At 49.6% G+C, this 122,708-nt stretch overlaps 2 protein-coding genes and 2 pseudogenes across 3 annotated transcripts; 1 reads left to right on the top strand and 3 right to left on the bottom strand.

The window, feature by feature from the left end:
• Nucleotides 1–20,272: 20,272 nt before the first annotated feature.
• On the bottom strand, nt 20,273–22,462 carry LOC148100859 (uncharacterized). Of its 2 annotated transcripts, none has more exons than XM_087847182.1 (5): nt 22,366–22,457; nt 21,916–22,267; nt 21,672–21,733; nt 21,376–21,563; nt 20,273–21,261 (listed from the first exon to the last, which is right to left on the bottom strand). In XM_087847182.1, exons 2-5 carry the CDS (start codon nt 22,243–22,245, stop codon nt 20,999–21,001), a joined length of 843 nt encoding a protein of 280 aa, XP_087703308.1. In that variant the 5' UTR covers nt 22,246–22,267; nt 22,366–22,457; the 3' UTR covers nt 20,273–20,998. The 2 variants fall into 2 exon arrangements, with proteins under 2 accessions (XP_087703308.1, XP_087703307.1); XM_087847181.1 differs by having other exon boundaries at nt 20,274–21,261; nt 22,355–22,462.
• Nucleotides 22,463–22,492: 30 nt separating this feature from the next.
• On the bottom strand, nt 22,493–99,686 carry LOC148100858 (uncharacterized). Its single transcript, XM_087846961.1, has 12 exons — nt 99,644–99,686; nt 89,368–90,249; nt 87,299–87,819; nt 71,243–72,505; nt 68,415–69,049; nt 55,403–55,455; nt 54,500–55,308; nt 53,630–54,175; nt 27,842–29,026; nt 25,514–25,533; nt 22,745–24,018; nt 22,493–22,531 (listed from the first exon to the last, which is right to left on the bottom strand). The coding sequence occupies exons 1-11, from the start codon at nt 99,684–99,686 to the stop codon at nt 22,809–22,811; spliced, it is 7,167 nt and encodes a 2,388-aa protein (XP_087703087.1). The 3' UTR covers nt 22,493–22,531; nt 22,745–22,808.
• A 2,537-nt stretch (nt 99,687–102,223) lies between these two features.
• LOC148100857 (uncharacterized) lies at nt 102,224–108,001 on the top strand (annotated as a pseudogene).
• Nucleotides 108,002–109,956: 1,955 nt separating this feature from the next.
• On the bottom strand, nt 109,957–111,744 carry LOC148100856 (uncharacterized; annotated as a pseudogene).
• Between the last annotated feature and the right edge of the window lie 10,964 nt (nt 111,745–122,708).

The raw sequence follows: 122,708 nt of genomic DNA, 5'->3' as shown, positions 1-122,708 counted from the left end.
GGGAAGTCACTCAGACTTCAAACAGGCTACTCCTTTGGTTGCCAAGACACAGCTCCCTCCACCGAGAAGTGAGCCATGAACTTCTCCCTCACCAGGACAGCGTCTCTGGAGTTGTTTGCTGGCAAGGAACCTGGACAAAATTGTTTAAAATGAGTATTATGTGTACTGCAGTTACAAAATACATTATTGAAATTACAAAATTACAAATTGCAAAACATAAATCTTACATAAAACCTTTTGTAATTATAAGGATAATTACATGATATATATTAGATATAATCTAAAACAGTCTGCGGTGATTATATACAAATATTCAACTATCCCAGAATTAAACCAGGTCTAAATAAAAAGGAGTGAGTATCACTACAAAGGTTAACTCAGTGGTCCTAATGCTACAGTTTGATATCAGCAAACACCGAGCACATACATTGATATGACACCACAGCCATGCTATCATTCAAACACTGATAACAGCATAAACTGAATTAAATCGGGACTTGATGAGACCTTCTGAGTATCACTAGAAATATTATAAACAGTCGTCTCCGTACCACAGTTTGCTATCAGTAAACACCGAGCATTCACTGTTAGCATAGCATATCCATGTTAGCAGTGTATAAATGGATGGTTTAGCATGTATTAGCACAGGTATCAATAAAGGACTACCGTATTAAATACTTTTACTAACCTCAGGCAGATGGACAGGCGCTCTGCAGGTGGGATTGAGCGCCTGTAATTGGTGTCTAGGCGGGCGATTCTGGGACCGACCCGGGGAAGCAGGTCCTCAAACTGGCCGAGTGAAAGACAGTGATGTCGCTGGAATCGGCCGTCATCCAGGCGCAGCTCCTGGAGCAAATGGTGAAACTCACCAAACTGCTCATGCCTCTGGAGGACCTGATGGACCCAGGTACGGCAAGGGCGTCTTTTACGCCGCTGCTCTGCTCTCCACAGTACATAGAGAAGGGAGACTCTCTCTTCAAGCGCTAACTCGACAGCTGCCATCTTGCAAAGATACCGGTCTGGCACAACTTCCTCCCACATCCCTCCCACATTTCCGGTTCACGCGCGTCAAAATATCATATTTTGACGCGCGATGGATTTTTCTTGGACACGCGTTGAGGCGCGAATGTGCACGCGTCAAATTAGGGGCGTTTGGGGCGTTTTTGTTCGCGTCCATCGCGTTCGGTGTGAACACACCGTAAATCTTCGTCTTCAAATGCTAAGGTAATTTCATAACTTTCGCTGTTTTTAATACACAACAGAGAAAGAAAACACGGAGTTTATATGTTTGTTAAACACTATCAGCATGTAATTATTATATTAAACATTTCAAGTGTTTTGAACTGTAATCCAAAGTTTAAATTTAAAGTTAAAATCTTTTTGTGATGATCTTTCGAAGTAAAATAAATATTTCTTAGTCATATTCACTTACTAAGACAAATTTCCTAAGACAATTTGAAACTTCTCCTATGGGTTCGTTAGTGAAATTGTAACATAATGATGCTGTTGGATTTTCATAGAGACACTGTAGTGAAAAACATTGAAAGTGTTTATATATTTTTTTTAAATGTATATCTGAATGTTGCAGAGGAATGAATCAGATGAAACAGCTAAGGTCAACACAGACAGTAGCACTTCAGAAGAAAAAATTTTCACATCTGGTTTGCCACCGCAGAAAAGTTTCTTCTTCATAAATGAGAATAAATGGAAGGAGTTACGGCAACATCAGTCAGGAAGACTATTTAAAGGACTGCAGTGGACAAATATAATTGCCAGTGCCCTGTCAGACTGCCCTGTCACTGTGGCTGTGGTGATTTATGACGAAGAGACACTGAACGCAGAAGCCGTTTTCAAAGCAGGTGAGGTCTGCCATAATAACAAAGAGCTGAAAAGGCGGCCTGTGCGTGCACAATCAAGTCAAAGTGCTGGAGAACTCCTCAAAAACAAATTACCAAGGAGCTTGTACTTGGAGTCTTTACAGAAAGTGCCACAAAAGGTGTATCGTGTCTTGATACAGCCCTGATTTTGTTCTGCCTTGATGCTTAATTAAAAAACTAGTTTAAGGTGTCCTGCATATGTGATATATATATATTTTTTCCTATATGTCTAAATAAACAAATGTATAAAATGTCTGGCTCCGCCTCTAGAGTCAACAGTATCCATGACACACAACGTAACGTTTGATAATGTGTCATGCGCAAAAGCATCAGCTCTCATAGCCGTGCTTGGAGAGCAGTGTTGGTCAAGTTACTTGAAAAAAGTAATCAGTAACTAATTACTGATTACTTCCCCAAAAAAGTAATCCCGTTACTTTACTGATTACTTATTTTCAAAAGTAATTAATTACTTAGTTACTTTTTAAAAACACGATTTACAACCTGAATAGGTGATAAAACAATAGATCTTTCAGCCCAATTCTACTTTTTCTGCATAATCCATCATACAAAATGTAATCAAATGGAAAGGTCCCTTTTTAAAACTTGTTTTATTAGTTTTAATCTTTTAACTTTATGCATCAAGAAAAAATTTTATTATATGCAACATTCTCTGACTTGAATAAATTTAACATTTAAACCTATTTTCTGCACATTCCAGCACATAAAATATTTTTTTGTGTGTGTTTACACTCACTCTTTCAAATAGATGCAAGTAAAACACAGCAGAAAAGAAATAAAATCAAAGACTAACGGTCCTGTTGCTCTATTTTCACCTGTAAAGCAGGAGTGGGGTAGGCGGAGGTTTACCCTGGTGCAGGTGAGCCGCAGCGGTCAGTGGAAGGATACGGCAGTTTCTCTGTGAATTTCCCATTACGTCATAGCGCACTCGGTGCTTGCTTGGAAGTTTAGGGGGTTTTTTTCGCTGTAAAAAGAAGTTTTCTTCCCACGCACAATGGACACTAATGTTTTTGTCACCTTTTATGGAATCAAACTCAAAATAAGGTCAGTACTTCCACGCTTTAAACGCTGCACGCTCATACTCTCTCCCGCACTCGATATATGATCCACTGTTGATCTGCACACAGCTGTTGCCACGAACGTCGCACTTGCTTACGTCACTGTCATGAGACATTCTCGCAAAAAAATCACGGTTTTAGTAACGCAGTAACGCAGCGTTCCTACGGGAAAGTAACGGTAATCTAATTACCGTTTTTGCAATAGTAATCCCTTACTTTACTCGTTACTTGAAAAAAGTAATCGGATTACAGTAATGCATTACAAGTAACGCATTACTGCCCATCTCTGTTAGAGAGTGCTTTCAGAAGAGTCGACTCCCATTGAGTGAGAGCCGGCTCCTGACTTAATTTCCTTTTGCTGCTCAGCTCTCACACAGTGGCTCAGCTATGCTCCAATCCCTCCATATTGTGGCCAATCACATGCGAGGACATAGGATAATATCATTATGTGAAAAACAAAGAGGGTGAGAGACTTGAGAGTCAGCGTGCGGAAAAAAATAAAAAAGCGTGCGGAAAAAAAAAGCGTGCGGAAAAAACTGCTTCCATGGTCATCTACAAATGGGACAGTGAGGCTGAGGAGGTCCTACAGGACTGCTTTGACACAACTGACTGGCAGATATTTGTGGATGCAGCTGATGGCAACATCAATGAACTCACAGACTCTGTCATTGGATATATTGGAAAGTGCATGGATGATACCATCACAAAAACCACTGTCCGCATATATCCAAATCAGAAACCCTGGGTAAATAAAGACGTTCGCGCCAAGCTAAAAGTGCGGACCTCTGCCTTTAACTCCGGGGACACTGGTGCATATAAAGCAGCCAGGTATGACCTCCGAAAGTCCATAAAAAAGGCCAGAAAGGACTACAGGGACAAAATGGAGTCCAGCTACCACAGCTTTGACACCAGGCGACTGTGGAATGGATTGCGCTGCATCACTGACTACAAGAAGGACAATACAGGCAATGTTCAGCCCACTGCATCTCTCGCAGACGAGCTCAACAACTTCTATGCTCGTTTTGACGCAGACAACAGAGAGCAGATCCTCTACCTTCAGGAGGACAGTGAGGCTGTAACTTTAACTCTGGACTAGGTCAATCCTCACAAAGCTCCAGGACCGGACAGCATCCCAGGCCGGCTTCTCAGAGTGTGTGCCGACCACCAACATCTTCAACCTCTCCCTGAGGCAGTCAGTGGTCCCCACGTCCCTCAAAGCATCCACCATCATTCCTGTTCCCAAAAAATCAGTGGTCTCCTGTCTGAATGACTACCGTCCTGTTGCACTGACATCCATCATCATGAAGTGCCTCGAGCAGCTGATCAAAGGTCACATCTGCTCCTCCCTCCCTGACACACTGGACCCTCTTCAGTTTGCCTATTGGACAAACAGAGCCACAGAGGATGCCATCGCCCTGGCAATGCACACCACCCTCACTCACCTGGAAAAAGGGAATACATATGCAAGGATGCTCTTCATTGACTACAGCTCGGCATTTAACACCATCATCCCCTCAAAACTTGCCACGAAGCTCGTCGACCTTGGGCTGGGAACACCAATCTGCAGATGGATTCTAAACTTCCTCACAAACAGGCCCCAGGTGGTGAGAGTTGGTAAGCACACCTCCTCACCACTCATCCTAAACACAGGTACGCCACAGGGTTGTGTGCTTAGCCACCTCCTATATTCTCTGTTCACACACGACTGTGTTGCTAAACACATGTCCAACATCATCATCAAGTTTGGGGATGACACAACTGTAATGATAGCTGCTATTGTTGAAGCTACCCAAAGGGGGGCGCTCTGGAATCAATAAGATATTCAGACTAGAAGAAGAAAGAAAGAAAAACAATAAACAGCTAGCTGAAGCTAGCACAAGGAGCAATTCTTGATGTTTTATTCATAGAGGAATAAGAACATTACATGGTACCAGGAGTCGGGTCAAGAATAAGAAGCAACGCAACAAGATGGATGCAATAAAACCGCCAAGTCCGTTGAAACTGACTGAAAACGTGGATGCAAGTTGGAGGACTTTCAAACAGCAGTTCAAACTGTATATTGCAGCTGTCGGAGTGGATCAACAGGCAGATGAAAGGAAAATAGCCATGCTGCTCACCATCGCCGGCACAGAAGCAATAGAGGTCTTCAACACTTTTGTGTTTGCTCAGCCCAAGGACAAAGATAACTTTGATGAAGTGTCAAAAGATTTTGAATTTTATTAATATTCAACAGTGATAAATGTTTATGTTTAGCTTATTTGAATTGCACAGAAATGCCTGTACATAGCGTGTCAGCAAATTCTTTAGCTGGAACAAAGTGATCACATGAGGAAGTTGCTCAAGTTTAGACAACACCCACATGTATTGTTTTAACCCACTACAAGATCGTTAATCAACTTGTCATCTCATGCAAGACTCATCTTTGTCTTGCAAGGCTGCATCCTGTGCAGCCTCGTATGCAATCACCAGATAAGAAGTTGTTTTTTCCTAACTTGTACTCCACCCATGAGTAAAGCAGTATATAATAAAGTTTGAGCAGATGCTTGGTGCGCATTTCTGCACTGACTCTGTAGTTGACAGATCGTGCACAGAAATCGTCCATGTACATGAATTAACTCTGGGCCCGTGATTCTTTGCCTTCCTGAGGTTTTTCTCCTTACATGAAGTCATGAAGAAATTTGACGAGCACTGTCTGTCAAAGAAAAATGAAACATACGAGAGATACCTCTTTCGCTCACGCTTACAGCAACAGGGTGAGTCATTTGATACTTTTCTCACAGACCTCAAGATCAAAGCTCAGTCCTGTAATTTTGGTGATCTCAGAGATTCTATGATACAAGATCAAATAGTGTTTGGAACGAATGAGAAGAAGCTCCGGGAGAAACTGTTGAGAGAAACAGAACTAACGCTGGAAAGTGCTATAAAGATAAGTCAAGCCAGTGAGCTAGCACGACAACATGTACTGACTTTTAGAGAGCCTGTTCAAGGAGCAGTGCAACAAGAAAATGAGGCAGTGAATGCAGTGTCGATTAAAAGAAAGCCATGGAGTAAATTCAAAAACAACGACAACAAAAACAAAACCTGTGACAATGAAATGTTCCCTTGCAAGAGATGTGGAGAGAAACACAGACTAAAACAATGTCCCGCATATGGGAAAAAATGTGCAAAATGTAAAGGACAAAACCATTATGCAAAAATGTGTCTCTCTAAAAAGAAGGGACAAAAAGTACACACTGTGCAGGAAGACACAGATGACAGTGATGATCTAAGTGAAACATTTTTCATTAAGATGGTGTCACATGAAGAAGATGTCAATGCACAGTCTTCAAGACTTAACACTGGCCAAAGTGTTAGTTCAGTCACAGATGATAAATGGACTGCTCCACTGTTAGTCAATGCGACATTGGTAACATTTAAAATTGACACAGGGGCCAAAGCTAACTTGATCAACGAGAAGGATTTCAAGGCACTGACTGAGAAGCCTAGAAGATTTACAGAGAAAGTCACGCCACTGAGGGCCTACAATAACCAGCCAATACAAACAAAAGGTGGATGCAGACTTAAAGTGACAGCAAAAGGCAAACAGCATAACATTTTGTTCACCATCGTGCTTGATGGACACGAGTCACTTTTAGGAGATAAAACATCTGAGGACTTGGGACTAGTAAAGAGGATCTATCAGATTAATACTGATGCCATGAAAGAAACCAAACAAGGCAAAAGACTGGAACACCAAGGGCATGAAGGAAGTTTAGACATTATCAGTAAATTTCCTTCAGTCTTCAAAGGACATGGAACATTGCCTTACACCTACAAAATCCAGCTCAAGGATGATGCCGTGCCTGTGGTGCATGCCCCAAGAAGAGTGCCTGCTCCATTACGGACAAGTTTGAAAAAAGAGCTTGAAAGAATGACTCAAATGGGTGTCATTGAACGAGTGGAAGAGCCTACAGACTGGGTGAACTCTATCACTTGTGTCAAGAAAAAGAATACAGGTGCCTTAAGAGTCTGCCTTGATCCCAAAGATCTAAATGAAAACATTAAAAGAGAGCATTATCAGATCCCTAAGAGAGAGGAAATAATGAGTGAAATGGCAGGAGCTAAGTTTTTTAGCAAACTGGATGTATCACATGGATTTTGGCAGCTGAGGCTAGACCCAGAAAGCAGCAGGTACACTACCTTTAACACACCATTTGGGCGTTACTGTTTCTTGAGGCTCCCATTTGGAATTAAATCAGCACCAGAGATCTTCCACAGGGCAATGGAGTCCCTGATTGAAGGGCTGGAAGGCACCAGAGTCTACATAGATGACCTCGTAGTCTGGGGAAATACAAGGCAACAACATGATGAAAGGCTGGAGAAACTTTTGTGGAGAGTTAACAAGAATGGACTTAAACTGAATAGAGACAAGTGCCTCTTTGGTGTTTCAGAGATGACCTTCTTGGGAGATAAGGTTACAAGTGAAGGGGTGGAACCTGATCAGTCAAAGGTACAAGCCATATTGGATATGCCAGCACCCACTGACAAAAAAGGTGTCTTGCGAGCAATGGGTTTCTGGGTAAGTTCATTCCTAATCTTACCTCCAAGACAGCATGCCTAAGGGAGCTGCTACAGCACAACACAGTGTTTGAGTGGACGGCCCGGCATGAGAAAGAGTGGAAAAAATTGAAGGAAACTGTAACTACAGAGCCGGTCCTGACATTCTTTGATCCATCAAAGCCAACAAAAATTTCAACAGATGCCTCAAAAGATGGCTTGGGAGCAGTTCTGCTCCAAAGGAACACAGACAAGTGGCAACCTGTAGCATATGCGTCCAGATCAATGACAGAAACTGAACAACGCTATGCTCAAATTGAAAAAGAGACTTTGGGCTTAGTGTTTGGGTGTGGAAAATTTCACAGCTATGTATATGGATTACCAACCTTTACAGCAGAGACTGATCACAAACCTCTCATATCGATCAGAAAAAAGAACCTCAACGACATGTCACCCAGAATTCAGCGCATGATGATGGTGTTGCAGCGCTATGATTTTGAGCTGATCTACATGCCTGGGAAATATATCGTACTCGCGGATGCATTATCCCGAGCACCAGCACCAAGTGGTGACAGGTTAGTCATCACTACAGCCGAGGAGGCTGAAACACATGTAAACATGGTAACTGCTTCACTCCCAGCATCAGATGTCATGTTGCAGCAAATTGTACAGGAGACGGCAAAAGATCCAATGCTGCAGAAAGTATCCCACCATATACAGAATGGGTGGTCAAAAGGAGTCTGTCCAGGGTTCTACTCTGTGCGAGCTGATTTATGCATGGCTAATGGGATGGTGCTGAGACAAAACCGGATTGTCATCCCTCAATCCATGCGGAAGGACATGCTTCAGCGTATCCATGAAGGACATCTCGGAGTGGAGAAATGTAAAAGGAGAGCGAGAGAAGCAGTTTACTGGCCAGGCATCAACAGGGATATTGAAGAGATGATACAGAAATGTGAAACATGTCTCAAACATCACTACAAACAAACAAAAGAGCCAATGCTGGCAGCAAATCTACCCACTGCACCATGGTAAAAGGTAGGCACGGATTTATTTCATCTGGATGGCAAGGACTATGTTTTGGTGATTGACTACTATTCTAATTATCCAGAAGTGGCACAGCTTTCCAGTACATCAGCAAAGTCAGTCATCACACACATGAAGGGCTTTTTTGCCAGACATGGAATTCCGCAGTGTGTCATCAGTGACAATGGTCCACAATATGACTGTAGAGAATTTAGTGACTTTGCAAAACAATATGGATTTCAACATATCACCTCTAGTCCCTTGTATCCCCAAGCGAATGGACAGGCAGAAAAAGGAGTCCAAATAGTAAAGAGATTGTTCAAAAAAGCAAGAGACAGTAAGACTGACCCTTACCTGGCTCTGCTAAGCTACAGAGCTTCATCTCTGGAGTGTGGGGCATCACCTGCTGAGCTACTCATGAATTGCAAGCTACGCACCACACTTCCACACATTTCCAAGGAAAATGACAATGCACATGACAGCAAGCTGACTGAAAAAAGGATGAAACTCAAGCACAGACAGAAAAGGAACTATGACAAAACTGCAAGGCGTCTGGAACCGCTTCAGGAACGAGATGTTGTGAGGATTGCAGGTCCAGATTTCTGGGACAAAAAAGCAACAGTTCTCAGCGAAGTAGGGCCCAGATCGTTTGCTGTTCAGACAGAGAATGGACAAGTGTTAAGAAGAAACCGGAGAAGTCTGTTAAAGACACAGGATGTTAAACATCAGGACACAGAGACTGGAACTGAACAACGAGGTGCTAACCCTGTTAAGCACCACAGTGAGCCTCCTTCACCTTCCCCAATGTCTGAGATACTGAGAAGGTCTACCAGACCTAAGAAACCTACAGAGAGGCTCAGAACAAGTGTGAACTGTTGTGGTAAAGAATTGTTAAAAAATAATAATAAATCACAAGTAAATAAAGGATAATAATTCATTTAGAATAATAATTGTTCACACTTACTTGAGATCTGCTGAGTTCTAATGTGTTATTGACTGTTCAAGTTGTCAAAGGTGAAGAGTTCTAATGTGCTTGAGGGCTGTATGGGACTCATTTGGTTCATTCTGGAAAATGTAAGGTATACATTTGGGTTTATTTTGTTTGACTTATATGACTTTGACTTATAACTTTTGGTTATAAAAAAAAACAAACACTACTGAATGTAGTTTGTTGCACAATTTATAACATGTTGAATGTTAGACAAGAATGTTCAGATGTTACAGAGTAACAGTTCTCTTCGGAATTGTGGTTATAACACCAACCTCTTTGGAAAGGGGATGTAATGATAGCTGCTATTGTTGAAGCTACCCAAAGGGGGCGCTCTGGAATCAATAAGATATTCAGAATAGAAGAAGAAAGTGATCGCTGTAGAAAAACAATAAACAGCTAGCTGAAGCTAGCACAAGGAGGAATTCTTGATGTTTTATTCATAAGAACATTACAACAACCATCATAGGCCTCATCATCACAGACAATGATGAGACGGCCTATAGAGAGGAGGTGATGGCGCTGTACGAGTGGTGTCTGGAAAATAACCTGACTCAACATCAGCAAAACTAGAGAAATTATAGTGGACTACCGGAAACGACCAGTCAGGGAACACCAGCCCATCCACATCAACGGTGTCAAGGTCGAAAGGGTCAGCAGCTTCAAATTCCTTGGAGTCAACATCACCGAGGACTTCTCCTGGACCCTTCACACAGACACTGCTATCAGGAAAGCTCGCCAGCGGCTTTACTTCCTGAGGAGGCTGAGGAAGTTTGGCATGAACGCCAACATCACCTCAAATTTTTACAGGTGTGCAATCGAGAGCTTGCTGACGAGCTGCATTACAGTTTGGTACGGAAGCTGCTCTGCCAGCAGCCGTAAATCACTACAGATGGTGGTGAAGGCAGCAGAGCACATCACTGGCATGAGGCTTCCTCCCATTCAGGACATTTATCTTCAACAATGCCTCCGTAAAGCACACAGCATCATCAAGGACCACAGCCACCCAGCACATTAGCTGTTCTCCTTGTTACCATCTGGCAGACGTTACAGGAGTCTGTCTGCTCGGACTACAAGACTTAAAAACAGTTTCTACCATCAAGCCATACGACACCTCAACCGCAACACTTAAACACACACACACACTCCACAGGATGCACTCAGAAGCTACCCTGCAGCTTCACAAGTACTCTGTATAATCTGCACTGGTCACTCCACTTTATTGATATTTAGATTTTAAAAAAAAAGTGCAATACTGTAACAACTGCCACAAAAAACAAAAACTTTTGTACTGTTTAGTTTGTACTGCTGCTCATTCCTGTGCAATATCCCATCTGCCCCCCCTCACATTCCTATTTAAGATTTTCTTTATTTAATCACTAGTGTGTACATATATATATATATATATATATATATATATATATATATATATTTATTCAGTTAACTGAAAATCTCTTTTTTTTCTTTTACTACATCTTATTAATATTTTGCTCTTACTATTTTTCTATTTATTTTTTATTATTTTATTTTATTTTATTTTTTTCTACTGTACCATTCTGCTGAGTAACTGTCTTCTGCTCGTCAAATACATTTCATTGCGATGTTGACCCTGTGCTAACTTGTATATGACAAATAAAACTGAAAACTGTCTGTTCTCTCAGTAAGTGAGTGAGACAGTGGACAGCGGTGAGGGCTGTGCGAGTGCATCGCAACACATAAATATGCCTGACACCCGTAAACGAAGCAGCATCTGGCTGCAGTTTAAAGACTTTTTGGTCTTGGTCTTGGTCTTAGTCTTGTCTCGACTTTGTCTTGATCTTGACTCGGTCTGTCTTGGTCTTGGTTTGGGCGATCTTGACTACAAGTGTAACTACTACTACCACTAATAATAATAATATTAATAATAATAATAAAGGTAGAATACTGGCCTGCTTGGACCTTTGGGTGGCGCTGTCACTTGGTGTTCGCTATCGCTGCGGTAGAGTATCACTTTCTGTTCCTGTTCTAACACACTGTGGTGTTTTTGAATACCTTATCTGCATAGCAATTTAATTAAAAACTTTTAGATAACCTCTTTTTAAATAGTATAATCTTCACTTGCTTCATCGAAGCACAGTCTCTGCGTACTCACTCGCTAATTTATAGCCAAAGATTTTACTCACTGTATCTTTACTGTTTCACTAACTTAGCTTAGCTTGTAGCCGACTCACTAGCAGCCTGGCCTCTTCACCTGTCCCTCCTGCACTTTCCTGCTCATTGTGTCAGATGTTTAGTTACTGCTCGGCCTCCTTTAGCAGTAATGATACTTGTAATAAATGTAGCCTATTTGCAGCTCTGGAGGCCAGGATCACCGAATTGGAGACTCCGCTGCGCACCCCTGATGCACCCGTAGCTAGCCAGGCTCTTGTAGCCGGTATTCTGACAAACCACCCTACTTTGGCAAAAGGTCCTACCGTAAGTAGTTTATGCACATTTCTGCTGTCACAGAGTAATTGCAGCACAAATTTAAGTAGGTATGACAGCTTGCTACTTAACTTTACCCATCAGAGTATGTTTGTAGCTCATATTCATAAAGCCAGGGCAGTTTGCCACTTCATTTTACCCGTCAAAGTATGCTTGTAGGTAACATTGACAATGGTAGCATGGTTTGGCACTTAATTGTAGCTGTTAAAGTATGCTTCTAACTCATATTCACAAAGGTAGGATTGTTCGTAGGGTTGCCAACCGTCCCTTAAAAAACGGAATCGTCCCGTATTTAGAAACAAAAGTACACGTCCCATATTGAGCTGAAAAGGGACGCACTTTGTCCCGTAATACAGTGAGAATCAAAAGTAGTCTATAAGTTTTAATGTAATTAACGCTTTGTTTGAAAACATAATTCCCAGCTCCGCTCCTGCTTTGTGACCAATGAGCTGACAGCACACTTATGACAATTCGAGTATGACAATTCAGATTACCGCTCATCTCATTGGTTGAGGAAACGTCGCTTGTGGAGAAAATACCGGAAGACAACAGATGGCCACAACAAAAAGCATGGCCAACAGGGAAACAAACGCCGACACTGCGGTGCAAGTCTCAGACGACAGTACACCTGAAGCTGGGCAAACACTGTGCAATTTTCAAGGTCGTAGGTCACGATGCAGGGTCTCACACTGTACCGCCCGATGCTCTGATGCGACCACACTGTGCCTCCATAAAATGAAGGTTATAACAGAAAATCTGTCGCTCGCTCTCCCTCTCTGTCTTTCACTCACACAGACACACACCACCATCAACTTTGCTAAATTGCTAATGAAAAACACTGATCAGGCAGCTGTGATTGAGCAGCAATGTAAATCCAACTATTCTCACGGTTGTTGTGGTCGTGATAATTTGGTGATGCCACATCGAAAAGGCTCGGATGAGCTTTCCAAAGTTCTACAAGTTGTGCCTCCATCGCTTGTGTCCAGATCACACGCTGCACAGCCGTGCTGCTCCATCTTTTTCACCGATGTTTATGTGTTTGCGCGTGAGCAGTGTGAGCGGCTGCGGTGACACCCTCACGAGCGATTGATGATTGGGAGCTGGTCGTGAGGTGTTAATCGCTTCTCATTACGCCACGTATACTACACAATGCACGATGAAGGCCAAAATCGGGCCGATCACCAAATTGGTCGCACGACTCAAAAATCGGCTCAAAATGGGCCACAAATCGCACAGTGTAAGCCCAGCATTAGACCAGCAATGTTTGTTCCTCTCAGAGAAAGAAAAAAAGGCTGCAAAAGTACAGGGAAGAATGGGAAAAGGAAAACACCTGGCTGGAAAAGTGCACGATAACACCTATAAAGCGCACTGCACTGTGTGCCGGTGCACTTTTTCCATAGGCATGCTTCTAATGGTGGGCACATGAAGAACATGAGGGGCGTGAAAGCTCGGGGAACCCTTAACCAATTTTTGTCCACCAGGCCACGGCAGAAGCAGATATGGTATGTAAACACTGGTTGCAGTGAATGTCAGCGCTATGTGGCCAGAAGTGTGATAATATAATTTATTTTGTGTAATAAACAACTGCAAGGATAGATGATTACAACAATTAGATAAGTAATACATAAAAGTAATACATAGATGAAAAATGATGATGAGTTATATTGCGTAATCATGGGAACAAGTGGGTTTACAAACAGGAGCAAAAGCTGAAATAATGCCTCTACTGAAGCCAATTGCACTAAATGCACTAAATGTGCACTGTTTCAAGAATATTTTTCTTTCTATTGTTTTCTATTAATTTATATAATTTTAAGTTAAGCAGGACAGAGTTCTTTTAAAGAAAGATTTACTTTTATTCTCAAAAGTTAAGCATGACAGGCTTCTGTTTAAGAAAGAGACCTGTTTTATTGTGTTAATGTTGTCATTTTGAGCTAAAAAATAAATGGCTAGATGATTTTTGTTTCCCATGTGTTGATATCACAAAGAATACGCATCTACTTAAATCAAATTCAAGTCTAATGGTTAAAAAAAATTATTTCACACACAAAAAAAGAGCTAAAAAATTCACCACACTGGGAAGGGTGAAGACAACTGGGTCGCCTGGCCCTGGCCACGAGGTGTCCCTTATTTATTTCTCAGGGAGTTGGCAACCCTAATTGTTCGCCACTGAATTTTAGCTGTTAAAGCATGCTTCTAGCTCAGAGTAACAAAGGTAGGACGATTTGGCACTTAATTTTACCCATCAGAGTATTTTTCTAGCTAATATTCACAAAGTTAGGACAGTTCGCCACTTAATTTTGTGTTGTGCGCAGAAACAACAGCTAGGATGGTTTGTCAGGTAGGATGAATTCCCAGGACACCGGTGCAGCCGAAGGTAACGTAGACCCCGCTAGCTGTCACCCGGCAGGCCCCGAGCAGCAATGGAAAGAGGATGCCTGGGTGGCGGTGAGAAGGAAACATAGTCTTAAACAGAAGCCCCAGGTACACCACCAACCTGTTCATGTGTCAAACCGTTTTTCCCCACTCGGTGACACACCTGCCAAGGATCAAACTCTGGTAATTGGCGATTCTGTTTTGAGACATGTGAAGCTAGAAACAACAGCAACCAAAGCAGAGCAGGCGACATTGAGGGAAATTTAAAAGTGATGGCTAAGAGTCTGTGTAAATTCAGTAAAATTATAATTCACGTCGGCAGTAATGACACCCGGTTACGTCAATCGGAGGTCACTAAACTCAATATTGAATCGGTGTGTAACTTTGCCAAAACAATGTCTGACTCTGTAGTTTTCTCTGGTCCCCTCCCCAGTTGGACCAGGAGTGACATGTTTAGCCGCATGTTCTCCTTGGCTGTCTGAGTGGTGTCCAGAAAACAATGTGGGCTTTATAGATAATTGGGAAACTTTCTGGAGGAAACCTGGTCTTGTTAGGAGAGACGGCATCCATTCCACTTTGTTATCTCCCCAAAACCCCATCTCCATTGAGACTATGTCAGCTCCCAAACAGACAAAAAACAAACTAAAAACCAGCAAAAAAGGACTTAAATATAAAAAAAATCACAAAGAAAGAAAAATACAGTATCCACATCTGAACCAAAGAGTAAAACAGTGAACTGTGGATTTTTAAACATTAGGTCTCTCTCTTCCAAGTCTCTGTTAGTACATGACTTAATAACTGATCAACAAATCGATTTATTCTGTCAACAGAAACCTGGTTGCAGCAGGATGATTATGTTAGTTTCAATGAGTCAACACCCCTGAGTCACTCTAGCTATCAGAAACCTCGGGGTTTCAGTTCCTATCTAATTGCACAATTAGTACAAAAAACACATTTAAACATATAAGTCTAATCAACGAAACACGAATTCCTAGTTATTTCTTATTTATTAATATTTCAACTACTTATTGTTTCAACCTTAAATATCTTATAAAAATGAACTTAAATGTGAGAGTTGCCTATGACGGCAGCTAAACTCCCATCAAATCACTTGTGATTTCCACACATGAACTTATGAAATGTAAACTGTGACACTGCTTCTAATAGTGTCACAGTCTTGTGTATAGGTCTTTCAAGTAGAACTGGTTTACTCAGTCTCTTTCCAAGGTCATCTAACAATGAGACACTCATTAACAGTTGTACTTTGTGTATACATCAATCTTCACTCGGGTGTATGGCAACAACTCTGGCCAACTTCCAGTCATTTCTTGATGCTTGGTCATCTTGTACGATCAATATGTCATTGACCTTTGCATTTCTGTTTGTTTTGTGCCACTTTTGTCTTTGTTGTAGGCTCAATAAATACTCTTTCTTCCATTTGTGCCAAAATTCATTGGCCAAGTACTGGACTCTACGCCATCTTTTGCAAAGATACAAATCTTCCTTTACAAAGTCTCCCGGTGGTGGCAGTAGTATTGATGACTTGTCTTTCCCAGGCTCCACCCATATGACTGGCAGAGGGAGGATTCATCACAAACTCGCAGCCTAGCTGTTTCAGACTTTCCTGATCCATTTCCTTTACTGCTTCCAGAAACTCACGTCTGGCTCCCCCAAAATTTGTGCCTTGATTTGATTGCAACTGATGTACATTTCCACGCAAAGCAATGAATGAACACAGTGAGTTTAGAAAAGCGTCGGTTGACATATCATCGAGTAGCTCTATGTGCACCACACGAGAGCATAGACAGGTAAATAGAAGCCCATAACGCTTCAGTTCTTTTCTTCCTTTTTTAATGTAGAACGGGCCGAAACAATCCATCCCACAATACGTGAAGAGAGGAGTTGTATCCATTCTCTCACTTGGTAGGTTTGCCATCTTTTGCTCTTCTGCTCGACGTCTGAATTTCCTGCACTTAATACAGTTGTAGATAAAGGATGATACTGCTTGACTGCATCCTAGTATCCATATTCCATTTGATCTCAGCTCATTTATCGTCATGCCCCATTCTTGATGTTTCACTTGCTGATGATAGTGATCAATCAGTAACTTTGCGATATGGCAAGTCTTTGGTAAGATGACTGGGTGCTTGACGTGTGGATGCAATGTAGAACGCTCTAATCTACCTCCCACTTGTTAAATCCTCCCAATTCTTTTGATCTTTGGGCTGAAGGAAAGACAATACTCGGTGTATAAATGCTCAATCAACAATCATTTTATTCCATACAAACACTTTATGAGCATACACCATCCGGAGGGGAGATGAGTGCAGGAGGGTGTCCGCCTGATCGCGAAGTGTCTGAGCGTTTCTCACCTTCTTATAGCTTCGGCCCCCCTCGAAAGTCATAAAACCTACTTTCTAACTTTCATTGAGCCCAAGTTATGGCCTTGGCTCCCTGTTTTTCTGCTTCCAACAAAGGTGGGGGTGAAGCTCCTGTGGAATGTGCTCTGTCCTCTCTACTATCAGAAAAGCAAGGCCCTGACTCTCTGCACACAATATTCTCTTCATAACTGAGCAGTATGAAATGTCTTGAAACAGTGTAACTCATTTACAGTAAATCAGCAGTCTAATGTAATACAAATCAGTTTAATAAATGTAATAGTTATCACCTTCTTCTAAGTCAGGAGAATAATGCAAACTAAAACTACATAATAATTTCACAATCTTTAATTAGGGGTCTAACGTGGCATAAGATAATATAATAATCTCACACACTCTAAGAACACCCTTCTCATCCAGGAAGGGATTCGGTAGATAGAGTCTATTTGTTCTCTCCTTGGGTAGATCCTTCCGCGTTTGAAGTGCTTTGATTTCCTTGCAGAAGACTGATCTTTGTACAGTGGATATGATTTTAAGCTCTGCTTCTTTCCTTTCTTCAAGGTTAGTGGCTTTATTGCTTCTTCTTTCCAAGCCCTTAAACTCTCTCACAAATCTGAGAAGTCTTGCACTAGCTTTGACCAACCTTGACCAACTGGAGAATTTCAGAAAACGTTCTGCCAAAGAATCTGTTTCCGTAGTTGTATGGAGTACAACTGTCAGGGCTCTGTGTGCACGCGGATGGAGAGGAGGATCCAAATGCGAGACTCTGAGACTGAAAAAACATGAACTGAACAATGACACTGACAACTGAACACACAGGCATAATTCTGAGGGTACGACGCGACACTGACCACAGGAAAACACAGGGCTAATATACACAGGGTGGTAATCAGGGAATGGGCAACAGGAGGGAGACACAGCTGGGAGAAACTGGACTAATGAGACAGGGGGAGCAAGGCTGCACACACTAACATAAGACAGTTCAATTCACAATAAAACAGGAAATAAGACACAAGGACGCAGACTAAGAAACACAGACTTAACACGGGCAGAACTAAAAATAAACCAGAATAAGCTGGAACATAGAACATCATCATAATCATCATCATCAAAAGCACTAAGAGAATAAGAAAACAATCAAACACACCAAAGTAACTTGAAACGCAGATTCATCATAAAACCCAACAAGGCACCAGAGAAACATAAAGAACAATCCATCAATTAAAAAATAAACCAAAACATAACAACTCAAAATACTGGGTCAAACTGACCCAGAACGGTGACAGTACAAGAAAAACAGTACAAGAAAAACAGTGCAACACAAACACTGGGGGTCAGGGAAACAGGTCAAAAACCAAACACTGGAGACCTAGAAACAGTCCAAGAAATCAAAAGTCCAGGAATACAGAAATGATCAAACAAAACCAGAGCGGATCTCAACAGGAGTCCACGAAAAAGTTCAGGGGGTCGACCATGCAGACGGCAACGGTCATGACGGGGAAAGAATTCTAGGGGCCGACCGTGCACGCGGCAATGGCGGCGGCGAAGACAAAACAAATCAGGGGGGCGGCCATGCGGGTGGCAGTAGCGGCAACAGAGCAGGTCCGGAGGTCGGCCGCGAAGCCAGCGGTGGCGGCAAATTCTTTCAGGAGGCCTCCCTCGACGGCCATGATACCAACTTTGGGGCCTGGAAAGTGGCCGACGAAGGCGAGGTGGAACAGGCCGAGCTGGCTCTGACGGCGCCGTTGCAACCGCAGGACCAGACGAGGCAGGACCAGACGAGGCAGGACCAGACGAGGCAGGACCAGACGAGGCAGGACCAGACGAAGATGGACCAGGTGAAGTCACGGAGGCTGGGCCAGACGAGGATGAAGACACAGAGGCTGGACCAGGCGTGGATGAAGACACGGAGGCTGAACCAGGCGTGCATGAAGGCACGGAGGCTGGACCAGGAATGGATGAAGGCACAGAGGCTGGACCAGGCATGGATGAAGACACGGAGGCTAGACCTGACGGCAGCGTGGCGGCTGCGGATGCTGCACACGGTGATGCGGATGCTGCACGCAGTTATGCTGCAGGCGGTGATGCTGCAGGCGGTGATGCAGTTGCTGGTGGCTGGACGGGCTCCTCGGGCCCCCCAGCTGACGACACTTGCGGCTGGACGGGCGACTCGGGCCCCCCAGCTGACGACACTTGAGGCTGGCTGGGTTCTCCCGAACCCTCCAGCTGATGACACTTGAAGCTGGCTGGGTTCCCCCGAACCCCCAGCTAACGAGACTTGAGGCTGGCTGGGCTCTCCCGAACCTCAAGCTGACAAGACCTGAGGCTGGCTGGGTTCTCCCGAACCCCCAGCTGACGAGACTTGAGGCTGGACGGGCTCCTCGGGCCCTCCAGCTGACCAAACCTGAGGCTGGACGGGCTCCTCGAGCCCTCCAGCTGGAGCAGATGCAGGGCCAGAGGCAATTGGGACCCCTGGCTGAGGGTAAAGATGAGTGGCTGACTGAGCAGATGACAAAGTTAATGATTCCTCTACTAACTGCGCTACTGACTGGGCTATGGACTGTAACAAAGTTTGCAGAAAGTCTGGTTGTGGTGATGACTGAGCTATGGGTAGTGGGGCTGAATGTGGTGGAGGTGTTAACTGAGCTGAAGATGGCTGCTGGGCAGGGGACACTGGAAACTGAGCTGGGAACTCCCATAAAGGTTGTAGTGATGGTGGTTGTGATGGTGACTGAGCTAATCCTCCTGAGCCTTCTGAACACGAGAAAAACTGCTGGAAGGGCTCACTTGAGCCTCCAGCTGACACAGGAACGGGTGCCGGCACCAGCTGAACACCAACCCCTCCCACCCGAGGAACTGAAACGGGTGGAGGGGAACGCTGGGCCCGAGCTACCCTAGGAGCAGAAACAGGAGGAGAGAGAAGCTCAGGGACGATCTCAAAATGCCCAATATTGCCAACTGGGTCTGGGCATAAAGTCTTAGCAGAGTGGGCAACCTCAGAAACATTCAACTGGGACACAGAACAGTCCCTGGGAAGAGCCACAGTCTTAATAGATTGTAGAGAGGTGCAACTAGAGTCCTTAAATGTCTTTAGGGAACAGACAGCCTCTTCCTTCTGAGAGCCTAAGTTACAGCCTGCAATTTATGTCTCTACCAACTGCCTGTGCCCCTGCTGAAAAGTACATGGCTGAAAGGCTGGCTTAGAAACATTAACCACCTCCCTTTCAGCTGACTTGAAAACAGAACTTGAAGCCTCCGGAAATTTCACAGCAGTTCAAACATTTCTCCCCCCAGATTTAAGTAGAGTAGTCTTAGTCATTTTAACACAAAAAATGGATGGATGGATGAATGGATCGATGGACATATTTGAAAGGTATGGCTCTCTCTTGCAAGCTCACCCCCTGACATATCTGAGTGTGACACTATCAGGTTGTGAGAAATTATTGCAAAAATTCATTTAAGGAAATGACATAACAGAAACCAATCTGTAAATATTCTGTTTTTATTAAAGCTTTTTACATGCAGTTGTTGCACATCCTGAAAGTTCCCTGATTTGTTTTTTATTTACCCAAACCTAAATAGTGTTAATTAATAGTGTTAATTTTTCATATAGATGTATTCTGGTCATTTCGACTTTTCATACAGAAAATGTGCAAATTAAAAGAAATTTCACAGAATACATGTAAAGATACTTTAGATAAAAATACATTTGTATAAATAAGAAAAGTGACAGTGCATGTTAGAAACAATGAATTGATGTAAAGAATGAAAAAATGCTGTCGATAATTATATTAAAAAGATGAAAAGAAGAAAAAAAGAAGAATTTATGTACTTTTGGCCTCATATTCGAAAGAGGAATAGTTAACAGACATGAAGACAGAGATACACTTACAAGCAAAAGACCTGGACTTCACTTAATTTCAGGCCACTGCATAGTACTAATTACTAAGCCTCTATGTTACGGGGCACCCACAGTATATATTTAAATGTTTTGCCCATGCATTGTCAGGCTTTTTATTGGTGATTTAATTAACCGGATGCTTAAAATTATTTGTGTCATTCTGTTCAGGGCAGGGTCATTCCCACCCGAAAATATTTTAATGTAGATAAACATACTAGAGCTACTCTTTCTGATGTGTCCAATTAAAGTGCACCTGAACGAACCCAACAACCCTTATAAATAATAACATATCAGATTTCTGCTGACATTACATTTTTTTCATGTTATTAAAAGAGATCGTGTTCTGTTGGCCTTTCACATGGAAACCAGCACAGATGCTATTGCTGGCTTGATAGAAGGCATAACAACAGCACCAGGAGGAAAGCAATCCTGGGATTAATCTTGTGGGATACTCCACTTGAAACTGTAGTTGTAGGTACAACAGTTGTAGCTGAAGCAGTAGTGGAACTAGTAGTCAGTGCAGCAGTAGTGGAACTAGTAGTCGGTGCAGCAGTAGTTGAAGTAGTAGTCGGTGCAGCAGTAGTGGAAGTGACAGTGGTTGGTAGAGGTGTGGTGGAATTGTCCGTGACAATGACAGGAACTATAAAATATTTTTCAAAAATAGATTAATATATATTTCTGTACAGACTAAAATAATTTATTTATCACTGATTAATTACCAAACTAACTTTTGTTTGCATTTTCTAATACTCACCAGACGTTACTGATACTGTCTCAGGAAGTATTTGGATGGTGAAATTAATGCTGGAACTGTTAATAGCATCTCTTAAAGCTTCAACAATAGTAATATTATCTGGGACTTGTGCATTGGGAATTGTTTGATTGAACACAAGCTCCACCAATGCCTCAGTTCTATCCACTCGTTTTTGGACTATAACAGAACTGTGTCATGAAAGAGAGTGAGGCAGATGTTACATGTCACTTTTAACATTCAAAATAAAATTTAATTAATAAGTGTGTGAAAAATAACCAATGTTAAAAAACATCTACCTGAACCCAATCACAATGGCACGGATGAAGTGAAAAAATTTTGCTCTGTATATTCTATCACACTGCAAAAAATAAACACAAAAAGAAAATTTAAACCAGGTGAAACAACTTCAAAATTACATTATCTAAAAACCCTTATTTAAAACACATCATTTGAAATACATCTATCTTTTGCTTCTAGATTTGTTCTCTAGATACTGTTTCAGTCAATATGTAATTTGTATTAAGTTCAAATATTACTCACCGTCTCTTCAACTCGTTTTTTGCGATCTTGATATGCACTGCTGGTAGGGTCTGCGAGATCAGGTACATATGGTTCAAGGAACTGTAGAAACAGAACAATTTGGACAGGTCCAGTTGGTGCTTTTGTAGTTGGGATAGTAGTTGGAGTTGCTGCAACTGTTGTTGTAGTTGCAGTTGTTTCTGGTGGAGTGGCTGTTGTTGGAGCAGTGTCACTGATGTTGATGGAGGCCCTTTCGATGTCAAAGCCGTTCACATTTGAGGCTTGCCCGATCAAAACATTCCTAATTTCAGTGTCATTTGGGACAGAAAAGTTTACAAACTGAAGTTCCATGGTGTTTATGACTGATCCCTTCCTGCAAATGCAGAAACACAAGTTATTGTTTTGAATATTAGCTTTTTAGGTCAGTGCCCTACATGATATGTCAAAATATGGAAATTACCTGAAGCTCACCACTTTCAAGGAGAAAAAGGAAGAGGGGAAGGCCTCAATGTAAGCAGGTTCAATCTACACACACAAAAGAGATTTTCTTAAAACTATTTTTTCTGTTTTTTTTTTTTTAATATTTGACATACGTATGAACATTATAGACATCTCCTTCTGTGTGGAAAGTTCATCCCTTTGAATGAGGAATGACAAAAAAGAAATTATATTGAACTGAAGCGCTCTGTAGGTATTGAAACAGACTGATGTGTTAGGATTATGGTCATGGTAGAGGTGCTTATGTAGTTAAACAAAAAAACTTAACATGGAAATATTGTTGGAAAAGGGCATTAACCTAATACTGAGAGGAAATTAATTTCACAAAGGATTTTGGGAAAAAGTTACTGACCTGTTTCTTTATCATTAAAGATCGACTTGTAAAGGCTGCAGATAATGAATTCAACAAGTCTGTTTCAAAATTGCTCTGAAGTGATCTGAATGTGACATATCTCATTACTGTATCCCTGCCAGTTGTTGGAGGGGTTTTTGTGTTTTGAACTGCTGTTGTGGTTGTTGAAGGAGCGGTCATGGTAAATGGAAGGGCTGTGGTGGAGGGCGGGGCTGTGGTGGTTGATGGGGAAGGGGCCGTCACTGTTGGAGGTGCAGTCGTGGTTGTTGTTGCGGCTGTTATGTTTGTCAGAGATGCTGTTGTGGTTGTTGGAGCTGTGGTTGTGGTTGTTGGTGTTGCTGTTCTGGTTGTTGGAGCTGCAGTCATGGTTGTTGGTGCGGCTGTTGTGCTTGCTGGAGCTGCACTCGTGGTAGTTGGAGCGGGTGTTATGGTTGTTGGAACTGCAGTTGTGGATGTTGGAGCCGGTGTTGTGGTTGTTGGAGCTGCAGTCGTGGTTGTTGTTGCGGCTGTTATGGTTGTCAGAGCTGCTGTTGTGGTTGTTGGAGCGACTGTTGTGGTTGTTGGTGTTGATGTTGTGATGGTTGGAGCTGCAGTCATGGTTGTTGGTGCGGCTGTTGTGCTTGCTGGAGCTGCACTCGTGGTTGTTGGAGCGGGTGTTATAGTTGTTGGAACTGCAGTTGTGGATGTTGGAGCCGGTGTTGTTGGAGCTGGTGTTGTGGTTGTTGGTGCGGCTGTGGTGGTTGTTGGAGCGGATGTTGCGGTTGTTGGAGCTGTAGTTGTGGTTGATGGAGCTGCAGTTGTGGTTGTTGGAGCTGTTGAAGTGGTTGTTGGAGCTGCAGTTGTGGTTGTTGGTGTGGCTGTTGTGGTTGCTGGAGTTGCAATCGTGGTTGTTGGAGCTGCAGTCGTGGTTGTTGGTGCGCTTGTTGGGGTTGTTGGTGCGGCTGTTGTGGTTGTTGGAGCTGCAGTCGTGGTTGTTGGTGTGGCAGTCGTGGTTGTTGGAGCTGAACTTGTGGTTGTTGGAGCTGAAGTCGTGGTTGTTGGTGTGGCAGTCGTGGTTGTTGGAGCTGAACTTGTGGTTGTTGGAGCTGAAGTCATGGTTGTTGGTGTGGCAGTCGTGGTTTTTGGTGCGGCAGTTGTGGTTGTTGGGGCTGCAGTCGTGGTTGTTGGTGCGCTTGTCGTTGTTGTTGGAGCTGCAGTTGTGGTTGTTGGTGCGGCTGTTGTGGTTGTTGGAGCTGTAGTCGTGGTTGTTGGTGCGGCCGTTGTGGTTGTTGGAGCTGCAGTCGTGGTTGTTGGAGCGGATGTTCCGGTTGTTGGAGCTGTAGTTGTGGTTGATGGAGCTGCAGGCGTGGTTGTTGGAGCTGCAGTCGTGGTTTTTGGTGTGGCTGTCGTGGTTGTTGGTGCGGCTGTTGTGGTTGTTGGAGCTGCAGTCGTGGTTGCTGGAGCTGCAGTCGTGGTTGTTGGTGCGGCTGTTGTGGTTGTTGGAGCTGCAGTCGTGGTTGTTGGTGCGGCTGTCGTGCTTGTTGGATCTGAAGTCGTGGTTGTTGGTGCGGCTGTTGTGGTTGTTGAAGCTGCAGTCGTGGTTGTTGGTGCGGCTGTTGTGGTTGTTGGAGCTGCAGTCGTGGTTTCTGGTGCGGCGGTTGTTGATGTTGGAGCTGCAGTCGTGGTTGTTGGAGCTGCCGTCTTTGTCGTTTTTGCGACTGTTGTGGTTTTTGGAGCTGCAGTCGTGGTTGTTGGAGCGGATGTTGCGGTTGTTGGAGCTGTAGTCGTGGTTGATGGAGCTGCAGTCGTGGTTGTTGGAGCTGCCGTCGTGGTTGTTGGTGCGGCTGTAGTGGTTGTTGGAGCTGCAGTCGTGGTTGTTGGTGCGGCTGTTGTGGATGTTGGAGCTGCAGTCGTGGTTGTTGGAGCTGCAGTCGTGGTTGTTGGTGCGACTGTCGTGGTTGTTGGAGCTGCAGTCGTGGTTGTTGGAGCTGCAGTCGTGGTTGTTGGTGTGGCTGTCGTGGTTGTTGGTGCGGCTGTTGTGGTTGTTTGAGCTGCAGTCGTGGTTGCTGGAGCTGCAGTCGTGGTTGTTGGTGCGGCTGTTGTGCTTGTTGGATCTGAAGTCGTGGTTGTTGGAACTGCAGTCGTGGTTGTTGGTGCGGCTGTCGTGGTTGTTGGATCTGCAGTCGTGGTTGTTGGTGCGGCTGTTGTGGTTGTTGGAGCTGCAGTCGTGGTTGTTGGTGCGGCTGTCGTGGTTGTTGGTGCGGCTGTCGTGGTTGTTGGAGCTGCAGTCGTGGTTGTTGGAGCTGCAGTCGTGGTTGTTGGTGCGGCTGTTGTGGTTCTTGGAGCTGCAGTCGTGGTTGTTGGAGCCACCGTTTTTGTTGTTGGTGCGACTGTTGTGGTTGTTGGAGCTGCAGTCGTGGTTGTTGGAGCGGATTTTCCGGTTGTTGGAGCTGTAGTTGTGGTTGATGGAGCTGCAGGCGTGGTTATTGGAGCTGCCGTCGTGGTTGTTGGTGCGGCTGTAGTGGTTGTTGGAGCTGCAGTTGTGGTTGTTGGTGCAGCTGTTGTGGATGTTGGAGCTGCAGTCGTGGTTGTTGGTGCGGCTGTCGTGGTTGTTGGTGCGGCTGTCGTGCTTGTTGGATCTGAAGTCGTGGTTGTTGGTGCGGCTGTTGTCGTTGTTGAAGCTGCAGTCGTGGTTGTTGGTGCGGCTGTTGTCGTTGTTGGAGCTGCAGTCGTGGTTTCTGGTGCGGCGGTTGTTGATGTTGGAGCTGCAGTCGTGGTTTTTGGAGCTACCGTTTTTGTCGTTGGTGCGACTGTTGTGGTTGTTGGAGCTGCAGTCGTGGTTGTTGGAACTGCCGTCGTGGTTGTTGGTGCGGCTGTTTTGGTTGTTGGAGCTGCAGTCGTGGTATTCGGTGCGGCTGTCGTGGTTGTTGGAGCTGCAGTCGTGGTTGTTGGTGCGGCTGTCGTGGTTGTTGGATCTGCAGTCGTGGTTGTTGGTGCAGCTGTTTTGGTTGTTGGACCTGCAGTCGTGGTTGTTGGTGCGGCTGTCGTGGTTGTTGGAGCTTCAGTCGTGGTTGTTGGTGCGGCTGTTGTGGTTGTTGGAGCTGCAGTCGTGGTATTCGGTGCGGCTGTCGTGGTTGTTGGAGCTGCTGTCGTGGTTGTTGGATCTGCAGTCGTGGTTGTTGGTGCGGCTGTTTTGGTTGTTGGAGCTGCAGTCGTGGTTGTTGGTGCGGCTGTTGTGGTTGTTGGAGCTGCAGTCGTGGTTTCTGGTGCGGCTGTCGTGGTTGTTGTTGCGGCTGTCGTGGTTGTTGGAGCTGTAGTCGTGGTTGTTGGAGCTGCAGTCGTGGTTGTTGGAGCGGATGTTTCGGTTGTTGGAGCTGCAGTCGTGGTTGATGGAGCTGCAGTCATGGTTTTTGGAGCTGCAGTCGTGGTTGTTGGTGCGGCTGTCGTGGTTGTTGGTGCGGCTGTTGTGGTTGTTGGAGCTGCAGTCGTGGTTGTTGGAGCTGCAGTCGTGGTTGTTGGTGCGGATGTTGCGGTTGTTTGAGCTGTAGTTGTGGTTGATGGAGCTGCAGTCGTGGTTTTTGGAGCTGCAGTCGTGGTTGTTGGTGCGGCTTTCGTGGTTGTTGGTGCGGCTGTTGTTGTTGTTGGAGCTGCAGTCGTGGTTGTTGGAGCGGATGTTTCAGTTGTTGGAGCTGTAGTAGTGGTTGATGGAGCTGCAGTCGTGGTTGTTGGAGCTGCAGTCGTGGTTGTTGGAGCTGCAGTCCTGGTTGTTGGTGCGGCTGTCGTGGTTGTTGGTGCGGCTGTCGTGGTTGTTGGAGCTGCAGTCGTGGTTGTTGGTGCGGATGTTTCGGTTGTTGGAGCTGTAGTTGTGGTTGTTGGTGCGGCAGTCGTGGTTTTTGGAGCTGCAGTCATGGTTGTTGGTGCGGCTGTCGTGGTTGTTGGTGCGGCTGTTGTGGTTGTTGGAGCTGCAGTCGTGGTTGTTGGAGCGGATGTTTCGGTTGTTGGAGCTGTAGTTGTGGTTGATGGAGCTGCAGTCGTGGTTGTTGGAGCTGCAGTCGTGGTTGTTGGTGCGGCTGTCGTGGTTGTTGGAGCTTTAGTCGTGGTTGTTGGTTCGGCTGTTGTGGTTGTTGGAGCTGCAGTCGTGGTTGTTGGAGCTGCAGTCGTGGTTGTTGGTGCGGCTGTAGTGGTTGTTGGAGCTGCAGTCGTGGTTGTTGGTGCGGCTGTTGTGGTTGTTGGAGCTGCAGTCGTGGTTGTTGGTGCGGCTGTCGTGGTTTCTGGTGCGGCGGTTGTTGAGGTTGGAGCTGCAGTCGTGGTTGTTGGAGCTGCCGTTTTTTTTGTTGGTGCGACTGTTGTGGTTGTTGGAGCTGCAGTCGTGGTTGTTGGAGCGGATGTTGCGGTTGTTGGAGCTGCAGTCCTGGTTGTTGGTGCGGCTGTCGTGGTTGTTGGTGCGACTGTTGTGGTTGTTGGAGCTGCAGTCGTGGTTGTTGGAGCGGATGTTGCGGTTGTTGGAGCTGTAGTTGTGGTTGATGGAGCTGCAGTCGTGGTTGTTGGAGCTGCAGTCCTGGTTGTTGGTGCGGCTGTCGTGGTTGTTGGTGCGGCTGTCGTGGTTGTTGGAGCTGCAGTCGTGGTTGTTGGTGCGGCTGTCGTGGTTGTTAGTGCGGGTGTTGTGGTTGTTGGAGCTGCAGTCGTGGTTGTTGGAGCGGATGTTTCGGTTGTTGGAGCTGTAGTTGTGGTTGATGGAGCTGCAGTCGTGGTTGTTGGAGCGGATGTTGCGGTTGTTGGAGCTGTAGTTGTGGTTGATGGAGCTGCAGTCGTGGTTGTTGGAGCTGCAGTCCTGGTTGTTGGTGCGGCTGTTGTGGATGTTGGAGCTGCAGTCGTGGTTGTTGGAGCGGATGTTTCGGTTGTTGGAGCTGTAGTTGTGGTTGATGGAGCTGCAGTCATGGTTGTTGGAGCTGCAGTCGTGGTTGTTGGTGGGGCTGTCGTCGTTGTTGGTGCGGCTCTTGTGGTTGTTGGAGCTGCAGTCGTGGTTGTTGGTGCGGCTGTCGTGGTTGTTGGCGCGGCTGTTGTGGTTGTTGGAGCTGCAGTCGTGGTTGTTGGAGCTGCAGTCGTGGTTGTTGGTGCGGATGTTTCGGTTGTTGGAGCTGTAGTTGTGGTTGTTGGAGCTGCAGTCGTGGTTGTTGGTGCGGCTGTTGTGGTTGTTGGAGCTGCAGTCGTGGTTTCTGGTGCGGCTGTCGTGGTTGTTGTTGCGGCTGTCGTGGTTGTTGGAGCTGTAGTCGTGGTTGTTGGAGCTGCAGTCGTGGTTGTTGGAGCGGATGTTTCGGTTGTTGGAGCTGCAGTCGTGGTTGATGGAGCTGCAGTCGTGGTTTTTGGAGCTGCAGTCGTGGTTGTTGGTGCGGCTGTCGTGGTTGTTGGTGCGGCTGTTGTGGTTGTTGGAGCTGCAGTCGTGGTTGTTGGAGCTGCAGTCGTGGTTGTTGGTGCGGATGTTGCGGTTGTTTGAGCTGTAGTTGTGGTTGATGGAGCTGCAGTCGTGGTTTTTGGAGCTGCAGTCGTGGTTGTTGGTGCGGCTTTCGTGGTTGTTGGTGCGGCTGTTGTTGTTGTTGGAGCTGCAGTCGTGGTTGTTGGAGCGGATGTTTCAGTTGTTGGAGCTGTAGTAGTGGTTGATGGAGCTGCAGTCGTGGTTGTTGGAGCTGCAGTCGTGGTTGTTGGAGCTGCAGTCCTGGTTGTTGGTGCGGCTGTCGTGGTTGTTGGTGCGGCTGTCGTGGTTGTTGGAGCTGCAGTCGTGGTTGTTGGTGCGGATGTTTCGGTTGTTGGAGCTGTAGTTGTGGTTGTTGGTGCGGCAGTCGTGGTTTTTGGAGCTGCAGTCGTGGTTGTTGGTGCGGCTGTCGTGGTTGTTGGTGCGGCTGTTGTGGTTGTTGGAGCTGCAGTCGTGGTTGTTGGAGCGGATGTTTCGGTTGTTGGAGCTGTAGTTGTGGTTGATGGAGCTGCAGTCGTGGTTGTTGGAGCTGCAGTCGTGGTTGTTGGTGCGGCTGTTGTGGATGTTGGAGCTGCAGTCGTGGTTGTTGGAGCTGCAGTCGTGGTTGTTGGTGCGGCTGTCGTGGTTGTTGGAGCTTTAGTCGTGGTTGTTGGTTCGGCTGTTGTGGTTGTTGGAGCTGCAGTCGTGGTTGTTGGAGCTGCAGTCGTGGTTGTTGGTGCGGCTGTAGTGGTTGTTGGAGCTGCAGTCGTGGTTGTTGGTGCGGCTGTTGTGGTTGTTGGAGCTGCAGTCGTGGTTGTTGGTGCGGCTGTCGTGGTTTCTGGTGCGGCGGTTGTTGAGGTTGGAGCTGCAGTCGTGGTTGTTGGAGCTGCCGTTTTTGTTGTTGGTGCGACTGTTGTGGTTGTTGGAGCTGCAGTCGTGGTTGTTGGAGCGGATGTTGCGGTTGTTGGAGCTGCAGTCCTGGTTGTTGGTGCGGCTGTCGTGGTTGTTGGTGCGACTGTTGTGGTTGTTGGAGCTGCAGTCGTGGTTGTTGGAGCGGATGTTGCGGTTGTTGGAGCTGTAGTTGTGGTTGATGGAGCTGCAGTCGTGGTTGTTGGAGCTGCAGTCCTGGTTGTTGGTGCGGCTGTCGTGGTTGTTGGTGCGGCTGTCGTGGTTGTTGGAGCTGCAGTCGTGGTTCTTGGTGCGGCTGTCGTGGTTGTTAGTGCGGCTGTTGTGGTTGTTGGAGCTGCAGTCGTGGTTGTTGGAGCGGATGTTTCGGTTGTTGGAGCTGTAGTTGTGGTTGATGGAGCTGCAGTCGTGGTTGTTGGAGCGGATGTTGCGGTTGTTGGAGCTGTAGTTGTGGTTGATGGAGCTGCAGTCGTGGTTGTTGGAGCTGCAGTCCTGGTTGTTGGTGCGGCTGTTGTGGATGTTGGAGCTGCAGTCGTGGTTGTTGGAGCGGATGTTGCGGTTGTTGGAGCTGTAGTTGTGGTTGATGGAGCTGCAGTCGTGGTTGTTGGAGCTGCAGTCCTGGTTGTTGGTGCGGCTGTCGTGGTTGTTGGTGCGGCTGTCGTGGTTGTTGGAGCTGCAGTCGTGGTTCTTGGTGCGGCTGTCGTGGTTGTTAGTGCGGCTGTTGTGGTTGTTGGAGCTGCAGTCGTGGTTGTTGGAGCGGATGTTTCGGTTGTTGGAGCTGTAGTTGTGGTTGATGGAGCTGCAGTCGTGGTTGTTGGAGCGGATGTTGCGGTTGTTGGAGCTGTAGTTGTGGTTGATGGAGCTGCAGTCGTGGTTGTTGGAGCTGCAGTCCTGGTTGTTGGTGCGGCTGTTGTGGATGTTGGAGCTGCAGTCGTGGTTGTTGGAGCGGATGTTTCGGTTGTTGGAGCTGTAGTTGTGGTTGATGGAGCTGCAGTCATGGTTGTTGGAGCTGCAGTCGTGGTTGTTGGTGGGGCTGTCGTCGTTGTTGGTGCGGCTCTTGTGGTTGTTGGAGCTGCAGTCGTGGTTGTTGGTGCGGCTGTCGTGGTTGTTGGCGCGGCTGTTGTGGTTGTTGGAGCTGCAGTCGTGGTTGTTGGAGCTGCAGTCGTGGTTGTTGGTGCGGATGTTTCGGTTTTTGGAGCTGTAGTTGTGGTTGATGGAGCTGCAGTCGTGGTTGTTGGTGCGGCTGTCGTGGTTGTTGGTGCGGCTGTTGTGGTTGTTGGAGCTGCAGTCGTGGTTGTTGGAGCTGCAGTCGTGGTTGTTGGTGCGGATGTTTCGGTTGTTGGAGCTGTAGTTCTGGTTGATGGAGCTGCAGTCGTGGTTTTTGGAGCTGCAGTCGTGGTTGTTGGTGCGGCTGTCGTGGTTGTTGGTGCGGCTGTTGTGGTTGTTGGAGCTGCAGTCGTGGTTGTTGGAGCGGATGTTGCGGTTGTTGGAGCTATAGTCGTGGTTGATGGGGCTGCAGTCGTGGTTGTTGGAGCTGCAGTCGTGGTTGTTGGTGCGGCTGTCGTGGTTGTTGGAGCTGCAGTCGTGGTTGTTGGTGCGGCTGTCGTGGTTGTTGGAGCTGCAGTCGTGGTTGTTGGTGCGGCTGTTGTGGTTGTTGGAGCTGCAGTCGTGGTTGTTGGAGCTGCAGTCGTGGTTGTTGGTGCGGCTGTCGTGGTTTCTGGTGCGGCGATTGTTGATGTTGGAGCTGCAGTCGTGGTTGTTGGAGCTGCCGTTTTTGTTGTTGGTGCGACTGTTGTGGTTGTTGGAGCTGCAGTCGTGGTTGTTGGAGCGGATGTTGCGGTTGTTGGAGCTGTAGTTGTGGTTGATGGAGCTGCAGTCGTGGTTTTTGGAGCTGCAGTCGTGGTTGTTGGTGCGGCTGTCGTGGTTGTTGGTGCGGCTGTCGTGGTTGTTGGAGCTGCAGTCGTGGTTGTTGGAGCTGCAGTCGTGGTTGTTGGTGCGGCTGTTGTGGTTGTTGGAGCTGCAGTCGTGGTTGTTGGTGCGGCTGTCGTGGTTTCTGGTGCGGCGGTTGTTGATGTTGGAGCTGCAGTCGTGGTTGTTGGAGCTGCCGTTTTTGTTGTTGGTGCGACTGTTGTGGTTGTTGGAGCTGCAGTCGTGGTTGTTGGAGCGGATGTTGCGGTTGTTGGAGCTGCAGTCCTGGTTGTTGGTGCGGCTGTCGTGGTTGTTGGTGCGACTGTTGTGGTTGTTGGAGCTGCAGTCGTGGTTGTTGGAGCGGATGTTTCGGTTGTTGGAGCTGCAGTCGTGGTTGATGGAGCTGCAGTCGTGGTTGTTGGAGCTGCAGTCGTGGTTGTTGGTGCGGCTGTCGTGGTTGTTGGTGCGGCTGTCGTGGTTGTTCGAGCTGCAGTCGTGGTTGTTGGAGCTGCAGTCGTGGTTGTTGGTGCGGCTGTTGTGGTTGTTGGAGCTGCAGTCGTGGTTGTTGGTGCGGCTGTCGTGGTTTCTGGTGCGGCGGTTGTTGATGTTGGAGCTGCAGTCGTGGTTTTTGGAGCTGCCGTTTTTGTTGTTGGTGCGACTGTTGTCGTTGTTGGAGCTGCAGTCGTGGTTGTTGGAGCGGATGTTGCGGTTGTTGGAGCTGCAGTCCTGGTTGTTGGTGCGGCTGTCGTGGTTGTTGGTGCGACTGTTGTGGTTGTTGGAGCTGCAGTCGTGGTTGTTGGAGCGGATGTTGCGGTTGTTGGAGCTGTAGTTGTGGTTGATGGAGCTGCAGTCGTGGTTGTTGGAGCTGCAGTCCTGGTTGTTGGAGCGGATGTTTCGGTTGTTGGAGCTGCAGTCGTGGTTGATGGAGCTGCAGTCGTGGTTTTTGGAGCTGCAGTCGTGGTTGTTGGTGCGGCTGTCGTGGTTGTTGGTGCGGCTGTTGTGGTTGTTGGAGCTGCAGTCGTGGTTGTTGGAGCTGCAGTCGTGGTTGTTGGTGCGGATGTTGCGGTTGTTTGAGCTGTAGTTGTGGTTGATGGAGCTGCAGTCGTGGTTTTTGGAGCTGCAGTCGTGGTTGTTGGTGCGGCTTTCGTGGTTGTTGGTGCGGCTGTTGTTGCTGTTGGAGCTGCAGTCGTGGTTGTTGGAGCGGATGTTTCGGTTGTTGGAGCTGTAGTTGTGGTTGATGGAGCTGCAGTCGTGGTTGTTGGAGCTGCAGTCGTGGTTGTTGGAGCTGCAGTCCTGGTTGTTGGTGCGGCTGTCGTGGTTGTTGGTGCGGCTGTCGTGGTTGTTGGAGCTGCAGTCGTGGTTGTTGGTGCGGATGTTTCGGTTGTTGGAGCTGTAGTTGTGGTTGTTGGTGCGGCAGTCGTGGTTTTTGGAGCTGCAGTCGTGGTTGTTGGTGCGGCTGTCGTGGTTGTTGGTGCGGCTGTTGTGGTTGTTGCAGCTGCAGTCGTGGTATTCGGTGCGGCTGTCGTGGTTGTTGGAGCTGCAGTCGTGGTTGTTGGTGCGGATGTTGTGGTTGTTGGATCTGCAGTCGTGGTTGTTGGTGCGGATGTCGTGGTTGTTGGATCTGCAGTCGTGGTTGTTGGTGCGGCTGTTGTGGTTGTTGGAGCTGCAGTCGTGGTTGTTGGTGCGGCTGTCTTGGTTGTTGGTGCGGCTGTCGTGGTTGTTGGAGCTGCAGTCGTGGTTGTTGGAGCTGCCGTTTTTGTTGTTGGTGCGACTGTTGTGGTTGTTGGAGCTTCAGTCGTGGTTGTTGGTGCGACTGTTGTGGTTGTTGGAGCTGCAGTCGTGGTTGTTGGTGCGGCTGTCGTGGTTGTTGGTGCGGCTGTTGTGGTTGTTGGAGCTGCAGTCGTGGTTGTTGGAGCTGCAGTCGTGGTTGTTGGTGCGGATGTTTCGGTTGTTGGAGCTGCAGTCGTGGTTGTTGGTGTTGCAGTCGTGGTTGTTGGTGCGGCTGTTGTGGTTGTTGCAGCTGCAGTCGTGGTATTCGGTGCGGCTGTCGTGGTTGTTGGAGCTGCAGTCGTGGTTGTTGGTGCGGATGTCGTGGTTGTTGGATCTGCAGTCGTGGTTGTTGGTGCGGATGTCGTGGTTGTTGGATCTGCAGTCGTGGTTGTTGGTGCGGCTGTTGTGGTTGTTGGAGCTGCAGTCGTGGTTGTTGGTGCGGCTGTCTTGGTTGTTGGTGCGGCTGTCGTGGTTGTTGGAGCTGCAGTCGTGGTTGTTGGAGCTGCCGTTTTTGTTGTTGGTGCGACTGTTGTGGTTGTTGGAGCTTCAGTCGTGGTTATTGGTGCGACTGTTGTGGTTGTTGGAGCTGTAGTTGTGGTTGATGGAGCTGCAGTCGTGGTTTTTGGAGCTGCAGTCGTGGTTGTTGGTGCGGCTTTCGTGGTTGTTGGTGCGGCTGTTGTTGTTGTTGGAGCTGCAGTCGTGGTTGTTGGAGCGGATGTTTCAGTTGTTGGAGCTGTAGTAGTGGTTGATGGAGCTGCAGTCGTGGTTGTTGGAGCTGCAGTCGTGGTTGTTGGAGCTGCAGTCCTGGTTGTTGGTGCGGCTGTCGTGGTTGTTGGTGCGGCTGTCGTGGTTGTTGGAGCTGCAGTCGTGGTTGTTGGTGCGGATGTTTCGGTTGTTGGAGCTGTAGTTGTGGTTGTTGGTGCGGCAGTCGTGGTTTTTGGAGCTGCAGTCGTGGTTGTTGGTGCGGCTGTCGTGGTTGTTGGTGCGGCTGTTGTGGTTGTTGGAGCTGCAGTCGTGGTTGTTGAAACGGATGTTTCGGTTGTTGGAGCTGTAGTTGTGGTTGATGGAGCTGCAGTCGTGGTTGTTGGAGCTGCAGTCGTGGTTGTTGGTGCGGCTGTTGTGGATGTTGGAGCTGCAGTCGTGGTTGTTGGAGCTGCAGTCGTGGTTGTTGGTGCGGCTGTCGTGGTTGTTGGAGCTTTAGTCGTGGTTGTTGGTTCGGCTGTTGTGGTTGTTGGAGCTGCAGTCGTGGTTGTTGGAGCTGCAGTCGTGGTTGTTGGTGCGGCTGTAGTGGTTGTTGGAGCTGCAGTCGTGGTTGTTGGTGCGGCTGTTGTGGTTGTTGGAGCTGCAGTCGTGGTTGTTGGTGCGGCTGTCGTGGTTTCTGGTGCGGCGGTTGTTGAGGTTGGAGCTGCAGTCGTGGTTGTTGGAGCTGCCGTTTTTGTTGTTGGTGCGACTGTTGTGGTTGTTGGAGCTGCAGTCGTGGTTGTTGGAGCGGATGTTGCGGTTGTTGGAGCTGCAGTCGTGGTTGTTGGTGCGGATGTTTCGGTTGTTGGAGCTGTAGTTCTGGTTGATGGAGCTGCAGTCGTGGTTTTTGGAGCTGCAGTCGTGGTTGTTGGAGCGGATGTTTCGGTTGTTGGAGCTGTAGTTGTGGTTGATGGAGCTGCAGTCGTGGTTGTTGGAGCTGCAGTCGTGGTTGTTGGTGCGGCTGTTGTGGATGTTGGAGCTGCAGTCGTGGTTGTTGGAGCTGCAGTCGTGGTTGTTGGTGCGGCTGTCGTGGTTGTTGGAGCTTTAGTCGTGGTTGTTGGTTCGGCTGTTGTGGTTGTTGGAGCTGCAGTCGTGGTTGTTGGAGCTGCAGTCGTGGTTGTTGGTGCGGCTGTAGTGGTTGTTGGAGCTGCAGTCGTGGTTGTTGGTGCGGCTGTTGTGGTTGTTGGAGCTGCAGTCGTGGTTGTTGGTGCGGCTGTCGTGGTTTCTGGTGCGGCGGTTGTTGAGGTTGGAGCTGCAGTCGTGGTTGTTGGAGCTGCCGTTTTTGTTGTTGGTGCGACTGTTGTGGTTGTTGGAGCTGCAGTCGTGGTTGTTGGAGCGGATGTTGCGGTTGTTGGAGCTGCAGTCCTGGTTGTTGGTGCGGCTGTCGTGGTTGTTGGTGCGACTGTTGTGGTTGTTGGAGCTGCAGTCGTGGTTGTTGGAGCGGATGTTGCGGTTGTTGGAGCTGTAGTTGTGGTTGATGGAGCTGCAGTCGTGGTTGTTGGAGCTGCAGTCCTGGTTGTTGGTGCGGCTGTCGTGGTTGTTGGTGCGGCTGTCGTGGTTGTTGGAGCTGCAGTCGTGGTTCTTGGTGCGGCTGTCGTGGTTGTTAGTGCGGCTGTTGTGGTTGTTGGAGCTGCAGTCGTGGTTGTTGGAGCGGATGTTTCGGTTGTTGGAGCTGTAGTTGTGGTTGATGGAGCTGCAGTCGTGGTTGTTGGAGCGGATGTTGCGGTTGTTGGAGCTGTAGTTGTGGTTGATGGAGCTGCAGTCGTGGTTGTTGGAGCTGCAGTCCTGGTTGTTGGTGCGGCTGTTGTGGATGTTGGAGCTGCAGTCGTGGTTGTTGGAGCGGATGTTGCGGTTGTTGGAGCTGTAGTTGTGGTTGATGGAGCTGCAGTCGTGGTTGTTGGAGCTGCAGTCCTGGTTGTTGGTGCGGCTGTCGTGGTTGTTGGTGCGGCTGTCGTGGTTGTTGGAGCTGCAGTCGTGGTTCTTGGTGCGGCTGTCGTGGTTGTTAGTGCGGCTGTTGTGGTTGTTGGAGCTGCAGTCGTGGTTGTTGGAGCGGATGTTTCGGTTGTTGGAGCTGTAGTTGTGGTTGATGGAGCTGCAGTCGTGGTTGTTGGAGCGGATGTTGCGGTTGTTGGAGCTGTAGTTGTGGTTGATGGAGCTGCAGTCGTGGTTGTTGGAGCTGCAGTCCTGGTTGTTGGTGCGGCTGTTGTGGATGTTGGAGCTGCAGTCGTGGTTGTTGGAGCGGATGTTTCGGTTGTTGGAGCTGTAGTTGTGGTTGATGGAGCTGCAGTCATGGTTGTTGGAGCTGCAGTCGTGGTTGTTGGTGGGGCTGTCGTCGTTGTTGGTGCGGCTCTTGTGGTTGTTGGAGCTGCAGTCGTGGTTGTTGGTGCGGCTGTCGTGGTTGTTGGCGCGGCTGTTGTGGTTGTTGGAGCTGCAGTCGTGGTTGTTGGAGCTGCAGTCGTGGTTGTTGGTGCGGATGTTTCGGTTTTTGGAGCTGTAGTTGTGGTTGATGGAGCTGCAGTCGTGGTTGTTGGTGCGGCTGTCGTGGTTGTTGGTGCGGCTGTTGTGGTTGTTGGAGCTGCAGTCGTGGTTGTTGGAGCTGCAGTCGTGGTTGTTGGTGCGGATGTTTCGGTTGTTGGAGCTGTAGTTCTGGTTGATGGAGCTGCAGTCGTGGTTTTTGGAGCTGCAGTCGTGGTTGTTGGTGCGGCTGTCGTGGTTGTTGGTGCGGCTGTTGTGGTTGTTGGAGCTGCAGTCGTGGTTGTTGGAGCGGATGTTGCGGTTGTTGGAGCTATAGTCGTGGTTGATGGGGCTGCAGTCGTGGTTGTTGGAGCTGCAGTCGTGGTTGTTGGTGCGGCTGTCGTGGTTGTTGGAGCTGCAGTCGTGGTTGTTGGTGCGGCTGTCGTGGTTGTTGGAGCTGCAGTCGTGGTTGTTGGTGCGGCTGTTGTGGTTGTTGGAGCTGCAGTCGTGGTTGTTGGAGCTGCAGTCGTGGTTGTTGGTGCGGCTGTCGTGGTTGTTGGTGCGGCTGTCGTGGTTTCTGGTGCGGCGATTGTTGATGTTGGAGCTGCAGTCGTGGTTGTTGGAGCTGCCGTTTTTGTTGTTGGTGCGACTGTTGTGGTTGTTGGAGCTGCAGTCGTGGTTGTTGGAGCGGATGTTGCGGTTGTTGGAGCTGTAGTTGTGGTTGATGGAGCTGCAGTCGTGGTTTTTGGAGCTGCAGTCGTGGTTGTTGGTGCGGCTGTCGTGGTTGTTGGTGCGGCTGTCGTGGTTGTTGGAGCTGCAGTCGTGGTTGTTGGAGCTGCAGTCGTGGTTGTTGGTGCGGCTGTTGTGGTTGTTGGAGCTGCAGTCGTGGTTGTTGGTGCGGCTGTCGTGGTTTCTGGTGCGGCGGTTGTTGATGTTGGAGCTGCAGTCGTGGTTGTTGGAGCTGCCGTTTTTGTTGTTGGTGCGACTGTTGTGGTTGTTGGAGCTGCAGTCGTGGTTGTTGGAGCGGATGTTGCGGTTGTTGGAGCTGCAGTCCTGGTTGTTGGTGCGGCTGTCGTGGTTGTTGGTGCGACTGTTGTGGTTGTTGGAGCTGCAGTCGTGGTTGTTGGAGCGGATGTTTCGGTTGTTGGAGCTGCAGTCGTGGTTGATGGAGCTGCAGTCGTGGTTGTTGGAGCTGCAGTCGTGGTTGTTGGTGCGGCTGTCGTGGTTGTTGGTGCGGCTGTCGTGGTTGTTCGAGCTGCAGTCGTGGTTGTTGGAGCTGCAGTCGTGGTTGTTGGTGCGGCTGTTGTGGTTGTTGGAGCTGCAGTCGTGGTTGTTGGTGCGGCTGTCGTGGTTTCTGGTGCGGCGGTTGTTGATGTTGGAGCTGCAGTCGTGGTTTTTGGAGCTGCCGTTTTTGTTGTTGGTGCGACTGTTGTCGTTGTTGGAGCTGCAGTCGTGGTTGTTGGAGCGGATGTTGCGGTTGTTGGAGCTGCAGTCCTGGTTGTTGGTGCGGCTGTCGTGGTTGTTGGTGCGACTGTTGTGGTTGTTGGAGCTGCAGTCGTGGTTGTTGGAGCGGATGTTGCGGTTGTTGGAGCTGTAGTTGTGGTTGATGGAGCTGCAGTCGTGGTTGTTGGAGCTGCAGTCCTGGTTGTTGGAGCGGATGTTTCGGTTGTTGGAGCTGCAGTCGTGGTTGATGGAGCTGCAGTCGTGGTTTTTGGAGCTGCAGTCGTGGTTGTTGGTGCGGCTGTCGTGGTTGTTGGTGCGGCTGTTGTGGTTGTTGGAGCTGCAGTCGTGGTTGTTGGAGCTGCAGTCGTGGTTGTTGGTGCGGATGTTGCGGTTGTTTGAGCTGTAGTTGTGGTTGATGGAGCTGCAGTCGTGGTTTTTGGAGCTGCAGTCGTGGTTGTTGGTGCGGCTTTCGTGGTTGTTGGTGCGGCTGTTGTTGCTGTTGGAGCTGCAGTCGTGGTTGTTGGAGCGGATGTTTCGGTTGTTGGAGCTGTAGTTGTGGTTGATGGAGCTGCAGTCGTGGTTGTTGGAGCTGCAGTCGTGGTTGTTGGAGCTGCAGTCCTGGTTGTTGGTGCGGCTGTCGTGGTTGTTGGTGCGGCTGTCGTGGTTGTTGGAGCTGCAGTCGTGGTTGTTGGTGCGGATGTTTCGGTTGTTGGAGCTGTAGTTGTGGTTGTTGGTGCGGCAGTCGTGGTTTTTGGAGCTGCAGTCGTGGTTGTTGGTGCGGCTGTCGTGGTTGTTGGTGCGGCTGTTGTGGTTGTTGCAGCTGCAGTCGTGGTATTCGGTGCGGCTGTCGTGGTTGTTGGAGCTGCAGTCGTGGTTGTTGGTGCGGATGTTGTGGTTGTTGGATCTGCAGTCGTGGTTGTTGGTGCGGATGTCGTGGTTGTTGGATCTGCAGTCGTGGTTGTTGGTGCGGCTGTTGTGGTTGTTGGAGCTGCAGTCGTGGTTGTTGGTGCGGCTGTCTTGGTTGTTGGTGCGGCTGTCGTGGTTGTTGGAGCTGCAGTCGTGGTTGTTGGAGCTGCCGTTTTTGTTGTTGGTGCGACTGTTGTGGTTGTTGGAGCTTCAGTCGTGGTTGTTGGTGCGACTGTTGTGGTTGTTGGAGCTGCAGTCGTGGTTGTTGGTGCGGCTGTCGTGGTTGTTGGTGCGGCTGTTGTGGTTGTTGGAGCTGCAGTCGTGGTTGTTGGAGCTGCAGTCGTGGTTGTTGGTGCGGATGTTTCGGTTGTTGGAGCTGCAGTCGTGGTTGTTGGTGTTGCAGTCGTGGTTGTTGGTGCGGCTGTTGTGGTTGTTGCAGCTGCAGTCGTGGTATTCGGTGCGGCTGTCGTGGTTGTTGGAGCTGCAGTCGTGGTTGTTGGTGCGGATGTCGTGGTTGTTGGATCTGCAGTCGTGGTTGTTGGTGCGGATGTCGTGGTTGTTGGATCTGCAGTCGTGGTTGTTGGTGCGGCTGTTGTGGTTGTTGGAGCTGCAGTCGTGGTTGTTGGTGCGGCTGTCTTGGTTGTTGGTGCGGCTGTCGTGGTTGTTGGAGCTGCAGTCGTGGTTGTTGGAGCTGCCGTTTTTGTTGTTGGTGCGACTGTTGTGGTTGTTGGAGCTTCAGTCGTGGTTATTGGTGCGACTGTTGTGGTTGTTGGAGCTGTAGTTGTGGTTGATGGAGCTGCAGTCGTGGTTTTTGGAGCTGCAGTCGTGGTTGTTGGTGCGGCTTTCGTGGTTGTTGGTGCGGCTGTTGTTGTTGTTGGAGCTGCAGTCGTGGTTGTTGGAGCGGATGTTTCAGTTGTTGGAGCTGTAGTAGTGGTTGATGGAGCTGCAGTCGTGGTTGTTGGAGCTGCAGTCGTGGTTGTTGGAGCTGCAGTCCTGGTTGTTGGTGCGGCTGTCGTGGTTGTTGGTGCGGCTGTCGTGGTTGTTGGAGCTGCAGTCGTGGTTGTTGGTGCGGATGTTTCGGTTGTTGGAGCTGTAGTTGTGGTTGTTGGTGCGGCAGTCGTGGTTTTTGGAGCTGCAGTCGTGGTTGTTGGTGCGGCTGTCGTGGTTGTTGGTGCGGCTGTTGTGGTTGTTGGAGCTGCAGTCGTGGTTGTTGAAACGGATGTTTCGGTTGTTGGAGCTGTAGTTGTGGTTGATGGAGCTGCAGTCGTGGTTGTTGGAGCTGCAGTCGTGGTTGTTGGTGCGGCTGTTGTGGATGTTGGAGCTGCAGTCGTGGTTGTTGGAGCTGCAGTCGTGGTTGTTGGTGCGGCTGTCGTGGTTGTTGGAGCTTTAGTCGTGGTTGTTGGTTCGGCTGTTGTGGTTGTTGGAGCTGCAGTCGTGGTTGTTGGAGCTGCAGTCGTGGTTGTTGGTGCGGCTGTAGTGGTTGTTGGAGCTGCAGTCGTGGTTGTTGGTGCGGCTGTTGTGGTTGTTGGAGCTGCAGTCGTGGTTGTTGGTGCGGCTGTCGTGGTTTCTGGTGCGGCGGTTGTTGAGGTTGGAGCTGCAGTCGTGGTTGTTGGAGCTGCCGTTTTTGTTGTTGGTGCGACTGTTGTGGTTGTTGGAGCTGCAGTCGTGGTTGTTGGAGCGGATGTTGCGGTTGTTGGAGCTGCAGTCGTGGTTGTTGGTGCGGATGTTTCGGTTGTTGGAGCTGTAGTTCTGGTTGATGGAGCTGCAGTCGTGGTTTTTGGAGCTGCAGTCGTGGTTGTTGGTGCGGCTGTCGTGGTTGTTGGTGCGGCTGTTGTGGTTGTTGGAGCTGCAGTCGTGGTTGTTGGAGCTGCAGTCGTGGTTGTTGGTGCGGCTGTAGTGGTTGTTGGAGCTGCAGTCGTGGTTGTTGGTGCGGCTGTTGTGGTTGTTGGAGCTGCAGTCGTGGTTGTTGGAGCTGCAGTCGTGGTTGTTGGTGTCGATGTTTCGGTTGTTGGAGCTGTAGTTGTGGTTGATGGAGCTGCAGTCGTGGTTGTTGGTGCGGCTGTCGTGGTTGTTGGTGCGGCTGTTGTGGTTGTTGGAGCTGCAGTCGTGGTTGTTGGAGCTGCAGTCGTGGTTGTTGGTGCGGATGTTGCGGTTGTTTGAGCTGTAGTTGTGGTTGATGGAGCTGCAGTCGTGGTTTTTGGAGCTGCAGTCGTGGTTGTTGGTGCGGCTGTCGTGGTTGTTGGAGCTTTAGTCGTGGTTGTTGGTTCGGCTGTTGTGGTTGTTGGAGCTGCAGTCGTGGTTTTTGGAGCTGCAGTCGTGGTTGTTGGTGCGGCTGTCGTGGTTGTTGGAGCTTTAGTCGTGGTTGTTGGTTCGGCTGTTGTGGTTGTTGGAGCTGCAGTCGTGGTTGTTGGAGCTGCAGTCGTGGTTGTTGGTGCGGCTGTAGTGGTTGTTGGAGCTGCAGTCGTGGTTGTTGGTGCGGCTATTGTGGTTGTTGGAGCTGCAGTCGTGGTTGTTGGTGCGGCTGTCGTGGTTTCTGGTGCGGCGGTTGTTGAGGTTGGAGCTGCAGTCGTGGTTGTTGGAGCTGCCGTTTTTGTTGTTGGTGCGACTGTTGTGGTTGTTGGAGCTGCAGTCGTGGTTGTTGGAGCGGATGTTGCGGTTGTTGGAGCTGCAGTCCTGGTTGTTGGTGCGGCTGTCGTGGTTGTTGGTGCGACTGTTGTGGTTGTTGGAGCTGCAGTCGTGGTTGTTGGAGCGGATGTTGCGGTTGTTGGAGCTGTAGTTGTGGTTGATGGAGCTGCAGTCGTGGTTGTTGGAGCTGCAGTCCTGGTTGTTGGTGCGGCTGTCGTGGTTGTTGGTGCGGCTGTCGTGGTTGTTGGAGCTGCAGTCGTGGTTGTTGGTGCGGCTGTCGTGGTTGTTGGTGCGGCTGTTGTGGTTGTTGGAGCTGCAGTCGTGGTTGTTGGAGCGGATGTTTCGGTTGTTGGAGCTGTAGTTGTGGTTGATGGAGCTGCAGTCGTGGTTGTTGGAGCGGATGTTGCGGTTGTTGGAGCTGTAGTTGTGGTTGATGGAGCTGCAGTCGTGGTTGTTGGAGCTGCAGTCCTGGTTGTTGGTGCGGCTGTTGTGGATGTTGGAGCTGCAGTCGTGGTTGTTGGAGCGGATGTTTCGGTTGTTGGAGCTGTAGTTGTGGTTGATGGAGCTGCAGTCATGGTTGTTGGAGCTGCAGTCGTGGTTGTTGGTGCGGCTGTTGTGGTTGTTGGAGCTGCAGTCGTGGTTGTTGGTGCGGCTGTCGTGGTTTCTGGTGCGGCGGTTGTTGAGGTTGGAGCTGCAGTCGTGGTTGTTGGAGCTGCCGTTTTTGTTGTTGGTGCGACTGTTGTGGTTGTTGGAGCTGCAGTCGTGGTTGTTGGAGCGGATGTTGCGGTTGTTGGAGCTGCAGTCCTGGTTGTTGGTGCGGCTGTCGTGGTTGTTGGTGCGACTGTTGTGGTTGTTGGAGCTGCAGTCGTGGTTGTTGGAGCGGATGTTGCGGTTGTTGGAGCTGTAGTTGTGGTTGATGGAGCTGCAGTCGTGGTTGTTGGAGCTGCAGTCCTGGTTGTTGGTGCGGCTGTCGTGGTTGTTGGTGCGGCTGTCGTGGTTGTTGGAGCTGCAGTCGTGGTTGTTGGTGCGGCTGTCGTGGTTGTTGGTGCGGCTGTTGTGGTTTTTGGAGCTGCAGTCGTGGTTGTTGGAGCGGATGTTTCGGTTGTTGGAGCTGTAGTTGTGGTTGATGGAGCTGCAGTCGTGGTTGTTGGAGCGGATGTTGCGGTTGTTGGAGCTGTAGTTGTGGTTGATGGAGCTGCAGTCGTGGTTGTTGGAGCTGCAGTCCTGGTTGTTGGTGCGGCTGTTGTGGATGTTGGAGCTGCAGTCGTGGTTGTTGGAGCGGATGTTTCGGTTGTTGGAGCTGTAGTTGTGGTTGATGGAGCTGCAGTCATGGTTGTTGGAGCTGCAGTCGTGGTTGTTGGTGCGGCTGTCGTCGTTGTTGGTGCGGCTCTTGTGGTTGTTGGAGCTGCAGTCGTGGTTGTTGGTGCGGCTGTCGTGGTTGTTGGCGCGGCTGTTGTGGTTGTTGGAGCTGCAGTCGTCGTTGTTGGAGCTGCAGTCGTGGTTGTTGGTGCGGATGTTTCGGTTGTTGGAGCTGTAGTTGTGGTTGATGGAGCTGCAGTCGTGGTTGTTGGTGCGGCTGTCGTGGTTGTTGGTGCGGCTGTTGTGGTTGTTGGAGCTGCAGTCGTGGTTGTTGGAGCTGCAGTCGTGGTTGTTGGTGCGGATGTTTCGGTTGTTGGAGCTGTAGTTCTGGTTGATGGAGCTGCAGTCGTGGTTTTTGGAGCTGCAGTCGTGGTTGTTGGTGCGGCTGTCGTGGTTGTTGGTGCGGCTGTCGTGGTTGTTGGAGCTGCAGTCGTGGTTGTTGGAGCGGATGTTGCGGTTGTTGGAGCTATAGTCGTGGTTGATGGGGCTGCAGTCGTGGTTGTTGGAGCTGCAGTCGTGGTTGTTGGTGCGGCTGTCGTGGTTGTTGGAGCTGCAGTCGTGGTTGTTGGTGCGGCTGTCGTGGTTGTTGGAGCTGCAGTCGTGGTTGTTGGTGCGGCTGTCGTGGTTTCTGGTGCTGCAGTCGTGGTTGTTGGAGCTGCAGTCGTGGTTGTTGGTGCGGCTGTCGTGGTTTCTGGTGCGGCGATTGTTGATGTTGGAGCTGCAGTCGTGGTTGTTGGAGCTGCCGTTTTTGTTGTTGGTGCGACTGTTGTGGTTGTTGGAGCTGCAGTCGTGGTTGTTGGAGCGGATGTTGCGGTTGTTGGAGCTGTAGTTGTGGTTGATGGAGCTGCAGTCGTGGTTTTTGGAGCTGCAGTCGTGGTTGTTGGTGCGGCTGTCGTGGTTGTTGGTGCGGCTGTCGTGGTTGTTGGAGCTGCAGTCGTGGTTGTTGGAGCTGCAGTCGTGGTTGTTGGTGCGGCTGTTGTGGTTGTTGGAGCTGCAGTCGTGGTTGTTGGTGCGGCTGTCGTGGTTTCTGGTGCGGCGGTTGTTGATGTTGGAGCTGCAGTCGTGGTTGTTGGAGCTGCCGTTTTTGTTGTTGGTGCGACTGTTGTGGTTGTTGGAGCTGCAGTCGTGGTTGTTGGAGCGGATGTTGCGGTTGTTGGAGCTGCAGTCCTGGTTGTTGGTGCGGCTGTCGTGGTTGTTGGTGCGACTGTTGTGGTTGTTGGAGCTGCAGTCGTGGTTGTTGGAGCGGATGTTGCGGTTGTTGGAGCTGTAGTTGTGGTTGATGGAGCTGCAGTCGTGGTTGTTGGAGCTGCAGTCCTGGTCGTTGGTGCGGCTGTCGTGGTTGTTGGTGCGGCTGTTGTGGTTTTTGGAGCTGCAGTCGTGGTTGTTGGTGCGGCTGTCGTGGTTGTTGGTGCGGCTGTCGTGGTTGTTGGAGCTGCAGTCGTGGTTGTTGGAGCTGCAGTCGTGGTTGTTGGTGCGGCTGTTGTGGTTGTTGGAGCTGCAGTCGTGGTTGTTGGTGCGGCTGTCGTGGTTTCTGGTGCGGCGGTTGTTGATGTTGGAGCTGCAGTCGTGGTTTTTGGAGCTGCCGTTTTTGTTGTTGGTGCGACTGTTGTGGTTGTTGGAGCTGCAGTCGTGGTTGTTGGAGCGGATGTTGCGGTTCTTGGAGCTGCAGTCCTGGTTGTTGGTGCGGCTGTCGTGGTTGTTGGTGCGACTGTTGTGGTTGTTGGAGCTGCAGTCGTGGTTGTTGGAGCGGATATTGCGGTTGTTGGAGCTGTAGTTGTGGTTGATGGAGCTGCAGTCGTGGTTGTTGGAGCTGCAGTCCTGGTTGTTGGAGCGGATGTTTCGGTTTTTGGAGCTGCAGTCGTGGTTGATGGAGCTGCAGTCGTGGTTTTTGGAGCTGCAGTCGTGGTTGTTGGTGCGGCTGTCGTGGTTTTTGGTGCGGCTTTCGTTGTTGTTGGTGCGGCTGTTGTTGTTGTTGGAGCTGCAGTCGTGGTTGTTGGAGCGGATGTTTCGGTTGTTGGAGCTGTAGTTGTGGTTGATGGAGCTGCAGTCGTGGTTGTTGGAGCTGCAGTCGTAGTTGTTGGAGCTGCAGTCCTGGTTGTTGGTGCGGCTGTCGTGGTTGTTGGTGCGGCTGTCGTGGTTGTTGGAGCTGCAGTCGTGGTTGTTGGTGCGGCTGTCGTGGTTGTTGGTGCGGCTGTTGTGGTTGTTGGAGCTGCAGTCGTGGTTGTTGGAGCGGATGTTTCGGTTGTTGGAGCTGTAGTTGTGGTTGATGGAGCTGCAGTCGTGGTTGTTGGAGCGGATGTTGCGGTTGTTGGAGCTGTAGTTGTGGTTGATGGAGCTGCAGTCGTGGTTGTTGGAGCTGCAGTCCTGGTTGTTGGTGCGGCTGTTGTGGATGTTGGAGCTGCAGTCGTGGTTGTTGGAGCGGATGTTTCGGTTGTTGGAGCTGTAGTTGTGGTTGATGGAGCTGCAGTCATGGTTGTTGGAGCTGCAGTCGTGGTTGTTGGTGCGGCTGTCGTGGTTGTTGGTGCGGCTGTCGTGGTTGTTGGAGCTGCAGTCGTGGTTGTTGGAGCTGCAGTCGTGGTTGTTGGTGCGGATGTTTCGGTTGTTGGAGCTGTAGTTGTGGTTGATGGAGCTGCAGTCGTGGTTTTTGGAGCTGCAGTCGTGGTTGTTGGTGCGGCTGTCGTGGTTGTTGGTGCGGCTGTTGTGGTTGTTGGAGCTGCAGTCGTGGTTGTTGGAGCGGATGTTTCGGTTGTTGGAGCTGTAGTTGTGGTTGATGGAGCTGCAGTTGTGGTTGTTGGTGCGGCAGTCGTGGTTTTTGGAGCTGCAGTCGTGGTTGTTGGAGCTGCAGTCGTGGTTGTTGGAGCTGCAGTCGTGGTTGTTGGTGCGGCTGTCGTGGTTGTTGGAGCTTTAGTCGTGGTTGTTGGTTCGGCTGTTGTGGTTGTTGGAGCTGCAGTCGTGGTTGTTGGAGCTGCAGTCGTGGTTGTTGGTGCGGCTGTAGTGGTTGTTGGAGCTGCAGTCGTGGTTGTTGGAGCTGCAGTCGTGGTTGTTGGAGCTGCAGTCGTGGTTGTTGGTGCGGATGTTTCGGTTGTTGGAGCTGTAGTTCTGGTTGATGGAGCTGCAGTCGTGGTTTTTGGAGCTGCAGTCGTGGTTGTTGGTGCGGCTGTCGTGGTTGTTGGTGCGGCTGTTGTGGTTGTTGGAGCTGCAGTCGTGGTTGTTGGAGCGGATGTTGCGGTTGTTGGAGCTATAGTCGTGGTTGATGGGGCTGCAGTCGTGGTTGTTGGAGCTGCAGTCGTGGTTGTTGGTGCGGCTGTCGTGGTTGTTGGAGCTGCAGTCGTGGTTGTTAGTGCGGCTGTCGTGGTTGTTGGAGCTGCAGTCGTGGTTGTTGGTGCGGCTGTTGTGGTTGTTGGAGCTGCAGTCGTGGTTGTTGGAGCTGCAGTCGTGGTTGTTGGTGCGGCTGTCGTGGTTTCTGGTGCGGCGATTGTTGATGTTGGAGCTGCAGTCGTGGTTGTTGGAGCTGCCGTTTTTGTTGTTGGTGCGACTGTTGTGGTTGTTGGAGCTGCAGTCGTGGTTGTTGGAGCGGATGTTGCGGTTGTTGGAGCTGTAGTTGTGGTTGATGGAGCTGCAGTCGTGGTCGTTGGTGCGGCTGTCGTGGTTGTTGGTGCGGCTGTTGTGGTTGTTGGAGCTGCAGTCGTGGTTGATGGTGCGGCTGTCGTGGTTGTTGGTGCGGCTGTTGTGGTTGTTGGAGCTGCAGTCGTGGTTGTTGGAGCTGCAGTCGTGGTTGTTGGTGCGGATGTTGCGGTTGTTTGAGCTGTAGTTGTGGTTGATGGAGCTGCAGTCGTGGTTTTTGGAGCTGCAGTCGTGGTTGTTGGTGCGGCTTTCGTGGTTGTTGGTGCGGCTGTTGTTGTTGTTGGAGCTGCAGTCGTGGTTGTTGGAGCGGATGTTTCGGTTGTTGGAGCTGTAGTTGTGGTTGATGGAGCTGCAGTCGTGGTTGTTGAAGCTGCAGTCGTGGTTGTTGGAGCTGCAGTCCTGGTTGTTGGTGCGGCTGTCGTGGTTGTTGGTGCGGCTGTCGTGGTTGTTGGAGCTGCAGTCGTGGTTGTTGGTGCGGATGTTTCGGTTGTTGGAGTTGTAGTTGTGGTTGTTGGTGCGGCAGTCGTGGTTTTTGGAGCTGCAGTCGTGGTTGTTGGTGCGGCTGTCGTGGTTGTTGGTGCGGCTGTTGTGGTTGTTGGAGCTGCAGTCGTGGTTGTTCGAGCGGATGTTTCGGTTGTTGGAGCTGTAGTTGTGGTTGATGGAGCTGCAGTCGTGGTTGTTGGAGCTGCAGTCGTGGTTGTTGGTGCGGCTGTTGTGGATGTTGGAGCTGCAGTCGTGGTTGTTGGAGCTGCAGTCGTGGTTGTTGGTGCGGCTGTCGTGGTTGTTGGAGCTTTAGTCGTGGTTGTTGGTTCGGCTGTTGTGGTTGTTGGAGCTGCAGTCGTGGTTGTTGGAGCTGCAGTCGTGGTTGTTGGTGCGGCTGTAGTGGTTTTTGGAGCTGCAGTCGTGGTTGTTGGTGCGGCTGTTGTGGTTGTTGGAGCTGCAGTCGTGGTTGTTGGTGCGGCTGTCGTGGTTTCTGGTGCGGCGGTTGTTGATGTTGGAGCTGCAGTCGTGGTTGTTGGAGCTGCCGTTTTTGTTGTTGGTGCGACTGTTGTGGTTGTTGGAGCTGCAGTCGTGGTTGTTGGAGCGGATGTTGCGGTTGTTGGAGCTGTAGTTGTGGTTGATGGAGCTGCAGTCGTGGTTGTTGGAGCTGCAGTCCTGGTTGTTGGTGCGGCTGTCGTGGTTGTTGGTGCGGCTGTTGTGGTTGTTGGAGCTGCAGTCGTGGTTGTTCGAGCGGATGTTTCGGTTGTTGGAGCTGTAGTTGTGGTTGATGGAGCTGCAGTCGTGGTTGTTGGAGCTGCAGTCGTGGTTGTTGGTGCGGCTGTTGTGGATGTTGGAGCTGCAGTCGTGGTTGTTGGAGCTGCAGTCGTGGTTGTTGGTGCGGCTGTCGTGGTTTTTGGAGCTTTAGTCGTGGTTGTTGGTTCGGCTGTTGTGGTTGTTGGAGCTGCAGTCGTGGTTGTTGGAGCTGCAGTCGTGGTTGTTGGTGCGGCTGTAGTGGTTGTTGGAGCTGCAGTCGTGGTTGTTGGTGCGGCTGTTGTGGTTGTTGGAGCTGCAGTCGTGGTTGTTGGTGCGGCTGTCGTGGTTTCTGGTGCGGCGGTTGTTGAGGTTGGAGCTGCAGTCGTGGTTGTTGGAGCTGCCGTTTTTGTTGTTGGTGCGACTGTTGTGGTTGTTGGAGCTGCAGTCGTGGTTGTTGGAGCGGATGTTGCGGTTGTTGGAGCTGCAGTCGTGGTTGTTGGTGCGGATGTTTCGGTTGTTGGAGCTGTAGTTCTGGTTGATGGAGCTGCAGTCGTGGTTTTTGGAGCTGCAGTCGTGGTTGTTGGTGCGGCTGTCGTGGTTGTTGGTGCGGCTGTTGTGGTTGTTGGAGCTGCAGTCGTGGTTGTTGGAGCTGCAGTCGTGGTTGTTGGTGCGGCTGTAGTGGTTGTTGGAGCTGCAGTCGTGGTTGTTGGTGCGGCTGTTGTGGTTGTTGGAGCTGCAGTCGTGGTTGTTGGTGTCGATGTTTCGGTTGTTGGAGCTGCAGTCGTGGTTGTTGGTGCGGCTGTAGTGGTTGTTGGAGCTGCAGTCGTGGTTGTTGGTGCGGCTGTTGTGGTTGTTGGAGCTGCAGTCGTGGTTGTTGGAGCTGCAGTCGTGGTTGTTGGTGCGGATGTTTCGGTTGTTGGAGCTGTAGTTCTGGTTGATGGAGCTGCAGTCGTGGTTTTTGGAGCTGCAGTCGTGGTTGTTGGTGCGGCTGTCGTGGTTGTTGGTGCGGCTGTTGTGGTTGTTGGAGCTGCAGTCGTGGTTGTTGGAGCGGATGTTGCGGTTGTTGGAGCTATAGTCGTGGTTGATGGGGCTGCAGTCGTGGTTGTTGGAGCTGCAGTCGTGGTTGTTGGTGCGGCTGTCGTGGTTGTTGGAGCTGCAGTCGTGGTTGTTGGTGCGGCTGTCGTGGTTGTTGGAGCTGCAGTCGTGGTTGTTGGTGCGGCTGTTGTGGTTGTTGGAGCTGCAGTCATGGTTGTTGGAGCTGCAGTCGTGGTTGTTGGTGCGGCTGTCGTGGTTTCTGGTGCGGCGATTGTTGATGTTGGAGCTGCAGTCGTGGTTGTTGGAGCTGCCGTTTTTGTTGTTGGTGCGACTGTTGTGGTTGTTGGAGCTGCAGTCGTGGTTGTTGGAGCTGCAGTCGTGGTTGTTGGTGCGGCTGTCGTGGTTGTTGGTGCGGCTGTTGTGGTTGTTGGAGCTGCAGTCGTGGTTGTTGGAGCTGCAGTCGTGGTTGTTGGTGCGGCTGTAGTGGTTGTTGGAGCTGCAGTCGTGGTTGTTGGTGCGGCTGTTGTGGTTGTTGGAGCTGCAGTCGTGGTTGTTGGAGCTGCAGTCGTGGTTGTTGGTGTCGATGTTTCGGTTGTTGGAGCTGTAGTTGTGGTTGATGGAGCTGCAGTCGTGGTTGTTGGTGCGGCTGTCATGGTTGTTGGTGCGGCTGTTGTGGTTGTTGGAGCTGCAGTCGTGGTTGTTGGAGCTGCAGTCGTGGTTGTTGGTGCGGATGTTTCGGTTGTTGGAGCTGTAGTTCTGGTTGATGGAGCTGCAGTCGTGGTTTTTGGAGCTGCAGTCGTGGTTGTTGGTGCGGCTGTCGTGGTTGTTGGTGCGGCTGTTGTGGTTGTTGGAGCTGCAGTCGTGGTTGTTGGAGCGGATGTTGCGGTTGTTGGAGCTATAGTCGTGGTTGATGGGGCTGCAGTCGTGGTTGTTGGAGCTGCAGTCGTGGTTGTTGGTGCGGCTGTCGTGGTTGTTGGAGCTGCAGTCGTGGTTGTTGGTGCGGCTGTCGTGGTTGTTGGAGCTGCAGTCGTGGTTGTTGGTGCGGCTGTTGTGGTTGTTGGAGCTGCAGTCGTGGTTGTTGGAGCTGCAGTCGTGGTTGTTGGTGCGGCTGTCGTGGTTTCTGGTGCGGCGATTGTTGATGTTGGAGCTGCAGTCGTGGTTGTTGGAGCTGCCGTTTTTGTTGTTGGTGCGACTGTTGTGGTTGTTGGAGCTGCAGTCGTGGTTGTTGGAGCGGATGTTGCGGTTGTTGGAGCTGTAGTTGTGGTTGATGGAGCTGCAGTCGTGGTTTTTGGAGCTGCAGTCGTGGTTGTTGGTGCGGCTGTCGTGGTTGTTGGTGCGGCTGTCGTGGTTGTTGGAGCTGCAGTCGTGGTTGTTGGAGCTGCAGTCGTGGTTGTTGGTGCGGCTGTTGTGGTTGTTGGAGCTGCAGTCGTGGTTGTTGGTGCGGCTGTCGTGGTTTCTGGTGCGGCGGTTGTTGATGTTGGAGCTGCAGTCGTGGTTGTTGGAGCTGCCGTTTTTGTTGTTGGTGCGACTGTTGTGGTTGTTGGAGCTGCAGTCGTGGTTGTTGGAGCGGATGTTGCGGTTGTTGGAGCTGCAGTCCTGGTTGTTGGTGCGGCTGTCGTGGTTGTTGGTGCGACTGTTGTGGTTGTTGGAGCTGCAGTCGTGGTTGTTGGAGCGGATGTTGCGGTTGTTGGAGCTGTAGTTGTGGTTGATGGAGCTGCAGTCGTGGTTGTTGGAGCTGCAGTCCTGGTCGTTGGTGCGGCTGTCGTGGTTGTTGGTGCGGCTGTTGTGGTTGTTGGAGCTGCAGTCGTGGTTGTTGGAGCGGATGTTTCGGTTGTTGGAGCTGCAGTCGTGGTTGATGGAGCTGCAGTCGTGGTTTTTGGAGCTGCAGTCGTGGTTGTTGGTGCGGCTGTCGTGGTTGTTGGTGCGGCTGTCGTGGTTGTTGGAGCTGCAGTCGTGGTTGTTGGAGCTGCAGTCGTGGTTGTTGGTGCGGCTGTTGTGGTTGTTGGAGCTGCAGTCGTGGTTGTTGGTGCGGCTGTCGTGGTTTCTGGTGCGGCGGTTGTTGATGTTGGAGCTGCAGTCGTGGTTTTTGGAGCTGCCGTTTTTGTTGTTGGTGCGACTGTTGTGGTTGTTGGAGCTGCAGTCGTGGTTGTTGGAGCGGATGTTGCGGTTGTTGGAGCTGCAGTCCTGGTTGTTGGTGCGGCTGTCGTGGTTGTTGGTGCGACTGTTGTGGTTGTTGGAGCTGCAGTCGTGGTTGTTGGAGCGGATGTTGCGGTTGTTGGAGCTGTAGTTGTGGTTGATGGAGCTGCAGTCGTGGTTGTTGGAGCTGCAGTCCTGGTTTTTGGAGCGGATGTTTCGGTTGTTGGAGCTGCAGTCGTGGTTGATGGAGCTGCAGTCGTGGTTTTTGGAGCTGCAGTCGTGGTTGTTGGTGCGGCTGTCGTGGTTGTTGGTGCGGCTGTTGTGGTTGTTGGAGCTGCAGTCGTGGTTGTTGGAGCTGCAGTCGTGGTTGTTTGTGCGGATGTTGCGGTTGTTTGAGCTGTAGTTGTGGTTGATGGAGCTGCAGTCGTGGTTTTTGGAGCTGCAGTCGTGGTTGTTGGTGCGGCTTTCGTTGTTGTTGGTGCGGCTGTTGTTGTTGTTGGAGCTGCAGTCGTGGTTGTTGGAGCGGATGTTTCGGTTGTTGGAGCTGTAGTTGTGGTTGATGGAGCTGCAGTCGTGGTTGTTGGAGCTGCAGTCGTAGTTGTTGGAGCTGCAGTCCTGGTTGTTGGTGCGGCTGTCGTGGTTGTTGGTGCGGCTGTCGTGGTTGTTGGAGCTGCAGTCGTGGTTGTTGGTGCGGATGTTTCGGTTGTTGGAGCTGTAGTTGTGGTTGTTGGTGCGGCAGTCGTGGTTTTTGGAGCTGCAGTCGTGGTTGTTGGTGCGGCTGTCGTGGTTGTTGGTGCGGCTGTTGTGGTTGTTGGAGCTGCAGTCGTGGTTGTTGGAGCGGATGTTTCGGTTGTTGGAGCTGTAGTTGTGGTTGATGGAGCTGCAGTCGTGGTTGTTGGTGCGGCTGTTGTGAATGTTGGAGCTGCAGTCGTGGTTGTTGGAGCTGCAGTCGTGGTTGTTGGTGCGGCTGTCGTGGTTGTTGGAGCTTTAGTCGTGGTTGTTGGTTCGGCTGTTGTGGTTGTTGGAGCTGCAGTCGTGGTTGTTGGAGCTGCAGTCGTGGTTGTTGGTGCGGCTGTAGTGGTTGTTGGAGCTGCAGTCGTGGTTGTTGGTGCGGCTGTTGTGGTTGTTGGAGCTGCAGTCGTGGTTGTTGGTGCGGCTGTCGTGGTTTCTGGTGCGGCGGTTGTTGATGTTGGAGCTGCAGTCGTGGTTGTTGGAGCTGCCGTTTTTGTTGTTGGTGCGACTGTTGTGGTTGTTGGAGCTGCAGTCGTGGTTGTTGGAGCGGATGTTGCGGTTGTTGGAGCTGTAGTTGTGGTTGATGGAGCTGCAGTCGTGGTTGTTGGAGCTGCAGTCCTGGTTGTTGGTGCGGCTGTCGTGGTTGTTGGTGCGGCTGTCGTGGTTGTTGGAGCTGCAGTCGTGGTTGTTGGTGCGGCTGTCGTGGTTGTTGGTGCGGCTGTTGTGGTTGTTGGAGCTGCAGTCGTGGTTGTTGGAGCGGATGTTTCGGTTGTTGGAGCTGTAGTTGTGGTTGATGGAGCTGCAGTCGTGGTTGTTGGAGCTGCAGTCCTGGTTGTTGGTGCGGATGTTTCGGTTGTTGGAGCTGTAGTTGTGGTTGTTGGTGCGGCAGTCGTGGTTTTTGGAGCTGCAGTCGTGGTTGTTGGTGCGGCTGTCGTGGTTGTTGGTGCGGCTGTTGTGGTTGTTGGAGCTGCAGTCGTGGTTGTTGGAGCGGATGTTTCGGTTGTTGGAGCTGTAGTTGTGGTTGATGGAGCTGCAGTCGTGGTTGTTGGAGCTGCAGTCGTGGTTGTTGGTGCGGCTGTTGTGGATGTTGGAGCTGCAGTCATGGTTGTTGGAGCTGCAGTCGTGGTTGTTGGTGCGGCTGTCGTGGTTGTTGGAGCTTTAGTCGTGGTTGTTGGTTCGGCTGTTGTGGTTGTTGGAGCTGCAGTCGTGGTTGTTGGAGCTGCAGTCGTGGTTGTTGGTGCGGCTGTAGTGGTTGTTGGAGCTGCAGTCGTGGTTGTTGGTGCGGCTGTTGTGGTTGTTGGAGCTGCAGTCGTGGTTGTTGGTGCGGCTGTCGTGGTTTCTGGTGCGGCGGTTGTTGATGTTGGAGCTGCAGTCGTGGTTGTTGGAGCTGCCGTTTTTGTTGTTGGTGCGACTGTTGTGGTTGTTGGAGCTGCAGTCGTGGTTGTTGGAGCGGATGTTGCGGTTGTTGGAGCTGTAGTTGTGGTTGATGGAGCTGCAGTCGTGGTTGTTGGAGCTGCAGTCCTGGTTGTTGGTGCGGCTGTCGTGGTTGTTGGTGCGGCTGTCGTGGTTGTTGGTGCGGCTGTTGTGGTTGTTGGAGCTGCAGTCGTGGTTGTTGGAGCGGATGTTTCGGTTGTTGGAGCTGTAGTTGTGGTTGATGGAGCTGCAGTCGTGGTTGTTGGAGCGGATGTTGCGGTTGTTGGAGCTGTAGTTGTGGTTGATGGAGCTGCAGTCGTGGTTGTTGGAGCTGCAGTCCTGGTTGTTGGTGCGGCTGTTGTGGTTGTTGGAGCTGCAGTCGTGGTTGTTGGAGCGGATGTTTCGGTTGTTGGAGCTGCAGTCGTGGTTGATGGAGCTGCAGTCGTGGTTGTTGGTGCGGCTGTCGTGGTTGTTGGTGCGGCTGTTGTGGTTGTTGGAGCTGCAGTCGTGGTTGTTGGAGCTGCAGTCGTGGTTGTTGGTGCGGATGTTTCGGTTGTTGGAGCTGTAGTTGTGGTTGATGGAGCTGCAGTCGTGGTTTTTGGAGCTGCAGTCGTGGTCGTTGGTGCGGCTGTCGTGGTTGTTGGTGCGGCTGTTGTGGTTGTTGGAGCTGCAGTCGTGGTTGTTGGAGCGGATGTTTCGGTTGTTGGAGCTGCAGTCGTGGTTGATGGAGCTGCAGTCGTGGTTTTTGGAGCTGCAGTCGTGGTTGTTGGTGCGGCTGTCGTGGTTGTTGGTGCGGCTGTTGTGGTTGTTGGAGCTGCAGTCGTGGTTGTTGGAGCTGCAGTCGTGGTTGTTGGTGCGGATGTTGCGGTTGTTTGAGCTGTAGTTGTGGTTGATGGAGCTGCAGTCGTGGTTTTTGGAGCTGCAGTCGTGGTTGTTGGTGCGGCTTTCGTGGTTGTTGGTGCGGCTGTTGTTGTTGTTGGAGCTGCAGTCGTGGTTGTTGGAGCGGATGTTTCGGTTGTTGGAGCTGTAGTTGTGGTTGATGGAGCTGCAGTCGTGGTTGTTGGAGCTGCAGTCGTGGTTGTTGGAGCTGCAGTCCTGGTTGTTGGTGCGGCTGTCGTGGTTGTTGGTGCGGCTGTCGTGGTTGTTGGAGCTGCAGTCGTGGTTGTTGGTGCGGATGTTTCGGTTGTTGGAGCTGTAGTTGTGGTTGTTGGTGCGGCAGTCGTGGTTTTTGGAGCTGCAGTCGTGGTTGTTGGTGCGGCTGTCGTGGTTGTTGGTGCGGCTGTTGTGGTTGTTGGAGCTGCAGTCGTGGTTGTTGGAGCGGATGTTTCGGTTGTTGGAGCTGTAGTTGTGGTTGATGGAGCTGCAGTCGTGGTTGTTGGAGCTGCAGTCGTGGTTGTTGGTGCGGCTGTTGTGGATGTTGGAGCTGCAGTCGTGGTTGTTGGAGCTGCAGTCGTGGTTGTTGGTGCGGCTGTCGTGGTTGTTGGAGCTTTAGTCGTGGTTGTTGGTTCGGCTGTTGTGGTTGTTGGAGCTGCAGTCGTGGTTGTTGGAGCTGCAGTCGTGGTTGTTGGTGCGGCTGTAGTGGTTGTTGGAGCTGCAGTCGTGGTTGTTGGTGCGGCTGTTGTGGTTGTTGGAGCTGCAGTCGTGGTTGTTGGTGCGGCTGTCGTGGTTTCTGGTGCGGCGGTTGTTGATGTTGGAGCTGCAGTCGTGGTTGTTGGAGCTGCCGTTTTTGTTGTTGGTGCGACTGTTGTGGTTGTTGGAGCTGCAGTCGTGGTTGTTGGAGCGGATGTTGCGGTTGTTGGAGCTGTAGTTGTGGTTGATGGAGCTGCAGTCGTGGTTGTTGGAGCTGCAGTCCTGGTTGTTGGTGCGGCTGTCGTGGTTGTTGGTGCGGCTGTCGTGGTTGTTGGAGCTGCAGTCGTGGTTGTTGGTGCGGCTGTCGTGGTTGTTGGTGCGGCTGTTGTGGTTGTTGGAGCTGCAGTCGTGGTTGTTGGAGCGGATGTTTCGGTTGTTGGAGCTGTAGTTGTGGTTGATGGAGCTGCAGTCGTGGTTGTTGGAGCGGATGTTGCGGTTGTTGGAGCTGTAGTTGTGGTTGATGGAGCTGCAGTCGTGGTTGTTGGAGCTGCAGTCCTGGTTGTTGGTGCGGCTGTTGTGGTTGTTGGAGCTGCAGTCGTGGTTGTTGGAGCGGATGTTTCGGTTGTTGGAGCTGCAGTCGTGGTTGATGGAGCTGCAGTCGTGGTTGTTGGAGCTGCAGTCGTGGTTGTTGGTGCGGCTGTCGTGGTTGTTGGTGCGGCTGTTGTGGTTGTTGGAGCTGCAGTCGTGGTTGTTGGAGCGGATGTTTCGGTTGTTGGAGCTGTAGTTGTGGTTGATGGAGCTGCAGTCGTGGTTGTTGGAGCGGATGTTGCGGTTGTTGGAGCTGTAGTTGTGGTTGATGGAGCTGCAGTCGTGGTTGTTGGAGCTGCAGTCCTGGTTGTTGGTGCGGCTGTTGTGGTTGTTGGAGCTGCAGTCCTGGTTGTTGGAGCGGATGTTTCGGTTGTTGGAGCTGCAGTCGTGGTTGATGGAGCTGCAGTCGTGGTTGTTGGAGCTGCAGTCGTGGTTGTTGGTGCGGCTGTCGTGGTTGTTGGTGCGGCTGTTGTGGTTGTTGGAGCTGCAGTCGTGGTTGTTGGAGCTGCAGTCGTGGTTGTTGGTGCGGATGTTGCGGTTGTTGGAGCTGTAGTTGTGGTTGATGGAGCTGCAGTCGTGGTTTTTGGAGCTGCAGTCGTGGTCGTTGGTGCGGCTGTCGTGGTTGTTGGTGCGGCTGTTGTGGTTGTTGGAGCTGCAGTCGTGGTTGTTGGAGCGGATGTTTCGGTTGTTGGAGCTGCAGTCGTGGTTGTTGGTGCGGCTGTCGTGGTTGTTGGTGCGGCTGTTGTGGTTGTTGGAGCTGCAGTCGTGGTTGTTGGAGCGGATGTTGCGGTTGTTGGAGCTATAGTCGTGGTTGATGGGGCTGCAGTCGTGGTTTTTGGAGCTGCAGTCGTGGTTGTTGGTGCGGCTGTCGTGGTTGTTGGTGCGGCTGTTGCGGTTGTTGGAGCTGCAGTCGTGGTTGTTGGAGCTGCAGTCGTGGTTGTTGGTGCGGATGTTGCGGTTGTTTGAGCTGTAGTTGTGGTTGATGGAGCTGCAGTCGTGGTTTTTGGAGCTGCAGTCGTGGTTGTTGGTGCGGCTTTCGTGGTTGTTGGTGCGGCTGTTGTTGTTGTTGGAGCTGCAGTCGTGGTTGTTGGAGCGGATGTTTCGGTTGTTGGAGCTGTAGTTGTGGTTGTTGGTGCGGCTGTCGTGGTTGTTGGTGCGGCTGTCGTGGTTGTTGGAGCTGCAGTCGTGGTTGTTGGTGCGGATGTTTCGGTTGTTGGAGCTGTAGTTGTGGTTGTTGGTGCGGCAGTCGTGGTTTTTGGAGCTGCAGTCGTGGTTGTTGGTGCGGCTGTCGTGGTTGTTGGTGCGGCTGTTGTGGTTGTTGGAGCTGCAGTCGTGGTTGTTGGAGCGGATGTTTCGGTTGTTGGAGCTGTAGTTGTGGTTGATGGAGCTGCAGTCGTGGTTGTTGGAGCTGCAGTCGTGGTTGTTGGTGCGGCTGTTGTGGATGTTGGAGCTGCAGTCGTGGTTGTTGGAGCTGCAGTCGTGGTTGTTTGTGCGGCTGTCGTGGTTGTTGGAGCTTTAGTCGTGGTTGTTGGTGCGGCTGTTGTGGTTGTTGGAGCTGCAGTCGTGGTTGTTGGTGCGGCTGTCGTGGTTTCTTGTGCGGCGGTTGTTGATGTTGGAGCTGCAGTCGTGGTTGTTGGAGCTGCCGTTTTTGTTGTTGGTGCGACTGTTGTGGTTGTTGGAGCTGCAGTCGTGGTTGTTGGAGCGGATGTTGCGGTTGTTGGAGCTGTAGTTGTGGTTGATGGAGCTGCAGTCGTGGTTGTTGGAGCTGCAGTCCTGGTTGTTGGTGCGGCTGTCGTGGTTGTTGGTGCGGCTGTCGTGGTTGTTGGAGCTGCAGTCGTGGTTGTTGGTGCGGCTGTCGTGGTTGTTGGTGCGACTGTTGTGGTTGTTGGAGCTGCAGTCGTGGTTGTTGGAGCGGATGTTTCGGTTGTTGGAGCTGTAGTTGTGGTTGATGGAGCTGCAGTCGTGGTTGTTGGAGCTGCAGTCGTGGTTGTTGGTGCGGATGTTGCGGTTGTTTGAGCTGTAGTTGTGGTTGATGGAGCTGCAGTCGTGGTTTTTGGAGCTGCAGTCGTGGTTGTTGGTGCGGCTTTCGTGGTTGTTGGTGCGGCTGTTGTTGTTGTTGGAGCTGCAGTCGTGGTTGTTGGAGCGGATGTTTCGGTTGTTGGAGCTGTAGTTGTGGTTGATGGAGCTGCAGTCGTGGTTGTTGGAGCTGCAGTCGTGGTTGTTGGAGCTGCAGTCCTGGTTGTTGGTGCGGATGTTTCGGTTGTTGGAGCTGTAGTTGTGGTTGTTGGTGCGGCAGTCGTGGTTTTTGGAGCGGATGTTTCGGTTGTTTGAGCTGTAGTTGTGGTTGATGGAGCTGCAGTCGTTGTTGTTGGAGCTGCCGTCGTGGTTGTTGGTGCGGCTGTCGTGGTTGTTGGAGCTTTAGTCGTGGTTGTTGGTTCGGCTGTAGTGGTTGTTGGAGCTGCAGTCGTGGTTGTTGGTGCGGCTGTTGTGGTTGTTGGAGCTGCAGTCGTGGTTGTTGGTGCGGCTGTCGTGGTTTCTGGTGCGGCGGTTGTTGATGTTGGAGCTGCAGTCGTGGTTGTTGGAGCTGCCGTTTTTGTTGTTGGTCCTGGAGCTGCAGTCGTGGTTGTTGGTGCGGCTGTTGTTGGAGCTGCAGTCGTGGTTGTTGGTGCGGATGTTGCGGTTGTTTGAGCTGTAGTTGTGGTTGATGGAGCTGCAGTCGTGGTTTTTGGAGCTGCAGTCGTGGTTGTTGGTGCGGCTTTCGTGGTTGTTGGTGCGGCTGTTGTTGTTGTTGGAGCTGCAGTCGTGGTTGTTGGAGCGGATGTTTCGGTTGTTGGAGCTGTAGTTGTGGTTGATGGAGCTGCAGTCGTGGTTGTTGGAGCTGCAGTCGTGGTTGTTGGAGCTGCAGTCCTGGTTGTTGGTGCGGATGTTTCGGTTGTTGGAGCTGTAGTTGTGGTTGTTGGTGCGGCAGTCGTGGTTGTTGGAGCTGCAGTCGTGGTTGTTGGAGCGGATGTTGCGGTTGTTGGAGCTGTAGTTGTGGTTGTTGGTGCGGCTGTCGTGGTTGTTGGTTCGGCTGTTGTGGTTGTTGGAGCTGCAGTCGTGGTTGTTGGAGCTGCAGTCGTGGTTGTTGGTGCGGATGTTTCGGTTGTTGGAGCTGTAGTTGTGGTTGATGGAGCTGCAGTCGTGGTTTTTGGAGCTGCAGTCGTGGTTTTTGGAGCTGCAGTCGTGGTTGTTGGTGCGGCTTTCGTGGTTGTTGGTGCGGCTGTTGTTGTTGTTGGAGCTGCAGTCGTGGTTGTTGGAGCGGATGTTTCGGTTGTTGGAGCTGCAGTCGTGGTTTTTGGAGCTGCAGTCGTGGTCGTTGGTGCGGCTGTCGTGGTTGTTGGTGCGGCTGTTGTGGTTGTTGGAGCTGCAGTCGTGGTTGTTGGAGCGGATGTTTCGGTTGTTGGAGCTGCAGTCGTGGTTGATGGAGCTGCAGTCGTGGTTTTTGGAGCTGCAGTCGTGGTTGTTGGTGCGGCTGTCGTGGTTGTTGGAGCTTTAGTCGTGGTTGTTGGTTCGGCTGTTGTGGTTGTTGGAGCTGCAGTCGTGGTTGTTGGAGCTGCAGTCGTGGTTGTTGGTGCGGCTGTAGTGGTTGTTGGAGCTGCAGTCGTGGTTGTTGGTGCGGCTGTCGTGGTTTCTGGTGCGGCGGTTGTTGATGTTGGAGCTGCAGTCGTGGTTGTTGGAGCTGCCGTTTTTGTTGTTGGTGCGACTGTTGTGGTTGATGGAGCTGCAGTCGTGGTTTTTGGAGCTGCAGTCGTGGTTGTTGGTGCGGTTGTTGTGGTTGTTGGAGCTGCAGTCGTGTTTGTTGGTGCGGCTGTCGTGGTTTCTGGTGCGGCGGTTGTTGATGTTGGAGCTGCAGTCGTGGTTGTTGGAGCTGCAGTCGTGGTTGTTGGTTCGGCTGTCGTGGTTTCAGGTGCGGCGATTGTTGATGTTGGAGCTGCAGTCGTGGTTGTTGGAGCTGCCGTTTTTGTTGTTGGTGCGACTGTTGTGGTTGTTGGAGCTGCACTCGTGGTTGTTGGAGCGGATGTTGTGGTTGTTGGAGCTGTAGTTGTGGTTGATGGAGCTGCAGTCGTGGTTTTTGGAGCTGCAGTCGTGGTTGTTGGTGCGGCTGTCGTGGTTGTTGGTGCGGCTGTTGTGGTTGTTGGAGCTGCAGTCGTGGTTGTTGGAGCGGATGTTTCGGTTGTTGGAGCTGTAGTTGTGGTTGATGGAGCTGCAGTCGTGGTTTTTGGAGCTGCAGTCGTGGTTGTTGGTGCGGCTGTCGTGGTTGTTGGTGCGGCTGTTGTGGTTGTTGGAGCTGCAGTCGTAGTTGTTGGAGCGGATGTTTCGGTTGTTGGAGCTGTAGTTGTGGTTGATGGAGCTGCAGTCGTGGTTGTTGGAGCTGCAGTCGTGGTTGTTGGTGCGGCTGTCGTGGTTGTTGGTGCGGCTGTTGTGGTTGTTGGAGCTGCAGTCGTGGTTGTTGGAGCTGCAGTCGTGGTTGTTGGTGCGGATGTTTCGGTTGTTGGAGCTGTAGTTGTGGTTGATGGAGCTGCAGTCGTGGTTTTTGGAGCTGCAGTCGTGGTTGTTGGTGCGGCTGTCGTGGTTGTTGGAGCTTTAGTTGTGGTTGTTGGTTCGGCTGTTGTGGTTGTTGGAGCTGCAGTCGTGGTTGTTGGAGCTGCAGTCGTGGTTGTTGGTGCGGCTGTAGTGGTTGTTGGAGCTGCAGTCGTGGTTGTTGGTGCGGCTGTTGTGGTTGTTGGAGCTGCAGTCGTGGTTGTTGGTGCGGCTGTCGTGGTTTCTGGTGCGGCGGTTGTTGATGTTGGAGCTGCAGTCGTGGTTGTTGGAGCTGCCGTTTTTGTTGTTGGTAAAACTGTTGTGGTTGATGGAACTGCAGTCGTGGTTTTTGGAGCTGCAGTCGTGGTTGTTGGAGCTTTAGTCGTGGTTGTTGGTTCGGCTGTCGTGGTTGTTGGAGCTGCAGTCGTGGTTTCTGGTGCGGCGGTTTTTGATGTTGGAGCTGCAGTCGTGGTTGTTGGAGCTGCCGTTTTTGTTATTGGTGCGACTGTTGTGGTTGTTGGAGCTGCAGTCGTGGTTGTTGGAGCGGATGTTGCGGTTGTTGGAGCTGTAGTTGTGGTTGATGGAGCTGCAGTCGTGGTTGTTGGGGCTGCCGTCGTGGTTGTTGGTGCGGCTGCAGCGGTTGTTGGAGCTGCAGTCGTGGTTGTTGGTGCGGCTGTAGTGGTTGTTGGAGCTGCAGTCGTGGTTGTTGGTGCGGTTGTTGTGGTTGTTGGAGCTGCAGTCGTGGTTGTTGGTGCGGCTGTCGTGGTTTCTGGTGCGGCGGTTGTTGATGTTGGAGCTGCAGTCGTGGTTGTTGGAGCTGCCGTTTTTGTTGTTGGTAAAACTGTTGTGGTTGATGGAACTGCAGTCGTGGTTTTTGGAGCTGCAGTCGTGGTTGTTGGAGCTTTAGTCGTGGTTGTTGGTTCGGCTGTCGTGGTTGTTGGAGCTGCAGTCGTGGTTGTTGGAGCTGCAGTCGTGGTTGTTTGTGCGGCTGTCGTGGTTGTTGGAGCTTTAGTCGTGGTTGTTGGTGCGGCTGTTGTGGTTGTTGGAGCTGCAGTCGTGGTTGTTGGTGCGGCTGTCGTGGTTTCTTGTGCGGCGGTTGTTGATGTTGGAGCTGCAGTCGTGGTTGTTGGAGCTGCCGTTTTTGTTGTTGGTGCGACTGTTGTGGTTGTTGGAGCTGCAGTCGTGGTTGTTGGAGCGGATGTTGCGGTTGTTGGAGCTGTAGTTGTGGTTGATGGAGCTGCAGTCGTGGTTGTTGGAGCTGCAGTCCTGGTTGTTGGTGCGGCTGTCGTGGTTGTTGGTGCGGCTGTCGTGGTTGTTGGAGCTGCAGTCGTGGTTGTTGGTGCGGCTGTCGTGGTTGTTGGTGCGACTGTTGTGGTTGTTGGAGCTGCAGTCGTGGTTGTTGGAGCGGATGTTTCGGTTGTTGGAGCTGTAGTTGTGGTTGATGGAGCTGCAGTCGTGGTTGTTGGAGCTGCAGTCGTGGTTGTTGGTGCGGATGTTGCGGTTGTTTGAGCTGTAGTTGTGGTTGATGGAGCTGCAGTCGTGGTTTTTGGAGCTGCAGTCGTGGTTGTTGGTGCGGCTTTCGTGGTTGTTGGTGCGGCTGTTGTTGTTGTTGGAGCTGCAGTCGTGGTTGTTGGAGCGGATGTTTCGGTTGTTGGAGCTGTAGTTGTGGTTGATGGAGCTGCAGTCGTGGTTGTTGGAGCTGCAGTCGTGGTTGTTGGAGCTGCAGTCCTGGTTGTTGGTGCGGATGTTTCGGTTGTTGGAGCTGTAGTTGTGGTTGTTGGTGCGGCAGTCGTGGTTTTTGGAGCGGATGTTTCGGTTGTTTGAGCTGTAGTTTTGGTTGATGGAGCTGCAGTCGTTGTTGTTGGAGCTGCCGTCGTGGTTGTTGGTGCGGCTGTCGTGGTGTTTGGAGCTTTAGTCGTGGTTGTTGGTTCGGCTGTAGTGGTTGTTGGAGCTGCAGTCGTGGTTGTTGGTGCGGCTGTTGTGGTTGTTGGAGCTGCAGTCGTGGTTGTTGGTGCGGCTGTCGTGGTTTCTGGTGCGGCGGTTGTTGATGTTGGAGCTGCAGTCGTGGTTGTTGGAGCTGCCGTTTTTGTTGTTGGTCCTGGAGCTGCAGTCGTGGTTGTTGGTGCGGCTGTTGTTGGAGCTGCAGTCGTGGTTGTTGGTGCGGATGTTGCGGTTGTTTGAGCTGTAGTTGTGGTTGATGGAGCTGCAGTCGTGGTTTTTGGAGCTGCAGTCGTGGTTGTTGGTGCGGCTTTCGTGGTTGTTGGTGCGGCTGTTGTTGTTGTTGGAGCTGCAGTCGTGGTTGTTGGAGCGGATGTTTCGGTTGTTGGAGCTGTAGTTGTGGTTGATGGAGCTGCAGTCGTGGTTGTTGGAGCTGCAGTCGTGGTTTTTGGAGCTGCAGTCGTGGTTGTTGGTGCGGCTGTCGTGGTTGTTGGAGCTTTAGTTGTGGTTGTTGGTTCGGCTGTTGTGGTTGTTGGAGCTGCAGTCGTGGTTGTTGGAGCTGCAGTCGTGGTTGTTGGTGCGGCTGTAGTGGTTGTTGGAGCTGCAGTCGTGGTTGTTGGTGCGGCTGTTGTGGTTGTTGGAGCTGCAGTCGTGGTTGTTGGTGCGGCTGTCGTGGTTTCTGGTGCGGCGGTTGTTGATGTTGGAGCTGCAGTCGTGGTTGTTGGAGCTGCCGTTTTTGTTGTTGGTAAAACTGTTGTGGTTGATGGAACTGCAGTCGTGGTTTTTGGAGCTGCAGTCGTGGTTGTTGGAGCTTTAGTCGTGGTTGTTGGTTCGGCTGTCGTGGTTGTTGGAGCTGCAGTCGTGGTTTCTGGTGCGGCGGTTTTTGATGTTGGAGCTGCAGTCGTGGTTGTTGGAGCTGCCGTTTTTGTTATTGGTGCGACTGTTGTGGTTGTTGGAGCTGCAGTCGTGGTTGTTGGAGCGGATGTTGCGGTTGTTGGAGCTGTAGTTGTGGTTGATGGAGCTGCAGTCGTGGTTGTTGGGGCTGCCGTCGTGGTTGTTGGTGCGGCTGCAGCGGTTGTTGGAGCTGCAGTCGTGGTTGTTGGTGCGGCTGTAGTGGTTGTTGGAGCTGCAGTCGTGGTTGTTGGTGCGGTTGTTGTGGTTGTTGGAGCTGCAGTCGTGGTTGTTGGTGCGGCTGTCGTGGTTTCTGGTGCGGCGGTTGTTGATGTTGGAGCTGCAGTCGTGGTTGTTGGAGCTGCCGTTTTTGTTGTTGGTGCGACTGTTGTGGTTGTTGGAGCTGCAGTCGTGGTTGTTGGAGCGGATTTTGCGGTTGTTGGTGCGGCAGTCGTGGTTTTTGGAGCTGCAGTCGTGGTTGTTGGTGCGGCTGTCGTGGTTGTTGGTGCGGCTGTTGTGGTTGTTGGAGCTGCAGTCGTGGTTGTTGGAGCGGATGTTTCGGTTGTTGGAGCTGTAGTTGTGGTTGATGGAGCTGCAGTCGTGGTTGTTGTGGTTGTTGGAGCTGCAGCTGCAGTGGTTGATGGAGCTGCAGTCGTGGTTGTTGGTGCGGCTGTCGTGGTTGTTGGTGCGGCTGTTGTGGTTGTTGGAGCTGCAGTCGTGGTTGTTGGAGCGGATGTTTCGGTTGTTGGAGCTGTAGTTGTGGTTGATGGAGCTGCAGTCGTGGTTTTTGGAGCTGCAGTCGTGGTTGTTGGAGCTTTAGTCGTGGTTGTTGGTTCGGCTGTCGTGGTTGTTGGAGCTGCAGTCGTGGTTGTTGGAGCTGCAGTCGTGGTTGTTGGTGCGGCTGTTGTGGTTGTTGGAGCTGCAGTCGTGGTTTCTGGTGCGGCGGTTTTTGATGTTGGAGCTGCAGTCGTGGTTGTTGGAGCTGCCGTTTTTGTTATTGGTGCGACTGTTGTGGTTGTTGGAGCTGCAGTCGTGGTTGTTGGAGCGGATGTTGTGGTTTCTGGTGCGGCGGTTGTTGATGTTGGAGCTGCAGTCGTGGTTGTTGGAGCTGCAGTCGTGGTTGTTGGTTCGGCTGTCGTGGTTTCAGGTGCGGCGATTGTTGATGTTGGAGCTGCAGTCGTGGTTGTTGGAGCTGCCGTTTTTGTTGTTGGTGCGACTGTTGTGGTTGTTGGAGCTGCACTCGTGGTTGTTGGAGCGGATGTTGTGGTTGTTGGAGCTGTAGTTGTGGTTGATGGAGCTGCAGTCGTGGTTTTTGGAGCTGCAGTCGTGGTTGTTGGTGCGGCTGTCGTGGTTGTTGGTGCGGCTGTTGTGGTTGTTGGAGCTGCAGTCGTGGTTGTTGGAGCGGATGTTTCGGTTGTTGGAGCTGTAGTTGTGGTTGATGGAGCTGCAGTCGTGGTTTTTGGAGCTGCAGTCGTGGTTGTTGGTGCGGCTGTCGTGGTTGTTGGTGCGGCTGTTGTGGTTGTTGGAGCTGCAGTCGTAGTTGTTGGAGCGGATGTTTCGGTTGTTGGAGCTGTAGTTGTGGTTGATGGAGCTGCAGTCGTGGTTGTTGGAGCTGCAGTCGTGGTTGTTGGTGCGGCTGTCGTGGTTGTTGGTGCGGCTGTCGTGGTTGTTGGAGCTGCAGTCGTGGTTGTTGGAGCTGCAGTCGTGGTTGTTGGTGCGGATGTTTCGGTTGTTGGAGCTGTAGTTGTGGTTGATGGAGCTGCAGTCGTGGTTTTTGGAGCTGCAGTCGTGGTTGTTGGTGCGGCTGTCGTGGTTGTTGGAGCTTTAGTTGTGGTTGTTGGTTCGGCTGTTGTGGTTGTTGGAGCTGCAGTCGTGGTTGTTGGAGCTGCAGTCGTGGTTGTTGGTGCGGCTGTAGTGGTTGTTGGAGCTGCAGTCGTGGTTGTTGGTGCGGCTGTTGTGGTTGTTGGAGCTGCAGTCGTGGTTGTTGGTGCGGCTGTCGTGGTTTCTGGTGCGGCGGTTGTTGATGTTGGAGCTGCAGTCGTGGTTGTTGGAGCTGCCGTTTTTGTTGTTGGTAAAACTGTTGTGGTTGATGGAACTGCAGTCGTGGTTTTTGGAGCTGCAGTCGTGGTTGTTGGAGCTTTAGTCGTGGTTGTTGGTTCGGCTGTCGTGGTTGTTGGAGCTGCAGTCGTGGTTTCTGGTGCGGCGGTTTTTGATGTTGGAGCTGCAGTCGTGGTTGTTGGAGCTGCCGTTTTTGTTATTGGTGCGACTGTTGTGGTTGTTGGAGCTGCAGTCGTGGTTGTTGGAGCGGATGTTGCGGTTGTTGGAGCTGTAGTTGTGGTTGATGGAGCTCCAGTCGTGGTTGTTGGGGCTGCCGTCGTGGTTGTTGGTGCGGCTGCAGCGGTTGTTGGAGCTGCAGTCGTGGTTGTTGGTGCGGCTGTAGTGGTTGTTGGAGCTGCAGTCGTGGTTGTTGGTGCGGTTGTTGTGGTTGTTGGAGCTGCAGTCGTGGTTGTTGGTGCGGCTTTCGTGGTTTCTGGTGCGGCGGTTGTTGATGTTGGAGCTGCAGTCGTGGTTGTTGGAGCTGCCGTTTTTGTTGTTGGTGCGACTGTTGTGGTTGTTGGAGCTGCAGTCGTGGTTGTTGGAGCGGATTTTGCGGTTGTTGGTGCGGCAGTCGTGGTTTTTGGAGCTGCAGTCGTGGTTGTTGGTGCGGCTGTCGTGGTTGTTGGTGCGGCTGTTGTGGTTGTTGGAGCTGCAGTCGTGGTTGTTGGAGCGGATGTTTCGGTTGTTGGAGCTGTAGTTGTGGTTGATGGAGCTGCAGTCGTGGTTGTTGTGGTTGTTGGAGCTGCAGCTGCAGTGGTTGATGGAGCTGCAGTCGTGGTTGTTGGTGCGGCTGTCGTGGTTGTTGGTGCGGCTGTTGTGGTTGTTGGAGCTGCAGTCGTGGTTGTTGGAGCGGATGTTTCGGTTGTTGGAGCTGTAGTTGTGGTTGATGGAGCTGCAGTCGTGGTTTTTGGAGCTGCAGTCGTGGTTGTTGGAGCTTTAGTCGTGGTTGTTGGTTCGGCTGTCGTGGTTGTTGGAGCTGCAGTCGTGGTTGTTGGAGCTGCAGTCGTGGTTGTTGGTGCGGCTGTTGTGGTTGTTGGAGCTGCAGTCGTGGTTTCTGGTGCGGCGGTTTTTGATGTTGGAGCTGCAGTCGTGGTTGTTGGAGCTGCCGTTTTTGTTATTGGTGCGACTGTTGTGGTTGTTGGAGCTGCAGTCGTGGTTGTTGGAGCGGATGTTGTGGTTGTTGGAGCTGTAGTTGTGGTTGATGGAGCTGCAGTCGTGGTTGTTGGGGCTGCCGTCGTGGTTGTTGGTGCGGCTGCAGCGGTTGTTGGAGCTGCAGTCGTGGTTGTTGGTGCGGCTGTTGTGGATGTTGGAGCTGCAGTCGTGCTTGTTGGAGCTGCAGTCGTGGTTGTTGGTGCAGCTGTCGTGGTTGTTGGAGCTTTAGTCGTGGTTGTTGGTGCGCCTGTAGTGGTTGTTGGAGCTGCAGTCGTGGTTGTTGGTGCGGTTGTTGTGGTTGTTGGAGCTGCAGTCGTGGTTGTTGGTGCGGCTGTCGTGATTGTCGGTGCGGCTGTTGTGGTTGTTGGAGCTGCAGTCGTGGTTTCTGGTGCGGCGGTTTTTGATGTTGGAGCTGCAGTCGTGGTTGTTGGAGCTGCCGTTTTTGTTATTGGTGCGACTGTTGTGGTTGTTGGAGCTGCAGTCGTGGTTGTTGGAGCGGATGTTGCGGTTGTTGGAGCTGTAGTTGTGGTTGATGGAGCTCCAGTCGTGGTTGTTGGGGCTGCCGTCGTGGTTGTTGGTGCGGCTGCAGCGGTTGTTGGAGCTGCAGTCGTGGTTGTTGGTGCGGCTGTAGTGGTTGTTGGAGCTGCAGTCGTGGTTGTTGGTGCGGTTGTTGTGGTTGTTGGAGCTGCAGTCGTGGTTGTTGGTGCGGCTTTCGTGGTTTCTGGTGCGGCGGTTGTTGATGTTGGAGCTGCAGTCGTGGTTGTTGGAGCTGCCGTTTTTGTTGTTGGTGCGACTGTTGTGGTTGTTGGAGCTGCAGTCGTGGTTGTTGGAGCGGATTTTGCGGTTGTTGGTGCGGCAGTCGTGGTTTTTGGAGCTGCAGTCGTGGTTGTTGGTGCGGCTGTCGTGGTTGTTGGTGCGGCTGTTGTGGTTGTTGGAGCTGCAGTCGTGGTTGTTGGAGCGGATGTTTCGGTTGTTGGAGCTGTAGTTGTGGTTGATGGAGCTGCAGTCGTGGTTGTTGTGGTTGTTGGAGCTGCAGCTGCAGTGGTTGATGGAGCTGCAGTCGTGGTTGTTGGTGCGGCTGTCGTGGTTGTTGGTGCGGCTGTTGTGGTTGTTGGAGCTGCAGTCGTGGTTGTTGGAGCGGATGTTTCGGTTGTTGGAGCTGTAGTTGTGGTTGATGGAGCTGCAGTCGTGGTTTTTGGAGCTGCAGTCGTGGTTGTTGGAGCTTTAGTCGTGGTTGTTGGTTCGGCTGTCGTGGTTGTTGGAGCTGCAGTCGTGGTTGTTGGAGCTGCAGTCGTGGTTGTTGGTGCGGCTGTTGTGGTTGTTGGAGCTGCAGTCGTGGTTTCTGGTGCGGCGGTTTTTGATGTTGGAGCTGCAGTCGTGGTTGTTGGAGCTGCCGTTTTTGTTATTGGTGCGACTGTTGTGGTTGTTGGAGCTGCAGTCGTGGTTGTTGGAGCGGATGTTGTGGTTGTTGGAGCTGTAGTTGTGGTTGATGGAGCTGCAGTCGTGGTTGTTGGGGCTGCCGTCGTGGTTGTTGGTGCGGCTGCAGCGGTTGTTGGAGCTGCAGTCGTGGTTGTTGGTGCGGCTGTTGTGGATGTTGGAGCTGCAGTCGTGCTTGTTGGAGCTGCAGTCGTGGTTGTTGGTGCAGCTGTCGTGGTTGTTGGAGCTTTAGTCGTGGTTGTTGGTGCGGCTGTAGTGGTTGTTGGAGCTGCAGTCGTGGTTGTTGGTGCGGTTGTTGTGGTTGTTGGAGCTGCAGTCGTGGTTGTTGGTGCGGCTGTCGTGGTTTCTGGTGCGGCGGTTGTTGATGTTGGAGCTGCAGTCGTGGTTGTTGGAGCTGCCGTTTTTGTTGTTGGTGCGACTGTTGTGGTTGTTGGAGCTGCAGTCGTGGTTGTTGGAGCGGATGTTGCGGTTGTTGGTGCGGCAGTCGTGGTTTTTGGAGCTGCAGTCGTGGTTGTTGGTGCGGCTGTCGTGGTTGTTGGTGCGGCTGTTGTGGTGTTTGGAGCTGCAGTCGTGGTTGTTGGAGCGGATGTTTCGGTTGTTGGAGCTGTAGTTGTGGTTGATGGAGCTGCAGTCGTGGTTGTTGTGGTTGTTGGAGCTGCAGCTGCAGTGGTTGATGGAGCTGCAGTCGTGGTTGTTGGTGCGGCTGTTGTGGTTGTTGGTGCGGCTGTTGTGGTTGTTGGAGCTGCAGTCGTGGTTGTTGGAGCTGCCGTTTTTGTTGTTGGTGCGACTGTTGTTGTTGTTGGAGCTGCAGTCGTGGTTGTTGGTGCGGCTGTTGTGGTTGTTGGTGCGGCTGTTGTGGTTGTTGGAGCTGCAGTCGTGGTTGTTGGAGCGGATGTTTCGGTTGTTGGAGCTGTAGTTGTGGTTGATGGAGCTGCAGTCGTGGTTGTTGGAGCGGATGTTGTGGTTGTTGGAACTGCAGTCGTGGTTGTTGGAGCTGCCGTTTTTGTTGTTGGTGCGACTGTTGTGGTTGTTGGAGCTGCAGTCGTGGTTGTTGGTGCGGCTGTCGTGGTTTCTGGTGCGGCGGTTGTTGATGTTGGAGCTGCAGTCGTGGTTTTTGGAGCTGCCGTTTTTGTTGTTGGTGCGACTGTTGTGGTTGTTGGAGCTGCAGTCGTTATTGTTGGAGCGGATGTTGCGGTGTTTGGAGCTGTAGTTGTGGTTGATGGAGCTGCAGTCGTGGTTGTTGGAGCTGCAGTCCTGGTTGTTGGTGCGGCTGTCGTGGTTGTTGGTGCGGCTGTCGTGGTTGTTGGAGCTGCAGTCGTGGTTGTTGGTGCGGCTGTCGTGGTTGTTGGTGCGGCTGTTGTGGTTGTTGGAGCTGCAGTCGTGGTTGTTGGAGCGGATGTTTCGGTTGTTGGAGCTGTAGTTGTGGTTGATGGAGCTGCAGTCGTGGTTGTTGGAGCGGATGTTGCGGTTGTTGGAGCTGTAGTTGTGGTTGATGGAGCTGCAGTCGTGGTTGTTGGAGCTGCAGTCGTGGTTGTTGGTGCGGATGTTTCGGTTGTTGGAGCTGTAGTTGTGGTTGATGGAGCTGCAGTCGTGGTTGTTGGTGCGGCTGTCGTGGTTGTTGGTGCGGCTGTTGTGGTTGTTGGAGCTGCAGTCGTGGTTGTTGGAGCTGCAGTCGTGGTTGTTGGTGCGGATGTTTCGGTTGTTGGAGCTGTAGTTGTGGTTGACTGAGCTGCAGTCGTGGTTTTTGGAGCTGCAGTCGTGGTTGTTGGTGCGGCTTTCGTGGTTGTTGGAGCTGCAGCTGCAGTGGTTGATGGAGCTGCAGTTGTGGTTGATGGAGCTGCAGTCGTGGTTGTTGGTGCGGCTGTTGTGGTTGTTGGTGCGGCTGTTGTGGTTGTTGGAGCTGCAGTCGTGGTTGTTGGAGCTGCAATCGTGGTTGTTGGTGTGGCTGTCGTGGTTGTTGGTGCGGCTGTTGTGGTTGTTGGAGCTGCAGTCGTGGTTGTTGGTGCGGCTGTCGTGGTTGTTGGAGCTGCAGTCGTGGTTGTTGGTGCGGCTGTTGTGGTTGTTGGAGCTGTAGTTGTGGTTGATGGAGCTGCAGTCGTGGTTGTTGGAGCTGCAGTCGTGGTTGTTGGTGCGGCTGTTGTGGATGTTGGAGCTGCAGTTGTGGTTGTTGGAGCTGCAGTCGTGGTTGTTGGTGCGGCTGTCGTGGTTGTTGGAGCTTTAGTCGTGGTTGTTGGTTCGGCTGTCGTGGTTGTTGGAGCTGCAGTCGTGGTTGTTGGAGCTGCAGTCGTGGTTGTTGGTGCGGCTGTAGTGGTTGTTGGAGCTGCAGTCGTGGTTGTTGGTGCGGCTGTTGTGGTTGTTGGAGCTGCAGTCGTGGTTGTTGGTGCGGCTGTCATGGTTTCTGGTGCGGCGGTTGTTGATGTTGGAGCTGCAGTCGTGGTTGTTGGAGCTGCCGTTTTTGTTGTTGGTGCGACTGTTGTGGTTGTTGGAGCTGCAGTCGTGGTTGTTGGAGCGGATGTTGCAGTTGTTGGAGCTGTAGTTGTGGTTGATGGAGCTGCAGTCGTGGTTGTTGGAGCTGCAGTCCTGGTTGTTGGTGCGGCTGTCGTGGTTGTTGGTGCGGTTGTCGTGGTTGTTGGTGCGGCTGTTGTGGTTGTTGGAGCTGCAGTCGTGGTTGTTGGAGCGGATTTTTCGGTTGTTGGAGCTGTAGTTGTGGTTGATGGAGCTGCAGTCGTGGTTGTTGGAGCGGATGTTGCGGTTGTTGGAGCTGTAGTTGTGGTTGATGGAGCTGCAGTCGTGGTTGTTGGAGCTGCAGTCCTGGTTGTTGGTGCGGCTGTCGTGGTTGTTGGTGCGGCAGTCGTGGTTTTTGGAGCTGCAGTCGTGGTTGTTGGTGCGGCTGTCGTGGTTGTTGGTGCGGCTGTTGTGGTTGTTGGAGCTGCAGTCGTGGTTGTTGGAGCGGATGTTTCGGTTGTTGGAGCTGTAGTTGTGGTTGATGGAGCTGCAGTCGTGGTTTCTGGTGCGGCGGTTGATGATGTTGGAGCTGCAGTCGTGGTTGTTGGAGCTGCCGTTTTTGTTGTTGGTGCGACTGTTGTGGTTGTTGGAGCTGCAGTCGTGGTTGTTGGAGCGGATGTTTCGGTTGTTGGAGCTGTAGTTGTGGTTGATGGAGCTGCAGTCGTGGTTGTTGGAGCTGCAGTCGTGGTTGTTGGTGCGGCTGTCGTGGTTGTTGGTGCGACTGTTGTGGTTGGAGCTGCAGTCGTGGTTGTTGGAGCTGCAGTCGTGGTTGTTGGTGCGGATGTTGTGGTTGTTGGAGCTGCAGTCGTGGTTTCTGGTGCGGCGGTTGATGATGTTGGAGCTGCAGTCGTGGTTGTTGGAGATGCCGTTTTTGTTGTTGGTGCGACTGTTGTGGTTGTTGGAGCTGCAGTCGTGGTTGTTGGTGCGGATGTTTCGGTTGTTGGAGCTGTAGTTGTGGTTGATGGAGCTGCAGTCGTGGTTTTTGGAGCTGCAGTCGTTGTTGTTGGTGCGGCTGTCGTGGTTGTTGGTGCGGCTGTTGTGGTTGTTGGTGCGGATGTTTCGGTTGTTGGAGCTGTAGTTGTGGTTGATGGAGCTGCAGTCGTGGTTTTTGGAGCTGCAGTCGTGCTTATTGGAGCTGCAGTCGTGGTTGTTGGAGCTGCAGTCGTGGTTGTTGGTGCGGCTGTCGTGGTTGTTGGTGCGGCTGTTGTGGTTGTTGGAGCTGCAGTCGTGGTTGTTGGAGCTGCAGTCGTGGTTGTTGGTGCGGATGTTTCGGTTGTTGGAGCTGTAGTTCTGGTTGATGGAGCTGCAGTCGTGGTTTTTGGAGCTGCAGTCGTGGTTGTTGGTGCGGCTGTCGTGGTTGTTGGTGCGGCTGTTGTGGTTGTTGGAGCTGCAGTCGTGGTTGTTGGAGCGGATGTTTCGGTTTTTGGAGCTGTAGTTGTGGTTGATGGATCTGCAGTCGTGGTTGTTGGAGCTGCAGTCGTGGTTGTTGGTGCGGCTGTTGTGGTTGTTGGAGCTGCAGTCGTGGTTTCTGGTGCGGCGGTTGATGATGTTGGAGCTGCAGTCGTGGTTGTTGGAGCTGCCGTTTTTGTTGTTGGTGCGACTGTTGTGGTTGTTGGAGCTGCAGTCGTGGTTGTTGGAGCGGATGTTTCGGTTGTTGGAGCTGTAGTTGTGGTTGATGGAGCTGCAGTCGTGGTTGTTGGAGCTGCAGTCGTGGTTGTTGGTGCGGCTGTCGTGGTTGTTGGTGCGGCTGTTGTGGTTGTTGGAGCTGCAGTCGTGGTTGTTGGAGCTGCAGTCGTAGTTGTTGGTGCGGATGTTTCGGTTGTTGGAGCTGTAGTTGTGGTTGATGGAGCTGCAGTCGTGGTTTTTGGAGCTGCAGTCGTTGTTGTTGGTGCGGCTGTCGTGGTTGTTGGTGCGGCTGTTGTGGTTGTTGGAGCTGCAGTCGTGGTTTCTGGTGCGGCGGTTGATGATGTTGGAGCTGCAGTCGTGGTTGTTGGAGCTGCCGTTTTTGTTGTTGGTGCGACTGTTGTGGTTGTTGGAGCTGCAGTCGTGGTTGTTGGAGCGGATGTTTCGGTTGTTGGAGCTGTAGTTGTGGTTGATGGAGCTGCAGTCGTGGTTGTTGGAGCTGCAGTCGTGGTTGTTGGTGCGGCTGTTGCGGTTGTTGGAGCTGTAGTTGTGGTTGATGGAGCTGCAGTCGTGGTTGTTGGAGCTGCAGTCGTGGTTGTTGGTGCGGATGTTTCGGTTGTTGGAGCTGTAGTTGTGGTTGATGGAGCTGCAGTCGTGGTTGTTGGTGCGGCTGTCGTGGTTGTTGGTGCGGCTGTTGTGGTTGTTGGAGCTGCAGTCGTGGTTGTTGGTGCGGCTGTCGTGGTTGGTGGTGCGGCTGTCGTGGTTGTTGGAGCTGCAGTCGTGGTTGTTGGAGCTGCAGTCGTGGTTGTTGCTGCGGCTGTTGTGGTTGTTGGAGCTGCAGTCGTGGTTGTTGGAGCTGCCGTTTTTGTTGTTGGTGCGACTGTTGTGGTTGTTGGTGCGGCTGTTGTGGTTGTTGGAGCGGTTGTTGCGGTTGTTGGAGCTGTAGTTGTGGTTGTTGGAGCTGCAGTCGTGGTTGTTGGAGCTGCCGTTTTTGTTGTTGGTGCGACTGTTGTGGTTGTTGGTGCGGCTGTTGTGGTTGTTGGAGTTGTTGTTGCGGTTGTTGGAGCTGTAGTTGTGGTTGATGGAGCTGCAGTCGTGGTTGTTGGACCTGCCGTCGTGGTTGTTGGTGCGGCTGTAGTGGTTGTTGGAGCTGCAGTCGTGGTTGTTGGTGCGGCTGTCGTGCTTATTGGAGCGGCTGTCGTGGTTGTTGGTGCGGCTGTCGTGGTTGTTGGAGCTGCAGTCGTGGTTGTTGGTGCGGCTGTTGTGGATGTTGGAGCTGCAGTCGTGGTTGTTGGAGGGGATGTTTCGGTTGTTGGAGCTGTAGTTGTGGTTGATGGAGCTGCAGTCATGGTTGTTGGAGCTGCAGTCGTGGTTGTTGGTGCGGCTGTTGTGGTTGTTGGAACTGCAGTCGTGGTTGTTGGAGCTGCCGTTTTTGTTGTTGGTGCGACTGTTGTGGTTGTTGGAGCTGCAGTCGTGGTTGTTGGAGCGGATGTTGCGGTTGTTTGAGCTGTAGTCGTGGTTGATGGAGCTGCAGTCGTGGTTGTTGGAGCTGCAGTCGTGGTTGTTGGAGCTGCAGTCGTGGTTGTTGGAGCTGCAGTCGTGGTTGTTGGTGCGGCTGTTGTGGTTGTTGGAGCTGCAGTCGTGGTTTCTGGTGCGGCGGTTGTTGATGTTGGAGCTGCAGTCGTGGTCTTTGGAGCTGCCGTTTTTGTTGTTGGTGCGACTGTTGTGGTTGTTGGATCTGCAGTCGTGGTTGTTGGAGCTGCAGTCGTGGTTGTTGGTGCGGCTGTTGTGGTTGTTGGAGCTGCAGTCGTGGTTTCTGGTGCGGCGGTTGATGATGTTGGAGCTGCAGTCGTGGTTGTTGGAGCTGCCGTTTTTGTTGTTGGTGCGACTGTTGTGGTTGTTGGAGCTGCAGTCGTGGTTGTTGGAGCGGATGTTTCGGTTGTTGGAGCTGTAGTTGTGGTTGATGGAGCTGCAGTCGTGGTTGTTGGAGCTGCAGTCGTGGTTGTTGGTGCGGCTGTCGTGGTTGTTGGTGCGGCTGTTGTGGTTGTTGGAGCTGCAGTCGTGGTTGTTGGAGCTGCAGTCGTAGTTGTTGGTGCGGATGTTTCGGTTGTTGGAGCTGTAGTTGTGGTTGATGGAGCTGCAGTCGTGGTTTTTGGAGCTGCAGTCGTTGTTGTTGGTGCGGCTGTCGTGGTTGTTGGTGCGGCTGTTGTGGTTGTTGGAGCTGCAGTCGTGGTTGTTGGAGCGGATGTTTCGGTTGTTGGAGCTGTAGTTGTGGTTGATGGAGCTGCAGTCGTGGTTGTTGGAGCTGCAGTCGTGGTTGTTGGTGCGGATGTTTCGGTTGTTGGAGCTGTAGTTGTGGTTGATGGAGCTGCAGTCGTGGTTTTTGGAGCTGCAGTCGTGGTTGTTGGTGCGGCTGTCGTGGTTGTTGGTGCGGCTGTTGTGGTTGTTGGAGCTGCAGTCGTGGTTGTTGGAGCTGCAGTCGTGGTTGTTGGTGCGGATGTTTCGGTTGTTGGAGCTGTAGTTGTGGTTGATGGAGCCGCAGTCGTGGTTTTTGGAGCTGCAGTCGTGGTTGTTGGTGCGGCTGTCGTGGTTGTTGGTGCGGCTGTTGTGGTTGTTGGAGCTGCAGTCGTGGTTGTTGGTGCGGATGTTTCGGTTGTTGGAGCTGTAGTTGTGGTTGATGGAGCTGCAGTCGTGGTTGTTGGAGCTTCAGTCGTGGTTGTTGGTGCGGCTGTTGTGGTTGTTGGAGCTGCAGTCGTGGTTGTTGGTGCGGCTGTCGTGGTTGGTTGTGCGGCTGTCGTGGTTGTTGGAGCTGCAGTCGTGGTTGTTGGAGCTGCAGTCGTGGTTTTTGGTGCGGCTGTTGTGGTTGTTGGAGCTGCAGTCGTGGTTGTTGGAGCTGCCGTTTTTGTTGTTGGTGCGACTGTTGTGGTTGTTGGTGCGGCTGTTGTGGTTGTTGGAGCGGTTGTTGCGGTTGTTGGAGCTGTAGTTGTGGTTGTTGGAGCTGCAGTCGTGGTTGTTGGAGCTGCCGTTTTTGTTGTTGGTGCGACTGTTGTGGTTGTTGGTGCGGCTGTTGTGGTTGTTGGAGTTGTTGTTGCGGTTGTTGGAGCTGTAGTTGTGGTTGATGGAGCTGCAGTCGTGGTTGTTGGACCTGCCGTCGTGGTTGTTGGTGCGGCTGTAGTGGTTGTTGGAGCTGCAGTCGTGGTTGTTGGTGCGGCTGTCGTGCTTATTGGAGCGGCTGTCGTGGTTGTTGGTGCGGCTGTCGTGGTTGTTGGAGCTGCAGTCGTGGTTGTTGGTGCGGCTGTTGTGGATGTTGGAGCTGCAGTCGTGGTTGTTGGAGGGGATGTTTCGGTTGTTGGAGCTGTAGTTGTGGTTGATGGAGCTGCAGTCATGGTTGTTGGAGCTGCAGTCGTGGTTGTTGGTGCGGCTGTTGTGGTCGTTGGAACTGCAGTCGTGGTTGTTGGAGCTGCCGTTTTTGTTGTTGGTGCGACTGTTGTGGTTGTTGGAGCTGCAGTCGTGGTTGTTGGAGTGGATGTTGCGGTTGTTTGAGCTGTAGTCGTGGTTGATGGAGCTGCAGTCGTGGTTGTTGGAGCTGCAGTCGTGGTTGTTGGAGCTGCAGTCGTGGTTGTTGGAGCTGCAGTCGTGGTTGTTGGTGCGGCTGTTGTGGTTGTTGGAGCTGCAGTCGTGGTTTCTGGTGCGGCGGTTGTTGATGTTGGAGCTGCAGTCGTGGTCTTTGGAGCTGCCGTTTTTGTTGTTGGTGCGACTGTTGTGGTTGTTGGAGCTGCAGTCGTGGTTGTTGGAGCGGATGTCGCGGTTGTTGGAGCTGTAGTTGTGGTTGATGGAGCTGCAGTTGTGGTTGTTGGAGCTGCAGTCGTGGTTGTTGGTGCGGCTGTCGTGGTTGTTGGTGCGGCTGTCTGGGTTGTTGGAGCTGCAGTCGTGGTTGTTGGAGCTGCAGTCGTGATTGTCGGTGCGGCTGTTGTGGTTGTTGGAGCTGCAGTCGTGGTTTCTGGTGCGGCGGTTGTTGATGTTGGAGCTGCTGTCGTGGTTGTTGGAGCTGCCGTTTTTGTTGTTGGTGCGACTGTTGTGGTTGTTGGAGCTGCAGTCGTGGTTGTTGGAGCGGATGTTGCGGTTGTTGGAGCTGTAGTTGTCGTTGTTGGAGCTGCCGTCGTGGTTGTTGGTGCGGCTGTAGTGGTTGTTGGAGCTGCAGTCGTGGTTGTTGGTGCAGCTGTCGTGGTTGTTGGAGCTGCAGTCGTGGTTGTTGGTGCGGCTGTCGTGCTTGTTGGATCTGCAGTCGTGGTTGTTGGTGCGGCTGTTGTGGTTGTTGGACCTGCAGTCGTGGTTGTTGGTGCGGCTGTCGTGGTTGTTGGAGCTGCAGTCGTGGTTGTTGGAGCGGATGTTTCGGTTGTTGGAGCTGTAGTTGTGGTTGATGGAGCTGCAGTCGTGGTTTCTGGTGCGGCGGTTGATGATGTTGGAGCTGCAGTCGTGGTTGTTGGAGCTGCCGTTTTTGTTGTTGGTGCGACTGTTGTGGTTGTTGGAGCTGCAGTCGTGGTTGTTGGAGCGGATGTTTCGGTTGTTGGAGCTGTAGTTGTGGTTGATGGAGCTGCAGTCGTGGTTGTTGGAGCTGCAGTCGTGGTTGTTGGTGTGGCTGTCGTGGTTGTTGGTGCGACTGTTGTGGTTGGAGCTGCAGTCGTGGTTGTTGGAGCTGCAGTCGTGGTTGTTGGTGCGGATGTTGTGGTTGTTGGAGCTGCAGTCGTGGTTTCTGGTGCGGCGGTTGATGATGTTGGAGCTGCAGTCGTGGTTGTTGGAGATGCCGTTTTTGTTGTTGGTGCGACTGTTGTGGTTGTTGGAGCTGCAGTCGTGGTTGTTGGTGCGGATGTTTCGGTTGTTGGAGCTGTAGTTGTGGTTGATGGAGCTGCAGTCGTGGTTTTTGGAGCTGCAGTCGTTGTTGTTGGTGCGGCTGTCGTGGTTGTTGGTGCGGCTGTTGTGGTTGTTGGTGCGGATGTTTCGGTTGTTGGAGCTGTAGTTGTGGTTGATGGAGCTGCAGTCGTGGTTTTTGGAGCTGCAGTCGTGCTTATTGGAGCTGCAGTCGTGGTTGTTGGAGCTGCAGTCGTGGTTGTTGGTGCGGCTGTCGTGGTTGTTGGTGCGGCTGTTGTGGTTGTTGGAGCTGCAGTCGTGGTTGTTGGAGCTGCAGTCGTGGTTGTTGGTGCGGATGTTTCGGTTGTTGGAGCTGTAGTTCTGGTTGATGGAGCTGCAGTCGTGGTTTTTGGAGCTGCAGTCGTGGTTGTTGGTGCGGCTGTCGTGGTTGTTGGTGCGGCTGTTGTGGTTGTTGGAGCTGCAGTCGTGGTTGTTGGAGCGGATGTTTCGGTTTTTGGAGCTGTAGTTGTGGTTGATGGATCTGCAGTCGTGGTTGTTGGAGCTGCAGTCGTGGTTGTTGGTGCGGCTGTTGTGGTTGTTTGAGCTGCAGTCGTGGTTTCTGGTGCGGCGGTTGATGATGTTGGAGCTGCAGTCGTGGTTGTTGGAGCTGCCGTTTTTGTTGTTGGTGCGACTGTTGTGGTTGTTGGAGCTGCAGTCGTGGTTGTTGGAGCGGATGTTTCGGTTGTTGGAGCTGTAGTTGTGGTTGATGGAGCTGCAGTCGTGGTTGTTGGAGCTGCAGTCGTGGTTGTTGGTGCGGCTGTCGTGGTTGTTGGTGCGGCTGTTGTGGTTGTTGGAGCTGCAGTCGTGGTTGTTGGAGCTGCAGTCGTAGTTGTTGGTGCGGATGTTTCGGTTGTTGGAGCTGTAGTTGTGGTTGATGGAGCTGCAGTCGTGGTTTTTGGAGCTGCAGTCGTTGTTGTTGGTGCGGCTGTCGTGGTTGTTGGTGCGGCTGTTGTGGTTGTTGGAGCTGCAGTCGTGGTTTCTGGTGCGGCGGTTGATGATGTTGGAGCTGCAGTCGTGGTTGTTGGAGCTGCCGTTTTTGTTGTTGGTGCGACTGTTGTGGTTGTTGGAGCTGCAGTCGTGGTTGTTGGAGCGGATGTTTCGGTTGTTGGAGCTGTAGTTGTGGTTGATGGAGCTGCAGTCGTGGTTGTTGGAGCTGCAGTCGTGGTTGTTGGTGCGGCTGTTGCGGTTGTTGGAGCTGTAGTTGTGGTTGATGGAGCTGCAGTCGTGGTTGTTGGAGCTGCAGTCGTGGTTGTTGGTGCGGATGTTTCGGTTGTTGGAGCTGTAGTTGTGGTTGATGGAGCTGCAGTCGTGGTTGTTGGTGCGGCTGTCGTGGTTGTTGGTGCGGCTGTTGTGGTTGTTGGAGCTGCAGTCGTGGTTGTTGGTGCGGCTGTCGTGGTTGGTGGTGCGGCTGTCGTGGTTGTTGGAGCTGCAGTCGTGGTTGTTGGAGCTGCAGTCGTGGTTGTTGGTGCGGCTGTTGTGGTTGTTGGAGCTGCAGTCGTGGTTGTTGGAGCTGCCGTTTTTGTTGTTGGTGCGACTGTTGTGGTTGTTGGTGCGGCTGTTGTGGTTGTTGGAGCGGTTGTTGCGGTTGTTGGAGCTGTAGTTGTGGTTGTTGGAGCTGCAGTCGTGGTTGTTGGAGCTGCCGTTTTTGTTGTTGGTGCGACTGTTGTGGTTGTTGGTGCGGCTGTTGTGGTTGTTGGAGTTGTTGTTGCGGTTGTTGGAGCTGTAGTTGTAGTTGATGGAGCTGCAGTCGTGGTTGTTGGACCTGCCGTCGTGGTTGTTGGTGCGGCTGTAGTGGTTGTTGGAGCTGCAGTCGTGGTTGTTGGTGCGGCTGTCGTGCTTATTGGAGCGGCTGTCGTGGTTGTTGGTGCGGCTGTCGTGGTTGTTGGAGCTGCAGTCGTGGTTGTTGGTGCGGCTGTTGTGGATGTTGGAGCTGCAGTCGTGGTTGTTGGAGGGGATGTTTCGGTTGTTGGAGCTGTAGTTGTGGTTGATGGAGCTGCAGTCATGGTTGTTGGAGCTGCAGTCGTGGTTGTTGGTGCGGCTGTTGTGGTTGTTGGAACTGCAGTCGTGGTTGTTGGAGCTGCCGTTTTTGTTGTTGGTGCGACTGTTGTGGTTGTTGGAGCTGCAGTCGTGGTTGTTGGAGCGGATGTTGCGGTTGTTTGAGCTGTAGTCGTGGTTGATGGAGCTGCAGTCGTGGTTGTTGGAGCTGCAGTCGTGGTTGTTGGAGCTGCAGTCGTGGTTGTTGGAGCTGCAGTCGTGGTTGTTGGTGCGGCTGTTGTGGTTGTTGGAGCTGCAGTCGTGGTTTCTGGTGCGGCGGTTGTTGATGTTGGAGCTGCAGTCGTGGTCTTTGGAGCTGCCGTTTTTGTTGTTGGTGCGACTGTTGTGGTTGTTGGATCTGCAGTCGTGGTTGTTGGAGCTGCAGTCGTGGTTGTTGGTGCGGCTGTTGTGGTTGTTGGAGCTGCAGTCGTGGTTTCTGGTGCGGCGGTTGATGATGTTGGAGCTGCAGTCGTGGTTGTTGGAGCTGCCGTTTTTGTTGTTGGTGCGACTGTTGTGGTTGTTGGAGCTGCAGTCGTGGTTGTTGGAGCGGATGTTTCGGTTGTTGGAGCTGTAGTTGTGGTTGATGGAGCTGCAGTCGTGGTTGTTGGAGCTGCAGTCGTGGTTGTTGGTGCGGCTGTCGTGGTTGTTGGTGCGGCTGTTGTGGTTGTTGGAGCTGCAGTCGTGGTTGTTGGAGCTGCAGTCGTAGTTGTTGGTGCGGATGTTTCGGTTGTTGGAGCTGTAGTTGTGGTTGATGGAGCTGCAGTCGTGGTTTTTGGAGCTGCAGTCGTTGTTGTTGGTGCGGCTGTCGTGGTTGTTGGTGCGGCTGTTGTGGTTGTTGGAGCTGCAGTCGTGGTTGTTGGAGCGGATGTTTCGGTTGTTGGAGCTGTAGTTGTGGTTGATGGAGCTGCAGTCGTGGTTGTTGGAGCTGCAGTCGTGGTTGTTGGTGCGGATGTTTCGGTTGTTGGAGCTGTAGTTGTGGTTGATGGAGCTGCAGTCGTGGTTTTTGGAGCTGCAGTCGTGGTTGTTGGTGCGGCTGTCGTGGTTGTTGGTGCGGCTGTTGTGGTTGTTGGAGCTGCAGTCGTGGTTGTTGGAGCTGCAGTCGTGGTTGTTGGTGCGGATGTTTCGGTTGTTGGAGCTGTAGTTGTGGTTGATGGAGCCGCAGTCGTGGTTTTTGGAGCTGCAGTCGTGGTTGTTGGTGCGGGTGTCGTGGTTGTTGGTGCGGCTGTTGTGGTTGTTGGAGCTGCAGTCGTGGTTGTTGGTGCGGATGTTTCGGTTGTTGGAGCTGTAGTTGTGGTTGATGGAGCTGCAGTCGTGGTTGTTGGAGCTGCAGTCGTGGTTGTTGGTGCGGCTGTTGTGGTTGTTGGAGCTGCAGTCGTGGTTGTTGGTGCGGCTGTCGTGGTTGGTTGTGCGGCTGTCGTGGTTGTTGGAGCTGCAGTCGTGGTTGTTGGAGCTGCAGTCGTGGTTTTTGGTGCGGCTGTTGTGGTTGTTGGAGCTGCAGTCGTGGTTGTTGGAGCTGCCGTTTTTGTTGTTGGTGCGACTGTTGTGGTTGTTGGAGCGGTTGTTGCGGTTGTTGGAGCTGTAGTTGTGGTTGTTGGAGCTGCAGTCGTGGTTGTTGGAGCTGCCGTTTTTGTTGTTGGTGCGACTGTTGTGGTTGTTGGTGCGGCTGTTGTGGTTGTTGGAGTTGTTGTTGCGGTTGTTGGAGCTGTAGTTGTGGTTGATGGAGCTGCAGTCGTGGTTGTTGGACCTGCCGTCGTGGTTGTTGGTGCGGCTGTAGTGGTTGTTGGAGCTGCAGTCGTGGTTGTTGGTGCGGCTGTCGTGCTTATTGGAGCGGCTGTCGTGGTTGTTGGTGCGGCTGTCGTGGTTGTTGGAGCTGCAGTCGTGGTTGTTGGTGCGGCTGTTGTGGATGTTGGAGCTGCAGTCGTGGTTGTTGGAGGGGATGTTTCGGTTGTTGGAGCTGTAGTTGTGGTTGATGGAGCTGCAGTCATGGTTGTTGGAGCTGCAGTCGTGGTTGTTGGTGCGGCTGTTGTGGTCGTTGGAACTGCAGTCGTGGTTGTTGGAGCTGCCGTTTTTGTTGTTGGTGCGACTGTTGTGGTTGTTGGAGCTGCAGTCGTGGTTGTTGGAGTGGATTTTGCGGTTGTTTGAGCTGTAGTCGTGGTTGATGGAGCTGCAGTCGTGGTTGTTGGAGCTGCAGTCGTGGTTGTTGGAGCTGCAGTCGTGGTTGTTGGAGCTGCAGTCGTGGTTGTTGGTGCGGCTGTTGTGGTTGTTGGAGCTGCAGTCGTGGTTTCTGGTGCGGCGGTTGTTGATGTTGGAGCTGCAGTCGTGGTCTTTGGAGCTGCCGTTTTTGTTGTTGGTGCGACTGTTGTGGTTGTTGGAGCTGCAGTCGTGGTTGTTGGAGCGGATGTCGCGGTTGTTGGAGCTGTAGTTGTGGTTGATGGAGCTGCAGTTGTGGTTGTTGGAGCTGCAGTCGTGGTTGTTGGTGCGGCTGTCGTGGTTGTTGGTGCGGCTGTCTGGGTTGTTGGAGCTGCAGTCGTGGTTGTTGGAGCTGCAGTCGTGATTGTCGGTGCGGCTGTTGTGGTTGTTGGAGCTGCAGTCGCGGTTTCTGGTGCGGCGGTTGTTGATGTTGGAGCTGCTGTCGTGGTTGTTGGAGCTGCCGTTTTTGTTGTTGGTGCGACTGTTGTGGTTGTTGGTGCGGCTGTTGTGGTTGTTGGTGCGGCTGTCGTGGTTGTTGGTGCGGCTGTCTGGGTTGTTGGAGCTGCAGTCGTGGTTGTTGGAGCTGCAGTCGTGATTGTCGGTGCGGCTGTTGTGGTTGTTGGAGCTGCAGTCGTGGTTTCTGGTGCGGCGGTTGTTGATGTTGGAGCTGCAGTCGTGGTTTTTGGAGCTGCAGTCGTTGTTGTTGGTGCGGCTGTCGTGGTTGTTGGTGCGGCTGTTGTGGTTGTTGGAGCTGCAGTCGTGGTTGTTGGAGCGGATGTTTCGGTTGTTGGAGCTGTAGTTGTAGTTGATGGAGCTGCAGTCGTGGTTGTTGGAGCTGCAGTCGTGGTTGTTGGTGCGGCTGTCGTGGTTGTTGGTGCGGCTGTTGTGGTTGCTGGAGCTGCAGTCGTGGTTGTTGGAGCTGCAGTCGTGGTTGTTGGTGCGGATGTTTCGGTTGTTGGAGCTGTAGTTGTGGTTGATGGAGCTGCAGTCGTGGTTGTTGGAGCTGCAGTCGTGGTTGTTGGAGCGGATGTTGCGGTTGTTGGAGCTGTAGTTGTCGTTGTTGGAGCTGCCGTCGTGGTTGTTGGTGCGGCTGTAGTGGTTGTTGGAGCTGCAGTCGTGGTTGTTGGTGCGGCTGTTGTGGTTGTTGGAGCTGCAGTCGTGGTTTCTGGTGCGGCGGTTGTTGATGTTGGAGCTGCAGTCGTGGTCTTTGGAGCTGCCGTTTTTGTTGTTGGTGCGACTGTTGTGGTTGTTGGAGCTGCAGTCGTGGTTGTTGGAGCGGATGTCGCGGTTGTTGGAGCTGTAGTTGTGGTTGATGGAGCTGCAGTTGTGGTTGTTGGAGCTGCAGTCGTGGTTGTTGGTGCGGCTGTCGTGGTTGTTGGTGCGGCTGTCTGGGTTGTTGGAGCTGCAGTCGTGGTTGTTGGAGCTGCAGTCGTGATTGTCGGTGCGGCTGTTGTGGTTGTTGGAGCTGCAGTCGTGGTTTCTGGTGCGGCGGTTGTTGATGTTGGAGCTGCTGTCGTGGTTGTTGGAGCTGCCGTTTTTGTTGTTGGTGCGACTGTTGTGGTTGTTGGAGCTGCAGTCGTGGTTGTTGGAGCGGATGTTGCGGTTGTTGGAGCTGTAGTTGTCGTTGTTGGAGCTGCCGTCGTGGTTGTTGGTGCGGCTGTAGTGGTTGTTGGAGCTGCAGTCGTGGTTGTTGGTGCAGCTGTCGTGGTTGTTGGAGCTGCAGTCGTGGTTGTTGGTGCGGCTGTCGTGCTTGTTGGATCTGCAGTCGTGGTTGTTGGTGCGGCTGTTGTGGTTGTTGGACCTGCAGTCGTGGTTGTTGGTGCGGCTGTCGTGGTTGTTGGAGCTGCAGTCGTGGTTGTTGGTGCGGCTGTTGTGGTTGTTGGAGCTGCAGTCGTGGTTGTTGGTGCGGCTGTCGTGGTTGTTGGAGCTGCAGTCGTGGTTGTTGGAGCTGCAGTCGTGGTTGTTGGTGCGGCTTTCGTGGTTGTTGGAGCTGCAGTCGTGGTTGTTGGTGCGGCTGTCGTGCTTGTTGGAGCTGCAGTCGTGGTTGTTGGAGGTGCAGTCGTGGTTGATGGAGCTGCAGTCGTGGTTGTTGGAGCTGCAGTCGTGGTTGTTGGTGCGGCTGTTGTGGATGTTGGAGCTGCAGTCGTGGTTGTTGGAGTTGCAGTCGTGGTTGTTGGTGCGGCTGTCGTGGTTGTTGGAGCTTTAGTCGTGGTTGTTGGTTCGGCTGTTGTGGTTGTTGGAGCTGCAGTCGTGGTTGTTGGAGCTGCAGTCGTGGTTGTTGGTGCGGCTGTAGTGGTTGTTGGAGCTGCAGTCGTGGTTGTTGGTGCGGCTGTTGTGGTTGTTGGAGCTGCAGTCGTGGTTGTTGGTGCGGCTGTCGTGGTTTCTGGTGCGGCGGTTGTTGATGTTGGAGCTGCAGTCGTGGTTGTTGGAGCTGCCTTTTTTGTTGTTGGTGCGACTGTTGTGGTTGTTGGAGCTGCAGTCGTGATTGTTGGAGCGGATGTTGCGGTTGTTGGAGCTGTAGTTGTGGTTGATGGAGCTGCAGTCGTGGTTGTTGGAGCGGATGTTGCGGTTGTTGGAGCTGTAGTTGTGGTTGATGGAGCTGCAGTCGTGGTTGTTGGAGCTGCAGTCGTGGTTGTTGGTGCGGATGTTTCGGTTGTTGGAGCTGTAGTTGTGGTTGATGGAGCTGCAGTCGTGGTTGTTGGAGCTGCAGTCGTGGTTGTTGGTGCGGATGTTTCGGTTGTTGGAGCTGTAGTTGTGGTTGATGGAGCTGCAGTCGTGGTTGTTGGTGCGGCTGTCGTGGTTGTTGGTGCGGCTGTTGTGGTTGTTGGAGCTGCAGTCGTGGTTGTTGGAGCTGCAGTCGTGGTTGTTGGTGCGGATGTTTCGGTTGTTGGAGCTGTAGTTGTGGTTGATGGAGCTGCAGTCGTGGTTTTTGGAGCTGCAGTCGTGGTTGTTGGTGCGGCTTTCGTGGTTGTTGGAGCTGCAGTCGTGGTTGTTGGTGTGGCTGTCGTGCTTGTTGGAGCTGCAGTCGTGGTTGTTGGAGCTGCAATCGTGGTTGTTGGTGCGGCTGTCGTGGTTGTTGGTGCGGCTGTTGTGGTTGTTGGAGCTGCAGTCGTGGTTGTTGGTGCGGCTGTCGTGGTTGTTTGAGCTGCAGTCGTGGTTGTTGGAGCTGCAGTCGTGGTTGTTGGTGCGGCTGTTGTGGTTGTTGGAGCTGCAGTCGTGGTTTCTGGTGCGGCGGTTGATGATGTTGGAGCTGCAGTCGTGGTTGTTGGAGCTGCCGTTTTTGTTGTTGGTGCGACTGTTGTGGTTGTTGGAGCTGCAGTCGTGGTTGTTGGAGCGGATGTTTCGGTTGTTGGAGCTGTAGTTGTGGTTGATGGAGCTGCAGTCGTGGTTGTTGGTGCGGATGTTTCGGTTGTTGGAGCTGTAGTTGTGGTTGATGGAGCTGCAGTCGTGGTTTTTGGAGCTGCAGTCGTGGTTGTTGGTGCGGCTGTCGTGCTTGTTGGAGCTGCAGTCGTGGTTGTTGGAGCTGCAATCGTGGTTGTTGGTGCGGCTGTCGTGGTTGTTGGTGCGGCTGTTGTGGTTGTTGGAGCTGCAGTCGTGGTTGTTGGTGCGGCTGTCGTGGTTGTTGGAGCTGCAGTCGTGGTTGTTGGAGCTGCAGTCGTGGTTGTTGGTGCGGCTGTTGTGGTTGTTGGAGCTGCAGTCGTGGTTTCTGGTGCGGCGGTTGATGATGTTGGAGCTGCAGTCGTGGTTGTTGGAGCTGCCGTTTTTGTTGTTGGTGCGACTGTTGTGGTTGTTGGAGCTGCAGTCGTGGTTGTTGGAGCGGATGTTTCGGTTGTTGGAGCTGTAGTTGTGGTTGATGGAGCTGCAGTCGTGGTTGTTGGAGCTGCAGTCGTGGTTGTTGGTGCGGCTGTCGTGGTTGTTGGTGCGGCTGTTGTGGTTGTTGGAGCTGCAGTCGTGGTTGTTGGAGCTGCAGTCGTGGTTGTTGGTGCGGATGTTTCGGTTGTTGGAGCTGTAGTTGTGGTTGATGGAGCTGCAGTCGTGGTTTTTGGAGCTGCAGTCGTTGTTGTTGGTGCGGCTGTCGTGGTTGTTGGTGCGGCTGTTGTGGTTGTTGGAGCTGCAGTCGTGGTTGTTGGAGCGGATGTTTCGGTTGTTGGAGCTGTAGTTGTAGTTGATGGAGCTGCAGTCGTGGTTGTTGGAGCTGCAGTCGTGGTTGTTGGTGCGGCTGTCGTGGTTGTTGGTGCGGCTGTTGTGGTTGCTGGAGCTGCAGTCGTGGTTGTTGGAGCTGCAGTCGTGGTTGTTGGTGCGGATGTTTCGGTTGTTGGAGCTGTAGTTGTGGTTGATGGAGCTGCAGTCGTGGTTTTTGGAGCTGCAGTCGTGGTTGTTGGTGCGGCTGTCGTGGTTGTTGGTGCGGCTGTTGTGGTTGTTGGAGCTGCAGTCGTGGTTGTTGGTGCGGATGTTTCGGTTGTTGGAGCTGTAGTTGTGGTTGATGGAGCTGCAGTCGTTGTTTTTGGAGCTGCAGTCGTGGTTGTTGGTGCGGCTGTCGTGGTTGTTGGTGCGGCTGTTGTGGTTGTTGGAGCTGCAGTCGTGGTTGTTGGTGCGGATGTTTCGGTTGTTGGAGCTGTAGTTGTGGTTGATGGAGCTGCCGTTTTTGTTGTTGGTGCGACTGTTGTGGTTGTTGGTGCGGCTGTTGTGGTTGTTGGAGCGGTTGTTGCGGTTGTTGGAGCTGTAGTTGTGGTTGATGGAGCTGCAGTCGTGGTTGTTGGACCTGCCGTCGTGGTTGTTGGTGCGGCTGTAGTGGTTGTTGGAGCTGCAGTCGTGGTTGTTGGTGCGGCTGTCGTGCTTGTTGGAGCTGCAGTCGTGGTTGTTGGAGGTGCAGTCGTGGTTGATGGAGCTGCAGTCGTGGTTGTTGGAGCTGCAGTCGTGGTTGTTGGTGCGGCTGTTGTGGATGTTGGAGCTGCAGTCGTGGTTGTTGGAGTTGCAGTCGTGGTTGTTGGTGCGGCTGTCGTGGTTGTTGGAGCTTTAGTCGTGGTTGTTGGTTCGGCTGTTGTGGTTGTTGGAGCTGCAGTCGTGGTTGTTGGAGCTGCAGTCGTGGTTGTTGGTGCGGCTGTAGTGGTTGTTGGAGCTGCAGTCGTGGTTGTTGGTGCGGCTGTTGTGGTTGTTGGAGCTGCAGTCGTGGTTGTTGGTGCGGCTGTCGTGGTTTCTGGTGCGGCGGTTGTTGATGTTGGAGCTGCAGTCGTGGTTGTTGGAGCTGCCTTTTTTCTTGTTGGTGCGACTGTTGTGGTTGTTGGAGCTGCAGTCGTGATTGTTGGAGCGGATGTTGCGGTTGTTGGAGCTGTAGTTGTGGTTGATGGAGCTGCAGTCGTGGTTGTTGGAGCTGCAGTCGTGGTTGTTGGTGCGGCTGTCGTGGTTGTTGGTGCGGCTGTCGTGGTTGTTGGAGCTGCAGTCGTGGTTGTTGGTGCGGCTGTCGTGGTTGTTGGTGCGGCTGTTGTGGTTGGTGGAGCTGCAGTCGTGGTTGTTGGAGCGGATGTTTCGGTTGTTGGAGCTGTAGTTGTGGTTGATGGAGCTGCAGTCGTGGTTGTTGGAGCGGATGTTGCGGTTGTTGGAGCTGTAGTTGTGGTTGATGGAGCTGCAGTCGTGGTTGTTGGAGCTGCAGTCGTGGTTGTTGGTCCGGATGTTTCGGTTGTTGGAGCTGTAGTTGTGGTTGATGGAGCTGCAGTCGTGGTTGTTGGAGCTGCAGTCGTGGTTGTTGGTGCGGATGTTTCGGTTGTTGGAGCTGTAGTTGTGGTTGATGGAGCTGCAGTCGTGGTTGTTGGTGCGGCTGTCGTGGTTGTTGGTGCGGCTGTTGTGGTTGTTGGAGCTGCAGTCGTGGTTGTTGGAGCTGCAGTCGTGGTTGTTGGTGCGGATGTTTCGGTTGTTGGAGCTGTAGTTGTGGTTGATGGAGCTGCAGTCGTGGTTTTTGGAGCTGCAGTCGTGGTTGTTGGTGCGGCTTTCGTGGTTGTTGGAGCTGCAGTCGTGGTTGTTGGTGCGGCTGTCGTGCTTGTTGGAGCTGCAGTCGTGGTTGTTGGAGCTGCAATCGTGGTTGTTGGTGCGGCTGTCGTGGTTGTTGGTGCGGCTGTCGTGGTTGTTGGTGCGGCTGTTGTGGTTGTTGGAGCTGCAGTCGTGGTTGTTGGTGCGGCTGTCGTGGTTGTTGGAGCTGCAGTCGTGGTTGTTGGAGCTGCAGTCGTGGTTGTTGGTGCGGCTGTTGTGGTTGTTGGAGCTGCAGTCGTGGTTTCTGGTGCGGCGGTTGATGATGTTGGAGCTGCAGTCGTGGTTGTTGGAGCTGCCGTTTTTGTTGTTGGTGCGACTGTTGTGGTTGTTGGAGCTGCAGTCGTGGTTGTTGGAGCGGATGTTTCGGTTGTTGGAGCTGTAGTTGTGGTTGATGGAGCTGCAGTCGTGGTTGTTGGTGCGGATTTTTCGGTTGTTGGAGCTGTAGTTGTGGTTGATGGAGCTGCAGTCGTGGTTTTTGGAGCTGCAGTCGTGGTTGTTGGTGCGGCTTTCGTGGTTGTTGGAGCTGCAGTCGTGGTTGTTGGTGCGGCTGTCGTGCTTGTTGGAGCTGCAGTCGTGGTTGTTGGAGCTGCAATCGTGGTTGTTGGTGCGGCTGTCGTGGTTGTTGGTGCGGCTGTTGTGGTTGTTGGAGCTGCAGTCGTGGTTGTTGGTGCGGCTGTCGTGGTTGTTGGAGCTGCAGTCGTGGTTGTTGGAGCTGCAGTCGTGGTTGTTGGTGCGGCTGTTGTGGTTGTTGGAGCTGCAGTCGTGGTTTCTGGTGCGGCGGTTGATGATGTTGGAGCTGCAGTCGTGGTTGTTGGAGCTGCCGTTTTTGTTGTTGGTGCGACTGTTGTGGTTGTTGGAGCTGCAGTCGTGGTTGTTGGAGTGGATGTTTCGGTTGTTGGAGCTGTAGTTGTGGTTGATGGAGCTGCAGTCGTGGTTGTTGGAGCTGCAGTCGTGGTTGTTGGTGCGGCTGTCGTGGTTGTTGGTGCGGCTGTTGTGGTTTTTGGAGCTGCAGTCGTTGTTGTTGGTGCGGCTGTCGTGGTTGTTGGTGCGGCTGTTGTGGTTGTTGGAGCTGCAGTCGTGGTTGTTGGAGCGGATGTTTCGGTTGTTGGAGCTGTAGTTGTGGTTGATGGAGCTGCAGTCGTGGTTGTTGGAGCTGCAGTCGTGGTTGTTGGTGCGGCTGTCGTGGTTGTTGGTGCGGCTGTTGTGGTTGCTGGAGCTGCAGTCGTGGTTGTTGGAGCTGCAGTCGTGGTTGTTGGTGCGGATGTTTCGGTTGTTGGAGCTGTAGTTGTGGTTGATGGAGCTGCAGTCGTGGTTTTTGGAGCTGCAGTCGTGGTTGTTGGTGCGGCTGTCGTGGTTGTTGGTGCGGCTGTTGTGGTTGTTGGAGCTGCAGTCGTGGTTGTTGGAGCTGCAGTCGTGGTTGTTGGTGCGGATGTTTCGGTTGTTGGAGCTGTAGTTGTGGTTGATGGAGCTGCAGTCGTTGTTTTTGGAGCTGCAGTCGTGGTTGTTGGTGCGGCTGTCGTGGTTGTTGGTGCGGCTGTTGTGGTTGTTGGAGCTGCAGTCGTGGTTGTTGGTGCGGATGTTTCGGTTGTTGGAGCTGTAGTTGTGGTTGATGGAGCTGCCGTTTTTGTTGTTGGTGCGACTGTTGTGGTTGTTGGTTCGGCTGTTGTGGTTGTTGGAGCGGTTGTTGCGGTTGTTGGAGCTGTAGTTGTGGTTGATGGAGCTGCAGTCGTGGTTGTTGGACCTGCCGTCGTGGTTGTTGGTGCGGCTGTAGTGGTTGTTGGAGCTGCAGTCGTGGTTGTTGGTGCGGCTGTTGTGGATGTTGGACCTGCAGTCGTGGTTTTTGGAGCTGCAGCCGTGGTTGTTGGTGCGGCTGTCGTGGTTTTTGGAGCTTTAGTCGTGGTTGTTGGGGCGGGTGTTGTGGTTGTTGGAGCTGCAGTCGTGGTTGTTGGAGCTGCAGTCGTGGTTGTTGGAGCTGCAGTCGTGGTTGTTGGAGCGGATGTTTCGGTTGTTTGAGCTGTAGTTGTGGTTGATGGAGCTGCAGTCATGGTTGTTGGAGCTGCAGTCGTGATTGTTGGTGCGGCTGTCGTGGTTGTTGGTGCGGCTGTCGTGGTTGTTGGTGCGGCTCTTGTGGTTGTTGGAGCTGCAGTCGTGGTTGTTGGTGCGGCTGTCGTGGTTGTTGGTGCGGCTGTTGTGGTTGTTGGAGCTGCAGTTGTGGTTGATGGAGCTGCAGTCATAGTTGTTGGAGCTGCAGTCGTGGTTGTTGGTGCGGCTGTCGTGGTTGTTGGTGCGGCTCTTGTGGTTGTTGGAGCTGCAGTCGTGGTTGTTGGTGCAGCTGTCGTGGTTGTTGGTGCGGCTGTTGTGGTTGTTGGAGCTGCAGTCGTGGTTTTTGGTGCGGCTGTTGTGGATGTTGGAGCTGCAGTCGTGGTTGTTGGAGGGGATGTTTCGGTTGTTGGAGCTGTAGTTGTGGTTGATGGAGCTGCAGTCGTGGTTGTTGGAGCTGCAGTCGTGGTTGTTGGTGCGGCTGTCGTGGTTGTTGGTGCGGCTGTTGTGGTTGTTGGTGCGACTGTTGTGGTTGTTGCAGTCGTGGTTGTTGGTGCGGCTGTCGTGGTTGTTGGAGCTTTAGTCGTGGTTGTTGGTTCGGCTGTTGTGGTTGTTGGAGCTGCAGTTGTGGTTGATGGAGCTGCAGTCATAGTTGTTGGAGCTGCAGTCGTGGTTGTTGGTGCGGCTGTCGTGGTTGTTGGTGCGGCTCTTGTGGTTGTTGGAGCTGCAGTCGTGGTTGTTGGTGCAGCTGTCGTGGTTGTTGGTGCGGCTGTTGTGGTTGTTGGAGCTGCAGTCGTGGTTGTTGGAGCTGCAGTCGTGGTTGTTGGTGCGGATTTTTCGGTTGTTGGAGCTGTAGTTGTGGTTGATGGAGCTGCAGTCGTGGTTGTTGGTGCGGCTGTCGTGGTTGTTGGTGCGGCTGTTGTGGTTGTTGGAGCTGCAGTCGTGGTTGTTGGAGCTGCAGTCGTGGTTGTTGGTGCGGATGTTTCGGTTGTTGGAGCTGTAGTTCTGGTTGATGGAGCTGCAGTCGTGGTTTTTGGAGCTGCAGTCGTGGTTGTTGGTGCGGCTGTCGTGGTTGTTGGTGCGGCTGTTGTGGTTGTTGGAGCTGCAGTCGTGGTTGTTGGTGCGGATGTTTCGGTTGTTGGAGCTGTAGTTGTGGTTGTTGGAGCTGCAGTCGTGGTTGTTGGTGCGGATGTTTCGGTTGTTGGAGCTGTAGTTGTGGTTGATGGAGCTGCCGTTTTTGTTGTTGGTGCGACTGTTGTGGTTGTTGGTGCGGCTGTTGTGGTTGTTGGAGCGGTTGTTGCGGTTGTTGGAGCTGTAGTTGTGGTTGATGGAGCTGCAGTCGTGGTTGTTGGACCTGCCGTCGTGGTTGTTGGTGCGGCTGTAGTGGTTGTTGGAGCTGCAGTCGTGGTTGTTGGTGCGGCTGTCGTGCTTGTTGGAGCTGCAGTCGTGGTTGTTGGAGGTGCAGTCGTGGTTGATGGAGCTGCAGTCGTGGTTGTTGGAGCTGCAGTCGTGGTTGTTGGTGCGGCTGTTGTGGATGTTGGAGCTGCAGTCGTGGTTGTTGGAGTTGCAGTCGTGGTTGTTGGTGCGGCTGTCGTGGTTGTTGGAGCTTTAGTCGTGGTTGTTGGTTCGGCTGTTGTGGTTGTTGGAGCTGCAGTCGTGGTTGTTGGAGCTGCAGTCGTGGTTGTTGGTGCGGCTGTAGTGGTTGTTGGAGCTGCAGTCGTGGTTGTTGGTGCGGCTGTTGTGGTTGTTGGAGCTGCAGTCGTGGTTGTTGGTGCGGCTGTCGTGGTTTCTGGTGCGGCGGTTGTTGATGTTGGAGCTGCAGTCGTGGTTGTTGGAGCTGCCTTTTTTGTTGTTGGTGCGACTGTTGTGGTTGTTGGAGCTGCAGTCGTGATTGTTGGAGCGGATGTTGCGGTTGTTGGAGCTGTAGTTGTGGTTGATGGAGCTGCAGTCGTGGTTGTTGGAGCTGCAGTCGTGGTTGTTGGTGCGGCTGTCGTGGTTGTTGGTGCGGCTGTCGTGGTTGTTGGAGCTGCAGTCGTGGTTGTTGGTGCGGCTGTCGTGGTTGTTGGTGCGGCTGTTGTGGTTGGTGGAGCTGCAGTCGTGGTTGTTGGAGCGGATGTTTCGGTTGTTGGAGCTGTAGTTGTGGTTGATGGAGCTGCAGTCGTGGTTGTTGGAGCGGATGTTGCGGTTGTTGGAGCTGTAGTTGTGGTTGATGGAGCTGCAGTCGTGGTTGTTGGAGCTGCAGTCGTGGTTGTTGGTCCGGATGTTTCGGTTGTTGGAGCTGTAGTTGTGGTTGATGGAGCTGCAGTCGTGGTTGTTGGAGCTGCAGTCGTGGTTGTTGGTGCGGATGTTTCGGTTGTTGGAGCTGTAGTTGTGGTTGATGGAGCTGCAGTCGTGGTTGTTGGTGCGGCTGTCGTGGTTGTTGGTGCGGCTGTTGTGGTTGTTGGAGCTGCAGTCGTGGTTGTTGGAGCTGCAGTCGTGGTTGTTGGTGCGGATGTTTCGGTTCTTGGAGCTGTAGTTGTGGTTGATGGAGCTGCAGTCGTGGTTTTTGGAGCTGCAGTCGTGGTTGTTGGTGCGGCTTTCGTGGTTGTTGGAGCTGCAGTCGTGGTTGTTGGTGCGGCTGTCGTGCTTGTTGGAGCTGCAGTCGTGGTTGTTGGAGCTGCAATCGTGGTTGTTGGTGCGGCTGTCGTGGTTGTTGGTGCGGCTGTCGTGGTTGTTGGTGCGGCTGTTGTGGTTGTTGGAGCTGCAGTCGTGGTTGTTGGTGCGGCTGTCGTGGTTGTTGGAGCTGCAGTCGTGGTTGTTGGAGCTGCAGTCGTGGTTGTTGGTGCGGCTGTTGTGGTTGTTGGAGCTGCAGTCGTGGTTTCTGGTGCGGCGGTTGATGATGTTGGAGCTGCAGTCGTGGTTGTTGGAGCTGCCGTTTTTGTTGTTGGTGCGACTGTTGTGGTTGTTGGAGCTGCAGTCGTGGTTGTTGGAGCGGATGTTTCGGTTGTTGGAGCTGTAGTTGTGGTTGATGGAGCTGCAGTCGTGGTTGTTGGTGCGGATTTTTCGGTTGTTGGAGCTGTAGTTGTGGTTGATGGAGCTGCAGTCGTTGTTTTTGGAGCTGCAGTCGTGGTTGTTGGTGCGGCTGTCGTGGTTGTTGGTGCGGCTGTTGTGGTTGTTGGAGCTGCAGTCGTGGTTGTTGGTGCGGATGTTTCGGTTGTTGGAGCTGTAGTTGTGGTTGATGGAGCTGCCGTTTTTGTTGTTGGTGCGACTGTTGTGGTTGTTGGTGCGGCTGTTGTGGTTGTTGGAGCGGTTGTTGCGGTTGTTGGAGCTGTAGTTGTGGTTGATGGAGCTGCAGTCGTGGTTGTTGGACCTGCCGTCGTGGTTGTTGGTGCGGCTGTAGTGGTTGTTGGAGCTGCAGTCGTGGTTGTTGGTGCGGCTGTTGTGGATGTTGGACCTGCAGTCGTGGTTTTTGGAGCTGCAGCCGTGGTTGTTGGTGCGGCTGTCGTGGTTTTTGGAGCTTTAGTCGTGGTTGTTGGGGCGGGTGTTGTGGTTGTTGGAGCTGCAGTCGTGGTTGTTGGAGCTGCAGTCGTGGTTGTTGGAGCTGCAGTCGTGGTTGTTGGAGCTGCAGTCGTGGTTGTTGGAGCGGATGTTTCGGTTGTTTGAGCTGTAGTTGTGGTTGATGGAGCTGCAGTCATGGTTGTTGGAGCTGCAGTCGTGATTGTTGGTGCGGCTGTCGTGGTTGTTGGTGCGGCTGTCGTGGTTGTTGGTGCGGCTCTTGTGGTTGTTTGAGCTGCAGTCGTGGTTGTTGGTGCGGCTGTCGTGGTTGTTGGTGCGGCTGTTGTGGTTGTTGGAGCTGCAGTTGTGGTTGATGGAGCTGCAGTCATAGTTGTTGGAGCTGCAGTCGTGGTTGTTGGTGCGGCTGTCGTGGTTGTTGGTGCGGCTCTTGTGGTTGTTGGAGCTGCAGTCGTGGTTGTTGGTGCAGCTGTCGTGGTTGTTGGTGCGGCTGTTGTGGTTGTTGGAGCTGCAGTCGTGGTTGTTGGAGCTGCAGTCGTGGTTGTTGGTGCGGATGTTTCGGTTGTTGGAGCTGTAGTTGTGGTTGATGGAGCTGCAGTCGTGGTTGTTGGTGCGGCTGTCGTGGTTGTTGGTGCGGCTGTTGTGGTTGTTGGAGCTGCAGTCGTGGTTGTTGGAGCTGCAGTCGTGGTTGTTGGTGCGGATGTTTCGGTTGTTGGAGCTGTAGTTCTGGTTGATGGAGCTGCAGTCGTGGTTTTTGGAGCTGCAGTCGTGGTTGTTGGTGCGGCTGTCGTGGTTGTTGGTGCGGCTGTTGTGGTTGTTGGAGCTGCAGTCGTGGTTGTTGGAGCGGATGTTTCGGTTGTTGGAGCTGTAGTTGTGGTTGATGGAGCTGCAGTCGTGGTTGTTGGAGCTGCAGTCGTGGTTGTTGGTGCGACTGTTGTGGTTGTTGGAGCTGCAGTCGTGGTTGTTGGAGCGGATGTTTCGGTTGTTGGAGCTGTAGTTGTGGTTGATGGAGCTGCAGTCGTGGTTGTTGGTGCGGATTTTTCGGTTGTTGGAGCTGTAGTTGTGGTTGATGGAGCTGCAGTCGTTGTTTTTGGAGCTGCAGTCGTGGTTGTTGGTGCGGCTGTCGTGGTTGTTGGTGCGGCTGTTGTGGTTGTTGGAGCTGCAGTCGTGGTTGTTGGTGCGGATGTTTCGGTTGTTGGAGCTGTAGTTGTGGTTGATGGAGCTGCCGTTTTTGTTGTTGGTGCGACTGTTGTGGTTGTTGGTGCGGCTGTTGTGGTTGTTGGAGCGGTTGTTGCGGTTGTTGGAGCTGTAGTTGTGGTTGATGGAGCTGCAGTCGTGGTTGTTGGACCTGCCGTCGTGGTTGTTGGTGCGGCTGTAGTGGTTGTTGGAGCTGCAGTCGTGGTTGTTGGTGCGGCTGTTGTGGATGTTGGACCTGCAGTCGTGGTTTTTGGAGCTGCAGCCGTGGTTGTTGGTGCGGCTGTCGTGGTTTTTGGAGCTTTAGTCGTGGTTGTTGGGGCGGGTGTTGTGGTTGTTGGAGCTGCAGTCGTGGTTGTTGGAGCTGCAGTCGTGGTTGTTGGAGCTGCAGTCGTGGTTGTTGGAGCTGCAGTCGTGGTTGTTGGAGCGGATGTTTCGGTTGTTTGAGCTGTAGTTGTGGTTGATGGAGCTGCAGTCATGGTTGTTGGAGCTGCAGTCGTGATTGTTGGTGCGGCTGTCGTGGTTGTTGGTGCGGCTGTCGTGGTTGTTGGTGCGGCTCTTGTGGTTGTTTGAGCTGCAGTCGTGGTTGTTGGTGCGGCTGTCGTGGTTGTTGGTGCGGCTGTTGTGGTTGTTGGAGCTGCAGTTGTGGTTGATGGAGCTGCAGTCATAGTTGTTGGAGCTGCAGTCGTGGTTGTTGGTGCGGCTGTCGTGGTTGTTGGTGCGGCTCTTGTGGTTGTTGGAGCTGCAGTCGTGGTTGTTGGTGCAGCTGTCGTGGTTGTTGGTGCGGCTGTTGTGGTTGTTGGAGCTGCAGTCGTGGTTGTTGGAGCTGCAGTCGTGGTTGTTGGTGCGGATGTTTCGGTTGTTGGAGCTGTAGTTGTGGTTGATGGAGCTGCAGTCGTGGTTGTTGGTGCGGCTGTCGTGGTTGTTGGTGCGGCTGTTGTGGTTGTTGGAGCTGCAGTCGTGGTTGTTGGAGCTGCAGTCGTGGTTGTTGGTGCGGATGTTTCGGTTGTTGGAGCTGTAGTTCTGGTTGATGGAGCTGCAGTCGTGGTTTTTGGAGCTGCAGTCGTGGTTGTTGGTGCGGCTGTCGTGGTTGTTGGTGCGGCTGTTGTGGTTGTTGGAGCTGCAGTCGTGGTTGTTGGAGCGGATGTTTCGGTTGTTGGAGCTGTAGTTGTGGTTGATGGAGCTGCAGTCGTGGTTGTTGGAGCTGCAGTCGTGGTTGTTGGTGCGGCTGTCGTGTTTGTTGGAGCTGCAGTCGTGGTTGTTGTAGCGGCTGTCGTGGTTGTTGGTGCGGCTGTCGTGGTTGTTGGAGCTGCAGTCGTGGTTTTTGGTGCGGCTGTTGTGGATGTTGGAGCTGCAGTCGTGGTTGTTGGAGGGGATGTTTCGGTTGTTGGAGCTGTAGTTGTGGTTGATGGAGCTGCAGTCATGGTTGTTGGAGCTGCAGTCGTGGTTGTTGGTGTGGCTGTCTGGGTTGTTGGTGCGGCTGTTGTGGTTGTTGGAGCTGCAGTCGTGGTTGTTGGTGCAGCTGTCGTGGTTGTTGGAGCTGCAGTCGTGGTTGTTGGAGCTGCAGTCGTGGTTGTTGGAGCTGCCGTTTTTGTTGTTGGTGCGACTGTCGTGGTTGTTGGTGCGGCTGTCGTGGTTGTTGGTGCGGCTGTTGTGGTTGTTGGAGCTGCAGTCGTGGTTGTTGGAGCGGATGTTTCGGTTGTTGGAGCTGTAGTTGTGGTTGATGGAGCTGCAGTCGTGGTTGTTGGAGCTGCAGTCGTGGTTGTTGGTGCGGCAGTCGTGGTTGTTGGTGCGGCTGTTGTGGTTGCTGGAGCTGCAGTCGTGGTTGTTGGAGCTGCCGTTTTTGTTGTTGGTGCGACTGTTGTGGTTGTTGGAGCGGATGTTGCGGTTGTTTGAGCTGTAGTCATGGTTGTTGGAGCTGCAGTCGTGGTTGTTGGTGCGGCTGTTGTGGTTGTTGGAACTGCAGTCGTGGTTGTTGGAGCTGCCGTTTTTGTTGTTGGTGCGACTGTTGTGGTTGTTGGAGCGGATGTTGCGGTTGTTTGAGCTGTAGTCGTGGTTGATGGAGCTGCAGTCGTGGTTGTTGGAGCTGCAGTCGTGGTTGTTGGAGCTGCAGTCGTGGTTGTTGGAGCTGCAGTCGTGGTTGTTGGTGCGGCTGTTGTGGATGTTGGAGCTGCAGTCGTGGTTTCTGGTGCGGCGGTTGTTGATGTTGGAGCTGCAGTCGTGGTTGTTGGAGCTGCCGTTTTTGTTGTTGGTGCGACTGTTGTGGTTGTTGGAGCTGCAGTCGTGGTTGTTGGAGCGGATGTCGCGGTTGTTGGAGCTGTAGTTGTGGTTGATGGAGCTGCAGTTGTGGTTGTTGGATCTGCAGTCGTGGTTGTTGGTGCGGCTGTCGTGGTTGTTGGTGCGGCTGTCTGGGTTGTTGGAGCTGCAGTCGTGGTTGTTGGAGCTGCATTCGTGATTGTCGGTGCGGCTGTTGTGGTTGTTGGAGCTGCAGTCGTGGTTTCTGGTGCGGCGGTTGTTGATGTTGGAGCTGCTGTCGTGGTTGTTTGAGCTGCCATTTTTGTTGTTGGTGCGACTGTTGTGGTTGTTGGAGCTGCAGTCGTGGTTGTTGGAGCGGATGTTGCGGTTGTTGGAGCTGTAGTTGTCGTTGATGGAGCTGCAGTCGTGGTTGTTGGAGCTGACGTCGTGGTTGTTGGTGCGGCTGTAGTGGTTGTTGGAGCTGCAGTCGTGGTTGTTGGTGCAGCTGTTGTGGTTGTTGGAGCTGCAGTCGTGGTTGTTGGTGCGGCTGTCGTTTTTGTTGGAGCTGCAGTCGTGGTTGTTGGTGCGGCTGTCGTTTTTGTTGGATCTGCAGTCGTGGTTGTTGGTGCGGCTTTTGTGGTTGTTGGAGCTGCAGTCGTGGTTGTTGGAGCGGATGTTGCGGTTGTTGGAGCTGTAGTTGTCGTTGATGGAGCTGCAGTCGTGGTTGTTGGAGCTGACGTCGTGGTTGTTGGTGCGGCTGTAGTGGTTGTTGGAGCTGCAGTCGTGGTTGTTGGTGCAGCTGTTGTGGTTGTTGGAGCTGCAGTCGTGGTTGTTGGTGCGGCTGTCGTTTTTGTTGGAGCTGCAGTCGTGGTTGTTGGTGCGGCTGTCGTTTTTGTTGGATCTGCAGTCGTGGTTGTTGGTGCGGCTTTTGTGGTTGTTGGAGCTGCAGTCGTGGTTGTTGGTGCGGCTGTCGTGGTTGTTGGAGCTGCAGTCGTGGTTGTTGGAGCTGCAGTCGTGGTTGTTGGTGCGGCTGTCGTGGTTGTTGGAGCTGCAGTCGTGGTTGTTGGAGCTGCAGTCGTGGTTGTTGGAGCGGCTGTTGTGGATTCTGGAGCTGCAGTCGTGGTTTTTGGAGCTGCAGTCGTGGTTGTTGGTGCGGCTGTCGTCGTTTTTGGAGCTTTAGTCGTGGTTGTTGGTGCGGCTGTTGTGGTTGTTGGAGCTGCAGTCGTGGTTGTTGGACCTGCAGTCGTGGTTGTTGGTGTGGCTGTCTGGGTTATTGGTGCGGCTTTTGTGGTTGTTGGAGCTGCAGTCGTGGTTGTTGGTGCAGCTGTCGTGGTTGTTGGAGCTGCAGTCGTGGTTGTTGGAGCTGCAGTCGTGGTTGTTGGTGCGGCTGTCGTGGTTGTTGGAGCTGCAGTCGTGGTTTCTGGTGCGCCGGTTGATGATGTTGGAGCTGCAGTCGTGGTTGTTGGAGCTGCAGTCGTGGTTGTTGGTGCGGCTGTCGTGGTTGTTAGAGCTGCAGTCGTGTCTGTTTGAGCGCTTGTTGTTGTTGTTGGAGCAGCAGTTGTGGTTGTTGGAGCTGCAGTCGTGTCTGTTTGAGCGCTTGTTGTTGTTGTTGGAGCAGCAGTTGTGGTTGTTGGAGCGGCTGTTGTGGTGTTTGGAGCTCCAGTTGTGGTTGTTGGTGCGGCTGTTGTGGCTGTTGGAGCTGCAGTCGTGGTTGTGGTTGCACTTGTTGTGGTTGTTGGAGCTGGAGTCGTGGTTGTTGGAGCTGCAGTCGTGGTTGTTGGTGCGGCTGTTGTGGTTGTTAGAGCTGCAGTTGTGGTTGTTGGTGCGGCTGTTGTGGTTGTTGGAGCTGCAGTTGTGGTTGTTGGTGCGGCTGTCGTGGTTTTTAGAGCTGCAGTCGTGGTTGTTTGAGCGCTTGTTGTTTTTGTTGGAGCAGCAGTTGTGGTTGTTGGAGCGGCTGTCGTGGTTGTTGGAGCTCCAGTTGTGGTTGTTGGTGCGGCTGTAGTGGTTGTTGGAGCTGCAGTTGTGGTTGGTGCGGCTGTTGTGGTTTTTGGTGCGGCTGTTGTGGATGTTGGTGCAGGTCTTGTGGTTGTTGGAGCCTCAGTCGTGGTTGTTGGAGCTGTAGTTGTGGTTATTGGAGCTGCAGTTGTGGTTGTTGGTGCGGGTGTTGTGGTTGTTGGAGCTGCAGTCGTGGTTGTTGGAGCTGCAGTTGTGGTTATTGGAGCGGTTGTTGTGGTTGTTGGAGCTCCAGTTGTGGTTGTTGGTGCGGCTGTAGTGGTTGTTGGAGCTGCAGTCGTGGTTGTTGGTGCGGGTGTTGTTGTTGTTGGTGCGGCAGTTGTGGTTGTTGGCACGGCAGTTGTGGTTGTTGGAGCTGCAGTCGTGGTTGTTGGTGCGCTTGTTGTGGTTGTTGGCGCTGCAGTCGTTGTTGTTGGTGGGGCTGTCGTGGATGTTGGTGCGGGTGTTGTGGTTGTTGGATCTGCAGTCGTGGTTGTTGGTGCGGCTGTTTTTGTTTTTGGTGCGGCTGTTGTGGATGTTGGTGCAGGTGTTGTGGTTGTTGGAGCTGCAGTCGTGGTTGTTGGAGCTGCAGTTGTGGTTGTTGGAGCTGCAGTTGTGGTTGTTGGTGCGGCTGTAGTGGTTGTTGGAGCTGCAGTCGTGGTTGTTGCTGCGCTTGTTGTGGTTGTTGCTGCGGCTGTTGTGGTTGTTGGTGCGGGTGTTGTGGTTGTTGGAGCTGCAGTCGTGGTTGTTGGAGCTGCAGTTGTGGTTATTGGAGCGGCTGTTGTGGTTGTTGGAGCTCCAGTTGTGGTTGTTGGTGCGGCTGTAGTGGTTGTTGGAGCTGCAGTCGTGGTTGTTGGTGCGCTTGTTGTGGATTTTGGCGCTGCAGTCGTTGTTGTTGGTGCGGCTGTCTTGGATGTTGGTGCGGGTGTTGTGGTTTTTGGTGCGGCAGTTGTGGTTGTTGGAGCTGCAGTTGTGGTTGTTGGAGCTGCAGTCGTTGTTGTTTGAGCGCTTGTTGTTGTTGTTGGAGCAGCAGTTGTGGTTTTTGGTGCGGCTGTTGTGGTTGGTGGAGCTGCAGTTGTGGTTGTTGGAGCGGCTGTTGTGGTTGTTGGAGCTCCAGTTGTGGTTGTTGGTGCGGCTGTAGTGGTTGTTGGAGCTTCAGTCGTGGTTGTTGGTGCGTTTGTTGTGGTTGTTGGTGCGGGTGTTGTGGTTGTTGGAGTTGCAGTCGTGGTTGTTGGCGCTGCAGTCGTTTTTGTTGGTGCGGCTGTTGTGGTTTTTGGTGTGGCTGTTGTGGACGTTGGTGCGGCAGTTTTTGTTGTTGGAACAGCAGTTGTGGTTGTTGGAGCGGCTGTTGTGGTTGTTGGAGCTGCAGTTGTGGATGTTGGTGCGGGTGTTGTGGTTGTTGGTGCGGCTGTTGTGGATGTTTGTGCGGTTGTTGTGGTTGTTGGAGCTGCAGTTGTGGTTGTTGATAGAATAGCTAAAGAATAAGAATTTAGTTCTGTATATTAAATGAACTGTACAACAATATACTTTCATTCTATAACTATTACCTCAATATACACAGGACACAGCAGTTTGTCTCAGTTTCATAGGTAAAGAATAAAGTTTAGAATAGTGGAACATGAAAGGCATTTAGAATTTTTACATTTATTACTCACGACAAGTGTCAATGTCTGAAGTTAATTTGAGTTTAAATGATCTGAATTTAGGAGCAGGACCACGCCTCCAGACACATCCCTTCTCGTTCTTATCTGTAGATATGATTCCCCTGTCCTACAAGCTGTTCGTTCTTGTTTTTGCGCCCCACCCTCCTTGCCCTTTTTCAGTTCTTTCACTTTTTCACTTCTTCACTTCTCATTAGTACATGGGGATTTCCCAGGCCCGGGAGCTGCCACCAGTCTTCTTCAAGCCCTTCCCCAAACCACACCTCAATTCATGTTTAAGCCATTCACCTTTATCTACTAAAAATGCTCTCAAGCCTAAAATGAGAACGTGGGTCAAGCTAGTGAAATATAATTTTTGTTTAGCACATTTTTTCTATAACAAGCAATGTCATGAGATATGACATAGTTCAAGTAGTGAAACTTTAACGGTGCAGCCTAGGTAAACTTATGACCATGCTGTATAAATGTTTTGCCAAAATTAATTATGGGAAATAAAGGTATCACCGTTAGCCACATTTTGATATATGGCAACCTTTACCTTTTATTCCTTCTCTGTGAATATTTTTTTAATACAGTCATTTTTTAATGATATTGCTAAGTGTCACAAATCTAGCCTCAATCATGTGCCTTAATGTTTTGAGGACCTTTTTCAGAACTGAATGATTTTAAATGGAATGGTGCAAGTGTGCTATTCCATATACTGTGAGGATAACCAAATGCTAAGTCAAGAGGGGAAGAATCAGAGAGAAATTGTGGGGTTCTTTTAAGAAAAACATTTGCCAGACATGCACTCAGAGTGTTCACTGAACCCACAACTTGTAGGTATTAAAAGAAATTGGGAAATTTGGCTCCACCTTGCATTACTAGGTACAACTCAACTAGATTTAGTTACTGCACTCAAAATAAAGAAATGCTTAACCATTAAACTACTATGACACACAACTTTAATACAGTCTGCATATTCTCTATAGCAATTATTCTTGAGATTATACTTTCCAGTGCTACAACAGTTTATTGGTTTTGCATCAACAGTAAGTTTAGCATCGCTTAGCTTACCTGCTAGAAGCAAGGAAACTGATATCATCAGTGCAACACCCATTGTTCAACAAGTTAAATCTGTAAAAGAAACATATATCAAGGTTTGTTTTATAGTCTGGTTGTTTTTACTCTGAACTTGAGTTTCTGGACTTGTGTTGTTTATTTAATTCTTATATGAGGGCCCAGGGTTTTGTAACTGTATATTATTTCATGTAATCATTCTCTTAGAATATGTAACCTTGTTCTCTCTTTAGAGCCAAATTCTTCCCTGAGTGTTCCCTTGCTTCCTGTGTCATGTCTGTTGTATTAACTCAGTGGTTCCCAAATTTTTTTTGCTGGGCCCCCCTTTGTTTTACACGAAGAACATTCATTGCCCCCCCCCCCCCCCCCCCCCCCTCTATTTATTCTGCTTATAGGTTCCTTTAAAATGAAATGATAAATCATTACTATTTAAAAAATCATATTGGTACAAACAGCATTAGTTTTATAAGTCATAATACAAAAAAAAATTAGATTTACAGTACAGAAAATATGTTCCATTGTACTTACCAAAACTGGAATCAAATGGAAATGTTTTAATTCCTGTTTTTTTTATTTTTTAATCTGTAGATGTCTTCAATTTTTTTTATTTTAAAATGGTGCAGTTCACCTCTTTGCTTTGGTAAATCTTTCACCTTATGTTCCTGTCAAAACACCTTTCGTCCTTATATATTTCAGCAGAATTAGGGCTAATGACGTAAGTGAGAAATGATTGATGAGGTTGTGGCACCTCTAGAATGTCACGTCACAGGATTCACAAGTTTGTCAAGCCACATTTCTTGGCTTAATATAACATTGCCTCTCCCTTCTTCTTGTTTCTCAAGAGTGACTCAAAGATATAATGACAGCCAAATACAGAATTCTAGTATGGTGAGAAGAAGTTGTAAGAAATGAAAGAGATGTATGATCAAAGTAAAGGGACGTCTTTACAGAGTGTGAGCCTCTCGAGTTATTTACCACACGACACGACAACTTTATAGTGATATACTGTAGCTCAGAATCACAGCTAAATTTCCTGATACTTTTCCAAGTGATTGCAAACTCATTAAATCAAAAATAATTGAATATGAAATTATAATATCTCATAATTGAAACATGACATGTATCAGTAGGAAGTACTTTATATTAACATTCTAAAAGTGCTTTTACTACTTTGTTAGAACAATTTGTTTTAAAAGTGGTGATGTATTCATATGTAAATGCTTTCTCATACTTTCAAATTACAGTTCTGCCGAAGAGTTCAAAATAAGAATAAACAAACAAAGAAACAAGAACAAGAGTTCAAGAATATTGGTCCGGCTTAACATGCTATTTATGTATTTTCTCCATCATAACAACAACTTACCTCGCAGCTTACTTATTGAGTCATTAAGCTGGCTGCAGCTTTAGCATTACCTTCATAAAACATAGCAACAATTCCTCATCTAAAAAAACTGTGAATCTTTTGTTGAACTTTCATCATCTCCAGTTCCTCTTTTAAATTCTGCTTTTGAGAGAAAACATTTTAGAAGAGAAGTGTAATTAGATTTGATATTTGAGGGTGAGTTTGTCAAACCAGAATTTTCAGCAAATGCCTCTCCATCACGCCTTCAGGTTAAGAGAAAATTTGGTTTGAAACATGTTGAACAAGCTTTGTAGTGCAAATGTGATCGAGGGAGAGGGGCATCATACAAATAGCATAGTTTTTTCACCATAGTTCTTTAAGAACAAATGCAGTCTACAAAACAGCGATGAACTGTTGCAACACCAACACCTTAGGAATGTATAGGTCACACCTCTTCTTTGGAAATTGTGTCAGTCAGACAATAAATTATAGATAGTGGCTTATTTAATATTTTTTTAAAGGAAGAAATTCATTTGTTTTACCTGTGTCTTTTCCTGAGGACCTAGCCTGAATATGGCTAAGCATTAGAGTTAAACTGACCCACCATGGTCAGCTGGGGAAATTGGACGGTCTAGCCTTCTGATTAGCGTCACCGCTGTCTCGGTGGAGTTTAATAAACTCGGCCGTCTGCTCCTTGCTATCTACAATATAACAGGACGCTGGCGTAAATTCTCGACCGTCTCATATTTCTGTTTAATCAGTTTTCCTTTTGATGTTTATTCAGCTGTGTAAAAACCAAGGAGGAACCCACCAGGGGGATTAATAAAGTTTTATTTTATCTAATCTAATAACTTTAATCTCAGCCAAACCGATTGACTCACAAACAAATAAAACACTGAAAAAAGCCCAACAATAACATTTTTAGGTTGTCTAAGTGACTTATATATTACGTTTAACCTGAGTAGCAAAAGTCCGCGGTGATCTGAAAATGATGTACCGGGAGTTGTGCCGTTCTCGGCGGCTTCAGTGACCCTCGAGCTCCCGACTAGCTATTGAGCTGGTGGGTAGCAGACATCTCCGACGCTGTGCCAAGATGGCGGAGTGAGTAGACGCTCTCTACCGTGTTCTGCACAGAAAGTTCATGAACAACGGTAAAACCTCAACTTTATGCTGCTAACACTAACAATTCACTAAACAAGAGAAGATACAGCAATCATAGGGCAAGAAGCAGCAGAATGCTGAATCAGAAAGGAGCAAAAAGGGGACTGGAAAGTTCCAAGTCTAAGATAGCGCCTGAGAATGCTAATGAGGAAAGTGCTACGCCCAGCAACGTGCTAATGGATAGCTTCCATAACTACGCAGCTACTACGGTGGCACTCACGTTAGCCGAAGAAGAAATTGATGAGTTCCCACCTCTCCCTGTTACACCTCTTAAATCACCAGCTCCGAAGAAGGTGATGTACGAATGCAGCAGCTCTGACCCAGTTGATGTAAATCAGATAATTCCTCGTCTGTCGGCACTCATAAACACCAGGTCTGATAACATTGAGAGCATGGTGAGAGAGAACTTGAACATGGTGAAAGAGAATACGCTCCAGATTGAGGGTCTCAAAAAGACAATTGATTTTGTGTGCGCGGAAATGAAAGATATGAAGGGGAAAGTTTGTGACCTAAAAAAAAAATAACTAAAAAGGAAGGTCGAGTGGACAACTGCCAACAGAGAATATCTGAGTTGGAAAGATATTCCAGGAGGTGGAATCTCACACTACATGGAGGCAAGGAGGCTGAGAAAGAAGACGTAAGGGGAAAGGTGATTGAGATATGCCAGTCTGTTCTGCCAGAACAAAATCATAGGCTGCCTGACGTCATCGACACCGTACACCGACTCGGAGCCAAGCGACAAGGTAGCACCAGACCTAGAGGCATCATCGTGCAGTTCACCTCCCGAATCTACAGAGATGCTGTATGGAAAGCAGCCAAAACATCCTCCTACCTGCAGGACAATCATTTGAGGTTCGCTGAAGATCTGTCCAGGGAGGACAGAGAACGTTGTGACAAACTGTGGCCGATGATAGACAAAGCCCGTAAGGAGGGTAAGCCAGCTTATTTCGTGGGAGGCCGAGGATTCATCAGAAGTTTTCCCTCCTTCATAGAGACGCTTATTCAGTCTCCGAAATGACATTTCTGTAAGCTTGTTTACATGGTGAACTTGATATTTTCACCCTCAGGTTAAAGTTTTATTTTGTGTTGAAGAGTGTGTTTATCTATAAAAAGCTATATTTAAACCATAGCAGATAGTTAAATACTATATTTTTATAAGCTTAGTCACTCAGGGTTTTTACTGTTCTACTACCTAAATTGTGCAGCACCCGGTCCCCTTATTCTATAGATATATTCTTAGCTGTAGAAGTTTAGAACTTACTTTTTCTCTTTCTTTTTTCTAATAACTTTGTCTTTTTCATTTGTTTCTCTTAATACCAGGGGTTTAAGACAAACCTGTAAACGCAAAGCTTTGTTTTTGTTTGCCAAACAATTTCAAACAGATTTTTGCTTTTTCCAAGAGAGTCATTCCACACCTGCTGATACAAATTTTTGGAAATCACAATGGGGTAATGAAGTCTGGTTGTCCCATGGCTCTGAGCGTTCTGCTGGAGTTGCCACGCTTAAAAATTATTTTTCTGGGGATGTATTACACTCAGACTGTGACACCTTAGGACACTACCTCTGCTCAATAATCAGACACAATAACAGTACTTTCATTGCAGTAAATACATATGGTTACAATAACAAAACTGAAAATGATAAATTACTTGACTCCTTAGAAGAAAGAATTAATTTCTGGCTCTCCAAATACCCAAATTCAGTCCTCTTAATTGGTGGAGACTTTAATATCACTTTAGACAATACGGTTGATAGGTGGCCTCCAAGGCAGCAGTCTTCATACAGTGCAAACTTAAAAAATTTTATGGGAAAATTTAATGTTGTGGATATTTGGAGAGAAAAATTTCCAGATGATAGACTCTTTACTTGGAGCAATAAGACAGGATCCAGGCAATCATGTATTGACTTTTGGTCAAAAGCTGTCAAAACCTTATATACAAATGGCAATAGTTCTATTAAAATGATTAACAGCTCCACCCCGAGATTTGACCTGAAACGTGGTATTCGCCAAGGATGTCCTATTTCACCATATTTATTTTTACTTTGTACACAAATTCTTGCAACTAATATTTCAAACAGTGTTGTACAAGGAATCACCATAGCTGATAAGGAGCTTGTCATCAGCCAGTTAGCCGATGACACCACACTCTTCTTGAAAAATGCAAACCAAATCCCTCCAGCCCTTAGTGTGATTAGTGATTTCTCTGAAGCCTCTGGTTTATGCCTAAATCTAAGTGTGAGTTACTAGCAATTAAAGACTGCCCTGCAAATACTATCTGTAATATTTCTGTTGAACAAGAAGTCACATACTTGGGACTGTTAATATCCAAAAACCAAAAATCAAGATGCTCTTCAAACTTCACTCCAATTATAAAGAAAACCCTAAAAAAGTTCAACCAGTGGCTGCAAAGGGACTTATCGTTGAAAGGTAGAGTGTTAATTACTAAAGCTGAAGGGATATCCCGACTAACATATGCTGCTCTCTCTTTACATCTGGATAAGAAAATTAGTAAAGAGATTGACCGTATGCTCTTTAATTTTATATGGAAAAACCGTACGCATTATATTAGAAAAACTGTTTTGATGAATAAGTACGAATCAGGTGGGCTTAACGTCTTAGACTTTTCTACTTTAAATAACACTTTCAAAATTAATTGGGCTAAACATTTTCTTAAAAATCCTACCTCTATCTGGAACTTTATACCATATCATATTTCTCTCGTTTTGGTGGCTTTAATTTTATTTTAAATTGTGATTACAATGTTGAGAAACTCCCTGTAAAACTTTCATCCTTCCATAAGCAAGTCCTCTTAGCATGGACCCTCGTTTATAAACACAACTTCTCACCACACAAATACCTTATCTGGAACGACAGAGATATTTTATATAAAAATAAATCACTTTTCCTGGAAACTTGGGTCCAACATGGTATCCTAATGGTGGCTCAGCTGGTTAATAAAGAGGGACAACTACTTACTTACAACGACTTTATTGCACTATATAATTTTCCAATCAGTGTTCAGGAATTCTCAATGGTGCTTGGTGCCATACCCTCAGGGACTTTAATGTTATATAAAAACACTGACAGCTCAATATCTACCTCAGTCACTCTCCCTGATCCAACTGAGTCACCAATAGGAAAAATCTGCTTTTCACAAGAACTTGGTAACAGCAATAAGAGAATACGTAGTTTATTCCAAGAAGATATCGTCTCTCTCCCATATATAATATCTTATTGGAACCAATATGTTCCAGATATCAAGTGGAAGACAGTCTGGATGATCCTCCATAAATATTTGATTGTAAATAAGGTGAAAGAAGTCTCATTTAAAATTCCACATAAAATGTTATCCAGCCAATCACTATATGGTAAAATTTAAAAGGGACATAAATACTAATTGTACTTTCTGTGGGGATCATCCAGAAACTGTGACACATCTTTTTTGGTACTGTTCTTCTACACAGAGATTCTGGAAGGAATTTAGCAGGTTTGTTATTGTCCATATTTTAAGGGAGTTTTCTTTACGATGGGAAAATGTTTTATTCTGTTTCTTTAAGTTCCCCAAGAAGAATGATAAATGTTTTTATATGATAAATTTATTAATACTTTTAGCTAAATTCTTTATCCATAAATGTAAGTTTACTAACAAAACACCATATTTCTGTCATTTTTTTAAGGATAGGGAATTGTACATACAATCAATATCAGACTCCACCAACAAAAAGGCTCTCAAAACAATATATGTATGTGAATTTTTGCGTGTATTCTTATAATTGTTACTTTTTTCTTTTACCCCTGGCTTTGTGTGTTCATGTTCTGTTGTTTTGTATAGGGCTTTGGAGCATGATGTCACGGGAGTGGGCATGGAAAGGATTTTGGCCTGATCTGCCATTTTGGGGGTCTAAGTGAAAAAGGAGCGAAAGCATAGCCATGGTTCATACTTGCTGTGTGGTCGGCTGCAATGTTCGATCTTACAACCGGCACGGGAATAAGTTTGGGTTGTCTTTTTATGCTTTCCCAACCTGGAAGCAACATGAAGGAGCTTATGTATCGGATATTACCAAATGAAGGCGTCTAGCCTGGATAGCAGCCGTGAGATGAGCTGATATCAAGTTCTGTTACATTTCCAGATATCAGTTGGTGTGCTCAAGACATTTTCATTCCGGTAAGTTCTAAATATGTTCATATCACACTTTATAGCTGAATAATATTATCGTTGGTGGTCTCGGAAGTTATAGAAATTGCGATCAAACATCGAATGGAGTGACTTTGCAGACATATGTGCTATGTAAAGATTCGCTAATTCTTTCGCACAACTGTAGGGAAGCCTGCCTATGAAATGGATCAAACAAATCCAGACTGGGTACCAACGCTACACATGGGGCACTCCGAAATCTGAACATCACATTCGGACTGTCACAGGAGGCGAACACAACGGCAACAAAAAAAAGCACTAGTAGGAGGTAAACAACAACCGCACCCCCAACCACAATCTCTTATTTTAAAAGTTGATCTTAGTCAATTAACACAAACATTTTTGAGTATTCATACGGCCTTAATGTATAAACCACTTAAAAATTCCCTTGTGTATTTGCACTCTTTTTATTGGACAGGCTTTCACAATGGAGCAGCAGAGTGTGAAGGTGAAGCCTCAGCAGGAGTTTCCACAGAAGAGCAGCCAGAGATGGACACCACAGAAGAGCAACACCATAACAATCTTGTTTTTTTGGCTGAGGGCCAAATTTGTGTTGGACAAGTAGAAGCAGAGGTAACGGGTGCAGATGCAGAAAACAGTGATATCAGAGAGAAACAGACAGAAGATCAAAGACTGACATATGATTGTGTGCACTGTGTACAGAGCAGAGCAGAAATAAACCGGCTGCTGGAGGAGAACAGAAAGCTTAAATCAAAGTTGGACAAGACAGAGCTGAATGAAAACTTTTTAAAGGGTGACACGGAAAAAGTGAAATATTACACTGGTTTTACTTGTTTTGCTATTTTTATGTCCGTGCTCGAGAATGTAAAAGCTTTCCTACCAGCATCAAAGAAACTGTCGCATTTCGAAATGCTTTTACTCACACTTATGCGAATTAGACTTGATCTTCCTGTTCAGCATCTTAGTTATCTATTCAATGTCTCCCACAAAACTCTTTCTTCTATCTTTGCTGATACAATTGACGTTTTGAATGCTCGCTTTGGAGTACTTGTACACTGGCCAGAGAGGCACTGTTTGCAAGCAACAATGCCTCCACAATTTACGGACACTTTTGGAAATCGGGTAGCCATCATTGTAGACTGTTTTGAAATTCGTACAGAATGACCATCTAATTTAAAGGCTCGTGCTCAAATGTACTCACACTACAATGGTACACACACCATGAAATATCTGATCGGGATTACTCCACAAGGTGCAATTTCATTCATTTCTAAGGGGTGGGGGGGCCGTGCATCAGATAAACACATCAAAGAGCAATGTGCCATACTTAACAAGCTGTTACCAGGGGACGTAGTTTTGGCTGACAGAGGCTTTGACATCAGAGATGTGGTGGGAATGATGTGTGCGGAGGTTAAGATCCCAGCATCTACAAGGGGCTTCTGTCAGCTAGATGCCAAGGACATAGAAAATACACGAGCCATTGCACACCTAAGAATCCATGTCGAGCGAGTAATTGGCAGTTTGCGCAACAAGTTCAAAATGCTACATACCACCATGCCAATCCGTTCTCTTCTTCCATGTGAGGGTGAAGACGTTACCTTTCTTGATAAAATTGTGAGGGTGTGTTGCGTTTTGGTTAACATGTGCCCCAGTGTGGTAGTGAAACCAGGCACACATGAGACTTGTACTTGTTAATTAGTAATTGTGTGTGTGTATGTATATATATATATATATATATATATATACAGTGGGGCAAAAAAGTATTTAGTCAGCCACCGATTGTGCAAGTTCCCCCACTTAAAATGATGACAGAGGTCAGTAATTTGCACCAGAGGTACACTTCAACTGTGAGAGACAGAATGTGAAAAAAAAAATCCATGAATTCACATGGTAGGATTTGTAAAGAATTTATTCGGAAATCAGGGTGGAAAATAAGTATTTGGTCAATAACAAAAATACAACTCAATACTTTGTCACATAACCTTTGTTGGCAATGACAGAGGTCAAACGTTTACTATAGGTCTTTACCAGGTTTGCACACACAGTAGCTGGTATTTTGGCCCATTCCTCCATGCAGATCTTCTCAAGAGCAGTGATGTTTTGGGGCTGTCGCCGAGCAACACGGACTTTCAACTCCTGCCACAGATTTTCTATGGGGTTGAGGTCTGGAGACTGGCTAGGCCACTCCAGGACTTTCAAATGCTTCTTACGGAGCCACTCCTTTGTTGCCCGGGCGGTGTGTTTTGGATCATTGTCATGTTGGAAGACCCAGCCTCGTTTCATCTTCAAAGTTCTCACTGATGGAAGGAGGTTTTGGCTCAAAATCTCACGATACTTGGCCCCATTCATTCTGCCCTTAACACGGATCAGTCGTCCTGTCCCCTTGGCAGAAAACAGCCCCATAGCATGATGTTTCCACCCCCATGCTTCACAGTAGGTATGGTGTTCTTGGGATGCAACTCAGTATTCTTCTTCCTCCAAACACGACGAGTTGAGTTTATACCAAAAAGTTCTACTTTGGTTTCATCTGACCACATGACATTCTCCCAATCCTCTGCTGTATCATCCATGTGCTCTCTGGCAAACTTCAGACGGGCCTGGACATGCACTGGCTTCAGCAGCGGAACACGTCTGGCACTGCGGGATTTGATTCCCTGCCGTTGTAGTGTGTTACTGATGGTGACCTTTGTTACTTTGGTCCCAGCTCTCTGCAGGTCATTCACCAGGTCCCCCCGTGTGGTTCTGGGATCTTTGCTCACCGTTCTCATGATCATTTTGACCCCACGGGATGAGATCTTGCGTGGAGCCCCAGATCGAGGGAGATTATCAGTGGTCTTGTATGTCTTCCATTTTCTGATGATTGCTCCCACAGTTGATTTTTTCACACCAAGCTGCTAGCCTATTGTAGATTCACTCTTCCCAGTCTGGTGCAGGTCTACAATTCTTTTCCTGGTGTCCTTCGAAAACTCTTTGGTCTTGGCCATGGCGGAGTTTGGAGTCTGACTGGTTGAGGCTGTGGACAGGTGTCTTTTATACAGATGATGAGGTCAAACAGGTGCCATTCATACAGGTAACGAGTGGGGGACAGAAAAGCTTCTTACAGAAGACGTTACAGGTCTGTGAGAGCCAGGGATTTTCCTTGTTTGAGGTGACCAAATACTTATTTTCCACCCTGATTTACGAATAAATTCTTTACAAATCCTACCATGTGAATTCATGGATTTTTTTTTCACATTCTGTCTCTCACATCTGAAGTGTACCTCTAGTGCAAATTACTGACCTCTGTCATCATTTTAAGTGGGGGAACTTGCACAATCGGTGGCTGACTAAATACTTTTTTGCCCCACTGTATATACACTGAGAGTTATATATATATAACTCTCAGTATGTCTCTGAAGATGTAGTACTAGGAAAACCTTTTTTTTTTTATGTGTAACTGTATGAACACACTGACATTACGTTATGTAACCATTTCTGTACCTGTATACTATAATCGACAGTTTATCATCACTTTGAACTCTTTGTTTCACTAAAATGACGTTATAATAAAAGCAAGATAACAACAAATAACTGCATTGTACTCTTTATTTTACACTTTGACAATTGTTACATGGTAAGTGCTGCAGGTTTGAAATCAAGTTATACATATTTCAATGCACTTCTGACAAAAAACTGGACACCAGAAGGAAAAACGTTGTGACCACTCGGGGCTGCATTTCACTTAGTACAACTGCCATGTCTTTTTGTGTCCATACCACGAGGTCATAGTGCTTTGCGTTGGCCACAAAGACCTGTGTTTGCACTTGTGAGTAAAAGTGATGTGTCTACTTCAAGTTAAGTCCATTTGCTGTCAACTCGAGGCAGAAGTCTTTGTCATGTGCATCCAATGCTTGCCGAATGCTGTCACATCGGTATTTAAATGGACATTTAATTTCCGGGCACCCCTTCCCACAACATTCACACGTGGTTAGTCTGTCAGGAGATGCTCCTACTTCAGGAAAAGCCGTGTTAACAAGAAAACCACACATACGGACCTGTAGGTTTTTTGTGACATGCTGACATTTTCTGGGTGTAGGCGTGTCGAGCGTCCTGTTCATGCTCCAGTCCCCAAGTTGTTTGCACATTACAGAGTTAACAGGGTAGCAAACACAATTAACCACAGTAATGGTGGGTTTTTCTACAGTGGTAGCACAGCGTGCATCATTGAAGCTGTGATTCTTCCAGCACGCCACACATACCATTCTGGGCTCTTGTGTTGCAGTCTTGTGCGTACCTCAATAGCTTCTGCCTGTTCTTCAGTAACTTTATGTACTTTACACAGTGCAGTTGTAGCTCGGTAAGGCCAACGGACTGTGCACCTGTGTTGTGCAAACATGCCAGAGACAGTGGTAATGTGGATGACTGTACAGTGTGTGATGTGTAGTATTTCTCCAATCCACACAAACACACTGCTTTATTGTGTTTTTGAAGTGTGTCTAACACTGGTGACAACTCCTCAAACGTAGAAGAAGGAATCTTTCTTTTTGAAGGACGGCTTCTTCTGCCTTTCACCACAGACGGTCCATTTATATTTTCATCAAGAGTCTTTTTTTGTGCTGCTGAAGATGTAAAGTCAATGTTATGGCCAACCTCTGGCTGTATCTTGGTTTTGTTCCCCGGCAAAACCCAGTAGGCTGGTTCATCCGTGACAGTCTTTGTGCCACGGATCCTTACTGTTGCCTCCACTTTAAACAGAAGTGCAGCGACATGGGTGCAGGTCTCAGCAACTTCGGCCATACGGGTGCAGTGTGCAGCTTCGGCCTTCCCCGTGGTGCTTACAATTACCCATGGTCGTAATGCAGGTTCATTCAATCTTTGGGAGTGCAGTACCTGTAACATACAAGGACAAGGTTGATGTAAAGACAATAAATGAAATGAGACAGGGAGGACACAAATTGGTGTTAATAATTTGCCCGATTATCAATGTGTTAATTTGCATCTACTTTACAATTATGGGCACATAATATGATAACGATATTTTAGCAGTTCAATGATAAATGTATAACATTAATTATGGTGGGGGGTGGAAAATGGCTATTTCACTCGATGCACTCCAGCTGACTTACCTTGGTATGAATGACGACGTACTCAGAGTTTGGCGGCTTGAAAATAGCCAAATCTTGCACCCAGCCATTTGTAAATTGGATGTGCGCCTCCAGTGACTTGTAATTACGAAACTGATTCGCAGTGTAAGCGCTTACTCCACAAACAAGATACGTGAAGATATCGGGGTAGGACAGATATCGGGGTAGTGTGTCGTCTGGGTCTTTACTCCACTGCCGTATTTCATATGGGTCCAGATTTGCAATGCACTCTATTTTTTTCAAGTACCGCTGCTTCGCCTCTGGACGCAATCGGTCTCTATACCGTCTGTTTTCTTTTGAGCTGCTTTTAAGCATGTTTCTTGTCGTCGTCGTTCCAACACAGTGAATTTGTTTAGATTCGTAGACCCCGAAAATGGCGCCGCGCTCCCACAATGCATTGCGGCGTGACGTCAACTCCAAAGCCTTATACAGAATAAACATGAAACATGAATAAACAGACACATATAATTCCAATAATAATAATAATAATAATCAACAAAGCACAAGAGTAACAAAACGATCATTCAAAAATAAATCAAAACATAATAAACTCAAAATGCTGGGTCGAACCGACCCAGAACCGTAACAGAATCTGTCTAGAAGAATTCTTGAGCATCTTCTAGCTCCAACTCTGCTTTGAGCATGTCACTAATCCGCACTGCTACAACTGCTGCAGACAGCTCCAATCTTGGCACCGTAGTAACCTTCGTGGGTGCTACTCTGGACTTGGCAAAGACTAGAGAGCAGTGGACTTGTCCTGCTTCACTGACAGCTCTCAGGTATGTACAAACACCATACCCTAAAACACTTGCATTTGAGAAATAGTGAAGCTCTGTTTGAAAATCTCTTGGCACGTAACATCTGTCAATTTTGACATAAGCTAGATTTTTTAGATCCAACAACCAGGACTCCCACCGTGACTTCAGATCGCTTGAGAGTGGTTTGTCCCAATCTGCTTTCTCACAACACATTTGCTGTAGTATCTGCTTCCCAAGTAGAACAAAAGGTGCCACAAAGCCACGTGGATCGTAAAAAGAGGCTAACATCGACAACACTCCTCTTCTGGAAAGTGGATGCACCTAGTGTCACGTCTGGTGTGGCAGACGTGTGGGGTTGAAGATAGGACCCAAAATGCGGCAGCTCTGGTGCAGGTGAGTATTTATTTAACAAAAGAAAATACAAACAGCAATGGCGCGGGAACATGAAACTGGAACCTAAACTGGGCAGAGCTAACAAAACAAACCAGAAACGTAGATGCAGGGAGGACGGATGGAGAGACGCAGGGAGACCGAGGTAAATGGACTGGTTCTTATATAGCGCTTTTCTACTCTTTCTGAGCACTCAAAGCGCTGTGAGGTAAACAACACAGACGAACCAGCAACGACTAAGACAGAAGACATGACTTAAAAACACTCAGAGAACACAGGGAGATTACACACAGGTGGGGGACACAGCTGAGAGTGATTAACGTGGACTTGATACAGGAACACACGGGCAGAACAGAGTAAACACTAAACAGAGGAAGAACAGAACCAACAATCACACTTAAAGAAAACACAAAACGCTGGGTCAAAAGGTCCCAGGACCATGACACCTAGGGCTCTTTCAATTTGTTGCTCGCCCAGTGACAAGTCTTTTCTTACTGTTTCTGCACAGTCTTCTTTCGGTAGCAAATTAAGTACTTGCTTACTGTTTGAAACAAACTTGTGAAGTCGCAAGCCTCCTGTGCTGAAAAGTTCCTTAGCTTACTTTACCAAACTTTACCAAAAATTGCCTCTTCTTCTGAGTGGAAACTGATAAGACCATCGTCCACATAAAAATTTCGCTCAATGAACCTTATGGTAGCTTCACTGAACTTGCCTTGACCTTGTGCACCAATATACTTGAGACCAAAGTTCGCACAGGCAGGGGAAAAAGCAGCTCCAAACAGGTGTACGTGCACGCTCAATGTCGCACATCACTGCAAATGGACCTTTCCGAAATCGGCACAGGACCCCAACCAGAGAGTTGGTTATCTCTGGCCCTGTAAGCAGGTAGTTGTTCAACGACACTCCTTTGTACTTTGCTGAACTATCAAACACCACTCTTTTTTTGCCAGGCTTTTGTGGATGATACACTCCATGGTGTGGAATGTACCAGGCAGGGCTTTTGTCCAGGTCTACAGAGGGAACTCTTTCTGCATCACCACGCTCTACAGTGGCTTGCAAAAGTATTCGGCCCCCTTGAACTTTTCCACATTTTGTCACATTACAGCCACAAACATGAATCAATTTTATTGGAATTCTACGTGAAAGACCAATACAAAGTTGTGTACACGTGAGAAGTGGAACGAAAATCATACATGATTCCAAACATTTTTTACAAATAAATAACTGAAAAGTGGGGTGTTCGTAATTATTCAGCCCCCTGATTCAATACTTTGTAGAACCACCTTTTGCTGCAGTTACAGCTGCCAGTCTTTTAGGGTATGTCTCTACCAGCTTTGCACATCTAGAGACTGAAATCCTTGCCCATTCTTCTTTGCAAAACAGCTCCAGCTCAGTCAGATTAGATGGACAGCATTTGTGAACAGCAGTTTTCAGATCTTGCCACAGATTCTCTTGCAGCTTTACTAGTGCATGGCTCTTGCAAACTTTCTTGCTCTTCAAAAGCTTCTTTCTGCTCCACAGCTTCAGTGTCACAGCCTTCTTGCTCCATGTCACAGACAGTAAAGGGTATTACATTACACTCGAGTCACCTATGTCAACTCAAATATGTGAATAGTATTTATGAAGCACCTAGGAACTTAAATTGCTTTACTTTAAAGAGTCAACTTAAATATATGTCACCATCACTTAAACCAAAATAATAAATTGCTCTTCACTTGTAGTAAAAACAGAAAATAACCTTCAATGTCAAACAAAATACTATAATGTGACCTTTAAATATCTAATAGTCTTAAAAATAAGCAAAAAACCCTTATAATCAACTTAAATGTACCTTAATTACAGTTAATTAGCATAAACAACTAATAACATGAACTTAAACCTTTACTCCAAAACCACCACACTTCCCCTTTCATTGCTTCAGTCCCTTTCAGTCCCTTTAAGATGAGCTAACGAAATCTACTCTCCACATTTAACTTGTATAAACGTGTTACTTCTTTGTAGCTTAACCAAGCTGCACCACTGGACGCTGGTTGCCTTATGGGATACCTATGTGTGTGTTTGGGTTTCTTTGATGCTTGAGAGAGATGGGAGATTAACCACGTGACCAAGCGCGCTGTCGGCTCAGCTCCATTCCCACTCTGCTCCGCTGTGACTCAGCTCCACTGCGGCAGACCTCTTTCTCATTCTCTCTCCTCCAGCACGAAGCAGGCTGAGTTCTGACTGTTACTCCCCTCGAGTCTTAATAAAGCTCAACTTGTTCTTTGTGTTTTAACTGACATTTACTTCGGACAGGAGGATTCTTCCACATGTCTTAACATGATGTCCAACCACAGCCGATACAATGCAGTCAGAACTAAAAAGAAATACAAACTTAAATGAATATTCTTAATAAAGTCCTTAAGCATTATATATAACGAAACATCCCAAGAAAAGGATCAATAAAGTACACATTACACCTCACACTGCGGTAATTGCACTTGAGTATCACGCAACACTCGCGTATTTACATACAACGATAAGGAACAAAATAAAACATTTACCTCATTGGCCTCACTCAAAGGGAATAAAATGTTCATCTTTACATCATGGGGAGGTCCAAAAAGGCACTCTTTTATAACTTTCTGTAGACGTGCAAACCTTGTGGCTCTGTGACAGACAAAAAAAATGCCCTCTTAGCAACAACAGACGGAACTTTAGAAAAAGTTCCTATCTATTTGCACAATTAGCACAAAAAACACATTTAAACAGATAAGTCTGAATGCAATGAAACATGAATTACTATTTATTTCTTATTTATTAATATTTCAACTACTTATTGTTTCAACCTTAAATATCTTATAAAAATGCGAGAGTTGCCTATGACGGCAGCTACAGCGTTGTTTGACAGAAATTAAGGAGAAATTTTGTTAATTTGTTTGTTTGTTCTTACATGAGCTTTGATTTGTTGAGTATCTGAGGCTGAAAAACATGATTGTTGGGTTTCATTTCTATACTGAACAGTCATCTTAAGATTAGTTGGTAAATAACAATTAGCTAATGTTGTTCATGAGACTAACATAATCTCACTTTGGTAATGTAAATATAATATGGCTAATATTATATTAATCATCATTAATTATTACAGCAGTGAGCTTGAACTCTGTGTCATTCACTGGGCTTCAGTAAAGATTCAAGTTAAATTTATTTAAATTTCCTATCGCCTTAACTCTTCACTTAAAGTATCTTTGACAGTGTATATATAGATGTATTATATATAAGAGACAAATATGTTGGCATTACTAAATTTGGCTCAATGCTTACATATGTGTAAAGAGAAAATGTACGAGCTGTGATAACTGTTTCTGATAGAATGAAGAGTAGATTGATACATTAAATATTCCTTTATTGGGTGAGAAAATCATACCATGTCATAACTCCTTATATCATACAGAGTAGATATCAGTAGTGGTGTGTGGATTGATACTGAAATATCGATTCTTTATGGGAAGAAATCTGTGCCATCAGAAACTGAATTTGAATAAGTTAAATTTGAATTTGAATTGCTCAGATTGAATCTGAATTGTAACTTGAATAAATGCTTTTGAAAACTGAATTTGAATTAGCCTAATTTGAAATTGAATTTATGGTTTGAAAATGATCATCACTAAATTGAAATTGAATTTTATATTTTGAAAATGTATTGATTTGCTTTGAAACTGCATTTTATCCTTTAAAAATTCAGCTCTCGAATAATTTCAGTTTCACTTCTCACCATTCAGTTTCAGTTCTACAATTCAATTTCAGTTCCAAAATTCAGTTTTTTGGAACTTACATCCGGTTCCGGTTCAAGCGCAGATTAATAGAACTACGGTTTACTAGCGGACCGAAAGTGTTACTGACGGGAATCTACAGCATTTTGAGCTGAATTAAGACTTCAGAAGTCATTCGTCATGTCGAATGATCAGCTGATAAACTCTCAGGTTGGTAATAAATGTATTACATGTATAAGAACAAGCGTCATGTTAACAAATGATAGCCGTAAGGTAACTTTTATGCTTATTGTAGCTGCTAGCTAAAAACGCTAATTTAGCGTAGTTTGCCCTGAATTCAGCTTTGACAAACAAATATGATCGACTGTTTCTAGTAGAATTCCAAAGTTGTCATCTTGTACCCTCTCAGAGTACCCCCTCTGTATGCTTGCAGAGACCCCTACAGTAGGGAAACATGCAAAACAGTGTCCAAACCTTTGTATTTTAGCTTTATTTATGTCTTACACAGCATCCCAACTCTTTAGCTAACTTAATAACTTTAGCTAAAGTGAATAGTTAGTCTAATTCGTTAGTGCAGCATTACTGGATCACCTCTGTTTGAAGTGATATAATATGATATACAACTATCACTGAAACAGCAAACTTTGTAAATAAGCAAACAACACTTCTCATTCTCTAAACGTTTGGCCACAGCTGTAGATTACACTATCAGTGCTTGTTCACTCTTGACAATAATTACATTTCAAAATTTACTTTGTGCATTTACAGGTAAACAATATCTAATATTTTATCTAAATGACTGCTTTGTCTTTGAAAAGGGTGAAGAGCCTGAGGCCGGTGACAGTCCAGTTCTACTCTAAGTACATCATTACAGTGGCTCACAGGACAAGGCCACATTCCTGTCCTGCCAGAAGAGAAGAGAAACTTCAGAGTCTTCATGCAGTTCAACCACTCCTGTCATATTCCATATGACAGGGGTCTCAAACTCCAGTCCTCAAGGGCCAGTGTCATGCAACTTTTCCATGCCCTCGAGGACTGGAGTTTGAGACCCCTGCCGTATGGTGTTCATGCTGTTTTCTACCCCACAGTTACAGCATGTCTGACTGCCTGTTCAGCATATGCAAAAATATATGATGAGTTTAAGCATGTGATGACTAAGGCCTTCCATCATGGTGTTTGTCGTCACATGTCACAGACATCTGGATGATCATTTGGAATAAACAAAAAACTAAAAACTTGTTACTTCATCTTTTATCTTTATTATTATTATTGTTTTATTTTACATTTTTCATTGTTAGGCATTAGGTTTATTTGTAGTAGTCCTTTCCAACTTCTTTCCCTCTTCCATGTTACTGTGTCAGCTTCTCAGCATCTATTTGGGTTTGGAAGTGGAACAGAAAGTAAGGAAATCCAAAGTGCCATTAAAACCAGGAGAGGTTCTTTTTTTTTTTTTTTTTTTAACTTTCTTTTTATTGTTTTTCTTTAAACACTATACAACAAAACAAAACAACAACAACAACAAAAAGATAGATACAACAAGTAGGATAAAAAAAAACAAAAAAAAAAAACATGTTGGATCATGTTGGATTCTTCATTTTTTTTTTATTTTAAAATGGTGCAGTTCACCTCTTTGCTTTGGTAAATCTTTCACCTTATGTTCCTGTCAAAACACCTTTTGTCCTTATATATTTCAGCAGAATTAGGGCTAATGACGTAAGTGAGAAATGATTGATGAGGTTGTGGCACCTCTAGAATGTCACATCACAGGATTCACAAGTTTGTCAAGCCACGTTTGGAATAATATAACATTGCCTCTCCCTTCTTTTTGTTTCTCAAGAGTGACAAACAAAAAAAACATGTTGGATCTCTTTGTTTCTACAGTTTGATCATTTCTTGTTATCAATGTGTTGGTCTTTATCCTGTTGGGTTTATGTACTCAGTTCATTTCTCCCACTTTTTATGGTATTGATCTTCCTGAGTCCTTATTCTGTAGGTCGATTGTTCCATGGTTTGTATTTCATCTATAATTTTGATCCATTCGTCCTGTGATGGTGAGTCTATCTTGTTCCATTTTCTTGTAATTGCCTTTTTACAGGAAGCAAGCATAATTTTCAATATGTATCTATCTTCTTTCATCACATTTCCTGTAATGACACCAAAATATAATAATGTACAAGTCTTAGTTATAGGTAAAATTCTGGGTTATGCTGTATCTAAGTGAATATCTTCCCAAAATTTTGTAATCTTGGGACAGAACCAGAACACATGGGAATGATTCACATTTACCTCTCCACAGCCCCTCCAACACGGTTGTGGTAATGCGGTATGTTTGTTCTTAATTTTGGGTGTTATAAAAAATCTAATTACATTTTTCCAGCAGTGCAGTCTCCAGGCACGTGATGATGTTGTTGACTGCTGTATTTTCCAGGTTTGTGACCATTCCTCATCAGATATGTTCACTCCCAACTCTCTCTGCCACTTCAGTTTTACATATGTTGTGGTACACCCTCTTGCCTCCATTATATGCTCGTAAATTGTAGAGATTACTCTAATTTTTTTTGCTTTGTAAACTTCAGTTATGGTTTTAATTATTGAATTTTTATCCAGATCTACACTATGTATTACTTCTTTATTAAAAAAGTCCCTAATCTGTAAATATCTGTAGTGATCTTGATTACTTAGGTCATATTTTTGTTTAATCTCCTGGAAACTCATAAAATTCCCATCTTTAATTAGTGTACACATCGCTGTTAATCCAGTAGGAATCCACTTTTAAATCTTTGGTCCATAGAAGCGGGTGTAAAACCCTCATCATAGGCTATCCATCGAATTAATCCAAGCTCTTTTTGTAGTTTGTATTTTCGTATCAGGTTAAACCATATACACACACACACACACACACACACACACACACACACACACACACACACACACACACACACACACACACACACACACACATATATATATATATATACACACACATACATATACACACACATATACATATATATATATAAATTTTATTTTGAGTCACAGCAGCATGTTAATAATAAAACATTGAACATACAGTAGTTTGCTGTTCAGTATTTACAATACCCCAAAAGATAACAGAAATAGAGAAGGAAAACAAATAAACAAACCAAAGAAACCCCTACAAAACAACAAACAAACAACAACAAACAAATATAAAAATAAAATGTATAAGGGACATTCAGTGTACAGTTAACTATGATAGTGATATAGAGATATGGCATGCGGTCATGATAAGGTGGTCATTTTAAATGTTTCCATGTACATCAGGAATGGCTGCCATGCCTTAAGAAATTTGGTGGTTGAACCTGCCAGTGTATATCTCATCTTTTCTAAATGTAAAAACCTCATGACCTCTGCAAGCCACTGTTCATGTGTGGGAGGAGCTTCCTGCTTCCATCTTAAAAGTATAAGGCGCCTTGCGATAAGTGAAGCAAAGGCAATAGAATTCGAATAGTATTTTGGCAAAGTGATGTCTTGAGGTATCACCCCAAAGATAGCCGTTAGAGCAGAAGGATCATATTTAACGTTATACATCTCTGACAGAGTGTTAAATATAGACACCCAATAGTTATGAAGGTTAGGGCATGTCCAAAAGGTATGAAGGAGCGAACCTGTTTCTGCTTTACATCTGTTACACAGAGGGTCAGCTCCTGGATAGAACTTGGCTAACTTTTCCTTGGAGATATGTAATCGGTGTAGGACATTGAATTGAAGGAGCCCATGCCTGGCACATATCGAAGAAGAGTGTACCCTCCAGAGAAAAGATTGCCAGAGTTCATCTGTTATAGTCATCCCAAGGTCTTTCTCCAACTGTGCTTTAAGGATGGAGAGAGAAGGAGATTGAAGATCTAATAATATAGCATAGATTTCTTTAATCGCCCCTCTCTTATGAACGTTTATATTAATAATTTTATCCAAAGAAGTTTCCTCAGGTAGTTCAGGAAATGAAGGAAATTGACTCTTTACAAAGTGGCGAATTTGTAAATAGCGGAAAAAATGTTGCCGAGGAACATTAAACTGCTTCAGGAGCTGCGGGAATGAGGCAAAAATCCCATCTACAAAAAGGTCTTTGATATGTCTAAGGCCATTACTTTCCCATATTTTAAAGGCAGAATCCATCATGGAGGGTGGGAACATATGGTTTGAGCAGATAGGTGCTTTAATTGACATTAAGTGTAACCCGAACCTTTTCCTACATTGCACCCAGATTCTGAGTGAGTCATACAACAAAGGGTTACGTTTATAGGTGTATAGTTCTAATGGGAGAGCTGAACTCAACAAAGCTGATAGGCAAATTTTGCCACAATTGGATGACTCAATTTGGAGCCAAGCTGGAGTCTCTGTAGTAAAATTACTCATCCAGTACAGCATATTTGAATATTTGCTGCCCAATAATAAGACTGAAAGTTTGGCAAGGCTAATCCACCCATTGGCCTAGTCCTCTGCATGAAATCTTTACGAATTCGTGGACTTTTGCCATTCCAAATAAATGCAGAGATATGCTTATTCAGTGTTATAAAATACTTATTGGGTAAGTAGCATGGGATACATTGAAATAAATAAAGGAACTTGGGTAGTATGTTCATTTTGATAGAATTGATGCGGCCAATTAATGACAGTGGTAAATTGTTCCATCTCTGAAGATCTGTCTCAGTATTCTTAAGCAGCGGGACAAAGTTTCTTTCATAAAGACCTTTGTATGAGTGGGTAACCTTAACCCCCAGATAGGTCACATACCCTGATTTAACGTTAAATTGAAAATCTGAAAATGAAATCTTCCTGGCTATAGAGTTGACACAGAGAAGTTCACTTTTATGTAGGTTCAACTTGTAACCTGAAATATTACCAAAACATTCAAAAATGGCAAGAGCACGGGGAAGAGATAACATAAAGGCTCTGACATATACAGCAGGAGGTCGTCAGCATATAAGGATATTTTGTGCTCCTGGTCACCTCTGAAGATGCCCTTAATGCAATTGTCAGCTCGCAGTTTAATCGCCAATGGTTCAATTGATAATGCAAAAAGAAGAGGGGATAAGGGACAACCTTCTCTCGTACCACGGAGAAGTGGGAAATAAGAAGAGAATAACGAATTTGTTCTAACACGTGCCATAGGTGAGGAGTAAAGTAACCAAATCCATAAAATGAAATTAGGGCCAAATCCAAATTTATGTAGAGTATAAAACAGATAATCCCACTCCACCCGGTCAAATGCCTTCTCAGCATTGAGTAATAAGGCAATTTCAGGGGTTGTAGTTGACTTGGTGTGTAATATGTTTAAAAACCTGCGCAGGTTGAAAAAACCATGCCTACCCTTCACAAAACCTGTCTGATCTGGAGAAATTAACAATGGTAGATATTGCTCTAGCCTGAGAGCAAGTGTTTTTGACAGTATTTTTAAATCTACATTTAAGAGTGATATAGGACGATATGATGAACACTCTAATGGATCCTTATTTGGCTTCAATAGGAGTGAGATGGTTGCTTGTCGAAGCGTTAGGGGAAGACATTTAGGTTAAACCATATTTTAAGCGTAAACTGAGTGACTGAATTCAGCTGTTTAATTACTCTCATTGTTTCTTTTCTGTCTCCTATAAGGCTTTGAATTTCTCTTCCTTGTGCTGATTTTTCTAAATTCTTCCATTTGGCTTCATAATCATTGTCACACCAACAAATGATGTACCTGATTTGTGCAGCATAAAAGTATGCCTCAAGATTTGGGAGTGCCAAACCCCCCTTATCCTTTCTTATCTGTAATGTTTCAAATTTAATTCTCGGTCTATGACCATTCCATATAAACTTAGATATAATTTTGTCCCATAATCTAAATTGTTTTTCAGGTATATCAACGGGTAGTGACTGAAAAAAGTAGAGAAGTCGGGTTAAGACACATACTTTTATCGTCTCTATTCGAGCGCCAATATCTGATGGAAGAGTAGCCCACCTATCCAAATCACTCGTAATTTCCTTATCTAAGTTAATGTAGTTAAGTTTATATAAGTTCTCAACGTTTTGTGATAAGGTTACCCCAAGATATTTCATTTTTGTTGCTCTCCAATTCAAATTATATTTTTGTTTTATGGTTTTGGATGGGAGATAGTTGAATGAGAGGTTCTTATATTTCAGAAGAAGGGATTAATTCAAAAGAAATGACCTCAATGCCATATTTTATTTAGGAACCCTAGAGAGCACTTTGCAAAATAACACATTCTTATAATTTCACCCTCAGATGAGCCAAGCTACGACTGTCAGGGAAGGTGATGTAGGTACAGAGCATATGAGAGTGGTTAAGTTAATGTCTCTTGTCTAGATGAAGGCACAAGAGGGATCAATGGCAAGGCGTAGA

Source organism: Neolamprologus brichardi, chromosome 10 (genome assembly GCF_056152115.1).
Source record: "Neolamprologus brichardi isolate AB-2024 chromosome 10, ASM5615211v1, whole genome shotgun sequence".
In the NCBI taxonomy this organism is placed as follows: Eukaryota; Metazoa; Chordata; class Actinopteri; order Cichliformes; family Cichlidae; genus Neolamprologus; species Neolamprologus brichardi.
Note: the sequence above shows the minus strand (reverse complement) of the source record. Positions and strands in the feature narration are given on the sequence as shown.

Coding starts and splice junctions, on each gene's coding strand:
- LOC148100859 (XM_087847181.1), bottom strand. CDS start 22,245: ATGGAACTTCAGTTTGTAAACTTTTCTGTCCCAAATGACACTGAAATT. Junction 21,564..21,671: donor GCCATTGTGATTGGGTTCAG/GTAGATGTTTTT, acceptor TTCATGACACAG/TTCTGTTATAGTCCAAAAAC. Junction 21,262..21,375: donor GACAGTATCAGTAACGTCTG/GTGAGTATTAGA, acceptor AATATTTTATAG/TTCCTGTCATTGTCACGGAC.
- LOC148100858 (XM_087846961.1), bottom strand. CDS start 99,686: ATGGGTGTTGCACTGATGATATCAGTTTCCTTGCTTCTAGCAG. Junction 72,506..87,298: donor CCGCACCAACAACCACGACT/GCAGCTCCAAAA, acceptor GCAGCTCCAAAG/ACCACGACTGCAGCTCCAAC. Junction 29,027..53,629: donor CTCCAACAACCGAAACATCC/GCACCAACAACC, acceptor GCTCCAACCTCA/ACAACCGCCGCACCAGAAAC.